At 39.0% G+C, this 124,373-nt stretch overlaps 4 protein-coding genes across 5 annotated transcripts; 2 read left to right on the top strand and 2 right to left on the bottom strand.

The window, feature by feature from the left end:
• The first annotated feature begins 5,249 nt into the window (after positions 1-5,249).
• On the top strand, positions 5,250-9,991 carry LOC149279430 (protein Dr1-like). Its single transcript, XM_089501198.1, has 3 exons — positions 5,250-5,469; positions 8,686-8,849; positions 9,848-9,991. The coding sequence occupies exons 1-3, from the start codon at positions 5,250-5,252 to the stop codon at positions 9,989-9,991; spliced, it is 528 nt and encodes a 175-aa protein (XP_089357324.1).
• A 40,318-nt stretch (positions 9,992-50,309) lies between these two features.
• LOC149279429 (formin-binding protein 1-like) lies at positions 50,310-75,254 on the top strand. Its single transcript, XM_089501206.1, has 16 exons — positions 50,310-50,321; positions 54,079-54,194; positions 60,579-60,632; positions 61,334-61,481; positions 62,769-62,831; positions 63,088-63,192; positions 63,723-63,851; positions 65,452-65,598; positions 66,550-66,765; positions 68,594-68,728; positions 70,694-70,708; positions 71,699-71,808; positions 73,124-73,256; positions 73,813-73,907; positions 74,686-74,831; positions 75,076-75,254. The coding sequence occupies exons 1-16, from the start codon at positions 50,310-50,312 to the stop codon at positions 75,252-75,254; spliced, it is 1,803 nt and encodes a 600-aa protein (XP_089357332.1).
• A 5,202-nt stretch (positions 75,255-80,456) lies between these two features.
• LOC149279428 (breast cancer anti-estrogen resistance protein 3 homolog) lies at positions 80,457-82,681 on the bottom strand. Its single transcript, XM_089501205.1, has 4 exons — positions 82,523-82,681; positions 82,329-82,440; positions 81,525-81,737; positions 80,457-80,617 (listed from the first exon to the last, which is right to left on the bottom strand). The coding sequence occupies exons 1-4, from the start codon at positions 82,679-82,681 to the stop codon at positions 80,457-80,459; spliced, it is 645 nt and encodes a 214-aa protein (XP_089357331.1).
• A 625-nt stretch (positions 82,682-83,306) lies between these two features.
• LOC149279427 (breast cancer anti-estrogen resistance protein 3 homolog) lies at positions 83,307-123,560 on the bottom strand. Of its 2 annotated transcripts, XM_089501179.1 has the most exons (7): positions 123,241-123,560; positions 109,025-109,064; positions 89,714-89,845; positions 86,698-87,140; positions 86,442-86,542; positions 85,148-85,776; positions 83,307-83,426 (listed from the first exon to the last, which is right to left on the bottom strand). In XM_089501179.1, the coding sequence occupies exons 1-7, from the start codon at positions 123,558-123,560 to the stop codon at positions 83,307-83,309; spliced, it is 1,785 nt and encodes a 594-aa protein (XP_089357305.1). The 2 variants fall into 2 exon arrangements, with proteins under 2 accessions (XP_089357305.1, XP_089357306.1); XM_089501180.1 differs by lacking the exon at positions 89,714-89,845 and having other exon boundaries at positions 123,241-123,557.
• Between the last annotated feature and the right edge of the window lie 813 nt (positions 123,561-124,373).

Raw genomic sequence — 124,373 nt, 5'->3', positions numbered from 1 at the left:
GTTTTGATTCCAGACACTCGATGATGTTAAGATCAGGGCCAGACCATCACTTCCAGGATTCTTTGTTCTTCTTTACGCTGAAGGCAGTTCTGAAGAGCGTGAACCTTTTTCACACGTTGCTGACCAGCACAAGCGCTGCCCTATTACAGATGGCATGTATAAATAAAAAAATTGCTTCCCTACACACTGCAAAATAACGCCATACATGTACTTGTCAGCAGCGTGGGAAATGCATGTGTGTTCTGAGGAATAGACAAATTGCACGAGCACGAGCCAGGAATCGCACACTACTACTGCAAGTTCACTTAGAGGTGGCAGCTGGGCACCAAGTATCGGTGCCTATTGACCCAGCTCTGCCCTTATTATATGCATTGTGACCTGCACTGGATGCATTATGACAGCACAATTTCTTAAGGAAGTTAAACCAGTGCTGTTCTGCTTCATTATTTTTTTTTGTAGTTAAAAGATGACATCCATTCAGCCCAGAAAGAGGTCTTTAGATTTACAAACATTTCCTACTAGAAAAAAAACAAATCTTCACATGGCTTCACAGCGACGTTTTCAGGGTAAAAACATAAAGTGAATCCAAAATCCAAACGTGCTCAAAACAAACATAAAATAGTGTCTATGAAGAGTGAGCTTAACCCCTTCATTCCCCTATAGACGTACCGGGATGTCCAGCCCTTCGTGCAGCGTCAGGGACACATCCCTGCCGCTGCACGGGAGACCAGGCTGTCGTTTGACAGCCTGGACTCCCCCCTGGCAGCAGAAGCCGGCATCGCCGGCTTTCTGCTGCCCGATCTCCCATATCAGCTTCCGGCATGAAAGCCGGTAAGCTGTTACAGTTGCAACTGCGCGATCGGGCATTCCCTTCCGGGGATATCCTGCGGGGATATCCTGCCCTCCGATGAGGCACAGAGACGCTGCGATCACAGGGGGATCGCGGGGAGGGGAGTGAGAAACCATCTCTCTCAGTCCCCCTCCTGTCCTGAAAGAGAAAAGCAGAGAAAAAATAAATAAATAATAAAATAAATCATTAATAATATATATTAAAATAATAATATATATAATACAAAAAAAAATTATAATGTGAGCTGTGATGTCATTGTGACATCACTGGCATGTTCAGGAGGTCCCTAGGAGGACCTCTAACCATTTGTGTAAAAATATATAAAAAATAAAAAAAAAATGGAAAAAAATTAAAATAAAAAAATATATATATAAAAAAAGATAATAAAAAAATTATTAAAAAACCTTACTTCCCATTGCCCTAGCATAACATCTAGCCAGTATAACCCTTCTGCCCCGTTCACAACCCCCAAACCCATTAAGCCATAGGCATAAAAATTATACAAAATTGTACACCTAATAGTATGCTCCCTGGTGCTGGAAAAGTCTGGAAAATCTATATAAATTAGGTATTTCTGAAATCAGGACCCCTGAATTGATAAACTTGGAGGGGATTTTCCATCACTTTACCTAATTTTGTGAGGATTCAGAGGGAAAATGTAAAAAAAAATTTGTTTATTTTTCTAATCTTCACTAGTTTTTACTAAATTTCTCATTCTAAATTTTCAGCTAATCATCCAACTATGGTATCAAACGAAAGCTCTATCTCTCCTTGAAAAAACATTATATAGTTTATATGGGTACACTATTCACAGGAAAAGAGAATCATCGCTAAACCCCTGGGATTGAAGGGGTTAAAGCCACTTCTGGCCCCAGTCCATGGCGGGTAAGTTAAATGACCCCTTCCACTACCAGCCATAGGCAGGGGCAATTTAAGTGAGGCGTTTACACAAAGAAAGTGCATAAAAGGAAGGATCCAGAGCGAACACGGTGTACTTATCAACCCGTGTGCAGTGAAAACAACATGTGCCCCCACTCATGTGCCAAATACCCCAGGGGCACTATGAAGCGATGTACCCCAGGGCTGATGGGCAAAAACAAAGCAGTTTGATGATTTAAAGCAGGAGTTGGTGAATGAGTGAGGGTTTGTCTCAACACCGGCTTCACGTAATGCACACTCCATTAGGTGACCTTTTATAAAGCTGTACAAAGCTTCTCTCACCGCTTCATAACACACAGCGAATTCAGGGTGTTTACCAGGCCATTCCTTTGGGGGGTCACTTAAGTAGCTAGATTGTAAGCTCTTTAGAGCAGGGCCCACCTCACCTGCTGTTACTGGAGTCAAGCTATCAGACACTTTCAAATCAGTGGTCATGCCATCAGACGCTTTTTCTTTAGATTAGCAAAAGGTGCATTAGACCTGGAAATGTGATAATAATCATATAATGTTAAAATTTTTAGTGGATTTTGCAGAGTTCTCACACAAATATATCTCCCTGCAAAATTAGATACGTTTATTAAACAAATTAAAGGTAAATATCCGCTCATATCTAGCAAATTACCTTTTATAACATTTCTGCATATATTACAAAATTCCACCATTGGACCAACACATTTACACTGCACATATCTCACACACACACCCCTATATAATATCTTACAATATGGTGCATTTTTACTGTGGAAATTTAAAGATATAGCACCCCAATTACCAGCGCAGTACTTGATCAATGTCATATTTCAACATTTTACATGGGTTTAAAAAAAATGTCCCCATTGGACCAATACAGTTACACTGCAGATATCTCAAACACATGCCCCTCTATTATTTCTGAGAATATGGTGCATTTTTACTGTGGAAATGTAAAGCTATAGGGCCCCAAATATCAGCCCAGTAGACAGCAACCGTCATTTTTCAACATTCTACAGGGGGTTAAAAAAAATTTCCCCATTGGACCAATACAGTTACACTGCAGATATCGCAAACACATAACCCTCTATTATTTCTGAGAATATGGTGCATTTTTACTGTGGAAATTTAAAGCTATAGGGCCCCAAATATCAGCCCAGTACACAGCAACCGTCATTTTTCTACATTCTACAGGGGGTTAAAAAAAATTCCCCCATTGGACCAATACAGTTACACTGCAGATATCTCAAACACATAACCCTCTATTATTTCTGAGAATATGGTGCATTTTTACTGTGGAAATTTAAAGCTATAGGGCCCCAAATATCAGCCCAGTACACAGCAACCATCATTTTTCAACATTCTACAGGGGGTTAAAAAAAATTCCCCATTGGACCAATACAGTTACACTGCAGATATCTCAAACACATGCCCCTCTATTATTTCTGAGAATATGGTGCATGGGAATTTTTTTTTAACCCCATGTAGAATGTTGAAAAATGACGGTTGCTGTCTACTGGGCTGATATTTGGGGCCCTATAGCTTTAAATTTCCACAGTAAAAATGCACCATATTCTCAGAAATAATAGAAGGTTATGTGTTTGAGATATATACAGTGTAACTGTATTGGTCCAATGGGGGAATTTTTTTTAACCCCCTGTAGAATGTTGAAAAATGACGGTTGCTGTCTACTGGGCTGATATTTGGGGCCCTATAGCTTTAAATTTCCACAGTAAAAATGCACCATATTCTCAGAAATAATAGAGGGGCATGTGTTTGAGATATCTGCAGTGTAACTGTATTGGTCCAATGGGGGAATTTTTTTTTAAACCCATGTAAAATGTTGAAATATGACATTGATCAAGTACTGCGCTGGTAATTGGGGTGCTATATCTTTAAATTTCCACAGTAAAAATGCACCATATTGTAAGATATTATATAGGGGTGTGTGTGTGAGATATGTGCAGTGTAAATGTGTTGGTCCAACGGTGGAATTTTGTAATATATGCAGAAATGTTATAAAAGGTAATTTGCTAGATATGAGCGGATATTTACCTTTAATTTGTTTAATAAACGTATCTAATTTTGCAGGGAGATATATTTGTGTGAGAACTCTGCAAAATCCACTAAAAATTGTAACATTATATGATTATTATCACATTTCCAGGTCTAATGCACCTTTTGCTAATGTAATGAAAAAGCGTCTGATGGCATGACCACTGATTTGAAAGTGTCTGATAGCTTGACTCCAGTCCTGCTGTTCTGTAAGTCAAATTGTTATGTTATATACTACGTTATGTCCTGTCTCCCAATGTACAGCGTTACGGAATTTGACGGCGCTATATAAAACAATAATAATAAGTAGCACAGCGGCGGAATCTGACAACGGCAACTCTGATCATCCCTTAGCTGAACCAGCACCCTAACCTGGTGTGACCCTGCTGAAGATCAGTACAGACATACCCAACGCAGGGAGAGTTGGATTTCCATTATAAATAACAGTAGCAGGTTTCTAAAGTAAGAAGGGCTGAGCTGGCCCTGCATAATGTGTAATTTAACGGGTGAGATCTCACTATGTAAACATTACACAGGGCCAGACAAACTCAGCAGCTCTGCAGCAAAAGCTCACTCAACCGTTTATGATAAAAACCTTTTTTATTACTTCCGGCGGAATTGTGTGCTACACACTTGAGTGTACGTCTAAATACGGTGTGTTATTGCATTAATGGCATTAGTAACGAATCCCCGAGTTAGTCTACTTCATTCCGGTCGGCAAAAAAAGATTTGCCGCGCATTTCACCTTCCAGAAGGATAGTTTGTCAGAAGCGTTTAAAGAAGTCTCCTCCGTGCGCCATCATTGTTCTTTACGGAAAGACACTCTATGTGCTCCACGTGTGCTCGCCATAAACACCTAGAGGTAGGCGCCGCAGCGTGTGACGTCACGCACGGGCCAGCGCCATGGTAACCTGAACGTCTGCGCCTCACCGGAAGTGGAAGGCAATACGCCGCGCATCCCCTCAGACGCCGCTTCCGGCGGGAGAAGGAGGCACCTCAGCCCTTACCGGTTGCTGTGCCGGGATGTTCCAGTGACAGGCTTTACGTTTTCATTACCGGGATTCGGTTTTGTGTATATTATTGTTGTTATTTTGGTTTTTTTTTTTAAATACACGCGCCGCCTATTCTGCGTGTGTTCCCGGCGGGAGTCCAGCGTGGTCGTGTTGGCTGTGGGAGGAGCAGTAACAGACCCCAGGATGGTGTGAGGGACACCGGGTGGCCTGTGTATTGTGTGCGTTGTTTTAATGCAGCCTGGATACTGACTTCCTTTGGTTTTATTGATTTTTCCGTGAGAGCCCATTGATAATTCTCCCCCCTTTCCACGAAAACAAAACCCCTCCCCTTATCCAGATTTCCCCCACGGGCGTCCGTTATCACCCTCTCGTACTGCTCCCACTCTCTTTCGAGGATTGTTTTTAAAGAGGGTCGCAGAGACATGGCTTCTTCGTCCGGCAATGATGACGACCTCACCATCCCTAGGGCTGCCATCAATAAAATGATTAAAGAAACTTTGCCTAACGTCAGGGTGGCCAACGATGCCAGGGAACTGGTGGTGAACTGTTGCACCGAGTTTATCCACCTGATCTCCTCGGAGGCCAACGAGATCTGCAACAAATCGGAGAAGAAGACCATCTCCCCCGAGCATGTCATACAGGGTGAGTGGCAGCAGCATTACCCTCGGCCAAGGCAGCCTGGCCACCTGTGCCCTGCACTAACAGTGTTACTGCATCCATTGATAATTCTGTCTCTGATGTTTCTGCAATCATAATCACATCCAGTATTTAAATGAATGTATAAAAAAACCAATAGTGAACTCATCACATGTAACATCTGCAAGAGGTGTTTATGGATCTCAGGACAAACTGCTTTATTCCAGGAAAGGTTAATTATTTTATTTATATAGCGCCAACAATAACACAGCGCTTCTTACAATACATATATTCAAGGGGTATGACAGAACTAGAAGTGACACTAAGATGATTCGATACATGAGAGGGTCCTGCTCACAAGCTTCCGATCTACAGGTACATATAGTGTGTCTGATGTGTCTCCGGCAGGTAATCCCAATCATTCCGCGGAGCTGTTAGACCATATAAGACCGCAGAGTTCCAGCGTGCCCACCGATCCCAGCCATCATACTGTGCCTACACTGTTTAATAAAGTGCCTTGTAGTGTATTTGGGTCATATGAGTGTTTTCTGATATTATTGAGATGAAGTAAATGTTATTTACATCTGTGCGGCGGTCAGATAAAAATCTAATTCTGTTCTACTCTGTCTGAATAATGTGTAACAACTATACTGTGCATGTTTTGAATATATGGAAAGTTGAAGCTGTTTTGTGTGAGTGAAAATTGCTTTCAGTCTGCGGTTCACCAGTGAGCTATTTGCATGTTCCAAGCCTTTTACTTTTCACGTAATGCCCGTTTTTTGTACAGAGAGCGTTGGCCGTGCCACGAACAGAGAATGGAGAAAAGGTAAGGATAAATAAATGTGGCAGTGTACTTAGGAGGGTATGTTTAGCCCCAGGAAACGGATGCCACAGACTTTGTTGTTCCATCTGCTGGTATAAGATAATGCTATATGCTGCTGTTGGCGTAAGGGAGGTGACAAGGAATAAGGTATTTGCGAGAACAAAATAAATATCCACCTGGAACCCAGATGCGGTGGATCAGCGTGGGGAGCTGGTGATGTGGTGCCCTGCGCTCCAAAGAGGACTGCAATATTTGTAACTGGTTAACAGCATGCCAAGACTTATCTGACATGTATGTTACATACGGTTTCATAAGTAAATATTCTTTGATGGTGCAGGTTAACTTATAAGTGTCAAATGTGTATGTCTATGTGTTTGGTGCAGCAACACAGCTTCCCAGATGTTCCCTGACCCCCTCATCAAAACGCATACTCAGGATCTCTTCATATGAGTTGCTGTTGGTCTTTCATACTGAGTGCAGTTATAGAATATCATATAGATTTAGCGGTGGTCATGGAAACCAGTGCTGCTGGAACGCTGTCTAAGATTCACTCGTATGCTGATGAGATCTGAAACATGACAACTGCTGTATGTAGGTTAGAATGTACAGGCCCGTATGTCTCCAACCCTGTGCTGCGATCTAAAACTGTCTAAACAGCGAGAATATGCAATAATAGAGGAGCCCAGGTGACCTTGTGTAAGGACCCACATACCTTGTGTTTGCGTTTTAGACATGTGAGTGTATTCGTTTACTTGTTGGGAACCAGTGACCTACAAGCCCATTCAGAATAAATTGGCCGCTGGTCTTGGAGTCATCTGTTTTATGAATCCCCCCCCCCCCTTATATTTTCTTTACCCCTTAAATCAAATTTTACAGATTTGATTTAAAGCAGATCTGCCGCTTTTCTCTGATCCTCCTTAGTTCTTGACACCAAATGTGTCTATTGTGGGGGAGGAATAATTATGGAAATTATATGAGCAAAAATAACATGGCACTCCCTAGTGGAGTTTTCTGATCTATACAAATGTTAGTCTGTGAACACTGTTACAAACGTGTTCAGTACATGGACTTTTAAAACGTAATATTTTGAAATGTATTCTGTATATTTTTACAAATGTTTCCAAAACCAGCCTCTATATTCAGAATATGAAGATGCCGTTTACGGGTTATATGTTGATCTAGGCAGCCGCTGTCGTTCTTTTATTATTTTATGACATCGTAGAGGCAGGTCATGAGTGGCTTCTGCCTTACTGAACCAGATGGCTAATTGTAATGTATGATGACATAGTTGATATACTATGTTTTGCTTAATATACTGAGACAACATCCCTATACCAAAGGGCAAAAGCTCCACAGAGGTAGAATTTGATCCCTCGTGGTGTTCCCTGTAGCGGCACCTTTCGCCCCTCTGATTATACTCTTTTTCTTCTAGGTGTAATATGTCCTATTTTCTGAAAGTATTGTTTTCAGGGTGATTTATTGAGACAAACAGCTTATTACATAAATCGCTTTTTCTGAAATGTATGCCATTTGTATCTATTGTTTGAGCCACTAATGTAAACTGTACCTGTCCTCCAAGATTATTATTATATAGCTCCATCATATTCCACAGCACCGTGCAATGAGTACACAGGGCGCAGCGTATAGCGTAGTGACTATATATAGTCCCTAGCCAGTATGCTAGCCATTGTATGCCAAATATAATATTCAGGGTGCAATTTTTCCCCCCCTGACAGGCAATGTTACACCTCGCACCCATGTCGGCTTTATTTTAAATGAGAAGTGTTTATAAAATACACAGTGGAGTGCATTTCTTTGTACCCTCCTCCCCACACAAATCAACACATCCATCAGGGTTAAAAATATTCCTCTTTTGTTTATTCCTTGCATGCCCGGAACAGGCGCTTTCCTCTGACCTCCATGCAACTCGGTGATAGCTCAAGGCCATTAACTCTAAAGAGATCTTTTCATTATTAAGCTCCTCTGGCACATAGAGCCGGGGGGCAACTTGCCTGTACCCTTCCCCATTCCGGCCGGTCTGAATGGGGCTTCCTAAACCTATTGCCGTTGATGGAAGAGCCGGCTTCACCTTTAGTCATAATGGCCTCCAGTGTGAAATTCGCTAAATCTGTAAAATGAAAATGAATTTCTGGTATCTGTTGCTCGCCGTGTCTCCGACGCGTCCTGCGTGTGGCTCTGTAGTAATTCCGTACAGACAGTGGAAAGGCCTTTTGCTTTTCGCGTGGTGTGTTGTAAACCAAGCCAGGCGTGTTCCTGTGTTTGATAAATCATGGCGTGTGTCAGTGATGGCATGTAATGTAATGTCATTGTTTCCTTTTGAAGCTGTAATATGTTGCAATAAATCTCTTATGAAATTCATTTTTGTCCTTTATTTCTAGCTCTAGAAAGTTTGGGCTTTGGCTCCTACATCAGCGAGGTGAAAGAAGTCTTGCAAGAATGCAAAACTGTAGCGTTAAAAAGGAGAAAGGCGAGTTCTCGGCTAGAAAACCTTGGCATTCCTGAAGAAGAGCTTCTAAGGCAGCAACAAGAACTATTTGCAAAAGTAAGCAATTTTTTTATCCCTTTTAATTACAACTTGGAAAATGTTAGTTTTTACCCATAAGAATTTCACTTTAGTTTTTAAATTAAAACTACCGAATACACCTCTGGGCCCTTTAATCGAATGTCACAAATTCATTTTAACGCCAGAGTCTGTATTGAATTTGACAAAGCTCCATTGAGGGCATGTTTGTTGGCGCTATATAAATAAAGGATAATAATAATAATAATGTTGAGCTGCTCTAATAAATGTTAACTGACTTTGTTCTCTACCTGAAAAGTTTTGGGTTTTTTTTTTATGTCCAGCACAGGAAGGTCTAAACTGAGCTGCAGTTTTCTCCCGAGTCTGTGTATGTGACATAAATTTGTTGTTTAGGGTAAGGGTCTGAAATATGCCCTCCCAGGGATAGGCAATGTGTCTGTACAAGGACGCCAGTGTCCTTGGCAAGTTTTTTGTGAAGGTCCATAGAACATCACTAGGATATTAAATTGTCCACCACAGACCCCAGTAAATGTCCCCCATGAGCAATGTTGCTATCTATCCCTGCAACCTCCAGCATTTCAGGGACCCTGTGTTGGGGATGTGCTTCCAGGTGGGAAGGCCCTGGAGGAGACCTGGCTGGGAACATGTCAAACCACCAACCATACCTCCCATTGCAAGGTTGCCCCATGGTGGCTGATATGGATATGGTGGTCTGTGCTAGATCAGGTCAGGGGACGTAGAAGGATCTCTCCTACTGCCTACAATAGCAGGGCAGCAGGAAATCAGATTGTCCTGCTTTGATATGATCGCAGATTGAAATGATGTTTCTTGATACTAGTAAAGGAAAAAGGGACATAGGCATAAAACAACATGTGCTGAGACTCCTTAGTAATAGCTAATAAGAACTCTGCTTCTTAGGTCAAGAATCCTTTTGTCTTGCCATCTTTTTATTGTGTTATATTTATTGTGTGAGCCATCATGTCCTTTCATAACATTTTGGAATCTGATTCCTATTCCAGGCCAGACAGCAGCAAGCAGAATTAGCACAGCAAGAGTGGCTACAGATGCAGCAAGCGGCTCAGCAAGCACAACTTGCAGCTGCATCTGCAAGCGCATCCAACCAGGCTGGGTCCTCTCAGGACGAAGAGGAAGATGACATCTGAGTTTTTCTGGCTGGCATCCTATTGACCTCTCTGAATATTTTTCGCCTGCACAACAACAACAAAAACAGTGAAAAAATGCTTACCTGTAAATTTTTTTTTTATGCATCTTGGTGGACCGGTCGTTAATATTCTAGGGACGTCTGTTAAGTCTCAGCTGTATGTGATCTACATGTAAAAACATCCTTTTTGAACTGTCAGCAATCTAAGGTTCACTATCCTATCATATAGAGAATTTTTAATGGTCTTTGTGAAAATTTTATATAAGCAATGAGTCACTTACTTGATCAATAAGCAGTGTTAAACCAGACTTCAACTTTATTAAATATAATGAGATTTATACAGAAGCTCTAAATAACATATTCACGTTTCTCCTTTTAACTAAGTAAAAAAAAAAAAATCTTAGGGATTTTTTTTAAATGTTTGGGTTAGGGCCGGGGCATAAGTAGGTCTATCAAGCACATTATTATGTTGAGAATGGACATCTTGAATGCTAAATTTTAGGGGAGGATGTAAAAATTTTGTAAAGGGCAATACAACAAGGTGTTCTTGCTAACAAGAGACATAGAAAGTTAGTGTTTGTAAAAATGTACATTAGCCTTCATATTTTGGTTGGGGAAGGGGTCATTTTTAGGAATTCCGATGGCCATCAAATATTTTTTTTTCTTATTAAGAAGGAATAAATGTGTATTCCATGCAGTGTTACGGATTGATTCACAGCGGGATCACATTTAAAATAGCAACTGGGCCAAATTGTCATAAGAGCCTCAAACGTGCAAAACAGCAAAAGTCATTTGTGGTTGTGTATTTTTTTTTTCTCTCGCTTTAATCCTAAATGTTAGGTTTGTTTCTGTTGTTATGACCCCATCCACACAGCTAACAGATGTTGCACACTTTGTTTTTGTTTTAATTGATGACTGTATGGGACTGGTTAGTATTTAACAAGTTAATCAACATTACCTGTTTCGATTTAAGTGATGGGAAGACTTGTGTTTCAATGTGTTTCGCATTGATTTGTGGGCGAATTGCTCATTGTTCCCGTGTTGGTGCAGTAATGATACAGTTTGTGTTACTTGAAGAAATGTACCTTTTCTAATATCTGACATAGTTGTTCTACATGCATTCTTAGTTTGTCACAGAACCTTCTTAAAGGAAGTAAAACACCAACCAGAGATGCCATAAAATTGTAAAGAGCCAGGAAACTTTTAAATAAATTGCGACTTTTATTAAATAAACTATATATATATATATATTTTTTTTTAGTATGCAAAAATGTTGTGAATTTTAAGGTTTTGTTGTCTTTTTTTCCCCCCCCATACATTAAGGTGATCAAGCATATTGACCGTTCCCCAGCATTCATTAAGCTATGTGTTACCTCCCAAAACTCACCGCTCCATCTCCTAGAAATCGGCTGTAATAAATGCAAGCTCCACGACCTGGTTCACAGTTCGTTTGGAGCATAAACTTGTCTGGTAGAGGGAGAGGTATTACTTTTTTATTTTATTTTACTTTTACAAAATACTTTTTAATTATTATAATTTTTTGGAGTTTATTTGGTTTTTAAGTTTACTGGCTCTTTAATGGAACGCGTGATTTTTTTTTTTTTTTCCTCCTGTGCCTTTTAAACGCTTGGGAAGCATGAGGTTGTGTGTAAAGTACGTGTGTATTTTTTTCTGGTTGTGCTAAGCTGTCATTACTTGTTCCGTGTTCTATCAAACGTGTCGAGGTAGACGCCGCTCCCGGTCACACACCTCATAATAGCATGTTGAACAGAAGAGTAATATGAACGCTCTGTAAAGACTTAGGCCCGTTAGAATTGAATTGGATAGCCATGCTTTATGTGAGAGATGAATTTGACTAGGTATTCCTAACAAACTTAAAAGCGAGTTTTAAATGAAAACCCAAAAAACATAAAGGAAGCTAGACTTACATAGACTGACACCTATACAGACCTCTGTCCCTTCGACCAACCATCGCAAGTTGTGCTTTCAAGTAGATAAGCGTATATATATATATAATGTATGTATAATATATATTCTCTTATCCAACACATTAGATGTTCTGTATTGACGTTGTTGGGGGAATGTGTGTAAAGAGAGTTAATGGCGAGAATAGTGAGTGTCACTGGAGTATTCCCGCACCCCTAAATTACGAGCCTCTGTCCCTATGCACAGTTCAGTTCTCCATTTGTTTCAGAGGTAGCGAGCGGAGAGATTTTTTTGTGTTAAATACAGCTGGCAAAAGATAGGTTAAGAATCAAACATGTGAACGAAGTCACCTCTAGCAAACCTGCCACGATCTCCGCAGGAATTAAAGCTTGTATTCCACTCTTTAATACCCCGGTTCCCTGAAAAGGCATTGAGAGGCTTGAGAAGTGCCATGCAGGCAAATAGAGCTTCTTTCCAGATGATATTTAGTTATTCAAGAACACAGAGTAAATGATCGTTGTCTTTGTTGACTCCTTTACGTTGCACAATTTATTTGTGCGGTAATAGAACATTATAATGGAATGGCCGTAACATATACTAGACGGAAATATGACACACATCCAATACTTTCATTTCTGTTTTGTGAACTTGGTAGGAAGAAAATCCGCCCGTCCCATGAGCGATGACCTGATAAATTGGGGTTGTAGTACACAATCCACTGATTGCCAATTTGTTCCTTATTGTGACTGTTAAACTCTGAGTCTAGGTAAGGGGTATCTGTCATTGTTTTGCCCATTCAGTGAATATAAAAGCAACCCCAAAAAGAAACTCCTTTCGCTGCAGAATGCAATAAAAGAATACTTACAATCCTTGCATTTTAAAAACCATTCAAATGACTTTTTTTATTATATAAATGTGTGGAGAGAGAACGATAATTGAGTATATGAGGGATATTGGTCACTTCATTGCCCCTTTCCCCTCGTATAGAATGAGCCTTTTATGTAAATATTGCATGTTTATCTGTTTTTAGTTCATATTTTATATCCCAAATTCCATTATGGCTCAGAATAGTAGCCAGTGATGTTCTGGCCGCATCTTTGCTTGTTGAGATTCTGCCTCCAAACTACCAAAAGAAGCCTCGGGATGTAGTGTCATATTTTCTACAGCTGTTTAGTGTTTAATGCCCTACAAATATGTATTTTCAGTTGTGTTTTGCTCTGGTTTACAGCAGATTAATAATGAGAGAATCCCACAGGGTACCATCTGTAATATAACGACATGGCTTTGAAGCAAATATTTGGTTACCACATATACGAGATTTGTCTGCTTTTAAACCCAAAAGAGTCAAAAATATGCAGGAAATTATAGCAACATTCTTGTGTTTTGTCAATTTATTTCACACCAAATTTTACACTAAAGGGAACATTAGGGGGGCTGTTGTGGAGACTACAAAAGTCCTGCAGGAAACTTGATGAGCAAGATCTGACTGAAGGTGCTTACTGTTGTTGTTTTTTTTTCTTTTTTATAACTTATTTTTTATGTTTTATTTACCAAAGAATATAGTCAAATCTAGTATAACCAGAATAATTTCTAAATGCAGCGTTGACTTTCTTTTTGATTTGTACTCGGTTTCCCAATTTTCAACTTAAATTCAGGCAGAACTCCAATATTTCAGTAACATGAATTTCTAATGCAGCGCTTGGAGCCGTGTAACTGCATTAAGTGTGAGTGTTATTGTGTCGGTTGGGTCCTTGTGAAAACTTTCTCTTTGAATGTTTCTGTGCATTTTTTTTATATATATATTTTCATCCCATATATGCTGTATTTCTCAAGCAATAAACTTTTTTGTGTTTTATAAAGTTGTTTTTGAAATTGGTCTGCCATTTCTTTTCTTTTGTAATTTCAAGCACATTTTTTTGGCTTTTGGTTCACTAAAAGTTTGTTAGACTAGAAACTGACATATTTTTGCTGATTTTTGTGATGGGTTTTTGCAGATACTTTTTTTTTTCTTTCTTTCTTTCTTTCTTTCTTTCTTTCTTTCTTTCTTTCTGAGACGGAACAGTGAAAATGGAGTTCCTTGGACTGGTGTATAATACTTGTGGTTTGTATTTTTCCCTAACACAATAGTTGGAGGGGTCAAGACCATAGTAGAATGGCATTCCCAGATCTAAATTCTACAGCTGCAAAGACAAAAACGGGGGATGAAAGAATTAACTGAAGCTGGTTTACGTCCCTCTAACTTTACAAATACAGCACGGGAATAGAAATTTATGGAGTCTATATTTTGTACAGTACTAGAATTAGATTTGATTGCTTCAAATGACAAGAATCTTTATTTTACTGCTCTAAAATCTGAAAAGATAACCCAGACCTAGTGATTCTCATGGCCTTTAATACTAGATTTTGCCACTAGGTGTCGCCCTTGTCAAGATTTTGGAGAAGACTAACATTAGGGGCTCCACACTATTTTTTTTTTAATTTTTCAAGTCTTGATGGTGTAAATGTAAACCTTGCTCGTAAATCTCTGTAGCAGTCTGTCATCCCTCACATCCAGTCCCTCGCCAAATCCTGCTGTTTTCACCTGAAAACATCTGAATTTGCCAATTCCTCACACAAGAAACAACCAAACTATTAATCTTCCTTTTGGTATCCCAAACTCCCTTTGAACTGATCTCTCCCGCCTTTCCCAGCTCCAATCCATCCTGAACGCTGCAGCTCGATTTTGGTCTGTCACCGTTCCTCATCTGCTGCGCCTCTGTGCCAATCACTTCATTAGCTCCCCATCCCCTCCAGAATCAAATTTAAACTTCTGGGACTGACCTTCAGAGCCCTTAACAACTTTGCACCCCCTACATCTCTACCCTCTTATCCAAATACATCTGTAGTCGTCCTTTTCATTCTCTCATGACTTGCCTCTTTCTTTTACCCTCATTCCCTCTTCTCACTCCCGCATTCAGGATTTAACCTGCGCTTCACCCCTTCTGTGGAATTCCCTTCCGGAATCGTCAGACTTTCTCGCTCGTACAGGACTTTCAAAAACTCTGAAAACCCATCTTTAAAAAAAAAAAAAAAGTGTACAACCTTTCTTCCCAACCGATAATCCTAATCAATACCAACAACTTCTACAGATCATCCAGACCCTATCAACTCCTCCCCATCCAAGCCGTCCTCTCTTACTGTATCACCCCCCCCACAACCACCGACTAGATTGTAAGCTCACAAGAGCAGGACCCTCTTCTTCTTTTGTACCTTTTGTTATGATTCCACAATGATCCCACTGATTGTAACAGCGCTACAGAATGAGCTGGCGCTATATAAATACATGTAATGTAGCACTGTTTTTACTGCTTGTGTGCCACTAAGGAAAGTGCAGATAGCCAACATGGAAAAGGTTATTTTCAAATGATAAAATTATTTTTCCTGACCCACGTAATAGCACCCCTTTAAGAATTGACTGACTTGCTGAAATGTTACGTGGCTCTATGTGGAAAGACAAATATTCTTCCTGGAGTGTAATGAATGCAGATAAAAATGTAATGATGGACAAGTAACATACTATGGCAGCTAGCAAACAGATCCTGTTTCAATGTCTAGCTGCATATAAGAACCTACCGTGGGGATAGTCTGTGACCAGTTTAAGTGACCTTATTTCAATTTTTGCAAATGACACCTCTACACGCTTCCCCTTCCATGCTTTCTCCGAGACAGAAGGCAAAGGGGCAGCTGTTGGAGCATGAACACTGTGGAGGCCCCTGGCCACCTGCTTCTCTTGCCCTACGGAAAAGACAGCCCTTCAACATTCTGTTAAATTATAAAACACCATTTACTGAGTAATATATTTAAACATACAATAGTAAAAACTAGGTCACTCAAGGCCATTGTGTCATCATGATCGAGGGAAGAAAAAGGCTCCCTCAGTTCAAAACCACTACAATCAACAATTATTTTAACAGTTTCTTCTTATTATTGGGCAGATGTTTGCGCTTCATGGAGATTTTTAACCCCTTTACAGCCTGTGAACCCTTTTTTGTCCTTCTTCCCCTTTCCACCTTGCTTGCAGCTTGTCCCACCTTTCACTTGCTCACCTTTTCCTTTTTGCTCCCCCCTTCTCCTCCTTGTCTCATCCCTGTAGTGTGTTAATACATATTTATCATTCCTCCAACTCACTTACCTGATGTCTACCTCTACACATAGGCTGATCCTGACTGGTTTGGCGTCTCTGTTGGCACAAACCTCCTGAAACAACCTTCCTTTGACATTGACCACTACCATCTAAGGTCTCACGCATAAAACAAAGAAGCTTTAAGGCACATTAACTATCCATAATGGACGAGAGCTGTCCTCAGCCTTAGAAATTGCCTGCCACATTAAAACACTGCAGAGCTTATGTTTGAATACATATTTATTATGGCTGGACCCCCCCCCATCAACACCAATGACAGATTATGTCTACATAAGTAAGTGTTTTTTTCTGGCTTCTAAAGCCAGTAAGTGTAAGCCAAATAGGAAAGCCAAATAACGTAAGCAGTATTTTGGAATGGAGTGATCAGTGCATAGCTGATCATTGGATGCTAGGGGCAAATGTTGCAACATTCAAAATCAGGGATCAGTGCTTGAATAGGAAGGATAGCTCAAGCAATGTGGGGTTATCATATGTTTCTTGCTTGGATGTTTGAATATTGTCTGTACAGATTTCTTTACCCCACATTAACGTTTCATAATACGGTACAACTGATGTCCTGGCATTGGAGTTACTACTTACCGCCCAGCTGTTATCTAACATTCTCAACAAACATAGTTTATGCCACAGATTGTATGAAATAGACCTTATAGCTGGTCTGTTATTATTCCCTAAATCTATAGTCTAAATAAACCTGTATAATAACTTAAAGTGTGCCTGAATACTCTCTGAAAAAATTGGGAACCAAAGGGGTTTTCAGCTGCCCAATGCTGGGCACCAACACTCCTACTCCCATCACACCTGCCTTATACATCACAACAAATATCTCTGATACAATTAGCCTGATTGAAAAAAAACACAAACTAAAAGCTGTGATTGTGACCGTACCCTATAATACTATAACATTTAAATTGTTTAATGACGCTCTGCATGTGACCTCATTACATTGCACATCATTGATCTTGGTACTTGATAAAACTGATAAATGCTATATCACTCGAGAATAACACTTGAAGTTGATTCATTGAAAATTATTTTATTAAACAAAACAGGTTACAATGTAGCCACTACCGTATATTACTGATATGACAATTATGTAACTTTGTTTCAACATTAGTAACTAGGCAATAATTTTGTTTCAATAAAAGCAAGGGATATGAGAATTGGCACTCCCCGAGCTATTGGGTGCTCGGCGGGGTCAATAAATGGGACATCAAATGAACCTGCACCACAAAAAATGAAAAGGATAATGAATTCTAAGGGTGGAATTCTCCTTGATGTTATGTCCATAATGGATGTGGAGCCTAACATGCATTGATGTCCTAATGTGAAACTTGGCAGATGTTGAGAAGTTCCCCTAAGAGTGTAGCTTAAGGTTATGTATAACTCATTTTTAAAGTTTGATTCCATATTTGTTCCAGTTTGGTATATATATTGTTTGCCCCCCACCCTTTTGGCATTTCCAAAGCAGTCTTAACCAGCAGAAATCAGACCTCAGCTATAATTAGGTAGAGTATGTCTCCCAGTCTCAGCATGTCTCCTTATCTGCTCACCTCTGGTGGGATCATGGGAAAGACAAATAAACAGGCTGCCAGTTGGCTCATCGATTGGGTGAGATAACCCATCTGTGAAAACTGCAGGGAGGACAAGGTCATAAATTATCATTATAGCTTAGGCTGCCTGACTTTAAAATAATAAGAAAAAAGTTAGATGATAGTTGGGGAAAAGTTCTAGAAGACCACAAAACATATAAGGTACAATTCGAGAATTACCAATGCCATCAACAACACAAAAAACATTATTTTTATTATTATTATTATTATTATTATTATTCTCTCTCTCTCTTCTCTCTCTCTCTCCATTTTTGTTTTAGACAGAGTGATTTGAGGTGTGGTCAGTAGACAGAATACTTTTTTATGTAACTTATTGATAGCTATTCATATAATTGAATAATCTGTTGTATTTGATTACTATATTAATATATAAAACAATCCCCTGCTGTTTCTATACACGTAACTGTAGCTTTTAGGGCTGTAGATCAGTGTGATGAGCTCACACACACAAAACCCGATGATCTCCTAGGACATATCAAGTGAAGAAAGAAGGATAGAGAGATTTGGGTACCACTCATCCACCTTACCTGAGACCAGGCAATGTGATTTTTCACTTATCTGGGTTGGCCAGATAAGATCAGAGGATCTTCTTAACAGGCCCAAGCTCTTTGAAGAATGGGACTGTCCTTCGAAAACCTGAACCATTGGGATGTATGCATCCCTTTAACCAGGACATGTACCCTGTGGACTTCAGTGGTGTCACAAAAATAGAGGGGAACCCCCTTGCAGGACACATATAAATCTTGGACTTGAAGGCCAGCAGCCACCAAATGAAATAAGTGTGTCTGGACCCGCACAGCCACCTGTTACGCTTTGATATGCTCGAAGCGAGCGGCCAGGAATATCCGGCCAGTGGTCATACACAGTAATACGTGATCTGCAGCTCCTAATTGACTATGGAGAGCTGGTTTGTCAGTGGCTTTCCCCAGTTTGCCAGATGGCCAGTCCGGGCCTGGTCAGTTCACACAACTGAAACCTGCTGAATCCACACCCGTACGTCCCCGAAAATGGGACGTATGAGGTACAATGAAATAAAAGAGGATTTTCATTCTGTTAAGCAAATAAACCTTAGCAGAATTATCATTTTATTCTTTCGTCTGAGGGCTTAGCCGCATAAAAACAAGACAAAAACTTTTAAGAAACTTTTTAAGTGTCTATAGCAATCATTGTCTGTTTGTTTCCAAGCTGTTTTTTTCCAAGTTGTTTGTAATTTCTAATAAAAGTGTTACGTTTAGCAGAGTAGGTGGAACAGCACCTTTAATAATTGTATTCTTTATCTGGGATAATAAAGGCAGTGAAGGGAAATGGTATTTCAGTCACTACCTTCATTTTACTAATTAGTTCTGTCTCCCGGACACAATGACTCAGTCTAGACCTGGGAAATCACATGGCATTTGTGTAGTTACGGGCAATAAAGTTATCATTCCATTTCTTTTATGTCATTTATTTTAAAGACAAAAGTCTCAGATTATGAAACACAAATCCAGTAAGAAACATCAAAAGAGACAAGAAGACTTTGTTTCATTATTGGTGCTTAGTATAAATGTAAAAAAAAATGGGGTGTAACTGTCCCTGGGTGCAAATCTTTTAATGTTTAATTCTCCAAGTAGAATTATTAGTGCCTGCTGGGGAGTAATGGGGTGGCATTATATCTATACCAGCCAACCTATCAAGAATGTTGGTTTACCATTTCCATACACAGTGACATATTTACCTTTGGGGCTGCCCTAGACCCCACCTGGAACATGTTAAAAGGCATACAATGCCACAAGACGTGGGGCACCAGGATAAAACATCCTAAGAAGACAATCTGCCCCCATTTTGTAGCAGGGGACTGCCACCCCACCCTGGGCCTGCCACCCCTCAGTACCTGCCGGACTTGGCCTTGGCCAGGATACATCACTGTCCACATATATATAAGAAGGAAGGGTATGAAGGGTCAGCGACATGGGTAGAAAAAGAATTTGGTTGAATAAAGGCTACTACCCAAATCTGATCAGATGACTTGGAGCCAGCCTTTAAGCTTTAAGAGCTATTATGTCTTAGCCGCATGACTGTATTTGTTGTGTAGATTTTAGGTCATTGGGAGTCCAGGATATCCTGTGTATATAATGTGTAATTATCTTTGAAACCTATTGTATGGGACTCTCATGTAGTTTCCTTTGCTTGACTATTATACATTATACTCAAAATTCATATTTTTCACTCTATATTTCCACATGTGAAAAACACCAGCAAGCCCTATATTTATAATATAATGTTAAAATATTAAAAAGTAATATATATACATATACATATATATATATATACTCAAAATTGTATACAGTCTCTATTTTCGTTATCTGACTTCAAAGTGTTGGATTTCTTTTAAAACTGAATAAATGTTGACATATTTGCGTGGGTTTTGTTGACTCTTATTGGCATCTCTCTATAATCAGTTATTCACGTTAGTGTTTGCATTGTCTGTGGGATGTAAATAAATCTGCATTAACAAGAAGAACCGTGTTGTGTATTACATGAGAGTGACATTGTCTATTCCTGGAACAATCTGGACTGGAATGGCGAGGCCAAAGGTGACCCTTTTGGTCTTTTTGAGGACATTGAATGGTGCTGTGTCTATAACATGTCAAGTGTTCCACATTCAAAGGAAAGATAATCTCAGCTCAATCCAATTATTTGCTTCTTTGCTAAAAGGGCATCCACAGAACAGGAGATATTTAGTTATATAACCCTTCAGTTGTTCTGGTGATTAGCCACAGCTTTTTCCAGACCTCTAAAAAGATTTTACTAATATTGGAACACATTTTGCTAATGCCCTCTGTGGATTAATGCATTTTAAAGATGAATACACCTTTGTGTTATATCATCATAAATATGGCTAGAACATCATTTTGACTATTTCGGGATTCACAAATGAAAAGAAACAGATTTGTATTAAATTGCTCCTGCAACGGCTGGCCGATTTATCATTAGGCTGAAGAACACACACACAATACATTGTTTTTAGGAAGAGACTAGATGTCCTTATTTTTGGCATTGAAGGACAGGGTGGCAGGTTCAGTATGGGGGTATTCAGCCAGGGAGAGTCAGACCCGGACTGGCCATCTGGCACACCAGGGAAGGACCCTGGCCAACAGCGCTACATAGTCATCTGATTGGGAGCTGCAGCGGATCTGGTGCTACAGTGTGTGGCTACTGGTTGGATATGGCTGGCCAGTATGTAAATGTCACATGTGACTGCACAGATCCAGATGGAGGCACTTAGGCCATTTGGTAGCCTCTGGTCTTAAAGTGTTATGAACGCCTGGCCATCCCCAGTCCGGTCTTGGCACTGAAGACCTGACTATTTGCCTCTTGGTGCACCCTTGCATATGAAAACAAATTATTAAGTGTTACAAATATTTAGGCTGCTTACTTGTTACAAAAAAACGTTTAAGTAACTTAAGAGAATGGTTTGAACAAGTTTCTTTGCTTCTTTATATGTTTGTAGCAATATCTAGGACATTGAAAAAAGCCAATATGATTGTGAGGGACATTGCCAGATAAAGTCACCAATTAAGACAGCTTAGACATGCCATATTTAATCAATGGTTGATGCTTACATGTGAACAAAAATGTTTACTTATACTGATATTAATTGGCCTAGTTAGCCACCATCAAGTCACTCAATAGCAGCACTTGGAAGGAACTCGTTACCAACTGGGCTGCAATGATATTTCTCTTAAATTCAACTCTAGAACCGAGTTCCAGACTCCCAGTAAAAGTCAGAGGGGATGCAGCCCTGATGACTACTCATGAGTGCTGAATTCATTGTCGCTCTCGGCTTGAGTGCAGTCATAGAGCTTCGTAACTCATTTTCAGTGACCTCAGCTAATACATTTAATTTATTGTATTTTAATTTCCTAAGTATGCCTACTGATGCTTTTCTCCTCACTTTTAGAGGATGGCGTGGCCTTACTATTCTTTGTAGTGCACACAAATCTAATACAGATTAATGACTACTGACATTGGTACTCAAACAAAATTAACAAAATGAAGGCGGAATAAGCAGTGCGCATTATTTACACCAAAAACCTGAAACATTTATTTACATAGTGTGGGACACAGCAATAATGACTAATTAAAGTTCTGATCCTCATTATTCTGAAATGAGGTAAATACCAAGCCTGTAACTTGCTGAAAATTAGCTTGATCCCCCCTAGAGTTCAGACTTGTTTCTGTACCAGTTTTAGGTTTCATTTCATGGTTTTTCCAAGTCTAATGTTAGCGTGTGTTTCAAACTAGTATGACTCCATTTTGCACCCTTGCCATCTCATGTACCCATTCTGTACATGTATCCATTTCTGTAGTGTGATCCATTTGAAGATGACTTCTAAAGAGCACTAAAACGATAGCAAGCCTGTGAGCAGGACCCTCTTTACCTAATATATCGGTTTGTTTTAGTCTTTCAGTTGGAGTTTAGTCCACGGTTTGTTCTTTTCAAAAACATAAACCTCTTGACCATCAGTGAAGTTTGGTCTCCAGCTCAGACAGAACAAGTCCATCTTCTACATGGTGGCCTCCAGTTCACTCAAAGGGGCTTTGCAATTGCCAGGTGGATCTAGGTGTAAGAAATATACTTTTCACCACATATTGATGTCACTTAAATTCACTTGGAATTTGTCTCTGACCTAAACAGGGTTGGGCAGCGGACATTTCAGGAAATATCCCGTAGTTGCCAATGAGAAACTTTCTCAATCTATGTAGTAGTAGTAATCTATGTGTAAGTATTAACTGATGTTATCTTAATATGCCCATGTTATCTCTGTATCTCGATGTCTGCCGGTTTCACTAATGAAACAATGGCATGGTAATTAATTACTTGTAATATTACATATGCCTTTGAAACAACCCTTTAACCTAATTAACATTCCAGGTACTACGGTACCCCTTTTTCATCATTATTACAATAAACTTTCCTTAAAAGCTTGAACCTCATTAGCTATGATACTGCCACTGTGCCAAGACGCAAACAATACAGGATTCAAACACAAGTGAGAAGCTAAACATTCTGATGTGTTTCCTACATTGTAAGCTGGTGCACGGCCAGCCCCCCATAGGTCCAAATAAGTCAGACCCAGGCGGCACTTAGTGGAGGGCGCCATTGGAGGCGGTTTGCTGCCTAATTCCATCAATCAATCCCACGTTCAACAGTAAATGCATGGAGGGACCGAGCGATAGAGCTAACACTGGCCCTAAGAGAGCCATTTTATTGTCGCTCCATTACCCTCAGCACACTGTGCACCGGGATATAACCCTCAAACATGGGAAATGTGTGAGGGGGCAGCACAGCTGTCACCGGCCGATGGACTGCCTCCTCCTGAGCCAACAAAGGTAGGCGTGTATGTGTGTAAGTATGTCAGTGTCTATATGTGTAAGTATGATAGTGTATGTATGTATGTGTGTAAGTATGTCAGTGTGTGTGTGTGTGTGTGTGTGTATGTTAGTATGTGTGTAAGTATGTCAGTGTGTATGTATGTTAGTATGTGTGTAAGTATTTCAGTGTGCATGTGTAAATATGTAAGTGTGTGTATGTATGTTAGTATGTGTGTAAGTATGTCAGTGTGTATGTATGTTAGTATGTGTGTAAGTATTTCAGTGTGTGTGTATGTTAGTATGTGTGTAAGTATGTCAGTGTGTGTAAGTATGTTAGTATGTGTAAGTATGTCAGTGTGTAAGTATGTATGTGTATGTATGTTAGTATGTGTATGTAAGTATGGTAACATGTATGTAAATCGCTGAACACCAGTCCAAGAAAAATAAATGTGCTGTAAAATAATAGGAGGAAGGGTTTGGAAAGGGGGACACAATTTATTTTGAGCTGATGCTATTCCTATTACCATGCAATGTTTATATGGATTCCAAATTCCATGCTAATTATAGGATAAAGAAGAAAAAATAAAGAAAAAACTCTCTCAAGTTTGGGAAGACGCAATTTCCGAAACAGTAGGGAGAGTAAAAGAAAAACAAAAAGTTAATGAATCTTCAGAAGAATGCATACAGGTGGGAGTGATAAACGCACCTCACGTGTTGGTTCTTCTAGGTATGTCTAGTGTCTATTTTCTTGTGTAATTTATTCATTACTGGAAACAGAGTTTTGCCTATTTGCTTTGCACCTGAAAATGCTGTGGTCCTGGTTTTTCTGGTTAGCGAGGAGATAGGTAGCTCTCAGGAGTGGCCCCGTCCCTCAATCAAAGATTTTAGTGGTCCTTCTCCTTGTGGGGAAGGACCAAGAAGATCAAGCCATCCCGCAGGACTTCTAGCCAGGGAAGGAAGGGGTCACATTTGAAGAAAACAAGAATAGTAGTTTTGGCACTTTTTTTTGGCACTTCTAGTTTTGTATTTGCTATAATAATGTTTTACAGAATTTTCTTTGGTTCCAAGCGAGTCACAGCATTCTTTTTATATCAGCGTCACTTTACTGCGCAGCAATGTAGAAAAGGAACGAGTGACCCCGAGAATCTCCCCCTTCACCCCGAAAGTCCCCAGGTTGGTGCATGACATACGAACATCAAATATATATGTGCAGATTAAAAGCTATTTAGTGCAACGTAAAAGGGTAACACTGAAATGTATTTGGGGTTTATTACCAGGAGCCGCTCCCTCCAATCCCTGCGGACTACTAGCCACATAAAGACTCCGACCTTACTCAGTCCTTGGTCTCATCTTAGACTCAGCATAGCTTCATGCCTATCCCAAGCACTCTACTAGCCTCTACCACCCCTGCTGGGATGCTGTTCTGCATACCTATCACTCTCTCAGTAAAGTAAAACTTCCTTGCACTACATCTAAGCCTCTGATCCTCTTTCCTTTGAAATAAACTAATTTATGAATTTAAATGTTTCTGTTCCATCTCCCCTCCAAGATACACATCCTGACATCCCTGATTCTCTTTTGATCAGTCCCGTCCTGCATACCAGTCACTATTTTGGTAGCCCTTCCCCATCACCTCCCCCCTTTCTCCCATGCCATCCTTCCTGCCAATCCTATCCCCTATTCCCACCCATCCAGCACTCCCTTCCCCAGTACCGCCCCCTTTTCCTCCTCCCTCCTGCTGGCTGCTCCCCCCTCCCTAGCTTCACGCAACACAAGGAAGGAGCCGCACGGTACACGGAGCCGCCCGTCCTCTTTTTCAGCGACACCCGGACACCGACACCCTCCTGTCCCCAACACCCAGCCGGAGCCATGAGCTGGGGCACGGAGCTTTGGGTGAGTACCGAGCCCGGTGGGGGAGGCTGGGGTTCCGGCGGCGCCCCCACTCCTCTCCCGGGGCGCTTTTGTTTCCTTGGAGTAAGGAGGGAGGGTGTGAAGGTGATTTGGAGGTCCGGCCCGGTGCTGTGTCGGCTGGCCGGGGCTGTGTGCTCTCGCCTGCTGTAATTAGCGCCAATGAAGCAGATAAAGGCGCTATTTTGCGAGGCGCACGCTGTGCCCTGGCGATTAGTGTGGCATTTCGGGAGGGAAGGGGTGGCGGGGCAGTTATTGAGCTGCTCTGTATTGTAGAGGCGCAGAGTCTGAGGGCTTTTTATTTCGTAAGAAGCCGTAATTATGCAGCTAATGCCTCCTCTGAGGGTAATTAATTTACCTGGCCCTGCTTTACATACCGGGGGCAGAGGGCTGCGCTTGCTGGCTATTTCTGGGCATTTAACCTGTCACTGGCATTGTGACGCAGCGTTTTAGGCTACCTTTCTGCCCCTGGCAGGTCTGCTGTGGGGCATTAGTGCTCTGTTACTGGGGTATGCATTGAGCCCGGTCTCAGGTAAAGGGTGGCTTTGTTTCTGTTCACACCCTTTCTTTCATGTCTCTATACAGGCTGAAGCTAGTCCTTCCTTTTTTTTTTTCTTCTCTCCTTGTCCCCCCCCCCCTGTCTTCTCTCCTTGCCCCCCCCCCCCTGTCTTCTCTCCTTGTTTCTCCCCCCCCCCGTCTTCTCTCCTTGTCCCCCCTATCCACTGATCCCTGTATTCTCAGTAGTGGGGACAGGGTCCATTTATAACACACATAAAGATCTGTCAGGGGAAGAACCAGGTTTGCTAGAAAGCGGTCTACAGCAGGGGAGAGAAAATCAGACCCTACCTTTCTACTTAACTGTTTAGTAACTAAGACTATCCAGACAATGCCCTGCAAGAGGATGAGAGGCTGCGAAGAGGCTTGTGATTTCTAATTACTTTGCATCGAATTAGGAGACTGAATCGGCATTAACAGCGAGCATACAAAGCCTTTTCGCAAAAGGGATGGCTGGCTGCGATTAACCCCTTCAGTGTTAGAATAGCCCTATCCTTTTAAGCATTGAAAGGATTATATATATATATATATATATATATATATATATATATATATATATATAATCCCAATTGACTGTAAGGTCCTAGGAGCAGGCTCCCTCATGTCCTTCTGTATGTTTAACACATGTTAGTTATATATATATATATATATATATATATATATATATATATATAACTAACAACACATTATGTGTTTACTATATTCCCAGTTGTAACAGCGCAACGGAATCTGATGCCGCTCTATAAATAAATGTGATTGAACGCTTCCAACCAAAATTCAATCAGTGTGCACATGTGGTTAGAATCTGGAATGCTTGGGAGCGAAGAGGAAATGAGTGGAAGACCACGTTTTGTTAACTGAATCATACTTGGTCTGTTTTCAGGGGGATCTAGTGACTTTGTTTTAATTAATGGCCGTTGACTGTAGCGATGACTTCACTGCATTGGTATGTTCTTTCTTTCTGCTTCATGGTTTCTGAGTTTGTTTCTCGTAAAGAATCCAAATTGAGCATTTTTTTTGACAATTCAGAAACCTACGCCGATTGTTCTTGGGAACGCCAGGCTGAGGTGGCTCGTGCTGATAAAACAGGTGCATGTGCTTCTCGGCTCTGAGCTAAGGATAAATAGAGCTTCAGATCAACAGCCAAGTTCCATGTCGTTTCTATTGTAGCCTGATATATTAAATATGTGATGTTTTTACAGATATTGTAATTTACAGCTTTCAACGTACGCTCCTTCTTTATCCATGTTTTCAAATTAATGCTCCAAGGTTATGAAAGAAACAGAGTCCGGTACAGCTGGGGCGATGTGTCTATGAACGACAGACATTGTGTTATTCCTCCTTTGATCTTTGTATGGTGCATGGCAAATGTAATACGGATGCAGTGCGAGATGCGTGTTGACAGCAGGGTCGTACAGGGGTAAATCACAGGAACTATACATGCGTCCATACCGAGCATGAATCCTAGTTCTGAGCTCAGCAAGATGTCACGGATATTGTTTTATCTTCATGTGAATCAAGATAAGGTCTTTTTTAATTTAGTCTAGGAGACCTAAACCTCTAATGTGTCTTCTGGTGACCAAAGAATGGAGACTTTGGCAATCGATGGCCATCTACTTAAGACAACTCATATCAATTGCAGCCACCAGTCATTTGAGTAGCACCTTCTGGCCATTATATAATCCATGCTATGCTTATAATGAAATTTAATGTCTAATAAAAATGAAACGGCATTTAAAACCTTAATTGATTTACCTGATGTAAACCTCTGATACTTCATACTTTATGTAGAATAGAAAAAAACATACATTTTGGATTGCTTTTTACTTGCATGCAGATCCTTCAAACATTTTTCGTTCCCCACTCCCCAAACTATTTTGATGATCCGCAGAATGACGAGACACCTTCATTCCTGGCAACGGCTTGACATTTATAAATAATATTTGGTGATTTTGGAAAAGCTCATGCAGGGCTCACGTCTCGGGAACAGAATCATTTTCTTGTGTGTCTGGTGACTTATGATCTCCATTGCAGAAAACATATGGTATCAGGATGTTGGCCCATGTCTTATTGGAACACATGCGGACTGCTGTAAAGTATGTATGATGCTTGAGATTAGTTGTGTCCGTTTCATTTAATGTGCATCTCAAATGAGTCGTTTTAACGTCTGAGCAACGATCTGCAACTAACATCATGCTCGGTCTAGTCACTGGTCATAGTGGGAGTTAAAGTCTTTAATAGCCGGAATAACATGAGTTGCTTATCCTTGATGTGGTAGGTTTGTGGATGTGAACTGCTGACCTTAAACCTTTTTAGGATGATTTTATCACAGTAGTTAATGAATTGCAGGACATACACATAGACTTGTGGGTCTTTTTTTTTTTTTTTCTTTTTTTTTTCTTCTTCAAAACCTCTCAGGTCTTTACAAACTACTTGAATGGAGCCATGATTTTGGTGGAACAAACCCGTTTGAACCCTGGACCAGTCACGCAAGAACCAGTCTTGCTTTCTGTGTCTATCCTGATTCAAATCCTTTGCTTAAGATATGGGGATATTATGTGGCCAAGTCTTGAGGATTCTTCCTGGCTTTCGTTGAGAATAGATACTGGGGCTGTAGCGTTTAAGTCCATCCTCTGCTGAATGCACCATGTTTTATGAATAAAACCCTACACGATCACACATGGCTTCTCGGCACGGTCTGTGGAGAAAGCCTCCGGGGTTAGGGTTAATGTCAGCCAAGATGCAGATGGCAGTAAATCCCCATGGATTCCATTTAAATTGCAAATTAAAGAGAATATACTCAAATGTACTTTGGTCATGTATATTCAAATCAATTATAATGTCATGTAGCTCTTTGATAATGCTAATGTGATTATTATGTGTTATTTTAAGTATTCACTTGGATTATGAACTTCGTTGTATTACATGAATCTGTGGTCATTTTCTTGTTAATGATTAGCAGAATGGTCTCATTATACAGAGCCAAAGCTTCTTCATACAAGATTAAGTGTAATATGGGATGTGTCGATATCGGTGAAGTTGGGCACTCTGGGTTAATTCATTAAGTTGGTCTGTCGGCCGCACTGTTCGGAAACATGTGTTGATACTATGGTTACTATCTATAAACCGTCACGAGTATCTCTGAAATAGACTGAAAGAAAAAACACAACCTGTCCTGCGTCTGGAATTCTGTGGAATGCCACGGCTGCCGTTGGAGATGTTCTCACCGCTGGCCTTCGTTTTGCTCTAGCGGGGACTTTACTTGCTATACCTTTTTGTGCTCCAATGAATTGCTTGGTAGTTTAATTCCCGGTGATGAAAATTACGTTCGGTGAGAGGGCGTTGCAGATGATCCGAGTTTCAGCTGTTAAATCGTGAAAGCTTGCTGTTTGTTTTGTGAGTTTTATTCCAAACCAAAACTGAAATAAACACCATGATAATAAAAATCACTGAGAACATGGAAAATTAGTATTTTGGACTTATCGGGTTGCGGGAGAATCCAAACAGAGCCTGTGTTTTGTTACATCCCTGCTTTACAACAGTTGGTCCAACAATAATTGGCATCCAGAACATACAGCGTTCAGTCTGTCATGAAGCAATACCACGTGACCCTTAAATGTATACATACATACATACATACATACGATGATTAAAACAAAATGGAATGTAATGCTACATGAAATTGTCTCTAGATGGTACATGTAATGAATGTGTAAATTTAATAATTAAAATTCAGGTATTTGGAGAATATTTTTATGTCAGTAAAATAGATATTTGAAGCAGATCTGTCACATATGGATCGAATAAACCCATGTATCTGACTGCTACAAGTCATGTGTGTGTAGAACCCACCTTGTGTGTGTTCAGTGGAAGCGGTCGGTGTCATCGCGGTTACATCTCCCCTATTGTCAAGTTGCTGATCTCTGTTGACTGCCCCAGGCAGCCATTGTCGGCGTGAGCAAGGAGCATAACTAGGACATGCAGAACGATCTAACGCTTTTTAGATGAACACAAAATCAACTAAAGGCTTTGTTTTATTTTAATGAAAACGTGTATGTGTGCGCGCGGGCTGTGTTTATTATTGTGGCCTTTTGTGTGAGTGAGATGGATGATCTGTGCCCATCAACGTGTCATGCTGTTTCATCTGTGTCTGTATGTGAAGGACACTGTCATTATTTTATCGTTTCCATGGCAACTCTGTGTTGTGTAGCACAGAAATGCTTTCTGCTCATGATGTAGCAAGTTATGTGGTGTCTGTTCTCTGCCATTAATTAAAAATACTGAGATGTATCCCTACTTACAATTATAATGTTGGGTAGGGATATATCTCTTGGTGCGGTGTTTAGATGTAAATGGATTTAGTATCCTATACTTATCCTTCCCATTCTGTAGGCTTCTGTAATGTTAATCTGCCTCTTAACTATTATGTGCACGAGATCAAGCCTCCGCTGGTGGAAATGTCCAGAAATACCTCAAAAAAAGACTTTTTTGGGTAGGGCATTCACAGGCTCTTTTTTCATATTGATATAGTCAATTAAAAATAGAAAATGAATCTACCCAATTACATTTAAATAGCTCTCAAGAATGTATTTTTTTTTTTTCTTTTGGCCAAGTAGCAATTTGTATCCAACACTTTATTATTTATTTTACATTTCCGTCATCGTTTGCCCCATCAGCACTCAGCAACAGCTTAACAGTCAAGAAACAACTTTAACTGCATAAAATGCAAAATACTGAACAGTAATAATAAGCACAAAGCCCCCCCCCCCCCCCCGAATATGCATTTCACCCTTCTGTGTAAATCTTAATTCTTTTGTTTCCTGCCACAAATCATTCTGATTTCCTGTTTCAAGACAGAACGTTCTAACACGTTGCCAGGTACACCGTCTGAAATAAACCCTTAGAAGCATTGTTACAAACTCTCGCCAGCTCCGTCGTGTGACTGTTTGTCCATAAACTCAAAAATCAGTGAAAGTGGAATCCATTTTATATCTTTTAAGAGTTCATACCGTTTACATCCGTAAGATGTATTGGCCTTTTGGAAATACCACAAGTGTATGTTATATTTACATATTATTTAATGGCCTGAAACATTAAGCATTTTCTTTCACAGAAGGACTCTGTATTTCCCAATTTTTAATGCATAGCTTGAAGACCCTGATAGATTAAATTACATATAACCCCCCCCCCCATAAACTGCGACATGAAGGAAAAAACACACAATTACTTTCCCTTTTAAGCTAGATTCATATCTGATGGTCTTATCCGAGGAGTAGAGGCGTCGGTGAAGATAATTAGGAGGATGAAGGAAAGCAGATTAGTCCAGAGCAAAGCCAACGTGATGGATGTCTGTTAAACCCTTGGCCTGCCAGAAGGGATTATGCCCGTTTGACTGTCCGATTCACTTTCTCACTACCTTTCTTTAGTAAATCCCATGTATCTGCTGTAAGCTTCATTTATAGGTACAATTAAAACAGCGCTGTGAAATATGGTGGTGCTATACTGTATAAATCATAATGTAGCAAAAAATTGCTCTGCACCCCCACCACACTGTGTCCTGAGCCTGGGAGATCAAATAAACCATCCAGGGAGACGATTCTGGTATAGCGTAGGGATTGTGTCTCGTAGCGGCATATGTTCAGACGCAGGCATGTTGATATGGCCGTGTGGAATTGGCTCTTGTGCGTCCTGCTCCAGCTGTGACGCTTCCCATACCTTAGAAAGGTGCTTATACATTCACGCTGGAGTTTCCAACAGTCATGATTTCCACTCATTGATTAGGTCTGAGCTAATCTTTGTGAAAAGCAACTCGGGCATGTATGGATCGGGGGTGGGGGCTGCCAGAGGTTGCCCCGGAAAATGCACCCAATGTGTTGGAGTTGGTCCGATACCAACCATCAGGGGGGCAGCAGAAGCGTCCATAATGTGTGTGGCTGTACTGGAGAGATCCATGCGTACGTTCTTCATGTACAAAAATACATGGCGTGTGGGGAGACAAAGGAGCTTCTTACCTGGGGTGTTACTTGGTTGAGGACCCGTCCTGTCCCTGCTTTATAACATGCCAGCTCTGATGATCTGTTGCAGGAAGAGCTTGGATGGCCCTGTATACTGCATAGTACAGTCGGTGAGATTTCATGACTAGGTAGGAGTTGCCCTTCACTGTCCCTTATATATGTACCGCCTGTCTTTAATATAGCGATGTCTTGGGTTTGTGCGATGAAAACCGTTCGGAATGTGTCGGGTTATCCAGACGTCGTGTAGTAAAACCGTATTATCACAGGATCTTGGACACTTTGTGCGCTTCCTCAAAACAACAAAAAACATTCTGTACATTTCATCATATATGGTTTTAAGGTGTAATTGTATGGTAGTCTGAGGTAATAACCGACATTATTTCTGGTGGCCTATTTTTAGAAATAAAGTAACTTTTGGTGAATTATGTATGGTTTTCCTGTGTGTATAATAATGTTATGTATAATAATAGTTATGTGCGTAATAATATAAATAAATATTGTTTCCCCTTTTTGCTAACTGGTGTCAGTCGGATCCCGATTGTATGGTGAAAGGTACACGTTGTCCAGTGCGACTCACGGAGGTAGTTCTCGCAGGCCTCACGGGGTTGAGCAAGCGGGGGGTGTCTTTCCTTTGTACAGGTGTTTTGCAAGAGTAGGAGTGGCGCTTCGCTGCTGAATCATGTTTCATCCGTGTGAGCGTGCAGGTACAGTTCCTATGGCATTAACTCTTTGCTCTCCGCGTGTACTGCAGACATGTATTGTTTGTAACTCCTCTGCTGTATATATTAAAGGTACGCGTTGTAAGCACCGCTGCTTCGTTTGTCACGACTGTTTGGGATCCTTTTGCAGCAGTACCGATGCTTAAAGTAATCCAGCTGGGGTTCTGCAGAGAAATAAACACATTTTCTTTAGTTTTGTAACTCGTAAGCCTCTGTAAGGCAGTCCATGAAGTCGCTGGCCCTTCTTGTGTATACCAAACTTGTTTTCTTGGATAGCTGACATGTTTAGTGTTAGTGAGTGACAGCAATGCTTATCACTTTCACCAGCATTGACAATCAGCCTCAAGCCGATTTCTTACCATGCCTTTGGTGACCTAATGGTGCTCTCCTTCATGGTCACGTAAAATGAATTGGGAATTATCACAGCTTTAAGTATTAATAAAATTAATCATTAAAACCGCCTTTTTTTTGCCTGGGAGGTGGACGTCTGTGGCCAATGGTGGCAGACCTAGCAGGAACAGGAGATGGCAATAGAAATAGAATGATACACTTAGATTGGTATTCTTTAGTTATTAAGAACAGTTACGTAGGTGTTTTTTTGTTTGGTATACTGGAATGTAATATTAGTTGAGGTATATATTTGTTTATGAAAGGCTGATTTGATACCCTCTGAGGCATCTGTATGCGGTCGAGTGATTCCAATGAGATTCCCTGTCATTTTCACGTGTCTTAACAGCCGTGTGAATTCCCATCTCTTTTGACGCTACAGGCGTTTAAATGCTTTAATGACTCTAACCATGCCCCTTCTGTAATAAACCAGCAAAAAAACACAAATCAAAACCGGACATAATAGATCTCGTCCACACGGCTCTAAGCAGAATATCATATGGATTTGCTTCATGTAAATATTCCATGATTTGGGATCGGGTTATCTAATTTTAAGTGTTCGTAACCATAATCTGGGGATGGATTCCATTTTAATGGGTAACCCCTAACACAAGGGAAAAAATGTTCTAATAGGCCAAAAATAATACTTTCCACAGTTAGTGTCCAAATAACAATCCGGGTAGCCATTGAAGCCAGACTGTAACCATATACAATAAATAACCTAAATAATAGGTAAATAACCCTCCTAACAGTCTCTATTCTTGTACATATAATCAAATGTGTCAAAAAGGAACATATGTAACTATTTTTATATATATATAATATAGTTTGAATGATACCTCTATTGGCTAACTGAGTAAATATAGATTGCAAGCTTTCCATTAAGGGTCTAATATGATATTAAGCTGGACCGTCCTCCCTCAATTTTTTTCCCCTTTAGTTTTCCAGCATTCCAAAAATGTCCTTTCTCAGATTTCCTTCTGTCTCTCTACCTCTGGTTCTATGCTTGATGTTTTATTCTGGCTGGATATATATGTGGTGTTTGGAAAAATTAAGTAAAAAAAAAAAAAACCGCATGACCCGGTTTATTTGGTCAGTGTGAGGTTTTGGCTGTTCTTTTGGTGCAATAAGCATCTGGTTGGTTAAACTGATATATTTTTTTTCCGTTTGTGACTTGAGGTTTTGTTGCCGTAAAACATTCCGGAGAGAATTTCTATTTATTTTTTTATTCTAGTTTCTGACTTTGCATTGGGTTTGTATGGGTTAATTTACCAGTCTGAATAAAATGGTGTAATCCGAGTTTTTTTGCCTGCGGCCTAAATTTTACATATATTTGCAGACTTCTATTTTAACGCTCGACTGTTATCTGATTAGCTTTTATTTTTACACACGTTCTCATGTGGTCCTGTATATGAAGAGCAATTCTAGGGCAAAGTTCCCATGTAGTGCAGTTACCATAGAAACACATGTAATATTTCACCTGGTTTCTTTATAGTTAGCTGTTTGCTGCATAGGTGAGATTTATAAATATGGACTAGTGAATATCAGTTATACACGGTGTATGACCCCCCATTAAAATCAGCCCTCTCTGCATTGATAGCTTTAATGGTAAATGTAATAATCTGTTTATATATCTTTAATATACTATTTGAGGAGTATAGTAATACAATAATGCTACTAACCCTGTCCTAAGGACCACCAACTTTAAAGATGACACACGACATAATGCATACCACTGAAGTTTTCATTCTGTCTTCACCTACAATTCTACCTTTTTATATTCTCCGTTAGGATATTCTAGATCAGTGGTGGGAAATACGTCAATTGGTTAAAAATAACGGCGCTTACTAAAATGAAATTTTTGGTTGTCTTGAGTTGGATTACTTAAACCACTTACTGGTATTTTCAATTCTGACGGCAAAATTACAATTTCAAACAGTTTGGGGGGGGGGGTCTGACCTCTGTGTCATTAAATATTAAGGGAGTTAAAAGCCAAATGAAATATTCTCTGTAAACCATATTGATGGTTACTGTTTCAACTCAAATGCTTTACCCCTTTTGGTTGCAATGAAGCAACATTCAAGGCATGAAGACGTAAGCTAGTTGATGAACTATTTCATGAGTTATGAATTTCTCCCATCTGGTTTTAATTGCTTTTGTGGGATGACTTGTTTGCTCGGTCCCGTCTGGAGAAAATGGAACTGTCTCGTGTACAAACCGGAGTTCTAAAAGTTTCAAAAGTCCCAAGGAAGAAACCTACTGATCTTGGAGTCTACGCCAGACCCATTAATTCAACTAATGCTGAAAGCCATCTCAACCGTCAGACCTTGAAATGCTTTTACTTAATGTAAATCAACTTAAAACATCTTAACATTTGTAAGTCAGGTATTCAGAGCATGCGGTTAGTGATTCATTAAAGTTCTAAAAGACGATGCAAGGACATTAATTGCTACTCGTGCATCTTGCTGAAGAACATCGCTTCTTATGCTTAAAGTGTGTTTTATGTAAAAATCTTAAACTGAAAGTCTTGAAAGTTAACATTCTTTACACCCCTTCCATGCCAGAAACCGACGAAACAAAAGCATGTTGAAAAATAAACGTTATTATTCCTCCAGTTTGATATTTTTAGCATTTAATGTGTATTTGAGCTTAGTCATTGTACATTTGTGTGGAGGAACTAAACAAGCGTGATGATTATATACCATGCCTACGATGCATATTGCATGAACACCTTAACCTGCGTATTCTCAGCGGGCGATGCATTTCTTTCTTGCTTAAACTATTCTTAAACTTTCTTTATAATATTGGTGGTTTCCTGTTAACTAGAAGTAGCACGGCTTGTTCGCTTTCCAAATAATTAGACAGCCTTGGGAAATTTTATATTAAGACTGAGAACAAAGTAACAACCAACTTCATGCAAGGTCCAGACCAGCAAGCGACGTGATTAAGAGCCGAATGAGGGACAGAGCTTTGTTACTCAGGAAATAAAATTTTTTTGTGTGTTTTATAAAGGAGAAACAAAACCGAATTGTGTATTACTCATGTTTTTAAGCCCGTGTGACGCATACATTCCTTTCTTTGGATTCCTGGAAAGTCTGATCGCTCTGCATAGGGGGTCTCAGACTATTAGAGAGGAAGCAGAATGATGTTACTTGCAAGCTATCTCGTTCACATCTGAAACTGTCGTTCAGTACATTTTATTTTGTATCTGCATTTGACGGTCTTGTGATTTTTATCACCTGATAGTTGTGAATGTCAGTGATTCTAATGTAAATGGTATGTGTGACATCACTTCCTTTCACATGCATCTTGTCACCAGGAGCAATTTGGCATAACATTGATGGAGTACGCATCTGTTTTACATGAGAAAAGTCAAATGAAAAAAAACATTGTGCTGCTTTTCCCAAGAAAAAGCAGTGAAATATTACTTTCCTGGTCAGTAACACATTGAATATAAAACTGTTGATCCTGTTTGTTGGGTGTTCGGCCTTTTCTTTATGAATCGTCGACCTATGCGTTTGTCCATACGCTTAAGTGGCCTCTTATGATTACGTGGTGGGGACGATCTCTGTGTGCGCGCATTCTCTGGTCTAGATGTGGATGAAGAACTGGAGCCAAGCCTTTCCATTTTAGGATTTAAACTAATTGGGATTTTGTTTTAATCCAATTTCAGGATCTACTGACCGTCTGTTTTTGAGAACCTAAATTAACTTGAATTAAATGTATTCTTTATAACACTATATATTTTAAACAGCAAGTCTGATAAAGGGCCTCAATGTTATTACTTTTTGTTTGTTTTTTGTTAGATCGTCTGCTGCGTGTACCAGACCTTTACTTGTATTGTATTTATTCCGGGGCTTGTATTTTTCTTATGCGTAGTAAGGAGAGGTTGTTCAGATGTAATCAAAATAATTTTAGCTAAATTATACAATGTAATAAATCAACGCAAACCCTTCAATAAAAGCATGTGTATTCCCGTGAGTGAAACTGGGAACATGTTTAGAACGTATTTTAAAATATCTACACTCAAAAAGTAACCATTTCCTAAATCAAGGTCTCTACTGATCTTTAGGGTATAAACAATGTGTTGCTTAATCTCAAACCCCTGCTAAAACAAATTGGCCATAATATGATTTACAAGTATGCTTTGGGGGGGACATAATATCGTTTGTCACAGATCGAAATGTTTTGATTTTGTTATTGAGAAATCATTCAGATGGGCAGATTATGATATGTTTACCACTGGATAATATCCGTGAATATGGAGCTACTGGTGTGGGCAACCATGTGATTTACCTCTTCTTACGTAACTTACTAATGAGGTATTGACTGAACCTTTATCCCATTCTACTGCATACTACAGGACAGTAATAGGGAGACGCGTGTCTTATGCCGAACCTAAATAACATTATTTTAGTCTCTAGTAAAAATTATGTAACAGTCAAAACAATAACGGCTTCTTTGTTTTCTAAGCTGACTTTTAATGCTATGATTTGGAAAGAATGGCGTTTCCCACCTACCTGACCAGAAACCAGCCTCGTGAAAGCACCACTAGTAATAAGAAAGGAACTTTCAGTGAGGGCCTGACACTTGATTTGGGATAAGACATAGCAGGGTGGGGGGTAGCTTTGCATGTGTAAGTACTTCTGGGAAACACAATAAAACAACAAAGGCAGATAGAGCACCGGTATCAGTTCACATTGTTTTAGCAAATCTCCAATAGACAATAAGTTTTTGTCTTGTGTATACCTGTTCTGAAACCTGGTGTTGTAGTAAGTGAAGTGGCCGTGTTTATTGATTAAAGAATGTGGGCTTCAATGGACTCATTGTCTCTCTGTGAGGTTTGTCTCCACGCCTCCTCTTGGGATATTACGAGACCGAGCTTTGTAGAACGGTACAATTTTGCTCAACTAATCCTAATCGTTGTTTCCCAGGCCCACTTGTAGCGTTAGGCTTAAACAGAACATATCCACCTTCTGTCTTTGTGGCCTTTTTGCATATTTCTTTAACTTTAGGACATAATTAAATATTAACATTATCCTAAGGGTAGTTTAGAGGCCTTAACCATATAATCTAGAACCCTGGTAACAACCCAGGACTATGACTGCGTTATAGGTGGTACCGCCCTGTAACTTTCATAAAAAATGTTACCTTTTGGATAGCTTTTCCTGGTCCCGAGAAGTGTTGTTTTTTGGGTTTGGAGTAGATTATATGTGGCTGCTCCATGATGTCCCAGAAACTGAGGTGACCTGGCATAATGCGTAGGAATTAAATTCTCCTGCCTATTCAACTATACATTATGTAGGACCACCTCAGAATTTATTAGGATGTTGGTCTTCTGTTCATGGTGGCCTTGTGCATCTCCTGTGCATGCTTCAAATCCCCTTACTATATTTAGTAATCACTTTTATGTTATGGCTGTTTATCCACCAAACCTTTAGCTACATACCGGGCTCTGACCCTTTAATTTTAGACTATGACCTACCACTTGAATTTTTACGGTTTTCTTATGAATACCATTAACATCTGAATTAAAGAATAGTTGAGAAGCACAGCCTGAACCCTTCTGATGTTCCACCAAATTCCAGCAACTTATTTTCTGCTAATGAGCTCTCAAGTGTTAGACGTTGGCTTCAATTAATTTCGTACTCTGGTCTTAAAGCTCCGTGCAAGCTGAAAGAACCTCTCTTTCTTGTTTGTTCCCTTAAAACATTGATTCCTTTGTCTATGTATCGTTTGTTTGTAGGAAATGTAATAATTTTTGTGCCAAATGTGTTCAGCTCGTGTGTTGAGAAAAGAAAAGACTCTCCGTGGCCTGAAATTCCAATCACCTTACCTCAGTTGTCCCTTGTGAGGTTACACATCCAGCTTGTATCAATGCCTTGGCAGAAACGTGATAGTTTCATCCTCTAGAACATGTCAGAATTTTAGTACTTCCAGCTGTACAGGGGGGAGGCAGATATACGGCTTACAGCTAATAGGAACCGTATGTCTGCGTGTATTTTTTCTTGTGGATTCCCCCCTGACAATGCCTTTACTGTGGGAAGCAGCAAATCTTCGTATATTTTGTTGCCATCAGCAATAGAGCTGTGCAATTATTATTATTTGGTTTTCCCCTAGTGTGTTGAACCAATTGTACCCTTTTAAGGCCTACTTTTTATAGGGCAAACTTGTCCTAGAAGACAAAATTGTGTTCTATATGTTTGCTGGACAAATACCCCCCCCATAACATTAACCAGCATGTACATGTAAAATAGCGGATCATGTTAAAGAGGAAGTGCCACTGTGTTGTCTGCAGCATAGTTACGTTGTCGGTAGGGTACTTGGCAATGTGTGTTAAGTAGTTTTTTTGTTATTTGAAGAGCAGGGAAACGTACCTATAGGTTTACATGGGCGTTCCTTGCTTCTCGTTTTCCCCTGTGTGACTTGCATGTAGTTAATCCATTGTTTGCTATAGTTCAGCGTTCGCCCTTATTGTCAGACTTATGGTACTAAGAGGAGCTGACACTTCTGACGTGAAGCCGTGGTATTGTCGCAAGCTTTTTAGTATTTTTGTGGCAATCTGTTGCTTGGCGTAAGGCACCATCTGTGTTATAAATATTTAGGGGATTTTATTGCACGCTGCGTCTAGTGCTGTTTCAATGTCCAAGGTGCCTCCAGGTGAGCACTAGCTTCCCAAGTAGCTGAGGGTCATAAGCAGGTTAGAAATGGAATGAAACGTAAAAATGATGGTTACGGTTTATGTGAACGTTATATTTACTTGAAGTTCCTTACCATTATAGCACAATAACTAAAGGATACAGAAGTATATATAAAAGCTACACACTGATATGGATTCTGGAAGTGTTCTTCGGTTACAGACTTGCTTGGCCTTAACTTCAAAGTACGGCTATTTCGGGGATCGGGGAATACGTCCCGATTCCAAGTACCTTGTTGGAAACTGCGATCGAAATGATAAAGTGCCTGGAAATTTCACATGAGATGTCTGGGAGCTCCTTCCCTACCTCCCTATGTGAAATAACCTCTGCTTGAGGACATGATTGTAAGCGATATGTTGAAGTAGGATTAGGAATCCCTGGAATATGGTTATCCGTGTTCCTAACATTTTACTTCTAGCTCCTAATCTTCTTTTACAAGACCAAGAATTGGTTATGGGCTGAGTCTTACATCACGAAAAACAGGCAGTCTAGATGGGCCAATTTCCATAGAATATATAAGAATTTTCATACTTAACAGGAAAATCTCTGTCAGGGGGCAGTGCAACCCCACCGGTGAAGAATGCATATTAAAATACAACTTTAATGTATTTAATTACCGGAAATCACTTTAATGAAGAAGAAGCTGCCGCTCCCTCTGTGGTCTGGGTATTTGCACTGCTTTTGGTAGCCGTTTCTGTGCATGCGGGCCGGGGTCCTCTTTAGAACTCATGGAACTCCCACATATTGAGTCGGTATATTCTTCCAAGCCAGGAAATTCGGGTAGGGGGAGGGGCCAACAATGTCTTCCATATAATTGTAGATTCTCTTTGGTAATGTTTGGGTCTCTGAAAGAAATATTTCGGAGAGAGAATTGCTGGCTGCGGCATATTTCTGGAGTCCGCTACCCCGGAGGTTATGCAGAGTTTAGCTGTCAGAGCGTTGCCTACTCACACCGTAGCTTTCTGTGCCAACTTTTTGACTCCATTAAGCACAAAGTCAAGCCTTCCCTTTTGTTTTGCTGTCGGCTCAGATATCGCAGCAATTCAGACATTTTTATTAATAGACCAGCGGATCGCACCTGAAAGCCAGCAGCACCAATAGATATTTCTCTTGTAAAGGTTTTGACGTCCAGGCCTGTTAACGCGTACGGATGAGCTATGTGCGACGTACGTTTTAAACAGATCCGTGGATGATGCGTTTGTTTTGACACATCCTATTCCTGTCTGCTTTAATGAGTCTGCCGCATTTAAAATTAAAATTAAGCTCAATGTGCGCACGTTTTCCTCTCATCACTACCTACCTTGTGAATTTAATTGAGTGCTGTACGCTCGGGGTGGATGCGAACCCAGAGCCGTGTAGTAGCTGTGACTCCTGGTTTGTGTGTTATCTCTCATTGATCTCTAGGGACACATCCCTTCCCGGCTCCTAATTTATGGACAGTCCCTCTAAGCCCCCCACACTGTCTTATTTATAGCTTCTGACCCTACACGCTATCTTTTTTGTTTGACTTCCAATCTCTAACATTGATAATGTACTGGAATACAAATACACTTAAGGGACGCTCCAGCCATCTTATATACTTTAATTGTGCATTCACCCCTTTCCCAAACCTCAGCTATCTTCCATGCAGGAGATTTATTCAACCAAAATAATCACTTTCATGAAATACTTGCTGCTAATCAGCTCCAGCACTGGCTCCAAAAATGCTGCAGCTAGGGGTCCCATTTCAATGTTGCTTTAAACAGCCAATCAGCAGCAAGATTTGTCAAGGAGGATGGAAGCTGCAGCTGCAGAGCTATATTTTGAAAGCATGCTTATTACCGTACTCACGGTCCTTTTAACAGCACATTACAGAGGAAAGAACAAGGACTTTTTCTTAAGCATAGTCTCTTGCTTTTCATTCTACTTCTCATGTTTATGGCTTTACTGCAGATCACTTGTGGCCTTACTTTAATCTCTCTAAATCATGCAGACCAAGGCATTACAATTTTTATGACCGTGCAGTGAGATAAAGCCTTAATATGTAATAGCCAACAATTAGTTGATCGAGCTAGACATATAAGTGGCAGATGGTTGATTGAAGCTGTTTGAACCTGTAAACTGACAGTAATGTCCTCCTAAAAACGTCCGTGTACTTGTGACCGATTTCAGTCATCGGTTTTGTGTTTTTTTTTCAAGCAAAAATACAATTTACATACCTGGTATGGCATACCATGCATATTTTGTCTGTTTAAATAGCAGATCAAATTTCTTGTTTCAATTTTGAATTTCCGTGTTCAGTTCGAGTTTCTTTCCAACTTTGCCTGTCCCGAATGTATGTTTGTATAGACTGAGGAATTTCTGAGAGCCTTAATTCTGGAAGGACCCTTTATTAAAACCACGGTGACCCTTGTGCAAACCTGGAGTACAATATATAACTTGGGGGAACCATATGTGGGACAATGAGATTATATATAGAAAGTTAATGATTTCCAAATATATAGTAATGCTTTACTGACGGCTATTGCGAATGTTGATGCTGCTTTAGCAAACTTTTATACAACTTTAACATTTTCTAAAATACAAAGCTGCAAATACATTCTAAATAAAAATAAATAATAATAAAAAAAATGTTTTGTCAACGATAAATATATTTGCGTCTTTGCATGCAAAAGCTATTTTCATGTTCTGTTATGTAGCCAATTTTTGGTGTAAAGTGTGTGTGTGTGTGTATATATATATATATATATGTGTATATATATGTGTGATATATATATATACTTGCGCGCGCACACGATTGTGCTAAGTGACAGCTCTCTGAATAAAGATCAGAGCATTTCTACAAGGTATACATGGAATGTATTTGAGTTGCTACAATTAATTCCTGTTTGTTGTAGGGCTAAAAAAGAACTAACCTTTGGTCTGAATGCAAGGTAACCGTCTCGTACCCAGCGCCCATCCTTTGGAAGGAGCGTACAATGGAGCGTACATTGTGTTAAACCCGAACAAGTGACACTATTGCCCTTACCACGCCAGGAATTTCCCCCGACACTATATCAATATCTGATCAGCTGACAGCGAAGTCTGATCTCCAAGTATCTTTTTCACTAATTGTTTGTTTTTTTTTTTGCTAGAATACAACATACATGCATATATTTTTTTAAAGATCAAACTTATAGAACCATTTCTACAACCATAGGCTTGTTTAGTAATCTGCTACCGAAGTCACTGAAATGAAGGGCCATATCAATGAAGTGGAATTCTTGTCCAAAGTGCCAAGTTTTGAACATCTAGGGAAGTTCTGTCCCACTTTGGTGTTGTGAAGGACCATATTTTGTTGGACCAACAAGCTGGGGGGGGTGCTGGACCCACAAATACACATGTGTGCACACACGGCAATCCCCGAATCCGCGCACACTAATACACACTCGCATTAAAACATGCTATCATCACAGCTCCGCTCCTTTATCTTGTCTGGAGCCTTTGGTCATGGATATTACCCCAGGGTTACGTAACATACTGTTACATGACCCCACTGTGCTCCCACCTCCACAAGTGGGACAAACCAACTTGGACGGACCTGTTTCAACCATTTGGACTGGCTAGGGAATGAATTGCACCCGGCTCCAGCCCGCTCCTGCTGGTTATCCTTCTGATTTTTGAGGTTCACCAGCTGGACAGCCCTGATCTATGAAGAAAAAAAAAACCACATTACATTATGGTCCATGGTGATTGCTGCACACTTGATACTTTGCACCAAAATGATGTCCCCCCCCCCCCCCTCTTTTTCCATGTCTGCATAGTTAAATGGGCCAATCCCACTTACCCTGTTTGCTTTTGGTTGTTATCAGTACCCTTATCCCAGTGCCAAAAGGTTATTGGTATATGTAATTGTCTGCTAATACATGGTTACTTAAAGGGACGTACTTTACAACCGCAAACCCTGGAAACACATGGGAAAACCAGAAGGGCCGGTTTCTTATTTCTAGCACCCATATGGGCCACTGAATCAGTGGCAAATGACTTGCAGGACAGTGGTTAACCAGACAATGATGTATCAAGAAACATTGCAATCGTGTGCCCTGAAACCCATGGGGGTTAAATGTTGCCTTTGCAGCCGTTTTTAGCTGTCGTGAGTTTTCCCTCCCTTACGTCACACGTGAGACGGTCGCATGGTGACATCATGCTACAACGTGCCACGTGCATTTTCAAAGGACTTGCCCTAAGTGCCATACCTGGGATATATTTTGTGGATCTAGTTAAAAAAAATACTTTTTGGCACCAGTATTGAATATCAAACATCTAAAGCCTTTATCCCTGCCCACGTGCGTGAAATGATTATGTAGTGGAAAATGTTAGCAATGTCTGCGTAGAGCTTGTTTAAATCATTTACCTGGACCCGTCTGACGAGATTAGAATAATAAATCATAGCTTATGAGATAACATTGCTGCTCCCTTTTTAAAGGTTTATCGACACAGCGCCAAGGAGGAGCTATGAGAAAATGACAAACCCGAATGCTTGTTCCTTCTACGTTCTTAAAGGCAAATTGTATCTTCAGGTTTCTTTCATAGTTCTCAAATGGGTAACGATATAGGTGCATTTCAAGCAATGGCCGGGAGGAGGAATAACCATTAAGCTCGCCATTTTCTAGCAATGGGTTTAAGAGTTTGCTATCCCTTTAATCCCGTCCTCTCCCTCCTACTAAATCGGGATAATTTTGAAATTGGTACTTTTGTGATGAATCCATGGTAGTTTGCTTGGTTTGAGGAAAATTTGTGCAACCATTGAAAATGGAAAGTACCACAAAACCAACGAGTTTTACTTAAAGTTAGATAAAACAGGTTTGTGAAGATCTCGCCTTTTTAGTTTTAAATGGAATGCTAAAAATATGCTTCATTTTTCTTTCTATTTGCATATAACAGATGTTAAAATGCAGTGATGTCTGCGGCTATATTATTTTTGTTTTATATAACGCCATCAAATTGTGTAGCGCTGTACAATGGGTAGACGGCATAACAAGTAGTATGTAACATAACAATTTGACTTACGCAACAGGTGAGGAGGGCCCTGCTCCAAGAGCTTACAATCTATGGAGTATTGCATAAAGAATATTTGTGGGCCGTGTAAAGTGGCTGTAGTGTGAGTGATAAAGGTATCCTTACAGACCGTTCCGGTGATAATGGGAGAAAGGTGCATGTGCTTTTTGCGTATTATAAATGAAAGCCAGTCTTTCTTGTTACACAGCGCTTGCTTGATGATGTAATGTCGGAATATATATAAAACATTGAATCATCTAGTACTATGTGAGATATTTGACATGTCATCTCCCTGGATTGATGACTGCTGTGGAAACATTGAATATCTTATGATTACAAAATCAGTAATGTGATAAGGCATTAGTAGTAATAATAAAACCATTCCAATCAATTTTAATGCTTAAGAGCATGTGACCGCAGCACAAACAACATCTTTGTCGATGGCACCGAGAAAATCATTTTAGGTTAACACAATGGATTTTTTTTTTTTGCCTTGTTATATTTCTGCAGGGCGTTCAGACTTTGGGATCATATTTAATTTTCCTCTACTTTGTGTGTGTTTTTTTCTATTTTTAGAGATGGGATCTATCTCATAATGGCTTTAAAAGTAAAGGCCTTTGTAGTGCAGAGAAGTATTAAATCACCTCGTGTTGGGTGGATTGGGGCACTAAATAGATCCTCAGCACATTAGGGGTTTGTCGAGTCGCCTACATCATGGGACCGCTTCCAGAGGAGTCCGTGCCTATGGAAGTGTTGGGCTCTGGCGTCTCTCCCTTCTAATGAAGCGAACGTCCTCGTCGGGTCTTGCGGCATGTCTGGCGATGCGCTGACCATCCCAGAGACTTTGGGCTAAAACCTTCAGAGTTCCCACATATGTACAGTTTGGTGATAGTTTATTCATTTACAGTTATTAATGGTTATATCATCAATTGAACACATTCAGTGTATACGTTTCTGCTAGGCTGGGATACAAATGTTATAAAATCTGTTTGATATATTATTAGCTACAATAAGGTCAGTGAAAACAAAAATTCCTTGAAATGTATCTTTAGTGGTCTTTAGTAATTTGCATACTAAGCCCAGTTAAAACCCAAGTAAAACCAAAGAGTGAGATCCCATGGAAAATACATACAATATCACAGGGATTCACCACCACGGACACGGACAAGTAGTGTGCAAGCTTCTACAATGCTATAAAAATTGCCTCTGTCTGCCCGTTTTCCCAGACATTCAGTACTTCAAACACGTTTTGGGTAAATTCCTGCATTCCAAGCCACCCCCGCGGAATCTACATCCTCGCTTCCCGCTGACCCCTGAGTGCAAGCTGTAGGGGGCGTATTGTCTTTATTTATAGGACTCCAGCGGATTCCGTAGCAGGACAGTGAAAGTTGGCAATAAGATTAACACTCGTTAATCACGCAGAGCAAATTGCTCCTGCAGACATTGTAAACGAGCAGGTGGTATAACCCGTAGGTGCGGTGTTCCTGTATTAAAGTGACAGCGACTGATGGAAGCCCTGATAAATATTATGAGACTTGGTGATCGTTTAACTCTATTGAGCGTCCATCTGGTTTATAAATGTTTTATGATGCCTGTAAACCTGACAAGTCCATTGCATTAACGTTTATTTTAGAAATCCGTCAGATGCGTGTTTTCTTGCTCACGGTGAACGTTTTTGCCCTCAACAACTATGGTTTGTAATCTTCTGTGTAAACCAGGGCTATGTGTTAGCTTGTCAGAGCTGCAACAACATACTTCCCATACCAGTCTGTAACCTATTGTCTGGCGTTTCACATTTTCGGGCCATTATGAGAGGTGTGGGGAATAATTGGCTGATTAATAACACATTTCATGAGTGACTTTTCTGTAAAGAATGTAGGCTGGTACTTTTCTACTCTCGGGTATCAGGCATCACACAAGGGTGGCACTGCTGCGTAAGCAGCCCGTATAGCAGTGTCATATAAGTCTTATAAGGGGTCCCTTAAGATTAAGGGAGTGACTGACCTATACAAGAACGACACCAATTGCTAATTTAATAATTCCCCCGTGACCTTATTCAGCAACGAACCCGGCCGTACCCTGCCCATGCCTTTGGCTCTGAAGCCTGCTAGACGAGCTGCGGTACTGCGTTGGCACAGGGAGCGGCACGGCATCGCTGCACAATATTTTACAGAATCGCTATCCGGAACATTGACTGGGTTGGGGCATTTAATTTTTTTTTTTTTTTTTTTTAAAGTGAAATTATAAGGCCTCCCTTTCAGACAGTTGATGTTGGTTGAATGAGATCTGTTGCAGAGATAGGAACTCATCAACATCTCTGTATATATCGAAAACATGGTTATATATATTTAAGTCACATTTGCATTTCAACTATGGGTCTCGTGCTTTAGTTAGCAGGACATCTTTTATCTCTGGCTGCTAAAATATGATGTTATTTATCATATTATACACTTCTGCTGGCACTAGATAGATGTGCTCCAGCAGCTTGCCTTCGGATACTTGGCTGGGAGATTTCACTTTTTGCTTTAACTTGCTTGCAATTTTGCGTTTTGGTTCTTTACCTCCTACCACCTGTCAAATTTTTTTTCTGTAGTTTTCAGAATCCTATTGGATGAGATTTTAAAAATATCTAAGGTGTTGACTAGAAGAACTGCTGGAGGATAAGACGGCTTGTGTGAAGTCCGTGTGGGAGGACGGCATATGTCATTTTTTTTCCCCCCGGTGTACTTGTTATGGCTGCTTCTACTGGTTTTACTGAGTAAATTGTCACCCAAACAAATATTCGGGAGGTATGTGTATATATATTTAATATATACAACAGAATTACCTTATTTAATGTGTTACTCTTTTAAAAAACGTTCTCGTTAAAAAATTGGGCATGATCTGGTATACATTTTTAGATAAACAGTTTGGCCGGCTGGTGTTAAATCTCTGCAGATTTTTGCTTTTTCCTTTTTTTTTTTTTTAATTTGTCTCTGGCTTTTATGTAATTTGATCCGTTGTAGGAACCAAATAAGCATTTATTTCCAGCTTACGTATTGCTGTGTTTCAAGTGATTTTATTGTGGCATCCGGAGTGCCTCCAAATGACAGTAATTTTGGTCAGTGTAGGTGTGTTCAAGCTTAGAAAAGGCAAGGAAAGTTACTCATACGTTTCTTCATTACATAATTGTCCCAAGTGGTTTTTATATGATTGCGCTCCCCTCCCTTCAGTGCCTGCGGACATAAACTCTTATCCAAGTGTGGACTTGTGGTATCGCAGCTGGACAAATGCAATGTCTTAGATGGTCATTCCTAACTGGATAATCCCTGAAAACATTCCCTTCATAGGATACATGGGAGAAGGGTTATATTAGTTAAGGTATACTTCCACTGCTTTATTCCTGTATGTACATGGTCCATTGGCAAACAGGCAATCTCATGGAAACATTTGTATAATTGGTGTTTTTTAACAAACCAAGAGCAGACATTGGTGACAGATGGTCTTTGTCAGAGGACTTTGTAAGGATGCTACAAGATTTAGTCCATTAACGGCTGGGATCTTTAGGAAATTCACGGATGGTACATTATGTTAATTCCTCAGGCCCCCGGCAGAATGAGAAGAACATGTTTTTTTCGATAGTAAGGCTTTTAATAAGTTATACTCAACTAAAATATTTCATGCCCAAGGTAAATAAGGTAAATAGATTTTCTTCTGAGACGATCCAGTCTCTGTTTTGAAGAGACATAGCCGAAACTGTTTTAAGCCAGCCTAAAGTCAAAATTCAAATGCCTTATTTTATAAAAGAACAAGTTATTCCTGTGTGTGTGTGTGTGTGTTTCCACATCATTCTAATTCCATAGATTTATATATTTACAACAGGATGCAGAACCCATCAGTTACAGGTATTTTTAAGCAGTAATGGGCTGCCCCTTGTGCATATATTTGGGATATTATATTTAAAAATTCTCATTGAGTATTCTTGGGGAACAAAGTTGAGAATTACCAGTTAAGCAATATTATGAGAAAACAAATAAAATAATGATGTAGGAACTTTGGCTCCAGTCAAGGTGACGCTTGGATTGCCTGGTTTTATTGCCCGTCCATCTCCTTCCACTCCTTTACTCTTCTGGAGTTGGATGTGATCAGCGGGTGGCAGGCTCTTCTGCCCTGATTGCCAAGAGCCCTAGTTACGGCTCTAGCTCCGATATTGTCAGCTTTTAAATTTTGCAAAGTGTTTTACACGATAGTTGGACTATCTGGGCGTGTAACGGGTTAAATTCCCAGGTCCAATTTGCAGATTTGGAAAGGAATGTTCCCTGCATCCTTCCAATGATTCTGAATCGTGTACGTTTTTCTCTGTTGAGCCAGTTATATTCTTGTCTTTAGGATTGCTTCATTAAATAAAAAAAAAATTCTGGATTAACTAAATGTTACGTAAATTATATAAAATAAACTTCTCAAGTTGACTTGGATATAGTATGTTCCATTTTAAAATCCTGTGCCCAAAGGGAAATGAAAATAGTTCTAATTATTTCCAGAAGAAAGGAGAAATGCCATCTGTTTTGAATTTATTACATGTCAACTTGCTATAAAAATAATTCAGAATGTGCTGTTAACCTGATATGTTAATAGGATTGCTTAATGCTAAACTTGTCAGTCTCCCATGCCCCGGTAATGTTCTCGTTAAGCCTTCTTCTTTATCATTGATCAGTACTACCCGTTGGAACGTAGAGTGCTTATACCATCTAAAAGCCGGGGTTCGGCAGATGCGCAGTTAAGCATGTCATAATATACAATGCGTGTTTGTCCAATCACTTCTGCATGTGGTTTGGGCAGAGTTTTTACACAGAGCTCAGTTAATCGATAAGGATCACACATACATGTGTTTTCCATGTCTATTTACCTATGTTTAGTAAGGGGTTCGTCAATAGCCCCGGACCCACCAATGTTACTTTAATGGACCACAATGTGTGCTATTTGGGTCCTTTTTAATACCAGCAAGAATGATCGTTCCAATACGTTTTCGAGGTCCGTAGCTTATTTAGTATTAGAGCTTCACAAATTGAGGAGATAAAGTCTATCCGATGCACAACAAAATATGTTGTGTATGTAAATGGAATGAGACCTGTTGAAAGTGCAGGTCTGTAGAATGGAAAGACTCCACGCTCTGTGTTACTGGCAATTTGTATCTCTTAATTTGTTTTTATGTTCTTGTTGTACATTGTATACAATGTTTATGTTGGCATATTGCCAGGATGATGCAAAATACTTCTGAAGTAATTGTTTTTGGTCCTGCAGCTTTATTTCTTTCTTCTCTCGTGTATTGTACTCACAGGGTACTCGCTAAGCAAGCCCCCCCGGCTGAAACCTGTGAATGGCGAGCCGTCATGATTTCAGTGGGTGAAACCTCGAGCTGCTCCCATATGAAATTTGCTAGAAATCTATAAATAAAATGTAGAAATCATGTCTTCTCATGTATGTCACTCTTAAATATAAACTTAAGTATTTACTAGGCAAGTTATTATGGAAACTACTACTTTTCTATTACAGAAATACCCAAAACATGCTCTTTCTGAAAGCCTGAGTTGTAGTTCAGTAAACCTAAAGCCTCACTTTTTCCCCCTAATCCATCCCAGTTATTGTTACTCTTACCTCCTATGAAGAAGGAAGCTCCATATAGCAAGTGAAACAGAAGCGGTGTTATAGAAATAACCAACTATTAGCCCCCTGTGGCTTTAATGTGCTTTATAATGTATATGTTTCTTTCCCATTGCGGAGAATGATCATGTATTGGACGCATACTCCAGTCTGCTTTACTAATACACGCCATGGGGGCTTCCTGGCTGCTTTGTGTTATTCGAGGCTATTTATAAAACCTTCGTGGTGCCAAATGCATTCACAGTAACCTTTCACTTTGCCGTAATTCGTGTGCGATGATAGAATCCTAACCACTGCCCTGCCAAAAAATGATTTTCACGGTAAGTCATCTTGGGATGGACTCTTCCAGTCTATTGCCATCCACCTGAAAAGGACTGAAAAAACGCCAAACAGAAACACACGCCAAGTGGATCTGGCATTATGCGATTTCCTATTGAAGAACAGCTAACATCCGGCCGCAGCGTTTTTTCACCAAAAAAAACGCCGTGTGGCTGAATTGGCGTTTTTAGCAAAAAAAACCCCAAGTGGAAACCTAGCCTTACAGAACGTCACACTCAGTTAATGAGCACTAAAAACCTACCCAAAGATAACCTGTTACCATTGCCTTTGTTGGCTGATGTGTCCTGCGCTGGCAGTGAAAGGGTTCCCACTGGCGTGTATTGTGCTATTTTACTATAGCACTGCAAACAATGAGCCCTGTGGGTGAGATAATGCTGGTGAAGGAGCCGTTGGTGCTGCAGGAGGAATGGATGTAAGCAGGCATTGTTAATAGGCATTGGAGCCTCTGCTTAAGCGAAGCGGTGTGTTGTTCACAGGAGTCTGGGATTTCCTGTTCGTTAACCCCTTGAATGCCGGAAGGATTCTAGCAGCTGATGCTTAATGTTAGAAGTCACTGAATTCTTCTATTTTATGCATCACAATATAGCACCCTTTAAATCAAACTTTCTTCTGTATTTGCATCTGATTTAAGGCTTTATATATTAAATAAAATACCGTTGTTTTTTACCAATAGGGAACATTAACTGGACTTTTCATGCTTTTGCATACATGGTGAACAGATGGTGAAAATGGCCTGGGGGCCCCTAATAGCCCCCTGTTTCAGTCACAACAATTTGTTATGCGGACAGGTTTGTATTAAGAGGCAGAACAAATCATTATGTGAAGGATGGCAATATTTTAAGGGGTCCTTCTAATTTCAGGCATCGGTTTTATATGCTAAATCTATTTTCGGACCCTCTTATCGGAGGAAGCACGCGTTGAAATAGGGTTTCCTTTCCCCAGCCGCTCCCTGTCTCCATGATCCTACCCACCGGCAGTCATTTATTCTAGAAAGACAATTAAGTCTTCTTTGTCCTTGCAAATCGGATGGTTTAGGCTGCCTGCATCTTGGCCGTCTTTGTGTAAAGAACAAAGGTGAAATAAATTGCCTATGGGGGTCCTTAATTGCCATTCATACCCCTGTACAGTCTTATTTGCAGTTTCTGTAACGAACTCTTAAGGTAGTAGAATATATATTTCCAATAATTTCTCAGGATAATTTCTGCAACATTTCCAATACAAAGTCACTTTTTTTGCCAGATAAAGGAGGAAATCGTACGCTAGAGACGGGCTCTGTCAGTTTATACACTCGCACGCGCACGCACACTCTTTCTCTGCTAATATATGAGGCTTTGCAGTTCAGCGGTGTTGCTCTGCTAAGCACCTCTCACAGCGGAAGGTGCAGATCCGAGAAGAGCCGTTTCTGCAGGAGCTCGACTGGAAAATTGTTGGAGTTTTCAGAAACTGGGCTCCGGGTGAGAAATGACTGCGGCGTATCATGTGTCTGTCTGCGTAACCTGCCAGATGTTTTCTGCTATACGTACCATGCTATGGAAGAGGAAGTGCCGTGTATCCACCGGGACCATTAGGACAACATCTTGCACTCTCGCCAAGTTTATCTTATGAATAATGCACTGCATTGAAGCTTGTATTAAAATTGCATAAGTTCCTTAATCACAGCTGACTCTACAAGGGTAATAAAGTCTATGCGTTATTTTACAAGCCATTAAGTATCATGCATTTCATCTGATAAAACGCTTCCTTGTCTGGGAGCATCCGTCTCGCAGGGCAAAGTGCTATTTCTCTCCTTTCTTTGAATGGTGTGTTCATAAGACAGAGGTCCGCATGTTTGTCAGATCTGTAGTTAGCCTATTTCCCAAATTAAATTAATGTCTCATTGTGGCCGGACTTCCTGTGGGTTGAGGAAAAAAAATGTAAAGCTTTTTTTTTTCTCTTTTCCTTTCACTTCACTTGCTAGGTTTGTATTCCGAGCGTCGCTTCGGAAAGTCTCTTTACAGGGCTTTTCACAATTAGTAGAATGCTTGTGCCGTGCAACCTTTGGCTTTAAAAAGTGGGGTGTTTATGAAGTTTGGAAATGCAAACCTAATATAAAGTTTTTGAAGACGCAAATATCTCTATGTATTCACTGGTAAAAAAATTATTGTCCGGCAGTTAAGGAGTTAAGCTCACTTTGTGTGTATAATACAATGTTTGCAGTGTCTATAATCTCTGCCCAGGTTTCAGCTAATGCTCTCGGACTTCTTGTTCACGGGTCTGACCTTGAATGCCCTTACAGGGCCCTGTAGTGCTTGGTGGGTTATGTTGCTTGTACCTGGATCATCATTAACACTTAGTCCGCATGCATATGGAGAATTGAGTTAGGACCCCCGTTATCCATCCAGGAGCGATAAATGATTTACCTCCAAAATGGCATTGTGCTTATCATGAGGTGATGAGTTTTTGTTAACCGGACACCGATAATGTAAACCTGATATCCCCCCCTACACCCCCTATTGTCTTGTTTCTTATTATTTAAAGATCATCTGCATTGCTTTAAATCAGGAATAAATATTAACCCACGCGTGGGAGAAGAGATTTCACATTAACACAACAAACGGACCTTTATTTTTAATTCTGAATATAGACCAAAACAACAATCCAAATTCCACGTGTAAAGTGCAAAAAAATAATAATATAATTGAATACTCCCCAAGATAGCAGCCTCCAATAACTCTTCCTCAAGATGCTCAGAAATACAATACGACAACCATGGAGCGCATATACATAGGGAGAAACAAAAACACCAATAGTGTAATATGTACACAAAATAAAAAATAAAAAAGGGGTGTAAGATCCACTCACAAAGTCCCACATCCAGAGTATCCTTAGCAGTGGATTTGGGACTTTGGTTCACCTGCGCATTTGCACAATATTCACATAGTTGTGCCCGTCACAACTGTAAGTGTATCCAGACTTCCCTTTCCTCAGATCTGAAAAGATACTGCACCATTTGTGGTCTCTGTTTTTATAGATTTTAGAAGATATTAAAATTCTGCAACTACCCTACTGAATCTTGATGAGCTTGATTTACTCAACTAGTTTGTGAGTGGATCTTACACCCCTTTTTTTTTATTTTTCATTTTGTGTACATATTACACTATTGGTGTTTTTGTTTCTCCCTATGTATATGCGCTCCATGGTTGTATTGTATTTTTAATTCTGAAATGTGCTGCTTCGATGCATGTTTGTAACATCAGGATAACAGTATTGGCTTTAACAGTTAAAGACCGGCGCCAAAAGCAAAGAATAATCATTAGGAAAGTTAATTATTCACCTTGAAATGCAGTGGAATTTCAACATCTTGAAAGTAAGATGCAATACAGTTTAAAGAAGCATTTCCCCCATGTTATTTACGTTGCTTAGGTTGTAATGGAGACGTGCCCCTCGTAGTACTATTTCATAGGTCACAATAGCTTATAAACTAAAGATAAAAACTCAACTAATGTGTTATAAAGTGCAAAGTCCTATTGCACTCGTTGTAGACTCCGTTTTGTGTGTTAGTAAACCCTGCCTTATGATGTCATCTGTCTTTTTTGTTTACTTTTGGTATTAGATTTCCAGTAGGTCTCTAGGGTTTGATATTTGGTTTAGAGAGGTGTATTTATATAAAACCAACGTTCATGCTTTAGCTGCCTTTTTTTGAAATTTGCTGCTTGTAAACTAGCAATGTTAACATCTGTTTTTCCTCTCTCTTTTTAGGATCAGTTCGATAACCTAGAGAAGCACACGCAATGGGGCATAGACTTCTTGGACAGATACGCAAAGTTTGTGAAGGAAAGATCAGAGATTGAACAGGCTTACGCAAAGCAGCTCAGGTGAGCGACACAATGCTTTCCAGCTATAAGGGGGCTTTAGTTTGTCTGTACATGTGATATACCGAGAGTACGTCTAATATGCATTCTTCCTTGGTCGGGCTGTCAGACATTATACTGTCTCTTTAAACAGACCGGTGAGGGCATGGTTCATAAATGTACCGTTCTACTTATTGCATCTAATCATTAGGGGACACTTGTGATTGTTTACTGAGATGGCGACAGACGGATGACTTATGGACTCTATGTAATATGATTTAACTAGTACGTGAACTAAATGATATCTACTTTTCAAATCTTACATTTGTCTGCACATGTGGTTATCGATTATAATGCAGTGGTTTTGCTGAAACACGTAGCTGCTATTATCAATTAGTTAAAATATATATGTATAATGGATTGAACTGGAGACTGATGGTCTATTGGATTATGAAAAATAATAATGGGAAACATAGTGAATAGAGTACCAAGAAACCGAGAGAATGTGGCATGGAACAAAAAAAACCTATTTCTGAAAGAACGATCTCTGTTCATGTAGTTCAAAATGTATAATGTAAAAGCTGGTAGTTTATGTGGACAGAAAATAGATTTTAAGAGCTCAAAAAAAATATTTAAATACATTTGTTTTTTCATAAAAAATCCACACTTTTGTAGGTAAATTCCTTTAATTGTAATGTATTTGTGACAAATTTAAAAAATCTTAATAAAGCCTCAGTCCTAAGTGCAAATGCAGATATTAAAAGTTGGATGTGTATACTGCATTGTAACACAATATTGGCTATATACACACCGATACAGCCATAACATTATGACCACTGACCGGTAATGGGAATAACTCTGATAATCTTGTTATCATGGCACCTGTCAGTGGGTGGGATATATTGGGCTGCGAGTCAACATTTCATCCTTACAGTTGATGTGTTGGAAATAGGAAAAATGGGCAAGCGTGAGGATGTGAGAGACTTTGGCAAGGGCCAAAGTGTGAAGGCTCGACGACAGGGTCAGAGCATCTCCAAAACTGCAGCTCTTGTTGGGTGTTCCCAGTCTGCAGTAATCGGTACCTATCAAAAGTTGTCCAAGGAAGGTAAAGAGGTGAACTAGCAACAGGGTCATGGGCGGCCAAGGCTTATTGATGCACGTTGTGGGAGAAGGCTGGCCCGTGTGGTCAAATCCAACAGACGAGCTGCCGTAGCTCAAATTGCTGAAAAACTTAATGCTGGTTCTGATAGAAAGGTCTCAGAACGCAAAGTGCATCGCAATTTGTTGCGTATGAGAGCATAAGAACTGGACAGCGGAGCAATGTAATCATCCCAGACACGAGCCAACATCACACATAGGAAGGGGAAATCACCTCCATATTCAAGCTGGGTCTTGACTTGGCCTCCAAATTCCCCAGATTTAAAATCCAATCACGCATCTGTGGGATGTGCTGGATAAACAAGTCCGGTCCATGGGGGCCCCACCTCGTAATTTACGGGACTTAAAAGATCTGCTAACGTTTTAGCCAGATCCCATAGCGCACCTTCAGAGATCTAGTGGAGTCCATGCCTCGATGGGTCAGGGCTGTTTTTGCCACAAAAGGGTGACCTACACAATATTAGGCAGATGCTCATAATGTTATGGTTGGCCTGTGTGTGTATATAATATCTATTTGGCAAGAACACACCTTAAATATGATGTAGAACTTTGGGCACAAGAAATACTTAATAGAACTGAAAGTTGTTTAGAAGATCAACGAAGTTCAAGTAATAGGTGATCTCAGCACACAATGTTTCTCAATTGGATTTTTATTTTAAACTTTGGAGCAAAGATGCTTACTTTGGGATAGATGTGGTAGATGATTATACAGTGAGGTGTGTGTTTTTGTGTGTGTGGTCTTACATACTGGTTTAAAAATTCTCTGCTTTTTGCTAGGAAATGAGAATATTCCCTTTTTTTTCTTTTTTTTTTTTTGTGTTTTTAAAATGCTTATTGCTACTTGTAGCAAATCCGCCATTAAGTTGTGGGCAGACTGTGCTGGAGATGGTAATTAACCAAGACAAATGATTTAAGCAACAATTTGTGTTATTCACAGGCTTTGTTTGTGGAGGATACTCATGAGAAATTAGTGAAAACAATATTTGATGAAGCTCTGTGTAGGAGGTAAATGGTTAGCTGCCAGGATGGTGTGTGATGTCATACCAAGCCTTACATTCTACTCGCTTGTCATTTGTTATTTTTTATAATTTCTATGCTTTTTGACTTGTTGAAGTGAAAGAATAATTTAATAAAACTTCAAAGCTAAATTATCCATGCTTATTGTACAATTGTATTCTCTGTAGAAATGTCTGCATGGAAGCACGGTGTTTATCCTGACTAATTCTTAAACACCGAATTGTAAGTTAGAAAACGAAGGAAATCCTCTAGGAAATCTCATTAGAGTATGAAGTTAATGCCAGTACTTATAAATGCAAGGTATTAAAAGCAAGTAAAGGCTCTGGAACAAACCCCCCGATGTCACAACGGCAAATGGAATCGAAGAAGTGATCGGTGCTCAACAATTAATTGTAACTATACTTTGCTAAAGCAGGCCGTCTGCATGTTATCCTATTGGGGTATAAAACATGTAATGTGGTGTAATTTCCATATAGGACATGTGGATTGGTTTTTTTATTGGGCATTTTTATGGAATTCAGTTCTCTGTATGGCGCTCCAGTCCCAACATTTGAAGAACAAAAATCCAGGGACACTTTGTGGCATAGTTATACATTTACCGCACCCACCGACCCAAAGCGCCGTACTCCCCAACCCGCATAATTCGCAAGTTCCCACCAACACTACCACTACTGTAGATACAGTTGCAATGCATTATATATATATATATATATATATATATATATATATATATATATATATATAAAGAGCTGTGTCTACATAATAGAACAGTGATTTGCTCACAAAAATAATTATATTGGGGGGTGAAAATAGCACAAAAAAAGCTGGAAATAAAAACAGGAGGAGAATTTGTTGCGTAGAATATCTTATCTCGGATTAAGGCTTCGGTCACCGCGCCACTGCTTCTGATTCTTTTAGTTCTCCGTGATGTGGATCAGTACCTGTGAGAGCTGTGATGAGCGGCAAATCACACAAAAAGGCACGTGGTTTAAGGAGATCTGTGTGCCTGTGATAGACTGGTTGCAAATGGACCAAAAGTGATTCTGACAAATTTCATGTTTGGTCCATTTGTTTCCGGGCAGCAGATTAAATTTCCTGCCCTTTCCGTTTGGATTGAATAATAGGGCTCTTCTTCTCCATCCTGGCACGCTGACTCCTAAGGGTACAGCACGCTGTGCTGGCTATAGGCGTAGTCCTAGCAGATGCACACCGTAAGCAATTGTCACTCGGTGGTGTTGGCTGATTTGGACAGCTTGAAAGGGAGAGGATAGGAGAGAATTGAAAGAGGAAATTGATCAGGTGATATTGGCCGTGCCGCAGGCTGTCACCAATTTCCGCGACATTACCGTTGAAACTAAATTCCAAAACAATTGCTCACACAGCGTGTAACGAATAGATGAACTTACAAGCTGGTTACTGCCAAGTTATGCCCTGCTTACAGCGTGGTATAAATCATCTGGTTGAAGAGAAGTTAAAGTGAAAGGCCTCGCTATTCAAACTCGAATGACCCGCCTGCGTTTTTCACTGCGGTGCTTGGACAGATTATGAGAAAAATGCTAAGGAGCCGGAGAAGAAGTACTCTCTTAGGAGGCACGGCGCTGTAGTGTCAACTTTTCACATGAAACATATCTATCTATCATTCTTTTATATTTTGTTGCACCGAATCTGGTTGTCGCTCTTTCATCCAGCTTGATGGACATTAATCTGGTACCAAAGTACAGATTCCTATTCCTCTCTTGGCAGGACAGATAGTGACTGCACTGGAAACATAGACGGGTTTGTCAGCGCTCGAGCGCTCGTCTGTCAGATCAGCTGGGCAAAGAAAATGCTTTCATTTTAAAACTATAGATTATCATATGGAATACGTGAAACGCGGATAAATGCCACATGGAAGGAACCGTAATATATTCTCATTTAAAATGTTATATTTTAGTGAAATAACAAGAAAAATACATTGTGTAGAAACGAAGGAAAAGCCGAGGGTGGGAGGTGTAATTAGTAACGGGTATCTGAATTGTTGAAGTAGCAGTGTTTTAATGCGTATATATGGCACTCAGCCGAGTTCCATGGGTGCCATTTGTCCTTTGCCGAAAGAGCTTACTCTCTGATTGCCGTGTATATGAACGAGCCGCATGAAGTCTAATGGATGGCAGATCAAATAAAGTCTGACTGGCATTTAGCTACCCTTTGTGTGTGAGTCTTTTAACACGTTCTCTATAATGCACATGCTTAGCAAGGTCAATGCACTATTTTTCCAAATAACACACATGCAGATGTTCTCGGTAGAGTGCGGACGTTTATCTCTTGGCGTGTGCCCCCCCTAGTATTTAGCTTTAATTAATTTTGGCATTGTAGCTTACTTTCTAAATCTCCAGCGTGCAGGCTTGTTGTTTTTCCTGTTCTTTTTCGGTATCTGTGATAAACAAGGTTTTCGCTTCCTGGAGGCGACACGACCAGAAGGCTTTGTACTCTCTCCTATGGGAAACGTCTTGTACAGGAAAGTGCGGCGGCCAAGATTCTAAATCTTTAACTCATCGGCACACAGATCAGCCTTCAGCGCAAGGTATCCCTTACCTGTTTCTTATTAGTTGGCTTGTACCATCGCTTAATTTGCATATAATCAGGCATTGGCATATCTAAGGTATATGTGTCTGTGTACATCTACATATATTTATACATATAAATATATTTATATTATGTGTTTGTATATGTTTATCTGTTTTGGACAGAAAATATAAAGGCAGTGTGAGTGGTGAGTGTAGGTCATCTGGAGTGATATAGATTCAAAGATACTAATATATGTGTGTGTGTGTGTATAAATATTCTCCTTAATGTACTTTTGTTTGGCATTAATAAGTTAAGTTTCTACTTTCATTAATTACCTGATAGATGTGCTTTTCCCCCCCGTTATTAACCTTATCTAGTATATGTAAAATATATATAAGTACCTAGTTCTAAATTTCTGCACACACTTATTGGACCACAATTCCCCTCATTGAGTTCCAGGATTTATGCAATAATAGAGCTCAACGAGCCCCTTAACACATTTGCTGTTGCCTGCCCATGCGTTATTTTCAGGTCTTAGGATGATTGGAGTGATAAGCAAATTGCTTAATGGCTCCAGGCCAATAATATAAATAAAATAAGGAACATTATTTCTTTGTAACCACGCAGCAGCTTCTGGTGAAACGCCTGTGCGATTTGCTGCAGGGATTTCTAGCTAAAGCGGCGGCTTCCAAGCGATGCCAGCCTTGGAGACGACTCGCCAGTCCCCGCTTCTCTCGTGTAGCAGCTTCCTTCATGCAATCGGTTAATGCCAGAAAGACCTTAGTTGAAAGCCTCGTTGCCGGGATACGGCATCGTTATGCATTTCACCTAATGAATAATAATGAGGTGTGTTTAGCACTGCAAAAAATACAAACTGCTCCACCAGGCAAATGCCTGTTATATAGAGCATCAGCTTCGATTTTGTTTGATATTTTAAGAGCGATATAGTGTCTCCCCCCCCCCCCCCCCGCATTACGTGGTAACCTACACACTAAAGTGCTAATTTAAAACATGTCGCTTCTATTCGAAACCTGATTTGTTGTCAGTGAGGAAGCCACTTTGGTACATGGCTTGCATTAGCAGCCTGCGCGACTACCATCATAGAACAAAGCTAATTGTGTTTTGGGCTTTTGGGTTTACGTTACTAGACGAATGTAAGCATTGATGAATCGACGTGTTGTGTTGCTTCATATTGATTTAGATCTGTGGTGGAGACGAGGTTATGGCTCAATAAAGGGGATCGAAAGTCTCCCTTTAAATTTTAATTTGGCAACTTGATGAGCGTGAGACGTTTGATAAGGAAGGATTTCTTTGTTATAGATATTCAGGTTCTTACCCTGAACATAGGTGGATCTGCAGTTATGGGTAAAACAAATGCTTAGTGTCTAGTTTAAGCACTTGGCCAAATGTGTGGAGTCCCGGGGGTTGAGTTTGAGTACAGCATGGTCGGTGTACAGCAGGGTAAGTGTATGAATGAGGCAGGGTGAATGTATAATCCTCTGGGATCATGTATGCAAAATATGATTCAACTATAAACATATATATATATATATATCTTATAAACATAGCATGAATGGAATAGTTCAGTCTGTTCCTCTGGATCCTCTCAATAGACAGATTTTCATTTTGTAAAATGTATTTGGAGAGATCTTATATTTGTAATATTTTGTTGCTCTTCCTTTCCAGAAATCTGGTGAAGAAATATTGTCCAAAGCGCACCACTAAAGATGAAGAACCCAGGTATGTCTATCCTTACTGGTAAAAAAAACCAAAACACAAATCCAGTTGAGGCTTTTCAAAAAGAAGGTAGGATAAAACTCATGTAAGTATACTCAGACAAGGTATCTCGGTTAAGGTCATTGGCGTCACTGAGTTTCTACCACTTTTGCCTTTGATGCCCCAAAATGGAGCTGGAATCTCGTGTGTAGGTTACCTATGCCCAGCACTATAGGATATAGTGAATGTGGAGGATTTTCAGAACATCATGCATTTGTTTTGTTAGGAATGAAGGAACTTTAAAACTAAACTTTGTATTATGTAAATGATGCCTCTATTTTCTACTGCATGCTTTGCCCAATAAAACCGGATAACTCTCCTCCCGCAACAACGCACCGTCCCTCTAGGCCCAGCCACATGAGTTAGCTGAACATTGTACCAGCACTATGGATACTGCTGGCGCTATATACATAAATATAAAGTAAAGTTGCCATGTTATCACGTAATACAGATTCCCAAAAAGTAGGTGAATGAGCTTTTTGCTAGTTAGCTATTTGGTAAAATAATCAGTTTTTGGTTGACAAAATATTCTTAAGACCCATCTTAAACACCATGCATAAGATTCCGTTATCTGAAGGAGTTCTCTCTCTCCACACGCAATAAGGAAACATAATAAATATATGCTTGTTAAGTATTGCTTTAACCAAATGTAATCTCCTTTTTAGATTCACCTCTTGGCTAGCTTTCTATAACATCCTTAATGAATTGAACGACTATGCTGGACAACGTGAAGTCGTAGCGGAGGATATAGGACACAAAATATACACGGAGATAATGAGATATACTTATGAGCTGAAAGCAGAAAGAAAATCGGTAAATTGGCACTTTCTGTCTAGCATGTGACTTTTTTTTCCCAAACTAAAAATAACGTTCTCTGTTTTTGCTGTCTTGTCAGATGATTAGTGTCTCTCGAAAGGGGAAACGTTTATATTTATACAAAATTGCCTTTGTTTGAAACATTTATTTTTACTCTGCTTTTAATACCTAGCAGAGCTGTTCTTTGGGTTTAGCTGCCCTTTATTGTCTGCCTTAACCTTTCTTAATTATGAAAGGGTAACTTGGCTTCAGAATGATTACGTTCCTTTCCATCTTTGTAAGTCAAGTATTGCTTTTAAAAAAAATTATATATATATAATATATATTATTTTCACAGCAGCAGTTGCAGTTTCTTGTAGGATAAATGCCATTCACCAAATACTATATTTTCTTCAAACATCTACTCCCTAGCCATACGGTTTTAGTGGTCTTTTCTCTTCTTCAATTTGGGAGATCTTTAGGTGATCTCCTATATGTTTTTGTTTTCATAGTGAAAGACGGTGGTGTGGCAGCGCGAGTGTAACTCCTTTACGCTGCGTTCAGAAAGTTCCAAGGGCAGCTTAGATAGAATGTTTAAAAGACTGTCATTAAAATGCTTGCAGATGTGCTGCCTGTGTCTGTATGACATAAGTAATGGCACCGTTGGGGTTATTGGGCCAAATGTCTTATGTCTTATGTAAGAGTTCAGGTCTCTTTAAAGCCAGTTTACTTTCTTTTGTAATGCACGAAGTCTGGATGGGGTGGGTTAACAGACAGACATAAATGTTTTAATTGAAAGCAGATCTTTTGTAAGCAAAGCCTTATCTCTGTAGTCAGGCATACTGGTGTAGGAAAATGTATTCGGGACAGAGATGACTTTTATTGACTAGATGATGATCCGCTTATATGTTGATGCATGCTCAACCTTCTTCTAATGTAATGTTAGAAAGCAAAGTATATGGGCCGCCAGACAAAAGGAGCATTTATTATTAGATTGACAGTAAGTAAAAGATGTTTTAATGGAAAACTTGCTGTGAATGGCTGTAAGCAAATGGGTAGCCATCCGGTATCCTTGTTAATAGGCTCACATGACGCTTAAGTAGCCTGTGGCCATCTGAATGGGTCTTGTTTATAAAAGTAGTTTAGAAACAACCATGTGGCTACCCTATATTGGTGTAGGTGGAATATACTGATTTCAGGAATCATTTATGTTTAGTGAGAGGTCATCACTGTGTATATTTATTTTAAAGGGGTCGAATCACGTTTCTGTTTGCTGTCTAATTACACACTGTTTCCCTATTCCAGCATCTTCAGGAAGGCCGGAAAGCCCAGCAGTACCTTGATATGTGTTTAAAACAAATGGATAATGTGAGTCTCCAATACTATAACCTTGGCTGTAAATATCAATAAAACCTAAAGCGATGTTGTGTTTGATCCTAATTGTCTTAAAAATATGTGTAGACAAGACAAGAAATCGAGTAGAGTCTTCTAATTGACATTCACCGGTGCTCTGCTCTGTAGACTCGCGGTGGGGCAGGCATGTTGGAATTCAGCAATAGCTGGAGAGATACCGGTTGCTCTTTCTATTCTATAATTTGAATGCTAAGTACGTTAATCTTTACAGAGCAAGAGGAAATTTGAAAGGGAATGCAGAGAGGCAGAGAAAGCTCAGCAAACCTTTGAGAGACTGGACAATGACAGCAATGCTACAAAATCTGACGTGGAAAAGGTAACGCTTGCTTACATTGTTCATAATTAAGCCTTTTGTTTCCTCGTGCCAACATGTCGGTTTCTTTTATACTTTAACCATGATCCTGGTTTTATAGCTAAATTGTAAGTGCTTGATAAAATGGGAACCTCTTCTGCAAACTGTTGGACACCTTTGGCCTAGACATGCTCTACGAAAGTATTCATAGTATAATATACTCTAAACATTCTAATTGTTGTATAAATGTATATTCAGGGCATTTATCACCGCAATCTACACAACCCAATATAAATGGTTGCCTGGTTTATATGAGGGAATATCTGTCCCTAGACCTAAAATTCTATTTTTTCCATTCTACTATAAATGTTGCCCTGTGTTTGTGTTTTTGTTTTTTTTTCTGGTGCAGTACTGGTTAATGGGATGCGTCTCATTACAATGGAACAGAATTAATGTCTGAAAGCGTTGGCCCAAGTGTTCACCATCTTTAGATCATATCGGTTTACACTGGAATACTAAACCTTGACTGTTTTTATTTCCTACCCCTTTCATAGGCAAAACAGCAGCTAAACTTGCGCACGCACATGGCGGACGAAAGTAAAAATGAATATGCTGCACAATTGCAGAACTTCAATGCAGAACAACACAAACATTTTTACATTGTTATTCCACAGGTTTTTAAGGTAAATATGCACCTTTTGTTGAAGTTTTTCTTTGTATTGTCTGTCTGCTGCTCTAAGCCAGACTATAAATATATTGTTGTCTATGTATACAGACACAGAGGAGAATTTAATCCCCCTGAGAAGGCACGAGCAAGCTAAAAAAAATAAAAAAAATTTCAAGAATAATCGATTAAATACCCCAAAAACTGTGGTTTATTCACTTAATTGTGAGAAGCTGAAATATTTTATCGTTCCGATTTAACCGGGCGTTACTTAGGCCAATTCTTCCGCAAGATGTTTGCTGGGTCGCCCATCATCATGCAGTGTAAAGTTAGGAAGTTGAAATGTCGCTGCAGCTTACCTGCAAACTTATGGTTTATCAAAAAACGTAAAATTATTATGTTGTTGAGTAGTATTGGCACCGGAATAACTCGCTTTAACATGTTATCGGGCAGAAGATCATTGTGTGCATGTGACGCTGATGAGAGAGCATCTTGGGGCTTCTGTATTTATACCAGGTGTCTGCTCACAGCTGATGAAAGGAACAGGTTAATTATAGATCTTTTTAAGCATCTTATAAATACAGAAGTTAATGTTCCCGCAGACAATAACAATAGCTTTCTGTATAGTGTATAGTAACGCTTCTAAACCGGCAATAGTGTAACAAAAGCACTTTTAAAGTACACTGTCACACCCTAGTAACGACAGGCATCGTTCCCAGCGGGTGCTGTCATGTCCTTAGAGGTGTTTATTTGGGGGTCCTTTCTGAGTTCCAGTGACATCGGCAAAGGAAACAGTAAGTCATGGAAAGTCTGCTAGCGGCCTGTCCGTATTAGTAGGGAATTGATGTTCGTGGTTAGTAATATCACCCGGCACGGTTCTATGTTGAAAGGGCTTACACGTTATTGCCTGTCACTGCTACAGTGTTTCTGCAAATGTGTGCCATGCAAAGTTACCATAAGGGTAAAACTGTAATACCCGTTCATAGCGTGTGCACAAAAGATCTCATTCACGAGTAGCTACGTCGTTAAGTAGCCGTGTGTCGTTAATAAGGGAAGCAGGAATTGATCTGAACATGTTGGCTTTTGGACAGAGTGGAGACTCGCAGAATAGGAAGAAAATCTTTGACCCCCAAAACAGATGCTCTCAGTACAGCGCTCTATAACTCTGTACAGCGAACTACGTACATTACACAATATGAATTTAGCTTTGCCTTGTTGGGGAAAAAAAAAAAACGTTCAGTCTAACCCCAAATCAGACACAAATCACTGTTTAGTGAGTCAAGCCCAACCTCGTTGGGTGACGTCTATCGCAAGGCACACTTTCTTAGTAAGTGAGCTGTATGAGAACTGATCTTGTGGCCAATGTTGGGTTTTTTGATAGTATATTAACAATCACTTATTTTTTGGTGTCCTGGTTTCCATAGCATCTCAGCGTAAGGGGGTGTTTGTTTTTTTTTCTTTCCTTTATTCTACAAACACAGTTACTGTTTGTTATTTGCTAAATAATGGCTCCTGATATCTGCTTAAGTCAGCTGTAACTAGATCGCGCCTCCTGCGGAGTTTGCTGCGGCGGTGGTAGAACAGCCACTTTGTGTATTGACTTCTTTTAACGTTTGCAGCACCTTCAAGAAATGGACGAGAGAAGAACTACGAAGCTGAGCGAGTGTTATAAAGGATTTGCAGATGCCGAGCGCAAAGTCATCCCTATTATCTCAAAGTGCTTAGAAGGAATGGTGCTTGCGGGAAAATCCGTGGATGAACGCAGGGTGAGTTAAATGCAGGACACTTTAAATGTAGCCGTTCTGCCGACTCAACGTGAAAAACATGACCACGACGGTGGGCCCTGTCTAGCGGCTCTTGTTTCCTTCATAGTAAAATCAGAAACAGTTTGATGTTGGATTTTATGGCCCCAATAACACCAACAGAAAGATGCTTTCAATTTCTTTCCTGTTTTACCCACTGCCACTTCTGCTGGGGAGTCGCTCCGCAAATCCTCTATTCCTTTCAGAAAGTTCCTTTAATGAAGCTGTCATCTCACAGTTATAACGTATGCCTTGCCGGTCAACTTTATCTGAAACAGTCTTTGTTTTCTGTTCTTTTGAGAAGCGCCAGATATTCCTGAACGTTTTCAGATATACAGAATTACTGTTCTGACGCGCTGTGGATAGTTTGCTTGTACAGTTTTAGTAACCAGATTTTTCTTTTTAATTTTCTATTGTCTTTTTAAGCAATCCCTTTTTTTTTTATAACAAGTTGGCATTTTAAAGAATGAAATAATAATGGAAAAACAACATTTACAGATGTACAAACTCCATAAACTAATCCATCTGTTATGAGTCAGATTGGCAGACAAATCATGAGATAATTTAGGTAATACTCATTGGCGCCGCATCCCCTGTGCTTTTAACTCTTTTGATTTTAAACCTTATATATATTTACACATTTCATCATAAATATCTAACGTGACATTAGGAAATGGATAATGTAACCCTAGCACTGTTAATAGAATTTTACTCTTTGATAAAAGATCCAGCTCCCCGGAGTACATTGGTGTAATGTTTTTAATTAAACCCACATGCACAGTCAGTCCATAATTTAGAAGGAGGAGAATTGCATTTGCTGTGGATGTTTTCCCAAAACACATAATGTATAAAATGAATGTTACGCTACGTTTCCTTGTTTTTTTTAACACTTTCACTTTCCTCTTTTCTATGCAGGATTCACAGATTGTGGTGGATTGCTTCAAATCTGGCTTTGAGCCTCCAGGGGACCATCCTTTTGAGGACTACAGTCAGCATATTTACCGGACGGTTTCTGATGGAACCATCAGTACTCCAAAGCAAGAAGTAACGCGAAATGACCCCAAAATGACCGTGGGCAAGGCTAAAGGAAAGCTTTGGCTTTTTGGAAAGAAACCCAAGGTAAGGAAACCAGTAGTGCCTTAATATTAACAGTGCCGGTGGTTTAGATATAGCTTTTCAATACAAGACACAGATTACATAGCTCATTAATTGCTAAATAATAATAGCTCTCGCAGTTGTCTACCACAAAATGACAGTGACCCGGTGGCGTATTCTGCTCTAGGCAGCTTTACTAGGGTTAGACCACCCCAATGGTGCAATTTACCTCCCCCAGTACTTATTGGGCTGGGGGAGCATAGGGGTCTTACCTTTTATATCATGTCTCAGCCTGGTGCACAGTGGAGGTGGACCATAATGGCAAGGTAGTGGGTTTGGCTCGGCTCATAAGTGCTGCAGCGCTTACATTCATAACTCGGATTGGCATGGACAATCCACAGCACTTAAGATCAACTTGGCAGACCACAGTCGTTAGATGAAATTGTTAAAGGAGAAACGTATTGTTGAGCAGCTATGCTTGTGTAAGATGATATGTATGTCAGGAATTGTAAACAGTATAAACTATCCGGCTGAAGGCTGACAGTGAAATGAAACGCTGTGTGGGGTAGCCGATCCCGCACATGTTGGGAATGAAGTGCAGGCTCTTAATCAGCGACATGCTGAGCGCACAGTCTAGCAGACATGTTACTGCCTGCCGAAATACAGATTTACTGTGCTTCTGCAATAAAACGGGTAACATATGAGTAAAAGGAAAGCTTGGGGGAAAGAAGATATACAACTATTTTGCATGACACATTGTATACATCAGATAGCAACAATAAGAAATCACTACTTTGGGAGGTTGTTTTTCCCCACCGATCATTTTGCTTGCAGATAGTGGATTCATCCTAGAATTTTCTTATTGCTAAAAATCTTCAGGTAACTGGGAATTATAAGTTGTAATTGACTACTCTGCATAGGTTATAATGGCTCCATTAATTTGGAAATGTGATGCGTAAATGCCTCATTCTGTAAAAAAAACTAATAATAAAAAAAATTGCAATTAAGACCATTCTAAAGAGCTGAATTGCCTTAAAAGCAAGTATGTTTTCATCTAAGCAGCACTGCAGAACATGCGTAAGTCAGTTATAGTTTACTTCCACATTATTAGATCTTAGAAAAGGTTTTTGGTCACGGGTTAGTTCCTGATTTTTAGAAAAATCGTTAGTTTTTTTTCTTTATACCATACAAATCTTACGGCGCGAAGCATGTCTAGACCTAGGGCTTTCCTAATCCAGTGCAAATCTATGTCAACTAAACTTTCTCACACCATCAAAGAACAGCAAATGTAATCTAACAATGGAATTCATATCAGTGCTTGGAAGTCGGTTCTGCTAAGACTGTTGGCTCAGTTGGCCTTTGCTCTCTGGGTCCATGTCGATTGACAACTTTATCTGAAGAATAAGTTAAATGGTAGCTACGTGTTATCTTCCCTGATTAGTCCATAACATTTTAGTGCCCTGTATTTTTACCCACATGGTCTAGTGAAGACCTCCTATCAAGATCTGCAAACATTTTCCTTTGTGAATATCGGGCGTGTTGCTCACGTTTTTCACATAAAGCCAAAAAGGCTTATTTAACTCATGCCCCATCTATTCCTATTGGAATACTACTCCTATTATCACCAACCATCCCAGTGATGAATTGATTTATGGTCAGGCCACTGCTGTCGCTCCACGCATCATGCTGGGATTAGAGCAAAGTACAGCTGTTGTCTGCTTTAGCACAATTTCCTTTATTATTTTTGTGTGTGCCCTTTAATGAATTGGACGTGGAATGATCTGTTTATGTGAATGACATTGTCGCTGTTTCTGTTTTCTGACACATTTCTTTTTTCATTTTGACACATTCCCACCCCCCCCAGTGTCCCCCACCTGGAGCCTTTGTATCCGGTGGGTCACACTACACGGCCTTAGAGAGTGACCCACTCCACTATTGTGTGAGTGAGGTTGTCGCGTACAGGCCGCGAGCCGCCTCGTTCAGAGGCCTAAAGAGACTGGTAAGTTTAGAAAGGATTCTGAGTGATGCATGTACATTGTGAGTGTGCCGTGGTCTTCAACTTTGGCGCATGGTCTAAACTTTTGGCATTTCTGTGAGTATAAAACTTTTTTCTTCTATTGTTAAAGTGCCAGCACTTGGCATTTAGAAAACCTTTTTTTATATATATACTTTAGATGGGTTTTTACCAATTCCTTTTCGATGTACGGACTTGATGTCTGCATGGTCGGCTCGAGAAGTTTGAATTGGTTAAACTTTTGGTTTGACTGCACGTCTCATGTTGAACCAAACTAGCTGATAAATCCAGCACACAAAGTGTTAACACTGCACTCACATGATCCCTTTCAGGGGTCCCCGTTATATTTTTTGGGTAGTTGAAAGGTTCTCCGAAGGCTGATCCAAAAACAAAATGCTTAAATTTGGGCAGCTCTTCACGACTATCGTCTTAATCTAGCTGGGACATGAACACTACCGTCAAGGAATGTAATTAACCCTCTCACTGCCGGATGGCTCGAATGACTCACCGGCTTGTAATGCGGTGCTGTGGCAGCCATGTGCAGGAATGCTTTGGGAAGTTAACCTCTCATAAAAACCATTACGCCTGGAAAGACATTGTGTAGATGTTAGGGTGCCGTCTGCATGCAGCGTGTGGTTTGCTTTTATTCTTGTTGTAACTGTTTAATAGAGGTGCGTGAAACCCATCTCCTCTCGCACACACAAGTTACTGTGTTATGAATTAGCGGTCTTGCGCAATACTTGGTGACCTTACCTCCCCTTTATCTAAATGCTTCTAAAATGTTCTGTAGAGAATACAGTACGGTTCTGCGGTATACAGACGCAATGTGTCTCTTCCACAGAGGTACAGCCGCCCGACCTCCCCAAAACACACAGGTCCACCAATTTCTTCTCTGGTGTCACAGATAATCGTAATACTGTATGCTCACCCCATGATGAACTTAGTTTTATTGTGATGGTTAATAACCATACGTTTTTATTTGGAATTGCTAGCATAAAAAGTTGAGTGAAGTTTAAGATTAGTAAACTGTTACCTTTTCAATCGCACCACTAATTCATACTTATTACTAGTATCAGATAAAAGTAAGTATTGGACTGTTTTTTATTGTTCTACTTTTTGCATAGTATAATATTTCAAGGCAGCTGCATGTAAACCATTTGTATGCGTTCTAGATCTATTATATTAACCCAGGGTACTAGACAAACACCCTGACTCCTTATCATACTGCCTGAGTTAAATGGTAGACTATCTCAGTCTTAATCACCCAGCTGTTCACTCTGACTAATGGAGGTCTGAGGGACAGACTTCATTAGCATCGCCATAAACTCAGTGTGGTGTTTGAGAAGAAAGTCGTCCAAAATATGACTGACTGACAACAATGGCGGCCTCAAGGTCTGCCAATAAAGTAAGTTTATTGAAACAAAGTTAAAACCAAATGTTTTTTGCTTCTCTTCTACATTAATGTATAGGGCACTCAAAGATTTTTTATTTTTGCACCTGGGGCTTTCTTGTGTAACATGATTTCCAGGAAAGTCCCAAATCTTATTCTAAACCCTTCCGCAATTTAGTAATACAGTTCAGCAAATCTGAGGTCAAAGGTACGTGCCAAGACATATTTCACATGATCTTCTTAGGCCTGTTTATTGGTTCATGTAAAAAAAAATAAAAAAAAAAAATAAATAAATTATGACATTTGTAGACATACCATCCCTGCTTTGGACGTGATGACCTATGAATTCTCTATAAAATGATAAATATTTTTATTTGTTGCCACTACTTAATGCTGGCTGGGGAAGGCATGGCTTTACAGCACCTCAGCAGTAAACTATTTAGTATACTCTTATAAGTAATGGTTTATTCAGGTTTTAATGATGCTTCTTCATTTTTAAAGCAGTTTGAGGAATCTGCCAGTAATTTGCCATTTCTTTTTGTTTCTTGTTAACGGTACAGTGGTCACTAAGGATGGTAAGCAAAGTGTGCTGGTGTGTGTCCCATCATGCAAACGCAGTGGCTTGAAAATCATTGTTTGAACTGTATTTTTGTCTGTGCTTTTAAATTGTGAGTTTCCAAGGACCACTACTTGGGTTTGTGGGGGGAAAAAAGGAGTAGTAACTGTGCTTGGTTTGTATACTTTTGGATTTGTAGTGATTTTTAAAGAGTAATTGTAGTAGCAAGTCAACAATATTCAGGCATACAACCCTAGAGAGCCACCTGTGGTGGGGAGATAGGTCCACATTCATCTGATGGACAGCTCTAACATAGTTCTTTGTTCTTTACAACGGTGTGAAAAATATGGATCTTGTGTTTTTATCCTGCATCTCAAGCCAAGTGACACTTAATGACCGTGGCCCAGACGCTTGGGCAGCAGCGCCAACACCAACTTCTCCAGGCAAGACTAACGGACTCGACATTACATGCATTGTAGTCACAAGTTTGTGTCCGCCCTGACTTGTTCCTTTTAAGCTCAGCATTTTAAATCGTGGGGCAGTTCAAGGTTAGATGTCAAAAGCCTATAATTCTGTCAAGCTGGCTTAGATATTGTGTATATTTGATGAATAAACAGAAGTCAAGATTCTTGTGTTTGTTCTTTAAGTAAACTTGTCTGTTCTGGGGTTTGATGGCACTAGTAATTGCCGTCACATTTAAGTCATGTCTTCCACTTTCTTGCACTTCACTGAGGATCTTCAGTTTACGGTCACTGTCCTCTATCCTATTATCCTTTTCTTTTATGGTTTTTTGATGTGTGTTCATATGTGGTCATCGTACAATGGCATCATTCTTTCTGTCTTATCTTTTTGTTTATAATAAACCCGTTACTGTTGGCCCTGATGGTGATCCTGTCGGTTTTTAAGTCTGTACTGCCGGTCAGATCATACATCTTCTTTTTATTTGTGAGTTTCACTCAATGTTCAGCTCTATTTTTGCACTTCATTTACTTGCTCTTTTTGCACACAGGGTCCAGCCTTAGAAGATTTCAGCCACCTTCCTCCAGAGCAAAGACGTAAACGACTCCAACAAAGAATTGATGAGCTGAGTCGAGAGCTTCAGAAGGAAAATGATCAGAAGTAAGAATATTTGTGAAAATATAGCTACAACTCCCTCCTTACCTCTTAAATGTTTTTTTTTTTTTTTTTTTTTGTGTAAATCTCTTGCGCAACGGTCTTAAATTAAACTCCAAAGATTATCGTACAAAATCTTATCTGAATCTCTGCCATACTCCAAATGTCTTCTTCGGGGCTGTAAGTTTCTGCAAGCATTTATCCTTTGAGGAATCAAAATGTTCTTGGTAGTCGCATAGACAGAGAAATGATTACTGATATTTGGTATCAAACATGTACAGTCCCTTAAGAGCTGCTGAGCTTGGTGAGGACTCGCCAATGGTTCACACAAGGTATTTGCAGAGCCGAGTCCCCATTCAAGTAAAGAGCAAGCTTTGAGTATAACTTTCTTATTTAATACTAAACCATAACCTGAGAAAGGGCACAATATTATTGATTTACATCACCCTGTGATACTCCGCAGTGCTATACAATGGGTGCATCTTCGCACTCCAGACAACTTGGTAAAACATTTGACACTAATTCACTAAGGATTCAACTAGGGAGAGTTGAAAGAAGAGTTGTTTTGATTCCTCTATAGATTATTGATGTTTATCCTGTAGGAAGAGCTTGGCTGGTCCTGTAAAATGTATAGTTAAATCAGTGCGGCGTCTCATAACCGTGGAATGATGCATTATACAGGGCCAGCTCGGCCCTTCTTGGTGGAGAAATATTCAAATTGTTGGCCTTTCAACAATGTATGCTGAAGTGATAGAGTTAAACTCCTCCTCTCCCTTTAGTGAATAAACCCCTATAAAGCAGAATTCCACAAAACGGGGACATACCTGCCACGAGTACTCGCCATTCTTTTACAGACGGCTGAATGTCCTTCAAATTCCGAATTATAGGGAGTTGTTCATGCACTGCCACCTGATGGCTGAGGGTGATTTGAAGTCCTCAGTTGCTCAGTCATTCGCTGTGGACTGTGATTCAAATGCTGACCTCTAGTGGATGGATTTATTCACCAAAGATCGCCTGAGACCAGGAATATATTCACGCTGAAAATGTTCAGAAATAATATTCCTCTTACTATGTCACTTGAGACGAGGACTCGTCTCAAAAGGACTTGAAGTGCGGTAATGCTATATATATATATAATAAATATATATATATATATATATATATATATATATATATATATATATAATATCATGGAGTACTCCAGGCCATGAGTAGCCACAGATTGCCCCCTTCTTTCTCGACTGTAAATAGATTTCCTTGTGCAATTTCCACTCTTTTTACTCACTGAGGGTAAGCAATGTTTTCCCATTTATTTCCCCAGGGAGGCTCTGAATAAAATGAAAGATGTTTATGAAAAAACTCCACAAATGGGTGACCCAAGCAGCTTACAGCCAAAAATTGCAGAAACTATGATTAATATAGAGAAGCTCCGGTTAGAAATTCATAAGAATGAGGTAAGTCTAATGAACGCCGTATAACACTGTTTTATCATGGAGGGTCAAAGCTGCACTTTATGGTTTGTGTGGTTGTTGTATTTTTTTTCAATGTTTGTGTATGACTACCCCCCCCATTTGCTAATTTTAAATTTTATCACCTATTTTTTTTCCGATTTGTTCTTTGAAATGTTTGCATTTTAAAACAAATTTTGCTTTTAAAACTATAGGGCAAAGCTTAACCAATATTGATACAATTGTATGGCATAATACTTGGTGAGGATTTGCAGTGGCTGAAATAGAACTGTTTATTGAAAGGGGACAAAGCTTGCATCTTTCTGTTTGATATAACAGTACTTTTTTGAGACTTTATGGTTTAACTTTTCAAACTATTATGAGAGATCACATTGTAAGGGGGACTATCTACTTTGTGGGTTCTCCTCCCATGACTCTTTCAACTAGCGTCACTTTCATGAAATGACCTTTGCTTGTATGTCACACGCTGAATTTATATGAATTCACTCAAAGGGTTTGCCTGGCATTGTGTAGTAATAGTTTTTTTTTCTTTTGTTTACAGACATGGTTATCAGAAGTTGAGAACAAAGTGTTGCAGAGATCAGAGAGACGACACAGCGCTGAAACCAACCATCTAGTGACACAAGGAAGAGAGAGGTTACTATACCATACGCTTAACCCGTAGAATTACCGGTAGATGTGGCCAGACACGCTAGCCTGTGCAAACGACAAGCAAACATTGTCATTCTCACTGCAAAAAAACCTAGATGTTGTTGTCTGAGCTCAAAGAATTCCAAGAGTTCCTCACTTGGGTTTGGGAAGCTTTAGCTTTGTCTGCCTACAAGAAATGTAAAACTGTCCCTTTGTCGTGGCCGTTGTCTGCCCGTTCTAGAATCATGGTATGTGGTTTATCTCATTACACTAGGTGCTGTCTGCTGAAGAAGTACTTTTTAAATTTCTTTTATTGATATCGCACAATGTTCTCTTCATTGTGGCATAATTTTAACTCGCCGTTAACCTTGTGTGGGAGCATTTAAAGGTGAGAAAAATGTTGCATTGAAGCAAACATTCTATCTTGTACATGTTATGCCACATGCTTGTAGGAAGCAAAGTTGTCATTTTTTTGTGCCAGATTTACAAACTTGAAAGCTCTGGACTTCAATGCCACTTCTGCCAAATGTAGTTGTGAGAAATCTTATAGTTTATCTGGTGCACGGCAGATAACTGGCTATTCCATTATCTGTCGCTGTGAGCAGCACCTTGAAAGGACGCAGGGACCCTGATGGCCCGCAGACCAGTTTGAGAAAATTATTCAAAACCAGGACTTCTGAAGGAATGTTCACATAAAATATTACATTTTTAAGTTCTCAGCTTTAAGAAGGATTACAGACTCTTCTGATAAATGTTGTGTTTTTAAATCTGTTTCACAATATAGCCCTGAAGGAAGCTACACAGAAGATGCCACCCAAGAAGTTCGAGTCCAGCCCCAACCCCACGTGCACTCGGAGTTTGATGATGAGTTTGATGACGACGACCCCCTTCCAGCTATAGGACACTGCAAAGCAATCTATCCGTTTGATGGTAATGTGTTAATTGAGAAGTCTTGGTTATATAGAGAAGTCTCTAAGCAGAGGTCACGGAAACTGTAAGAGCCACGGTATAGATAAAGCAAGTACTAGCCACAAGAGACTTAACAACTGGGAAGGAGGTACTTGTGTACACCAGGACACTGTATTAATATTTTTTAGAACTTTTTGTTTAACAATGCGTGACAATGTATCAGATACATGTATATCGGCAAATGACCTGGGTTTTTCTTCTTTAGGCAATAATGAAGGAACACTGACGATGAGAGAAGGGGACGTTATGTACATTATTGAGGAAGATAAAGGAGATGGTTGGACAAGAGCAAGAAAGCAAAATGGAGACGAAGGCTACGTACCGACATCGTACATAGATATTACTCTAGAGAAAAACAGTAAAGGTGCAGTAACTTACATCTAAACTAGACAAACGTAATGAGACGGTCAGGGCGAGTATAGAGATGCATCGTGCTTTCAGATGTAATGTTTATTGTTCACTGTGTGAGCGCAGTGAGACACGTGAGATTTCACTGGTGTACATGCTTACATTTTAAATCTACTGAAGTAACCGTTCACTATTTTTTTCCCTTACTGGGTTTGGTTTGTTAGTTTTGGTTTTTTTTTACCATCTATTTTAGACAGGAGATTTTATATTGAGGGATTTGGTTTCCCTTGATTTATTTTTGAAATAATGTTAATATAGCAAACTTCTGTTATTACAATGTTGTATTTCTTTGGATAAAGAAAAACATTCTCTTTTAATAGAAATTCATTTTAAATGTATACATTTTTTTAAATAGTCGTGTAGAATTCAGCATTCCTACAAAACACGAAAGCCTCCTGATTGCCTATTTGATCTTTTTCTGGTTTAATTAGTTTAACCTTTTGTGGATTATTTTTTCTTTTGACATTTTTGTTAATATAGATAGAGGGACAACTTTTTTTATTCTTGGTAGATGCAAAATGCTTATTACGCAAAGCATCACCGGCCGCTGCCATCTGGGCATTATGAGAAACGTAGTTCACAGCAGCTGTACGTTGCGATAAAACATTTTGTACCATGCCTTATCTGTGCAATTAAGTTTGCTTTCAGGTGGCAATTTAAAATCATTGAAGGTAATTTATTCTGTAGCAAAAACATGTACAAATATGTATATATATTACAAAAAAAACAGAACCGAAACACTAATTGGTAGGAGTGGTTTTGTTTTTTCCCCCCCATCTCCCTAAACTATGATCATTCCAAATAAACCAAACATACTCAAGTTAAACTTAAATGCTTTCTTCTATGATTTTTTCTAAAAGCAGTATTTAATAGTTTGGTTTTTTTAGCTAATAGCAGATGTTTGCATTAGTGGTGACTGTTCTTATCATTAAAAGGGATACTATCATGAAAATACATTTTTAGCTGAGTAGTTTTATTACAAAAATAATGTAATATCCGCCCTGATTAGCTTTATCCTGTGTTATAGCTTTACTTATGAAGAGTCTTTGCGCGTTGGCAGGAGACTCATTCACAAAATATTTGTAGAGAGATGTTGCTGATTTAGCAGAGGCTTTCGGTTTATAGCAGTATGATATAGCAAAGATAAAACACAGCAAATTGGTAAAATTACTTTCCTAAATGTATCAAATTACATATATATTGATGTTAAAACTCATCTGCGCCATTTAAGCTGTTCTTTAGCTACATATCATCATTTTCACGATGGTGTCCCTTTAAACAGAAGTAGTGTTTTGGTAAAGCATACTCTCGACTGAAGATGAACATGCGTCTCTTGGTATTCATTAAAGTGACATTTGATAAAAATATTATATACCGCTAGGCCCACATTTGGGATTTTATGTTATACCATACCAAGTTAGTAGTCACCTATATTATAATATTAACTTTTATACATATATTATACAGGCATCTAGAATAGCATTTTCACCACGCCATGTTCATGTTCAGTAAACAGAATTGTATGCTGTGAAAACCGCTGCATTGCGCATGGAGATGTTTTGTTATTTCATTGTATTGCTTGGTATTTTGGGGACTAATATTTCTGAAGGATCAAGCACAAATGATCCAACTTCTTTGAGTACCCTGATAACTGTCCCTTTTCTTTCTTTCCTCTCGGACTACAGGTTCCTGAAGAGGGTTTCTGTGAATCTGGGCGAGATGTTGAAGGCGGTTACATGCAGCTTCTTTAAAGGGGAGGGAATTAGGCCGGGGAACATGTGAGAAAAGTAACATGCATGAGGGCATGGTACCAACATACATTGTTGACTAACACAGACCTTCCATTTACCCCTATGATGCATGTTCTGTGCAGTGGAAAATGCAACAAGGTTCAACCATTCCATCTTTTCATCATTTTAGCAAAAATCCCATCAAAGGTGGAAAACATACTAGTGAATGTTAAATATCGCTGCGTTTACTGCCTTCAATTATACTCTAAGATAATCTAGGTAAAATTCTTCTGTCTCCTGAGCAATGATACCCAACAATGTAATAATCTGAGATTGTAGTATCCATTGTGCAGGAATCACGCACCTTTCCCTGATAACACAAGAACACAGAATATCAAAGGGTCATCATCATGCCCTAGGATTTGTGTTTTTAAACCCAAAATATGTCCCCAGACTCGACATGCAGTAATCCGCCTGCTTTGCAGCTTTTCAGGATATTCACTAGAGTGTTTCTCTCTCATTGGAGGCTAATACGTGAATGTCTGCCTGTGCCATCTCCATATTCTACCCTAACACCGCATGTACCCGACTTTCCTCACTATCATTTGTATTTTTTCCGTGGGCTATTCTTTTCCATCCCATGGTCTGTATGCCTTCTTTCCCTCTTAAGCAAAACCACGATTGACCAATTGTATTCATATCATCCTTTTTCTATCGTTTTGCTGCTACGGCTGTCCATCTCTTCCAATAATTTATTACATTCCAGTTTTTACATCGGTGATGGATACATTTATAGGCCTACGATTCTGTCTTGCATGTGGACCGCTCTTGGTAAAAAGAACTAGAAATATGGGTCAAGTTATACATATCGATCAAGAAGGTCATTCTATGCAGGGCACTGAGCATTTGGCCAAAGAAGATCTTCACCGTTCTCTAGACCAAGTTGACTACTTTCTGTTCTGATGCTGCCTTAAACTGGAGTGCCTAGGATATTGATTGCCAATGCTACCAGAACAGTATCAAGTTTTACTTCTTTTCTCAATAATTGGCTTATTGCGGTGGTTTTTAACCCTATCCTCGGACTCCTTTTTGGATCATACGTTTGAGGTAGCCCGCCAGTAATCCTGTGATCTACAAAATGTAGTTAATACATCCCTACGGGGGTTTAACTTTACGGCTGGCGATTTCTGAGAATAGGTCAGAGAATGGCCGTCTTGGCGTTCTCTCATGATCCCGTTAAGTGTTTAAAGGTCCTGCAACCACCTGATTCCGCGATATAATGTGCCACATCTGCAGTCGTAGGCATGTTCTATGAGTAAATACATTTTACGCTGTAAACCATGTAACACAGTCCTTATAATCTGTCCATAGTTTTTTGAAATGTACAGTGTTTCCTTTTGTGGCTGGGAAATGACATTTCCATTTACTACAATTAGAAGTCTAGAGTGTGTAATCTGGCAATCTTTTCTTGTTATGCTGAATATAGATGATTCTTATAAAATGTTGTGCACTTTTTAAGTGTATTTCTGATCTGTTTATATTGTGTATAGAGGTGTTCACTGCACCAACTTTAAATCTCCGGACAGTTTCCAAACCTGTGATATACATTCCCTGGTTAACTGTTTAATAGAACTCATTATAGAGCATTGTTTCTGTGTTGTTGTTTTTTTTTGTTTTTTCCTGTGTAACAAAACACAGGAACACCCCCCATTGCTTTCGAACGGTAACCACGCACATGCATAGTTTGCCCCATGCTTTTGCCATGTGTTTTTTCCAAATTTTGTCACATGGCGGTTTCACATAATGTTGGTAATGACCCCCATACAGGGGGCAGTTGTGTGATACCGTACAATAAATTAAGTATAACAGAGCCTATAGTTTTCTAGGGTATTCAAGAATCCCACAGGGTAACATTCTGCTTGCAGCTGGACAACAATAGTTACTGCCCATGGACAGCTGTGTACATCCAAATCTTATCAAATGGGTTGACATGGCATTCTGAATCTACATTCTATCATCGCCTGAAGATCACAAGAGTCATAATCTAATCCCAGCTGGAGACTGGCAAATATGTCCTGCTAGTTTGCCGGATCAGGCAAATCATGCCTTCGTTCCATCGCTCCGGTACCATTTTTTTGTGTTGCGCAGTTGTTTGCAATCCATTCCTGCTCGCTAAACATTCTGATTTTATGAAAATTCCGAAGTCGTTGGTGTGCCAAGGGAAAGGATTACGAACCATTCATCTGGCTTTAACATTCTGTTAGACGTTAGGGGTTGTTTTTTTTTTAGGGGTTTTTTTTTTTTTTACAGACATTTTTCTGGCAATCTTCAGCGTTCTCTTTAATTGTTTTACTATGATGTCTGGACATTTATCTTTATAGTAAAAAAACAAAAAAATGCCACTATTAGCTTATAGTATACACATTTGGAGCTATTTAAACATTGGATTAATTTTTTGAATATTATACAAGGGTTATTTATATAATGTGTATTTTTAATCATAACTGACAAAACTACAAAAGCGTAGTTTTTCATTTTTCTTTTGTGATATTTAACCATTTTTGCTTAAAGGAGAGTTTGTACAGCAATACGAAGCAGGCTTCTCCAGCAGTAAAATGGGCTGTGACTGATAAGAATAAATATACAATACAAGACTTACGAAACGACTCTTCTTTATCTGTGACTAACTGTTCAAAATGGTATTGTTCCAAGCTTCAACTTCATATGGAACATTGCAGTGTAAATGAATCTATTGCCTAAATGTAGGAAAAAAAATTGTACTTGCACACTTATTTTTCAAATCATTTTTTTTGGAAAAATTGAACGTTGTCTTAAATTTTTACGTTTTTTTTTCCTTTTTTCTCGAGCATATTTTTCTCGTGCACACGTTGATTTTTCTTATTGTTAAATGCGTTGAAACTTTAAGAATAGTGTTCTCTGTTGAGAATATTTTAATTAAATAATTAAAAAAAAAAAAATCTTCAGCGTAATGTCCTTATTTAATGTGCTTCTTAACTTGTAATGTAATCAACCTCATCCAAAATTGCCGGCAGTACATGTTCAAACTATATTCTTGCTTTTCATAAGAATGTCTTTATTCAGTTTCTGAAAAACTACCAGAAGTGTCAAGGTGCGTCTTTTTATCCATTTTTAATTTCTTTTGTTTGTCCAAAAACTAAATAATTCTAAACACATTTAACTGGTCAATATTTTGAGATTGATGAGAAAAAAAAAATTGGAACAATAAATAAATATGCAATGTGCATAATCTTAAAAAGAGAAACTATACATCGTACATTTACAGAAACATACAGCTCATGGAAAATTAAATCCACTAAATTTTTAGTTTTGACAATTTACAGTCAAAGTATTTATATTAAAAATACTACAAATCAAATATATATTTCACATTAACATATTAGAATGGATTGAGGAGAGGTCGTGTCTGTCAGCAGGGCGGCTCGAGCTTCCTTGAGAGCGCTGTGAGAATCTGGCTGAATTTTTGGTACCGTTCGCTCTGATTGACTTGTGCTCCTTTGCTGCCCCACAAGAGTCTCATCTGAAATTCTGTTTTGAAGACTTCACTCATCTCGATGTCTGGTTTAAATCCTAGTGTGACAGTTGGACAAAACGTGAAAATATTTCACTTTTAATCAGCTTTTTGTGTCATTTTACAAATTGTCTCAGGCGAAAATAGATTTATGTGCAGGAATCGCATGCATGAAAAAGATAACCACTTCTTGTATTGAAATTATTTTGAAATGCAATATATTTTAGAGCATTTATAAGTCTATTCATAAATGTGTCTCTACAATTTGAGATCCTAAATATAAATAATTGAAATGGCACTTTAATTTGTTAATCCATATTTTATATTTTTACTGTTAATAGTTTTGATTTTGAAACTTTTACATATATATGTGTAAATGTTACAATATGTTTTCATATAACATATGCTATACAAATAAGGCCTTTATTAATTATGTGCTTATTTAATAATGGCACCAGTATCCTCTAGGGCTTCCTCAAAACAAATATGTAGTTCAATACATTTCCAAGAGTAGGAACATTAAGTAGGAACTGTCGCGGATTTCCCATAACCACCTAAACTTCTTGAGTATTAATAGCTTTATGTTTGCAGTAAGTATGATTGTTATAAATTTACTTTATAGGATGTAGCAATCGGCAACAAATAGGAATTTTATAGTGCAGCCATAACTTAGCAGGGTGGAATAATCATCCAAATCTTGAGGTAAGAAAAGGTAAGGTGGCTGCTCCCAATGTTTGCACGTGATGTAGGTTTTCGCTATGTATATATTGCTTATTTTGCTCATTTAAATTATGAAACTGTGAAGTGTTGACTTTATTTTTTATTTTTTTATGGAAGAAAAGTGATTCTGGCACCAGGAGCACTCAATGGAAGTTCCATGCCATTGGCCCAGTTGTGATAATACCACGGTTCAACCTTTGCAGCACAACCGCTTTTTCAGAATAACCTCTAATTCTCTTTTCTTACCTTCCAATAGCCTCTCTGCATTACTTTGATACAAAGCTGCATTTTCAGCCACAAAACGAGCCGTTTCCAGATGGCTAAACGTTATTTCACAGCCTCGATCGTTGTTTTCCCAGTAGTCCATTCCTTCAAAAATAACGGACTGGCGCTCCAGCAATATGATCAAGGGCATAACCAGTGGGACAGTAAGGTTTTCTTGCATCGAAAACATAGCATCTACAATAAGATACAAGTTATGTTGCATTAGATCTCCATCCAAAGTTTTGTTTTAGAATTGGTTAAAGGTGTGGAAAGTGACTGATATTCAAATAATAAATCTGAAAATGTATACTTCCGAAAACCTATCTCTAGCAATATTGAGGGTATCGGACCTTTGCACTCTTAGAACACAAACCTGCTTGTCTCGTGAAGGAAATATAATGTTACGGTAAAGCTCGGCTAAAGTAATAAGGAACCCACTGCAGTAGCAATCTGAAAGAACCCTTTCTGAAAATATTGATCTAGTTGGGCTGTAACAGATCACTAAATAAAACAATACACTCATAAAATAAATCTGTAAATGTCATATGCAAACATTACAAATTATTATAAAGTCCTATGTAAAAATGGTGTGGTTTTAAGATGTCTCTTAAATCAAGAATTGAACCTTGGGTGGGGGGCAAATTGAAGTGGATTCCAGCAAACTCCCTCAAAACGTCTTAACCCTATGAGTTCTATTCCGATTGTAAAAACTAGGTTGACTTACACACGTGGGTACCCGTATCTCGATCGTCCTGTTAATAAATGTTACTGGACAAAGCAACTTACTTCCTCCTTCGTGTAAAGTTTTGCTAAAGGGTTTCAGCTGCTTCTCATAAATGATAGCGGTCTGCGTGTACTGGTGCCGTAGGATTGTCCACGTGTGTTCCAGTCTTGTAATCTAGAGAGGGGACAAAAGTGTTTTCATAAGTAGCCGTTTCAAAAGATTTTAATACCTTGGTTCGTTTAATGTATTTTTGTACCTGAGGCATATCCAGTGCTTTCATTATAGCAGTAAAGGCATAGAAGTCCCCCAAGTACTTCAGTTCCACGGCGAGTTGAATGATCTTGTTTAGCGTTGCAACTCTCTCCTCCAAACTTCCCGTGCACCCCAAAACATCCACGGCAATGCCAATCGCCATTGTGGTGTGCCTGCGATATATTAACAAGAATCCACAGCTCGTTCAATGGAAATTGTGACTGATTGTGTTTATACACGCACCATACATGCTAATGGCATGAAGTAAATGGCTGTTTAAATATAGATTCATTGGCTGCCTTCTCTCAAAGCTACCTTGATTGGGTTTGACGTGTCATCGGACATTAGTCTTCCGGGTAACTTATTGGTATTCATACACCCGCCATGCGATGGTCTAATATGAAATATTATTAAGACGCTGCAGAGAGCCCGGTATCTGCTATCGGATGATGGCGCGGGGATAGTAGTTCATTTTTATGCTAAAATTACTTTTCAAGAACACATGAGCTAACTAGTCGGCTAGCGGTATGTGCCAGATATCGTCCATCGTTTTTTTGGGAGGTTTTTTTTTCCCCGTCTAATGTTACCTAGAACTTTGTTTGACTCTATGTATTCCGTTCCTGTTTTAACGACAATGAATCATGACGCTATATAGCCAAACAACTGATAAAGGTCGTATAAACCTGTTGTGTTATCAGAATGAAATGGTTTTTCATCTACGTTTCTAAGCTACTTAATCTTTGCGGAGACTGACGTGAAAAATAACTCGTTACATATTGAATAGATGTTTACCTTTCAATTAAGTCGAGGCGCAGTTGATGTCCATATGGCAGAGTTATGAGTTCCAGGCCTGAGTTCACTCCCATGATCCTCCTCATCTCTGGCGTGACGTCCAGTATCCTAGCAACCTGTAAGGAGCACACGTTCATACATATGTGTCCAGGAAGCGCTTTGCTGACATATGATAGGATATTTTTTTTACAATTCTATACAACTGAATTTAGAATACATGATAATCAAAAATCACAGAATGAGAGTGATTTCACACAATATATTGTAATTTTGTTTTTGGAAAGGGTATGAAACCTACCAACTTCTATGTCAATGTAACCTACCTCGCTTTAGGTTGGCTCCTGCTATACCCTAAAGAAACATTATAATGCTTCACGCAACCTATACTGACAAGTGCTCTACAATTCTAATTAAATGGGGTGTGATGTCATTCATCTGATAAAGTTAAAAGGTAAACCCGTGAGACGCGCTAACATATGCTTAAGAACACACTGCGGGACATTGGGATATTTCTGTTATGGCGATGTGTTGGGGGGCTTAGAACTCACTGAAGTGAAAATACTCCTCTAAATTAAGAACTGAGGACTTTTACACAGAAAATATCCCAATTTATACCAAACATGATAAGAATTCCACAATTGCAACAAGTGCAGTAATTTATATATATATATATACTACCTGAACATCAAAGGTATTTAAAAAGATAAAACAATCTTATTTATCTCCACATGCAAATCAAGGCCACATTGAGACTAATACACACAACTTATCTGCTGTCATGACTACTAGTGACATCATATGTTTAGCACCACCTGGTCTGACACAGGTGCACATTCTAAGTCCCGGTGGCTGTTTTAGTCATTGGGGGGATTATCAAACATTAGAGATTCCCTTAATCTATCCAATGGGAATCTGTTATTTTATTGCATAATGCATGGTTATTCCTCCCCTTGGTGGAATCTCATTGGTTCTCGCAGCCACATAAAGGAGGGGAAGTTAGCGCAACAGGTAGTGATTTATTTTTTTTGAAAGGTCAATAAGACCAATACAATAGTCATTAATATTTTTAAATCAGAAACCTATATTTCTGTCTGCAAACAGGTGAAAGTCCATATAGGCAGTTAAGATAAAACCATTAATGCTAAACTTTTGGTCAAATTAAATGCATTTGTTTTTAGTGCTCTTGCCCAGAGTGGCCACTAGAGGGCACAATCCTTACACGCAGTGAATTCACCTTTTAGGAAGCTGCTTCAACTAATTAACTCTATCCTTATACTATCCCACCCATTTATTTTATTTAAGCACTGTGTCCAATTATGACATCATCAATCCCTGTTCTCATGTAGGCTACATAATTATTGATGTCACATATTGCACTGGTCAAACTTGTCTCTCAAGTCAGTCTCTGGTTTTGTGATTTATTTAAAACAGAATATACACTGATATATTAAGTCACTGAGATGCTTGCTAAAGACAAAGCCACACACTGCTCGAATATCTTCTTCACAAATCACTCCTAGGCATTTTCAATAACACTAAAAATAGGGTGACACCAGCAACCATCAATTTAGAAGAAGTTAGAATCAAAGGAAGAAATTAACATCCATGTTACAAGACATATATATAGAGAGTATGCAGGGAATGGGTTCAGACTTGTAATCTTATTGGTGAAGATCCGTTATGAAATCTTACCTCGAATTCAACCAAGAGAACTGATAAACATACTACTGCATGTAGCATTTGCAAACCCAGTTGAATATAACTTCTACTTATTACAATTTCTTTATCTTATTTCTTTTGCTTCAATTGAAAATAATGTAAAAATGCTGCAGGTTACCTTGCAGTCCATTCTGAGGATATGCTTTGCAATAGTCCGTGGGTCATTGTTGGTAAAGAGTTCCTTAGCCCGTCTCAGCAGGCCAGTTTCAAGGGGTTTATTCTCCGGAGTAAGAAGAATCGATTCAAAGTCAACTGGGTTAAATGATGAAGTTGTTTCGTATGCTGGCCTAACAAATTCCGCTTCCTCTATTTTCTCTCCGAGGTCTGATGCGGAGTATTGGGATATACTGTCCTCCAGTATGGGGAAACTGTTCTCTGAGTTACTAAATGACAATGTTTCTTCATCTGTTCTCTGACCTTGAACTAAACTGTTCCTTGAGGAGGACACATTTACCCACCCACAATCCTCAATAGGGTTAGGATGCAATTCACAATAGTTTGCTTCGGAGCTTTGCCATACAGTTGGAGACTGTGGATGCTTCATGTAAGGTGCCTTGCTGGGTTTCGGAGGAGGTCTTGGGCACAGTTGGCTATCTGACCCTCGTAACGCTTCAGCCAAGTGGGCTTCATTGCTAAATCTCCTGACTTCTGTTGGGCTTAAAGCAGGTTCACTCCCTGTCCTAAAGACGTGTGGCTTAGGAGATAACCTTCCATCCACTCCTGGTGTTACGTAGTGAGTCCGAGTCCCTGTAAAAATGATACTTATGAAGTGAATAATAATGGACGTGTTTTCTGTTGTTGATGAGATATTAAAAATGCTGGCAAATAAACTCATTTTAAATTGCATGTAAAACAGGTCAATATATCAATTACCCCAAATTCCAGGAGCTAGGTGAGATTTTCCCAACCTTGATTTTCACAAACTCTTCTTTACCAATTAAATCCCAGAGTGCATTCATTTAGATACCCTTCAAAAACAGCCGAATAAACTGATATATAAGACAAAGAAAAACTATCGTAGCCTCATTGACCACAACCTACACCTACTGCACAGCTCATCACAGTCATCATCATCATCATCTCAGATTGTAGACCTTAGGACAAATTTCAATTGACCCAGGAGATCCCCGCAAAAATCTTGCAACAAGAGCAGAAGCTGGTAATTAGCTATTAATACAGTAGTTCTTCCATTATAACAAACCTCCCTCGAAGGGCAGTTAGAAACCCATCACACCATGTACATCAGCTGATTGTAACCAAGTCATAAACTGGAGCTGAGAAACTCTACCTGAAGACCATAGATGGCCAACGTTGACCTTTTGGCTTGTCCTCTCATTGCGTTCTCTAAAGCAAATATTTTTATCCAACAAACCTAGTGAGTAACAGCAGTTCCCCCCAGCCTGGAAACATACCTATCGGGAGGTAACTCTCTGACTGGTGAGCCTTCAGCGGCCGCCTCTTCTCATGCATATCATCCAGACAAGCTGGTTGACTGCCACTTTTCTCTTTGTTTCTGTGGAGAACACAAACATGTACTTTATGTAGTTTATATATTGCAGGACTGAAGTGGACCGAAACAGAACAATCTGACAAAACTCCAAAATAAAAAAGTAAAATATTTTACATTATAGAGGTTTGAAAACTACTGTATAAAATGCTCTCACGCACCTGAGCAGATTTCCTCGGACCGGGTTGAGCTCTTGTGATAGTCCATGTCCTATATTTAAACTCAGTCTTTTTGGGGTTTCCGACTTTCCTTCCAAAGCACCCATTTCCAGCCGCCTGATGGGAGAGGTCCCATACTTCTCCTCTATGCACCTCAGAGGAACCGTCCTGTTAATTGGCTGAAAGATGATGGCTCCGCTTTGCTGTGACACCGGTTTGCGGTTCCCCACGTAATATCTAACCAAAGCAGGAACGTTGTCAAAACTTTCATGTTCAAACTGGTACTGAATCCGGCTGTAAGCCTCGTTGAGTCTGATGACTACTTTATTTATTTTGAAATGCTGGGAGAGATTTTTCCACTGACAAGTAAGCACAAAATTTCCAGGACTTGACAAAGAATCCCTTATCAGGAAATCTCCATCTCTCTTCACCAGGCTTTCCGACACCTGAACACGAGGAAACAAGGATTTCTTAGTTTCAGTAATCATAATTATATATATTACAAAATATATTTTTTAGCTTGATTTCATAAAGATTATTGCAGAAAGCCACTTGGATGACGCGTCCTCACTTTGTGTACAATCAGTGGGATTTCACTTTGTGTATATTTTCACCCAGGTTTATAAAGCATGTAAGCTTCTCTTCCATAGAGGGGAAAAGTAAAAGATGTTTGATTTCACGGAACTCTGCGATGTTCATTAACTTTACAGTCCTGTCTTAAAACGAACTGTCATGAATGTCTTATCTGAGAAAGGTCTGTTGTATATTATTATAGGGGATTGTGACTTTGCAGGCAATATTTACCACCGAAACATCCTGCATAGTTTCACGCTACATAAAACTACAATATCGCTTGTATCACTAACTTCTCACCAGCGAAAGGTTAATGGGCACGGCAGAGGACTGTATAACCTGTAACCTGAGCTGTTGCGCCCTTTAGCCTCTCCCCGTTAAAGCGACCCGTCGAACACAGCGGGATGGGGGTGACAGGCTGCGAGGGTAGCAATAATTATCAAATCGATTGAGCAGATTGTAAATATAGTGTAACCCAAAAAAGAACAGAGGAGGATCCGAATACCCTCTCCTTCCATGTCATCGCACATTACAGCCCTCTGGCACTCAAACAATCCAATCCATTCACTGCGACATTCATTTCAATCTTTTAATATTCCCCAAGTTTTATTTTCAGCGTGAATGCGATTTATTAATAAGGAGGCAGCTGCCCTCATCATACAAGCTGAGGGTTTGGAGCCGTGAACTTGCAGGCTCTCAGTATAAATACAGTAAATGACGTCAGGGCTATTTAAATCATGTAAACGGACACTCGATATTTTCTCCAAGGCAAGGTCCTTGGCAACTGCGCCAATACATAAAAGTCTTTATTTTTTTTAAGGCAGATCAGTGTTTTCCTCCCCAAATACAAAATTTTAAGGGCAATTAAGGATTTTGTTTTCCTTTAACCTCCAACAAACAGTAACCTGTGACTTTAGGTAAAATATAAGACAGCACTGCATTTAGAGAGAGAGAGAGAGAGTGAGTGAGTGAGTGAGTGAGTGTGTGTGACTTTCTTTTTTGTCCTTCAGAATGCCTAAACTGCTCTTTTATTTATGTAAATGTCAATTCTTTGAAAGGATTGCTCTTGAGGCTCATTGATGTTTATTATAAAAGCGATAAAACTGAACTCAAACACAACATGTAAATGAAACATTAAAGCACGTGTGATATTTCATTAACCTGTGCAAGGATACCTAAAACTGAAACATGAGAGAACCAATTGGCCCATCTAGTCTGTGTGTTTTCCCTGATGTAAAGACCTTAATCAGTCCTTGGTCTCGTCTCAGGATAGCTTTATGCCTATCCCATGCAGGTTTTAATTACCCTAATGTGTTAACCTCTACCACATCTGCTGGGAGAATGTTCCACTTATCTACAACCTTCTCATTAAAGTGAAAGTTGCCAGCTGAAGATTTTTAGTACCCGTGGCGCGCTGGCTGTGTGAACTGATGTAGAAATGGGTGTAATAGAACTTAAAGGGACATGAGCTGGTCTGATGATAACATTTAGGTATGAGCTACATGCATATAATAATCCAAAACCCCCGGGTACTCGAAGGATTAGTGAAAGGCGGTTTACACTACAGAGTGTAATCATATCTCATTTGATATATGTACGTATTATCTCATGTGAGAACACTCTGTCTTCTATTATCTTAAAGGGTGTTGCTTTCACTGTGGCTAAATATATCCACTCCTAGAAACCTCAGCCATATTGAATTACACAGAAGTGAGAGAGAGTTCCTGAAAAGAATTGAAACGGCCCTGTCTGTTAACTTGTTGTGTGCTGATCCACAAAAAGAAACTTGATGGTCCCTTTAATTCCCAGCGGAGTTTGATACCAGCACAGTGGGTTTGATGTATGGGTTATCACATAAACCAAGTAGTAAAGGCATGTTAATTGTATTTCCACCTGTCGGCGACAGAGCACTTATCCCATTTGGTAAACAGACAAATAAATGCGGTTCCGAGCCATAAAGCCCTTTCTTACGCACCCCCTGGTATTCTGCTCTCTGTGCTCCATTCACTTTTTCCAGCTTCTTATTGCGTTCTCGTTGGTAAAGGTGTGTTGGGCAAACATTGTATAAGCCAGGTGACTTCACTGACGAGTAACCTAATACACCTGCTTCCCACGACCTGCTCCACAATGTGCAGAGCACTGAGTGACATTTTAGGAAGTGAAACTCCCTTCTGTAGCTATTCACTATCAGTCCCATCACTCCTAGCAGGGGATCATGAGAATTGCAGTTTGCCAACCCATTCTAAAAATATAACCCTTAACATGGTCTAGAGGTCAAACTATACGGTTGTGTACACTCTGTGTCAACATAATATTTCACTGGCCGCTAATTAAGGGAATTATTAACCTTTTGCCCATTACATGTGATTAGCATATTAACCCAGTGTCTGCCTCTCATCACAGCCAGATTTTTCTCTGTAGGCTCATACGATATAAAGAGTCATACCTGGCGTGGAATCCGGCCGTGGTACCAAGCATGGCTGCGTAGGTCATCGCTGCTCAACTTTAGCTCTTCTTCTAACTCTTTCTTAAGTTTGTCCGGCGTTCCTCCATCCATAATATAACGATCTTTGGAGAACTGCGGGATTAAGAGAGAGAGCGAGAGCGCTCGGTGAGACGGTGACTGCTGGGATAACACCTGTCGCCCTCCGCAGTAGGTAACCTGCTAACAGGAACTTTCATTTTGTCCTTTGTCACCGGTAACTCTGCTATGGGAGTTGCCTTCCATAATCCCGCCTGCCTCTTTGATCAAAAGCCGACATGCAGAATCGAATGCAGCACCTGGAGTCACACGCAGCTCTACAATCACCCAACTGCCCTTTGTACTGAGTTTATGAGTCAATACCTTCAGCCCGAGGTTAACAGTTTCCTTACTGCGGAGCCACGATCCAGGCACATAACCAGTGCCCACATAATAACTATAATCACGCGCTCTTACTGATAACCATTTTTATTGATTTCCAAGCAGATATGGTTTGTAAGAATAAATAATTAGACCTTCTTCCCCATTAAACCTGTTTACAATGTGTTCCACAGGAGGAAGGGAGTGTGAACATATAATCTTTACAAAGGTTTTTATTACCATACTGTGTATAGGTGTGTCAACGGCTGGGTGACTTTTAATGAAATAAGTAGTTTTCATCAGATAAATCATACTCAACGTCTTGGCCGCATCTGGACAAGCTGTGGAAACCCCTATTAATGTTTGATATGACCTGAATAAGGCAGCTTCTCTGCTAGCGGGACCCTGGCAGTGGGACATATTCTTCTGAATATGCCTTGTATATAAGAGGGGTCCAGACGGGGGCTTAGTTGGATTATGTAGCCCCCACAGTAGTAATGTAGCAGCCGGCACTGTGCACTGAATACAGGCATCCGTGCATGGTGAGCAAGAAACCGGGAGTGTTGGGAGGTATGGTGTTAGCATATGTGTATGAGTTAGTATTTGTTGCGGGGTTTTTGGGGCCACTTTGCTTGGGCCAGGGGGTGCACAGTGATAAGAAATAAGTGTGTCTGTGGGTGAGCGGACCTTCTGGAGGAGGCCTTTTACTCAATGATAAAAGGTATTGGTCTTGACTTCTTTAGAAGAAAGGTGCTTATCTCAAAACAGGTGGATTAATAGCTAGTATGCGGTTATAAAACGGTGCCAAAGCAAACTAATACATTTCAGTAACTATTATACTGCCTCAAATAAAGCACCAAGCACATCAAATATCTCGTAAATTGTTAATATACACAATATCTCTGATTGTTCCTTATTAAAGTCTATGTTCCCTTTAATAAAGACGTTATTTCAGCTCGGTAAAGCACTCGGTCATGTTCTCTCAGCAGGCTTATTGGACAGCTGGAGCCTATAGGCTTCCCAAAATGCTGAGTACGCTATACAGATGTGAGAGCATTCCACGCCGGCCTTTTGTCAAACCACGCACAAAGTGGCAAACTGTGAGCTCAGCTGCCACTGACATGCGGGCCAAAGAATGACTAGCTGGGTGGGCCCATAAAAGAAATATGTGCTGGCCACTTACACAAATAATTGGAAACGCTCTCTAAGGTTTGTTATGCTCAATCATATATTTTAAAACAAAATACCAATTAAGCCTTCAAGATAGATGCAGGTTAATTATACATATTGCTTCACTTTTACACACTGACCCACAGTTCTGTGACTACCAGAAAGTCAAAAGAGGATTCTTTATTAAAATTTCATTCTGTAAATTAGCTATTTGAATTTTTCTCCTTTTGCTCGTTTAGATTTATCATCATCACCTATACATCAAAAACAAAGAGGTGCCAAAAGGAGGACAAGGCAAGACTAATAGTGGTTTACATATACCAGTAATATGTTTTAGGGTTGTTTTAGTGTCTAAGAAACAAATCCTATTTATGCTGATATAATATTTACACGTAGAAGGCATCCATTGTGATTTTATTGTTCCCATTGCCATGAGGTTGTGTGTCCACGAGGCCCCCATACCAGCTGCCTAATAAATCTGCCCCATCGGCTACCCAGTGTTCTCCTTTAGAGAGTTGGAATCCAAAATTCTTGCATTCTCATAAAATACTATGGATACGACACACATAGCAAGACGTGACTGCCTGGAGGCTGACAACATCATTCATTATTTACCTGAGACCCACAACTGGAGCATTTTATCTGCAGGCAATATAGGGGTTTCTTTAAAATCCAATTATTAAGGTTTATCATCCAATTAAGCAGTATTGTGTTAAAACACTATTTTGGAACATTATCGTTGACATGTATAGCAGTTCAAACAAAAAAAGATATTTACTTCTTAACAGTAGTTAGCCTTTTAGGGGCCAAAGGAGTAAACATTTAGACGGAGTCTTAGGGTAGGCCACATTACCTCCTTGAGACATTCATACTTATTTAAATAAAACACCACGCAGTGATTAACATCAATAAAAACCGATAATTATTGTTCATTAATTTATAGAGCACCATCATAGTGCATCAAAGGACTTGGACTTAACACAAACAAAAGGTGAGGAGGGAATTGAAAAACGGATTCAAATGCCTATTTTTTTTTCCAACATATTTTTCCATCTAAAGCAAAGCGTTTTCTAAGTTTTTATTTATTTCTGTTTATTTTTGACAAGAGGCAAGGCAACCAAGATGTTCCTAAGGTCTAAACTGGTTCCCACACCCAACCAAAACAGTTACTGTACTATGGAGATGATGTTTGAAATATGTCATTGAATAAAAGAAACATATTTGTATATGGGGATCATATTCTAGAACGTGCTATGTGTGGGATGAGGGGTAGAATTAATGCATGAGAAGCCACCTGTGCACTAAAAGACTAAGAAACTTTACATTCTTGAGGATATGGGTGCCATAGAATATTTATTGCATACTGGTACAACTCCCTTCTTGGTATTATATATCAACTGATGCAATACTGCATGGATTTGGAAGATCCTGATCATTGTTCTGTAGAATTACCTTGTATCATGTTACCAAAGCTTCAGATACACTCTTGGCCATCGTTCTGCTGGAGTATTTTAGCAAGCTTTACAATTTCATATTGCCCTTTAATATTTTACTTTGAAGGCTGCTATATTTTATCGAATTCAGATTAACTTGCCAAGAACTTTAAAAGACATGCAACTGAAATAAAGAATTTCATGTTTGGCAGAGCAATAAAAACAGTAAGTAAATGGGAATGTCTTTTATAGTTTGCACAGTTGGAAAAGCCTACAAAATCCTGAGGTTTATCCAAGATCAATAGTGCTAAATCCTACCGAGTGATTTATTGCAACTTTACATTTCCTCGAAATACTTACTTTTTATGTTTCAACTATATTGAAGCTGCATTATCTGAAAAATGACAACAAATAGACAGTAACATCCTTTGTCACTCGAACCTGTATGTTACACCGCGACAAAATGGAAGCTTTAATCTATTGCACTTATAGAATCTAAAGATTTAACTATGGCTCAGCATTCATTGTATGTCAGGACTGGGAGGCAAGGTGTGTTATAGACTAGGATATCAACTTCAATTGGTTGGGTTAGGGAAAAAAAGAGTAACATTATCGACCGTAGGATGATATAATGAGTTATATATGTTACTAATTAAGACAGGTAATTGTTATGTGAGCTTTGAAAGTCAATTTAAGATGCAGGTTACCTATTGATTCATTGATATATATTTACACCCAAGCAGGGGTACTTAAATATTCAATGAGTGTATTAAGGGTATGGAATACGTTTGTTATCTAAAAGAATTCCCAGACATACCCAGCCGCTACTGCTGCAATAGAAAATGAGATTTTGGTTCTCCTACCGTTTGCACTAAAAAGGGATCAGATGCTCTCAGAAAACGTGTGCCATCCCTAATGTAATCTCTTTCTCCCCAAAGCTCATCTGATCACTGTTTTGCCTTCGAGAGGTCTCATGCTTCCTGTCGGAATGTAAACCGATGCCCTGCGGAGACTATAGCGGGACTACACATTAGTCTACAGCAGCCATCCCTTGAGGCCACATGTCATTACCAGAACATGGATGGATTGCATCAAGCAGCATATAATGTCATTACTAAGATTCTTTCTATAATATAGGTTGAGTCACCGGGCGCTCGTCACCAGGAGATAATATTGCTATCACTCTAAATCCCATAAGAAAGAAAATTGGATATCTTCTTAATCCCATAACAAGAGGCTTATCTTTTGGATTTGGTAACCAAAGCTAACGCCATTATTTCTTTGCAAAGTTACCAAAATATTACTGTCTCAAAACGTCATTAATGAATATCCGTTTAATGTTATTTTACACTCACACACAGATTTAATCTCCCTGCAGTAAAAGGTTTGGAAGAGTGTCCTTCAAAAGCCGGAATAGACCCTTTTGTAATTTGTTTTTAATCCTGGTTATCCAGTCTAGGTAACAAGGAGCTGGATATGACATCATATCAATTCCAGGGCCGTGATGCAAGAAGAGAGAGGGATTCTCATGTAATGAACCCTTTTGTGCCACCACAAAGCCCTTACTTATAAGCCTACGTTACCAGGACCCCAACAGTCACCGCAGTACTGAGTGCTCCCAACGCTTCTCAGTGCCCGATATCTGCTTCAACAGACTAATGAATATATTGTTTTCTACCAGGAATGTGCAATTTGTTTTTTGGGGTTTTTTTTGTGCCATGACATGTTTAAAGATCTATCCCCAAATAACAAGGTAATCCCCTGCAAAGTACCCATATTATGTAGCTTCTGTAGCACCAGAATGATACAACTTTATATATTGTTTATTAGTGAATATTTTTAATGTATCTAAGATAATGCGCACAAAACCTTCTAGTTGTACAGAGACTGAATACATGCTACACTGTAGTTTGTAATAGACAGGAAACAAGAGACATTACAGATCCAATTAATCTCAATACGAATCGATGACACTTCTTTAAGTGGAACTGCCTCACGAATAATGGAAGGACCCATGGGATGTGTTTAAAAAAACCACATAAAACCATTGTCATTTATCAGGGTATCATTACATACACTGTTACTTAATAAGCAAAAAAAAAAATCCTCGGCACATGGAATCAACACGCCAAAAGTTATAAGACATTTATTATTATTTGGAGGGATTTAGCCAACACACTTCATACATACCATTCTCCTCTACGCTTTCTGTATATTTCCACATGGATCATATCCAGCTTTCCTACTGTTTCCAGTTTAAAAGACATTTTAAACACTTACCATTTTCCATACCTACTGTTCATGTATCAATTTTATTAATTTCCTTAACTCAGATGTATGAAAAAGTAACTTGTATGTGTCTCCATGATAATCACTTAACTATCTGTATATGTTAACTTATTCCTCCCTTATATATAAGTAGATGTATATTAAGTCCTAGAGCTCACTGTAAGGGCCATGTGCGTGTTTTCTCCTGCATCAGATCTCTGGCATAAGTCTCAGTGACTTCTCCCTAGTGTTAAAGAGTAGTCCAGACAGGCACCCTTAATCATCAAGAAAAATATCACCTTCAACTATGAAGCTAAGAAGAGGCCAAAACATAGCAGATGGCATTAGTCTTGTGATTTAGATACAGGCTTCTCTTAAGGCATACAAACATCTGAGATGTTCAGATATGGTGATGTGACAGGTTGAGTACGGCCAACAAATTCCAAGCTCTTTACTTTGTTGATGTAATCATATGCTGGTAATCAGGCTACAATAATGTGTAGATAACTATTTATGATCTGCATTCACTGTAACATATTGTGTATGCCACTGACCTTTGAGAAGTTAGGCATGGCAACTGACTACACAATGGGCTACACTAAAAAACTCAATGCAAACCTGCATCACATGAATCAGGATCAGCCATCACCTGAGCAGCCAGTAAGCACGTGGAAAGGGAAACTTTCCCATTACCGATGGGAAATCGGATGCTGAGAAAGTTGTCGGAATGTTAAGACTAGTCTGGAAGGTCAAGGAATCTCAGCTGTGTCTCTCCAACTAAAACAACATAATGTCTGATCAACACACACATCAACCACCACGTTGCATATCATGAACATTTATACAGTAGCTACTGTGAGACGTCTATTCTTAGAAAAACTATGATTGTGTATTTTGCAAAATTATAATACACAACATTGTAAGTTCTCTTACTTTTTCCATGTTATTTTTATAATCATCGGAGACGTTGGTAATGCATGACAAATGCTTCTGTTATTGCTGGAATTATTGTCGGTAAATATGCCTTCACACTGTACATTTAATTAAAGAATGTAACTTTCTGCTTACCCATGTTGCAGTAAGCAAAAGGTTTATTTGCCTGAAAGGGTTAAGTATCTATAACCAAACAAGAAATGCTTATTTGGGGTTAACTGTCTCAAACCGTTTGGAATTTTAACCCTGTTGGGGCTCAACATCTTTAACTCAAACAGATCTCATAGTGTTAAAGACATGATAAATTTAAGTATTATGGCCTCAATCCAACAGTGCATTCTTTCTAAGGCCAACAATACTGGGTGGCTTTTAATCTTCATTTTTTTCAGACATTGACCTCCAGAGTTTAGGAGCAAATGACATGGGAAACTACATCAATGCAAAATACAGACAGATAAAGAGAACAAATTAAATCCTGTTGGATTCATATGAAAGAATTCTCTAAAACTACTGTTAAATTATTGTGGTTTGTGAAATGAGGAGGGGATAGTTGAAAGCCACAGACAATATGTAAAGCAAACTTTAAAGAACAATCTACTCAATTTTCCATGGGAACGCTAAGCAATGCATTCATTGCGTGCAAGATAAACGTAGTACCTTCCCAGTGGCCCCCTATGGACAGGAAATCTTAAAAAATGTCCCTTGTCAGGAGAACCAAGTCAATGGGCATGCATCTTTGCTCATACAAGCACAGCAAGAACACATACAAACACTCTAATGAAACCCTCCGGTAAATGTCCACTCTAGATGTGCCACGAAAACATCAATTTATCAACGTCGAAGGGCACTGTTTTATTTACAATGAGTGTGTGACCGAAAATAAGTGAGTTAAAAACAAGTGAGTGATTGGGCTGCCTCAAGCTCTGTGTTTCTTCATAAAGTCAGCCTGGCCCTATTAGACACATAAATTATGAGATGTCCCTTGGCACTGAAAACCCTGATTCAAGGCCCAAAACAGGTAACTTAATGAATGTCAACCCCCTTATTAAGATGCCTGGGCCAAAGCTAATACCAATCAAAGCCTGGAGCTCAAAATCACTCAGGACCACCCTTAGGCAGGGAAAAGTCAGGCTTCCACCCCAGGAACCTTAGGAGAACCTCACGGTGCTGCTGCTTACTGCACACAAACTCGGTGTTACTCCAGTAAATACGAGTGCTGAGATATGATGTCACATCCCAGCTCTCCGCTTCTTAGACCAGCATCATGAGTGTGAAGGAGAACGGAAGCCGCGCTTGCCCTTTCTTAAGGCCAAGGGGACTTTGAAAATTCTTCTTGCCCTGGGTCCCACATATCCTGAGAGTAGGCGTGAAAGCAAAGCATTATAATCTACCAGGAGGAGGACCAAGCACTCCATGTGTCCTTCAAGACAAAATCCCACACTCACAATGACATCATCTGAAACTCACCTTGGCTGAACTCATCCATGGTTTAAGCAACAGCACAAAGGGTGAAGTTGCCATGTGATCTCTGCTGAATTTAGCCAATTTGACATACTTAAGAGACCGAAGGAGGACATGAACATCACTTGGGCAGCTGTTCTTACGACCTGATGAGAATCTTTTGTTGTACACTGCCATTTACCAACCTTATGAAAAATTTAAGTTTCCAAAACCATGTTCCAGGTGTCACACTGGGGCTAATATTCCTTTTACATGCATACATCCAAATATATAACAGCAGACAGGGATTAGTCATATATAATATAAATACATATGTGGCTGCCAATCAATTACATGCTATTACATATAGCTGTGGACGGTGATCAATCATATGCTATTATTACAAATCAGGAAATGTGGATATTTTATCTTGGAATGCGGTAGTGTATTTATAGTCCGTATCACAGATGATAATATTAGTTAGTTACCAGGACTTGGGCAGAACATGTAACTATATTGGTGAGACCTCTCAAGTTATTTTAAAAATAGCCCAATATCTGTCAAATAGTTAAACGTTGATACATGAGTCTCACGCAGGAAACATATTTGTCCCAGGAGTGCAGAACACAGTAATTTATTTATATATAACCCCAAGTAGCAGTTTTTAGTTAATGGACATCGGAATCTATGGCAAAATATGGCAGACCCGATCACTTTGCCGTCCTGAATGTATCTCCCTTCTTCTCTCCCCACCTTTACAAAGGCTTTCGAAACCAGCGGCGCTGCAGTTTTACTGTAACTAAGATAAATGACAAGTGCACCTACTTCACATAGAACAATCTTTAAATAGACCCACGGATATATTTACACACATAAAAAAGCAAGTCTCCAGCTTTGTTGGCCAGAAACACGTTTTGGATTTTCTTCCCAGGCATACATAAATACTGTGTCACTTTCTCTAGAGAGGAGATGGATTAGGTCAAATGGAAAGTTGCCATGGGAATCTCAGAGCTATCTGAGGCATTAGAAAGGAAAAAAACAAAAATCAGCATAAAAACTTTTTATACTTACATACTATAGAATTTTTGGCGTGCTCAATATATATAGATAGATAGATAGATAGATATACATACAAAAAGTATAGTGCCTGTAAATAGCTACCATACCAGGTATTGTATGTAAAACCTGACGCTGCCCAGGTAAATGTAATAATACAAATTATTTTCCCAAAAATTTTGTTTATACACAAATATTAAGACACCTAGAATGCAATAGCTAAAAATGTTTTTTTTCTGTGGTTGTTCCAACACTACATTTTGTGTTGGAATACTATTTGTTTCCCTTTATTCTCATACCTTACCTAGCCCCGTTTAGACATGCTATTCACACTTTGATATAATGTTCAGATTTTATACTTTGCCTGAAACAGCCAGGTATTGTGCACACATCTTGGGATTGTTTTAGTCCATGTTGCCAGATAACAAAACATAATGAAGCAGCTTTCTCAAGACATTTATATTCTTTTCCCTGACGCATCTGAATAATCCTTACTTATCTTAAAATCATTGGGATTTTAAACTAAGGAAGGATTATTCAGCATTCTGTGCATCTGGTTATCGCTGGAATACAACTCCAATTTATATGTCACTGTTTGAGGATAATTACAACATTGGGAAAGGACAGAACACAAAAGTAGTACCATTATTGTGAATTTTTGTGAACCGGTATGCCAGTTACTTGGAATATCTACAAATAATGAATAATAATTTGAATTTATTTTCCATACTTCTCACCTTGATCTTTAGCAAACATATACCATTCAACGTGTATCCATACATGTAAGATTTGTATGAAGAGATAAGTACATACGTTACATTCTATATATACATCATAATTAAAAATCTTGAACTTATGATATGATTGTCAATGAAAGCTCTACACAGTGTGGAAATACCCCCCTCTCCACAAAAGTGATTTCTATGAGGAAGGATATATGGCACCAAACCACACTATTACACAATGAAGTTATGATTATTTTGATAATTACACATTATTAGTATTCTAAAAGATAATGCATTTCTAAGTCTATTAATGAGCTGGTATTTGTACAGGTCCATCAACCACCATGGCTATACCTTTTTGTTCTTGGAATACGAGTTAATTAAGCACTGACTGAACCCTAACCAAATTGTTGCCTTCCCATAAACGGGAACTCAATGGGTTAAACACAAGATCTGCACAAAAATATTCCAAAATATAATTTATGTTGTACAAGATCTACCCTTCTCAATGTATACCCCAGCGTAAGACCTACCTTAACCCCGATAACAGCTTTTCGTTGATAGAAGCAGCACAACACTGCTGCGAGATTCCCAAAAACATTGCAAAAGCAATCCTTGGACATTTTCAAATCCTTGGTCTGAAGGTTATTAAGAACTGAAGGTGATCACAGTATGACAGCAATATTGTTTCGTCCCTTAATTTTATACTGTCAGTGCAAAGCTCCAGCTTCTCGTGGGATCCTACATTCTGTCTTCCACCCTGACATTTGTCTTGGCTTATTTGCTCAGATGGAGCTGTGACTATGAACTCGGTGAAGTCTGGCAGGCATCTGCACCGCCTGCCATGTATAGAGTGCAGAATTCTCATGTGATTCCTCTTACTCACCAATGAAATTCTAACCATCTGAATAGCCCTCACCAGCTGAGCTCCCTAAGGTTTTCCTTTCGGTATACAAACCATTTGCATTCCCTCGCTCCTTGCTTTCATACCTTAAGAACCATGCTCAGATCACATCACAGTCATCGTCAGTAGCAGATCCTAGAGACAGGAAACCAATTGTAGGTGGAAGGGTTCAATCGACCCACTGTAAACTCTGACCTCCGGTAGCCAATTCGACAAACGTAAAGAGACGAGTAAAGAAAATGCTAACCACCTGTGATGACACAGATAAGACATCATCTCATCTGTAATGTAGGGATGTCCTGCTTTGTTTGTTTTTAATTTGAAAGCTTCTGCTAGAAGGTCACAGGGACTCAAGAAAGTGCAGCGTATATGAAAGTGTTAAATACTGACTTGTAATAGCATGTAAAGTTAGTTCCAATCTGCTTTGTTTAACTAGGAGACAAATTCACAAACAACGACCGGAGGTCTCAAGAATGTGGTAGCTGTATTTGATGGTTGTTAGCAGCCTTCTATATTCACAGACAAATGCAACAGGGAATGGGATCAGAAATCAATGATTCTGGGGATAAGTCATTTGTTTAAGTAGAAAAATATCTATAAATCATTTAATGACTTCTGTGATTACATGATACAGAGAACCATCTGTACAAAAGGAGAAAACTGGATGCATTCTGTCCCAAAGTGCAAAATCTAGAGCAATCACAACATATACCAATATAAATATTCCTGCTGCTTGATCCAGAAATAATGAGGATTTTCTTACTGTATTGTTATGTTATATTGTATTTTCATATATTAAATTTTAACACTATTGTGTGTTCAATGTATGTATGTAGAATTTCATACAATAATTAGTGACAAACCATAGTTACTTTTCTCTAAGCTAATTAAACCTTTATTTGGCTACCACCACTAACACTGCTGTCTAGGCTTTGAAACTGAAACTGTATTCAATTTAGTGAAACAGATCCAAAGAAACAAAAAATAACACATTGAATTCTGCACAATATTGTTACAACACAGCAACAGGCCCCTAGGGGATAAGCTGATGGGATTTATTCGATCAAACGGCCTCAACTGTACATAAAATATGCACATATATTATCATGTTGCTTGCACTGCATTGGAGGTGCCCAATTTCCATTAGAATTTAGCATGGTGTGAAAACAGGGTCACAAGCATCTTGTTCCATTTAGGTGACAGCTTTGGCAACAACGTGAAAATGAATTCTGCAAGACAATATTTGCTAAGGGCTCTGCAATTAACCTACTCCATGATCAGATCTGGTTATTTCCCATCAACGTCCCATCCCATCAGCCTATTGTGTGTGACTCTTACCCAAGCCTTACCCTCTCTATAGTGTGTCAGAGATCTGACTGCCATTAGATGGAGGGCTCTGGATCCCAGACACAAAGGTACAGGTGTCAATTGGTAAAGAACCCTAAACCTCTAGATTGTAAGCTCATTTGAGCAGGGAGCTCCTGACCTTAAATGGTTATGCACTACTATGCATTGTACAGCACTACAGAATATGATGGCGTTATATAAATCAATAAATAATAATAAACAGCAATGTTTTCTTATTTGGATAATGAAGAACTGTGTGTTTCACCCTTTTGACCTGCCAATCAATTCAATCACATTAACCGAATAGAATTTGTTTGGTGGAAATGTGTTCTAACTTATATATACAAATATTTTCACGAATTGTTTATTTAGTGCAGCGTATCTGTTTCCGATCTCCCATCACTTTCACCATTCTAGTCCCATGTACCTTGCACGGCCGGGCTCCAGCAGTGCCTTCTATAAGTGCCTACTAAAGATCACGTCTCTGATTGTTTAACCCGGTGTAGTTATGTCATAATGGTAACACCTATGTATTGTTTGTTACATACAAACAATTGCAAAAGAAAGCTTGTAGAACATGGAAAGGGAACAAATAGTTTAATTCCATCGATTTTTTAAATTGTGTCATTTATCTGGAGAGTAACATTCACTCCAATAGGTTTCTCACTCGTTGACTTGTCTCTCTTGTGGCCTGAGGCATTATTTTGAGGGAATGTTTACTCATTAAAATGGAGGAAAGCTATAATCATCACGACTGACTGGATTTATGGGGTTGAAAATAAAGTGTCATGGGATTTTGTTTTCATGAATGTCATTTGTAAGGACATCATTAGCCTGGGAAATGTTGAACAACAGTACTTGAACAAGCTACTAGCTGCCAAAATGATACATGGAAAATGGTTCCATCCAGAGGAATTCCATGCGAACAGCTTGGAAACAATCATAAACACATGTAGAATGAACCACGATCAATGCCCTTACAATACTGATGTATACAGCTTGCCAAACAAGCGTACATTACAGATAATTTACATTATTCATGCATATACACTGCTAGAGGACGGAATGTTTCCTCAAATTAAGCTTGTTTTTTTTTTTTTAAATAAAGTTGCAAATGTTCTGTAAATGTTTATGTTAAGTATGCCATAGGTAGTGTCCTCATTTTACACTGGAAAATCTCCTGATACTAGCATTTTACCATCCAATATCATATAAACAATACTTTTGGGTGTATTATTATGCGGTTATGTCAAATACTTGGTACCGCTATTATTATTATTAAATAATGTTCTAAAATATACAAATCTCACTAAAAGACCTAAGAACAGATACGATGAGAACATGGGATTGTTGGAACAATGTTTCTGATTATTTAGTCCATGATCACATCTGATATAGTTGGGTGCTACACTAGGGCAACAGCAGAGGGGCTTCGGAACTTGGCCCCCTCCCCAGGCCCTGTTAAACTAGGCCTAGGGCTATGTACTTCCTCACTGCCAAAAATGTTTCATGCATTTATTAAATTTGAATCATTAAAACGATAATATGACGAACATTACAATTATATGATAACATAATCACATTACATTCCTAATAATAAAAACACTAATTGATTTATTATATTGTAAATGCAAACAAATGAAGTCATTTTAAAGCTGTAACAATGAGGGATCTGTACACAGATATGGAACAGTATGATCCGCCAGGACAAATCGTGCATCTGATTCATTTTCTGTTTTTACAACCAAATGTACCGTATTTGCTCGATTATAAGACGACCCTGATTATAAGACGACCCCCCAAAATCTGAATATTAACTTAGGAAAAAAAGAAAAAGCCTGAATATAAGACGACCCTAAAGGAAAAAAGTTTTACCAGTAAATGTTAATTCATGTAAACAATTTTTTTAAATAAAAGCTATGATTGAGAAAAATATTTTTTTTGTTTTTATTTCCTTGTATTTTCCAACCTGTCCCCCAGTTACGCACATCTGCCCCCAGGCTTGCCACACCAATATGGCACTGTGGCCCATGATATGCCTTTTAACCCTCTATATGCCACTGTGCCCCATGGTATGCCTTTTGACCCCCTATGTGCCACTCTGCCTCCAGAAATGCCTTATACCCCTATATCCCATTCTGGCATTTAGGGGGTTAAAATGCATATTATGGGGCAGAGTGGCATATAGGGAGGTATAAGGCATTCCAGGAGGCAGTGGCATTAAGGGAGTTAAAAGGCATTGTATAGAGCACTCTATAAGGCATTTCAGGAGGCAGAGTGCTCTATTAAATGCCCCCTTAACGCCACTCTGCTTCCTGAAATGCCTTATAACTCCCTATATGCCACTCTGCCCCATAATATGCCTTTTAACCCCCTAAGTGCCAGAGTGGCATATAGGGGTATAAGGCATTCCAGAAATGCCCTATGTCCCCCATTTAACACACACACGCACACACACTTACCGGTGCTTCCAAATTCCTGCTGTATTGCCGGGGCAGCGGGTTGACGTCTCCTTCCGCTGCAGCCGGAAGGAGGTGGAGTTGGCAGCGGGGGGTTGTCTGCGTCCGTCGCGGATACCTTTCCCGGCTGTCAGAGATCAGAGTTCCGGCACCTGTGCGGGGAACTCTGATTTCTGACAGTCGGGGAAGGTATCCGCGACGGACGCAGACAACCCCCGCTGCTAGCCACACCTCCTTCCGGCTGCAGCGGACGTTGTCTACGCGGATCGCGTAGACGTCAACCCGCTGCCCCGGCAATACAGCAGGAAGCACCGGTAAGTAAGTGTGGGGGGGGGAGACAGGAGGATCCAGGTCCCCTGCAGCGGTGCGGGGGATCTGGATCTTAGTCTCATAATCAGACCTCTATTTGAGGTCTGATTAGAAGACGACCCCGATTAGAAGACGAGGGGTATTTTTCAGAGCATTTGCTCTGAAAAAAACCTCGTCTTATAATCGAGCAAATACGGTAAATAGGGATCAGTATTTAAAGTATGGGGCTTATAGGGTGAGATATACGAGTCATAAAATTAAAAGACATACAGATAACGTGTGGCCAGGGTGTGGTGTCAGATAGCTGCAGTTCCTGTGGCTTATCAAAGACTCATAGCTACATAAACAGTAAAAACGACAGGTGCAGATCCCCCCTCTAAATCAAATTGCATGTAATGTTCTGACATGGGAACAGAAGGATGTATGAAACGTATTTTATGCAAATTACAGCATACAAGACTTGTATGTATTTTCATTGGTTACTAGTTCATGAAGAAATCTGGTCACCCTAGTTATAATGGTGTAACTGTTATACTACTACTACTGCTTCTACTGCTGCTACTACTGCTGCTACTACTGCTGCTACTACTGCTGCTACTGCTACTAATACTGCTACTACTACTACTACTGCTGCTGCTACTGCTACTAATACTGCTGCTACTACTGCTACTACTGCTGCTGCTGCTACTGCTACTAATACTGCTACTACTACTAATACTGCTACTGCTGATACTACTACTACTGTTACTGCTGCTGCTGCTACTACTACTACTGCTGCTACTGCTACTACTACTACTGCTATTGCTACTACTACTGCTACTACTACTGCTACTACTACTACTACTGCAACTTCTAAATCTCTTCTTTTCCGTATATATTTCCACATACTGGTGGAAAGTAAGATTTAAGCATGGGGAACCAAACAGCATTTTTTATGTGTCTGTTTCTTGTGTAAAAATAAACCTGTGTGCTACAAAATCCTACTTCTGGTTAAGGTGAGCTAAAATTAGATGCGTTCAGTTATATAAAAGTTAGCTTTTTATACTTCACATCTTACTTATACTATTTATAAAGGCCATTTCTGGTACAAAGTCCATAGCAGCCAGTGGAATGGTCAAAGAACAGGAGCATTTCATTGGTCATTTATAAAAAGTTGCACCAAAATAAACATTTGGGGATGATTTTATGTCAATGCACCAGGTCTATTCCTACTCAAATTAACGCCTTACTTAGGTGTCAAAAAATGCACCAATTTTTTAAGAAAGTAGCTAATTAAAAATGTAAATGTAAAAGCACAAGTTTATACCAGGCCCAATGCTTTGACCTAACAACTCTTTGACAGGTAACAATTAGATATAGAATAGTTATTGTACACAGCTCTTCAGCATGCTTAATAGTTAAATTATTAATAGCTATTTGTTGAAATGTCTCTACAACCATTGGAAATCTACTTAGTAGAAATAAAACAATAATGCTCACATTATATATTAATGTTGTTTAAGTATGTGAATTATGCTGACATATTTAATCTATTAATCATTCAAAATATAGATGGCCAGGTCCCCTCTTTGAGTCCTTTGAGACCACCGAGACTACACCATGTCTCATGCAGCACTGCTAAGCAGGGCACTTACTGTTATAATGTGTCAGCTGCCCTCTGTGACTTCAACTATTAGTAGCACAATGATTCATGAGCTGGGTATCATTAAACTCCGATGTGTTTTTCTTGGAGTTGTAACTCACTGTAACATTCCAAACACTGCTGATCTCCAAAATACAGCTCCAATGGGTCATACTTTGGAATCCAGATCCTTCTATTCAATCTCACATACCAGCAGTACTGAGGATAACAGATATTGTCTAAAGGGCCACATCATAACACTTACCACTTTTGTCGGCACTGGTGCAAAGTGGTAAAAGTGGTAGAATTACATTTTCATTTACAACTCTGCTTTTAAGTGGGGGTTTTGGCTAATCTTGAAATATGTCTGAGACCAGGGATACGCAAAATGTAACAGAGTTTGGCCTATGGTAAATCCCCAGTTGTAAGCTCTGCAACATATGATCCACTTATAAAGGCAATCTAGATCCAAAATGCAAGGAAAGACAAGGGGACAACACAATTATGGCTAGAGTTAATACAGTGAGTTCATACAGTTTATCAGAAGGGTTAATGAAGTGAAACACTTTCATGCAAGTGCCTGACTCTCGCACCACATCAGAGTGAGGTTTTCATACACACTAAATACTGGAAACAAACAAATCTAAAGCAAATGTCAGTACACAAGAATTTGGAGAGTGGGAATTCCATACATTATGTGCTAGGCAACAATACAAAGAAACATGCTGGCTAAAGAACTCCATGGCTGTGCACGGGATGCTCTGAAACCTCTGGAATCAGTAAGCCATACATGTGCTCAAACACTAGGTGGCAGCATTGGCAAAGTCACTTAGAATTACATTATCAGCTTGATGCATAGAAAGCCGTACACAGGCTGCCTTTATATTTATTACAGCGCTTACTTTAAAAGTTTATTTTAAAAATAAATATTCTTGACTTTATTTAGAACACAGCATTTATAGCATATTTCTTTTCGGCTACCACTTGAATATTTTCTTTCATCACGTGTTAAAAAGGTATGCGCAATCATGAAGGGAATATGAATTTTCATACCATGATTGGCTCCTTCAGTTTTTTTTACATATTTACTGATTTCTGTGGCAGGAAGGATTCACATATCCCTATATTTTTTGTTTTTTTGTTACTCTCTAACACTTCCCATCATTACCTTATTGCCTGTTCATTAGATGGTGGTTTCTCACAGGTTACTGAATACACATGATGGAATCACTGACTCTTTCTATCTGATATTAATCACCTTTAATTATCAGCCATCTCTACAATAACTTTCTAATATATTTGCTTGCTCACACCCTTTCTTTACCCAAGATATTTATATGCTCCTTGATACTGGCAAGGGTTAATCCACCAGCACGCGCTTCAAGCTTCACTAACTCCAGTTTAGTGAATTTAACACTTTCTTCATATCTTTGCTCTTTGTTTTTTTGGCATGTCATTTCACCCTGAAGCATTGCTTCACTTGCCCCACTTTCACTATATTTAGCCGTTACTTGCTGAAGCAATGATCTCAGCTTCAGTACAGAGCCGTCTCTCATTCATTCAGGCCTATCTGATCCTATGTCCCAAAGGGTAGACAGCGTTTATTCAGAGAGATGTGCACACTCAGGCAAAAAAGGCCCACAACGCCAGCTAATACATCTATTATCCGCTTCACGCCACTCACGCTAATCTCACGCAGAATACAACATACTATTGTTTTTGCAAATCCTTTCCATGGCTTGTTAGCCGACTTATTCAAAACAAATTGTGAAAGGTCCATTTCAGTGGAAGCACCTCACGTCTGGAGACAAAGACAATGTCTAACAACTGCCTTATTAGCTGAAATCAGAATATGCCAAGTGCCAAGACCATTTTTCACAAACTAAAGTGGTGCCTCTGCCATTCTTAGGTTTGGCATTTTTACCGTATGACTTCTCACAAGCTTTGAGTGATTTTGGCATTAGTTCAAAATGTGCCCAAGCATCTACTTTTAAGACATGGGAATATCTTGTTATGGTGAACCTCTCCTCAACATGTCATTTGTAGTAACTGGAGGAGAATGAATATGATGTCATAAGTGGAACGTGCAATGTGCTAGAAACTGGTGGGCCTATGGTGGATTGTAACATGCTATAACACAGAGGCATACAAACACAGCATTGGGCCCATCTAGTCTGACCGTTTTTCCTCAAAGTATAATGAACCTTGCCTTGGATTGAGACAGCTTTATGGCAATCTCATGCCGGTTAACATTCCCTCACTGTTGATATATGGAACCTATTTTACTTGCGCACCTTGAAAATGTCACCTATATTACCTATTCACTTGCATGTCTAAAAATGTTGCCTCCTAGTATTAGTTCCTACAAAGGTTCAGAATAAAGATAATGTAAAAGGAGGCATTCTGGGTTTTTAACTCAACAATACAAGATATGGCTTGATTACTGTCTTATGATTACTGACATTTCAATTTATATTTTTGTAAAACATGTTTGCTTCACATAACAGCGATCAGCCTATGTTCCTGTGATTCCTATCTACACTAAACAGTCCTCCTGCTACCACTGACCTCGTGACAAACGCTTTATGTTGTTGGCGCTGTTTGTTTATAATTGCTCAGGCATTGCTTAGCTTTTCCCGTCTGCCTACATAACAAAAGTTGTTTGAAATATTTTTTTTTTTTGTCTTTGTTTCTTTTGGATAGGTATTTATAAACGTGGTGCAGATCTTCTGAAAGTTGTTATTTGTGTGAATTTTCCACAATTTGACAGCCAAAATATTTTGGCAGATTATGTAATATAAATAAAATGAATAAATTAAATACATATGGACACCGCTTATTTTATTACAGAGGTTAATTTGATTAAAGGACTGCTACTTTTTCAGAAACAAAATGAATGCAGAAACATGGCCTACCGAGTCTACGCATTGTTAAAGGTGCTGTTCCACTTACTCTGCTGAATTTAACACTTTTACAAAGCAATATTAGAAACATCATTCCTAGTAATGCTGAATGCCCCAAAATATCCCAGGAAAAAATATCGAATCATAATTTGTCAGAATTTAATCTCATGGGAGCAAAGGCCTCTTCTCCTTCAGTACCTGTATGTCTAAACATGAGTGAATCTTAATGTCAAATGGTATATTGTCAATATTAATATTATTTTTACTGTTTCTCTATGGTAATAGCGCTACAGTATATGCTGATCTTCATAAATAAATATAATGGAATGTAATAAATGGCATCTTACCTTCACGTATTCCATGGCCGGTTCCAGAATATTGTAGTCTCTGCAGGGTTAAAGAAAAAAAATTAAACTTTCTGTGTACTTACATTACATTTATTTATAAAGCGCTGGCCGATTCCGCAGCGCTGTTACATTCATTAGAACAACGTATAAACACATACAATAACACATACAATAACAAACTGGTTTTGTGCGAATGCCTGAATATTTGTAACTTTGTATACAGTTACCCTGTTTCTCATTATTTAAATCATCCACACTAACATTTAGAAATGACATACTTATCAGAACACCGGTTTAGGGATATTCACATTAATATATTAATAACTGGAATGTGCTTATATAGTCATTTTAAGTATGTTTAGCCAGAGGCTAACCCAGAGTCTAAGTGCCAGTCTTTGGCTGGTTTACTTAGTTCTATATTATACTAATTCAGAAATGAGTGCCATTATATCAGTAATTCAGAAGTTCACAAAAGTTTAGTTTGACACGGTTACTAAGTAAATGAAACAAACTGTAACCAATGTTCTATACACTTGTGTTGTCAATGTTCATGTTATTCTTATTTTTCATTGTTCTCTGTTGTAATTGTGTTATGCAATCTGCTGTTGCTCTATGAGTAAAAAAATAACGTAATTAAAATAAGATAAAGCTGTCCAATAAAAAGAAATTCTCTACAACCTGTGTGTTTTCTGTTAAGCTTTAGTAGTCATAGTCCATTAAATAACATGGTAAGTCACTCATACAGGACCTGATTTCTTCTTTTGGTTTAGGTCTAGGACAGAGAACACAGACTTCTACAAACGCATGCTAATTCTTTTTATTGTTTTATGAAGCGCCATCATATTCCGCAGCGCTGTACAAACTAGTATAACTCGTAGTGTAAAACATAACAATTTGGACTTACAGAAACCAGATGTAAGGAAGGCAGCCTGCTCAAATGATCTTACAATCTAATGAATACTAAGTTTGGTGGAATTTTCCTTTGCTTAGTTAAGGTGGTTAGCTTGGAATTTTGTTATCAGCGCCCACGTTTTTTCACAGTTTCATGCATAAAACTAATTACTATTGGACATACGTCTGTTACCATGGAATACTTGAGTTTTCCCTACTGATCTTGATCACAGTTCAGTTTAAATTCACAAACCAGAGAACAAGAAGATTTCTAATAACTGTTCCATTAGGAGGCCCCTTCAGTAAAGCGGCTTTGTTCACCACATACATAAAGTAAGATTACGAGCGGACCAAAGATTACGACAGGACAAAGAATTTCAATGCAAGACAATTACTTGCCCTGGAAAAGTAAATCAGTGACTGATGTCTATTCAGCACCCCACACATATATCCCCATGAGGCCACTTCACAAGCTTTATGAAATAATTGTTAAAGTGGTAAATAGTTATGCCATATAGAAGCATTAGGATAAGAGGTCTGTGTCCTGCAGAGCTCACACTCTGAATATGGAACAGGTCATGTGCATATAGAAAGAACATCGCCTCATATAGAATTTGATTTCTATATTACTGCATCTATATATTTCAAAACTGGTATATATATATATATATATATATATATATTGTTCTGAGGCATATGAAAAATATTTCCAAGGTTGCGTTAATTATAGATTTAAAATATGGGTTCTGGGTTTATTACACAATGAAACAAAATATTATAGTAGTATAGTAAAGTGAATACAAAATTTAGTTTTAACAGTTTATACAAAGCATTACATGGAATATTTCAAATTGTCAAAACAACTACAATATTATGGTGAAAGTATGATTTGATGTCATGGGACCTTTTAAACCCTTCCACTCCTTGAGCATTAGTAAAGCTATTCTGAAAGCTGTAAAGCCTTTTCAGATAATCTTGTTATATTTGTGACCCATTCGTAGTGTAATCAGAATTTTAGAGCCTCTGTACTTCTTTCAAAAGTTTTGCTGAGGACAATTCTTGTTTCCAGTTAACTCTCGCTTTCATAAGGCGGTACACACATTGGCGAGTCAGTCTGGCAGAATTCAGAGATTGATAACCATTCTCTATATGTTTGTCTCCCCAGACCCGGCTTTTCATTAACAGTTAGGGCGTATGACCACTAGAGGTCTCTGCAGTCTGATCACACAATAGTTCTGACCCCAATTTATTTTTTTTATTCAATAAGGTAATTTTCTGTAACATTTTAGAGGTTGTATTCAGAGTAATAGAAAAAGAAAAATAAATGAGTAAAATCTAATCCATAAATGAAACCGAAGGCCAACCCGCCATGATGAAAGTGAGGTTGGACATATTAGTACAGGCTTCCAGCATGAGTTTGTTCATCTGTGGGCTGTTTAAATAGCTCTTCAAGCTCCTTAGGTCCCTTGAATTTGAAGGTGCCCACACCTATAACATATTTTATGGTCCTCCTTGCGTTATGGTGCCGGATAATAAAGAATCTTAGCATTAGAGACTTAGGGGTGTATGTTAACTCTGTTAAGGCAGCAGTCTAGTCCTAAAAATTGTACGTTCATTTGAATGCATTTTTGGAGTCCATTTTGCATACTGCATATTGCCGCATGCACGGTTTAGATATTGGAGACTCCTGTCTTTTCCTCCTCTCCTGGCTGCATTTACTGAAATTAGAAGGCATCATGTGTAAACCTCTTGCACATAGTCAATAGCACTAAAAGTGTTAAATTCAGCAAAGCAGATGGAAAAGCACCTTTAAAACAGCAGTAAACAGAAAGATATGTTCTATTCTGTTACAAAAATGTATTTGTTGGTAGTTATTGGCCTTGGGGTGCAAATTAATGATCCGTGGCTCAAAAGAAAGAATTTTTACTGGAGTCTCAAGGAGCGAAGCATTTTAGTCATTTCTTACCTCCTTCACATTCTCAGTCAGCAGTTTCCTTTCAAATAGGGTTGGAGAATGTTTTGAAACAGAATCCTGGTCCCCCCACATTATATTCTTGTGCAAAAAATTATATTCTACATCAATCTAAGCAAACGTGTATCTTTATTGTAACATTTACTTAATATAGAAAATGAATGTACTGTAGACACAGAGTAGGAGTTTACGGAATTAATACTATCAGTAATGTGTACAAGCTCTATTTAAAATTGGAAAAAATCCCAGTTTCTTATCGAGCTGCAAAAAGATGTTTCCAACAAACCAAGTTGAAACACTAAATATCTCACTATGAAGACATAACAATAAAAACCAAGGACATTCGTATTGTTTCCAGACCCAAAAATTTTTTTTGGGAGCGGAATCATTTAATAGATATTGAAGATTTTGTATCTTCAATTTTAACATTTTAGATGCCAGAACAGTCAGCTGAAGATTTCACTGCCACAATCAACTCACAATGGTAGAGGCAGGAGTGGGTCCTGGGACCCCAATATCACCCTGGATTCCTTATACAATGGTTTATGGTACATGCCACAGTCTCCTAGAAATGGAGCCTATGGATACTCAACTTTAAAATCTGACACCGAACAGATTTATTACATTTCTTATTAATTCAAATAAATATCAAAAGGTTACAAGTAACTGAAAAATATTGGTCTGTTTCATCCATAACAAAAGCACTGAAATATTGTTCCAACTTTTGAAAAATATGCTTCGCCAAACACCAGGCCAGCTGGTCAACAGCCTGGAATCTGATCATCTGAAACTAATTGTTAAAGTTTACTTACAATATAATTCATCTTCATCAAATATCTTTCTCCTGGCACCACCTCAGAAGACCTCTTGGTTGAAAGCTGGGAGTGGGACCTTATCACCGTAATAATAACATATGCTCACTTAACCCGACATGTTTTCAAAATGATATTAAGGAGTATGAAAAGGGTAAACTAGCTACTAAAGATTTTTTTGTATTAATATCTAGGGTATTTTTTTAAAGGTCATTTTTTTCTCTCTTTAATGGCAACATGTTTGGGTCATGTCAAGTGAGGGATTTCCACTTGCATTATGAACATAAATTATATGTACACATTCAGGCTGTAACATTGAATTTACAAATTGTTAAAACATATTAATACATCAGTAGTGTGTCATTGAAAAATGCACAGTTTACAAGAAGTATCAGGTCCAGAGCTGCAGTCTACTGCCCATTAGTGTTCAACTATTTGCACCACTTTGAAGCGAGTGGGAGCCTGGAGCTTCTCTCACCAACTCAATGGGTAATCTGCCTTTCCCCTGTGCCACTGCTCAACGGGATTCAACTGGGCCACCTCTCATCTCTCCAACTGGCCCATTTCCACTATCGAGGTTGTGCTGTGCCCCCACAGTTGGGTTCAGTTATGTCCGTGGAATAAGCACAACTGGCAACTTGATCCTTTCTGTATATACCCCACACAATAAGAAGGTGATATACGAGGTCTCCACACAGAAAATACATATAATCCATTTAGTCCAGTGTGGTAACATCGCATTCATTCACATCCAGGGTAACTAAGGCATTATATTGTTCCTATACCGGTAATATTTTTTAATAACTGACATGCTTGAAGAATAAACATGTTAGACAAATGTATCCCCAAATAGTTAGACAGGAGACAACCACACAGTAGCTAAGAAGGCTGTGTTTAGATAGTTGTTGTGACTTTAATACACATCTCACACTTTGTAAAGTGAATGTTATGGTGCATTTCTCATGCCCAGACATGGTTTGAAGTCATGATAAGCTTTCCTCTTCATGAAATATAACCCATAAGAGATAAAGGAACAGTGGGAGGGGAGAAGCACCAGGTTACAATGTCTGTATCAATGTAAAGTTCTATGGAAGGACTTAACACTTTGTCAGTCTAGAACAATGGCAGCTCTAGGAAGATGCATTAGTTCTCTTTGTTCCCAAGGGGACTCCCAAGGAAGTCACACGGGATCTTTTTTCACATCCACTGGTCCGGACACAATTTTATTCTGTTCCTGACTAGACTACAAAAGCATTAGGTTTATTGACACCCATGACTATAATCCAGCTCTGCTTCACAAAGAACTGAAAGGATGAAGTTGCTAGCTTTAACACTCCAGAAACTACAGAGCAAAGGCTACGTAATCCCCAGTGTTTGTGTGTTCCAGTATAAAATGACCACATTTTTAAAATGAAATCTGGGGACATTTATTAGGATTGAATTTAAAAAAGTGATTTTTATAATGTAATTTAATATAGTAAATAAATGCAGTGTTGTTTAAAGCAAAAATAAACAGGTTTTGAAATATAATTTGTCTATTGGGGCATCAGTCTCTATCAGGCGGGTCTCTATTGCAAATAGGGACAGTTGGTCACCCTATTCCAATATGCTCCAAATAAAATGCGATTATTCTATAAAATATTAATTTGCCAGCAAATTTTTACAATATTTGTAGTAGTCTTTTATCAAATATATATTTTAACAAAATATTTGTTTATATATATATATAGTAGATGTATATACACATGTTAGTTTTTTTTCTTTCTAATGTTTCCCTGTACTATGCTATGTTCATTACTAACACTCCCATAAATCTACATGTTCTAACAGTTCTAGTCCCTTCCAGCTGTTAAAGAGAATCTGCATTTGTTGCTTTACGTCTATAATTCCACAACTGCCAGGCATCAAAATGTGGCTGCACAACTCTGCATTCTCAGTTACAGAATTCTGCTGGGCCAGTTGCCTCTTTTGATGAAACGTGATGTATTCTTTGCATGGGTGGAAACATATTTCAGATACTCGTATCACTATTCCAGTGTTAGGCAAAGAGCTTGACTATGTCGGGTACTTGAGGTGGTATAAAGTACAACCCAGTCCCCTTTCAGCTGACAAACCTGTTTAAGTTGTCCAGAAACCAGCTGGAAGCCTTATGATGGAAATCAACCTGAAAGTGGTTGCCTGGGTTAACAGTAGACACAAGGCAGAGGTGCCAACCCACAGATGAGGCAACCTTCTGTTCACAGACGCCAGACCTATCGCAAAACCTTGTACTCTCTGATCTTAAATGGTGGGTAAAACAGTTTTAGACATGATACACATAAAACAAACACGGTTCAAAGGTCAATGGTGCTCTTAGTATGACCCCTGGGTCACTTCAGGCTTGCTTCAACCACTTTCCTGGTATATTTTGCCTGAGGAACTAATCCTCCTGTCTGATTTCTGATGGATGACTGTAGCTCCTGAATTTTCACTTGAAGCACAGGGGCATAAATAAATAAGTCAATACACAGGACTTTTGACACTTTCTTAAAATGAATTTGAAGACCCTTGAAAGTGTAGGAATATAGGCAGGAATATTACAAATATATTGGGATAGAAACCTACTGTAGTGGTAAGTGACAGTGGTACTGGTAGTAAACAAAAGTGAAACAAATGATGGTTTAACTCAATTTCCAAGTTGTCCAAAATTCTATATAGAATTTTCATAATCCATTCTAACATCACATGCTTAAAAAAAAAACCTAGCCCCGGGTTCTTGTACATGTGCCATCATTATAAGGTTTTTACAGCAGGTAGAAAGAAGATTGCTATATTGACCAATAATTCTTCGCTGCTGTCGCATTCTGTTTTCTTTACATGATCGCAGTCCTCATTAGTCAATATGTTTTTTAAATTATTTATCCAATAATATATCATCCCTACATCAAGCTGTGTCTAAGACAAATGATCCTAGCACCGCTGGCTGCAAGTACATTTCTTCTGATGCTGATCAAAGCCAGCTAATCGTATTACTCAAAGCAGAGGTCCAAAAATATAATAAACCAAAACGTGCAGTAACATGCAAACAGATGCCCATGCAAAATGCAATTTCTCTATATAAGCTTTCACAAAAATAACTGGGGGTCCCATAAGATTTCTGTAACCCAAATAGGTCCTTCTGTATGGGAAATAAACCATTTGCTGTAACATGTTGGAAAACTGGCCTGACTATAAAAGATCTATCTGTATCTTAGTAAGGGTGTGAAGAACAGTCACAGTACCATGGTGTCCTGATGAAGGTGTGTGGTGAAGAAACATTTATTGGATCTGGCTAATATTGGTCTGCGACACCACATTTCTCTGATTGGCTGCAAAATATTTTACGAGATTACTTTAGTGAGCAGCCATAAACCAGCAGGGGTACCATAAAATAATTTAAGGGTTATTTGGTAGAACGAGCCCCTAATGACTTCAAGTGAGATAAATGAATTTGTGTAGCCATGTTAGCTCGCCAGATTCTGTCTGCTAAGTGCCTCCAAGATGCAGACAAATAATTAAAAAGCATTAAATATAATTTGTAGTACACTGGGACACAAAATAAAAAAAGGCTGGGGGTTTTACATAGAAATAAAACGCCACAAAATGTTAAAAAAGCAAAAGCACTTGGGTATATAAGAAATGGGTGACAAGACTATAAAGAAGGCAGAATGGTAGAACAGGTTAAGTAATCTAGTTCTTGGACCCCTTGAGAATGACTAGGGAGGCAAGATTGTTGATATTGTCTCCAAGGTTGCCTGCCTTTTTGACAATCTCCTGGCCTTAGTGCCTGGAAGGGATCAAATGATTTTTTTATATTGTACTGTAGCACAACCAGTGCTGGCCAACATTGTGGGGGCTACAGTTGATCAACAGCTGGGTAACCACTACTTGCCCTAGGAAGAGATCAGAGATTGGAACTCAAATTATAAAAAGAAAATGTTTAATTGGGATAACTCATGCTATGTTTGTATGAACACTGTGGTTTGCCGGCAGTAAGATGTCAAGTTGATCTGTACAATCTCCTCTTGTGAGTACGAACCATGGAATGATGACAGAAATCAAACTAATCAAACATCTGGAATTCCAAAGGCTCTAGTCTACTATATGACAGGTCTGACCTGCTATGTAACAGCTCAGACTCCCCTGTACAAACATACTCCCTCTCCGAAGGTGAATGCCTACATTGCTGAAATGATATGCAACATGCTCATGTGAATTTCGACATCTCGACGGATAAGCCCTTATGAACATATTTCTTGGGAAATGCTGCATTCCACTTGCCTATAAGCTCATGACTCACGTACATTTCATATTTCTCGGAAGGTATTAGTATTTATCATCCTCTGCTTCACCTATGATTGATAAAACAATGGTGAGTGGGATAGGTAAAATAATGTTGGTTCAGGGCGGTCTTCTTTATCTTTCTCTTAGTTTGATGGCAAAGAGGACTAATGTAGCTGATATTACATTACTCTACAACATGGTTTAATCAGTAGAAAGCTTTCGTTTAGATTAAATTAAGCCTGTCATGTATGGTAACTTCTTTATAAGAGATAATAGGTGAACGAGATCTTGGCACACTATCAATAGTTGCTTAATAACCAAGTAGAAGAATGTTCTGCCCTAATGATATTTTGCTGGGTCTTTCATTGCAATCTAAGATAATGAAGATATAATTATATTACATAATTAATAATAAATAAGACATAATTATGTCAAACGAAACCTGAGCATCATAAAACACAATCTAATAAAATCATCTAACAAAACAAGATGACATAATCAGACCTTGTTCTACTCCATAATGTGGATGATTAAGTGATGTTTTGATCTTGGAAGGAAAAAGAACCAATGTAACCGATTAATGGTCTCTGGACAAAAAAAGACTTAAATGTTCTTTCTGTGGATTAAAAGGCAACTTCAGATTTTTGACTGCAGCCAAATTAATTTATCAAAAACTTGTGCTTTTTGTGTTGCTGTTAATTTGGAATTATTTTACTTTATTTAACATAGTATACATATATAAATACATATACAGACTGTTACACACACACACATATATATATATACATACATATATACATGTATATACATACTGTTCCTCCCTATATATATATATATATATATATATATATATATATATATATATATATATATATATATACACTGTATTATACAGTGTGTATATATATATGTATATATATATATATATATATATATATATATATATATATATAGGGACAGTTATGCAGATCATGAATACAGGACATTGTAATGCTGCCCCCATATCATATACATAAGTACATAAGTGTACATATAGCGTTTTCTATCGAATATATAATGCTTCCTTATTTTAATTTGTAACCACTGCATAAGAAAATGCAATGTAACTTCTCTTTTAAATGAAAGATTAATGTGAATCAAAAATACCCTTTTGAGACTGTTCTATTTTAATGAATAAATGTGATTCTTAGTAAGCCTGAAGATCCTCTTTTCTCTGACACATGAATTAGTTCTATTTAAATCATTAACAGTGCCATGTCCAGACATAGTGTGGTTGAACACAGATGTCCTTGTTATGTGCTCATCAATGAAAAGTCTTAGATCACTGCACTGAGGAGACATTGCGACCCAGAGTTAAGTCAAGGATGTTTGGGGATAAGCAAGAAAGCTCTACTAAAAAGTCATCACTTTTATGAACAGATGAGTGGCAGCCAATCTGTATAAGCAATAGCTCATGGCAGCAACCCCTGCCACCCCTTCCAAGATGTGTATGTGTGTGTGTGACCATGATTGTGTATGTGTGTTAGCGTGAGTATATAGGTTTGTGTAAATGTCAGAGTGTGTGTAAAAATGTGTGGCAGTGTGTACGTGTTAACAGAAGGGCTTCAAGCGGCTGATGGGGCCACTTGGCTTTACCTGCCCCATGGGACAGACGGTGCCAGTTATCCCTTGTGCATAGGGTTTCACTTAAACAGAGCTTATTTGTGTGCGCAGCAGTTCTTATATCCAGCAGCTGGCTCTATTTGCTGGCTGGATGTAGGAGCTCAGAAGAAATATTGCTGCAGTTACTGGCTTTTTCATTTTCTGGTTGGTTCCTGCAGCCCATCAAACCCTGGGTTAAGGGGGACCCTTTAGATGAATCAGTCACTGCCTCAATGGCCGGCGCCACCCCTGATCAAGGGTCATATAACAAGGAAGGGAATATGTAAACAGGATCCCAAAATATAAAATAGCCAGGTTGGTCCGATATGATTTTTTTTTTCATGATTCTTATTAAGATGTCTGTACTAATGTTTCCTTTCTCAGTAGACTCTGGGAACCGCAGGAGTCAAGGACACATTGTAAGAAATTAATCTAGGATGTCTCTTTAATGAGAAAGCAAGGGGCCGCCTTGTCAATGAAAGACTTGTTAGGTAACCCTGTAGGGCTTGAGAATGTCTCTACAGGACACACACATTTATCCCAGGGGTAATTACAGTTTCCAATAAACACATTGTTTTCATTATATACATTGACCTAAAGAAAGTCAATGTACAACAGTCAAAAGAAACTGTACAACGAGGGCAGTACTCGAAATGAAACAGAAGAGAAGGGGACACAAACTTAATTAAGGGAACTTTTCAAACTGAACCATCTGTGTGCCAGAGATAAGCAAACCATTAAATTGGATATAATAAATCTACAATCTTTCACTTGGAATTAGTTAATAAAATACAAGATATTATTATATCAATTAGCCAGTTCTGTTCTTTGCAGTACAAGTTCTATGCACTGAATAATCCACACTCAGCTGTGCCATCTGCAATCATACCAGCCTTTGTTTATCCTCCGCTGATGTCAGCTGGGAAAACACATTGTAACCAGATTATTTCATAAGTACCCATTGTCTGTGTTCAGCTTCCATTGTGCTGATGTAATGCACATTTTGGAGCCCCCAAAAAAGTCATTTAATGTGCCAAAACAAATTGAAAACCTCTTCAGTGTAGAGGACATTTACTTAAAAAAGTATGCTAATGCCATCCCTTTTTGCTACTACAAAAAGGGACTTTGATCAGCCATTTAAGAGTCAGAATATGCATTGCAAACAGTTTAGCATTTAGAACAGCTTCTTGTTGTTAATAAATGTAAGTAATGTATGTGCCCATCTTGAAAATGACATGCTCGTTCGTTTTCTTTCTTTTAACTCTCTCTATTTGTTTCTTCTCATTTTTCACTCTTTCTCCTCTCCTTTTCTCTCTCCCTCTCTCTCATTCTCGGCTCCTTTTTCTTTCTTCTCTCTCTCTACTCCCTATGTCGTTCTTGTCCCTCTCTGTTTTTTGGGTTTTTTTTTTAATTATCCTTCCCTCTCCACTGTCCAACTCCACCCCCAAGGCTCACAACACTATCCAACAGGCCATCTCTTTAACACACACACACACACACACACACTACCCAGTAACATTTTACCAGCATGCTAATTGCAGCAATGCTATTCAATTCAATGCTTATCCTATTATCGTGTATGGAATTTATAGGTCTGCCTCTGCAGTGCTGTACAAAGGATTGCAACACATACAGCACACACCATAAACACTTAAAAGATGCCAGTTTTTTACCACTACTATATCTTTTGGTAGCTAAGGCTGTAGGTAACAGACTGTCCTCTAGCATATGATGTGGAAAGCATCACAGGGCTATCCTAAAGAAAAACATTATTTTTCATTTAATACCATAACTGGGGTTTTGAGAGAACAGGTACAAGTTTAAAGATGCTGTTCCACTTAGATAAAACATTAGCTGCACTTTCTGGTATGCATACCTGGGAACACTCAGGCTCCGTACCTTCCCTTTTCAGCTAGAGGGTGGTCGGGTCTACTGATGTTGGTGGGTGGTCCGCTGCGTTCGGGACTACCCCAAAGAGATAGGAGGGGAAGTGGGCGGGGTCTGGCATGCCTCCATGCCACTCCCACAACCCGGAGATATTCTGCAGGGACTCGGAGAGCCCCGAGAAGTGACACTTCATCTGGAGTCTCTGTGCAAAGACCAGAAAGTTCCCAGGTATGCTAGTATGGTAAGCAAAGTTAGCAGTGATTTAATTTTTTCATTTGGAGGTTTAGTCACATAAAACAGCGCACAAACTTTTCAGTTTCAGTTTCTATGGCAACAACCTATCAGTTCCTGCTTTGCTTGTCACATGAAAATGACATGTTCCCAGCAAAATTAGGAATGAAGTAAAAGTGTAACTGATTAAATAATTCCTTCTAGGAAGGGTTTAGGAATTAAGTAATACTCTGATTTATGTCTCTAATGCTGTATTTAGTTAGAAAGGTGAGCTACAAATTCCAGCACCTTTAATATTAAACATGGTTATCTCAAATCCCTTTAACCAAATTGTAATATTGAATTGCTAAATAAATTTACACTCCGGTTGTTGTTTTCTGATAACATCTGGTATTTTAAGCTTCTGGTCACATATTATGCTGCGTAATAAATCCTTAAACCAGACCGAACAGGTAAAAACCACACTACCTCACTGTCTGCTTCACACCGCCAAGAATTCACTGCAAATAAGGTACATGTTTTCTGTTGTGAAAATAGAAACGAATAATAATTTATTTTAGTATCAGATTTGACCTGTTGCATTTATATCATATCAGCGGATGATCTATGTTTCTTGATTATTGACTGCGGTAAATCTGATTTTCTGAATTCACCCCAATTTTAATGTATCGGTGAAATTTGTATGTGGTATTTATTGAGATTCATAATAATAATATTGTAATTAATATAATAAAATGATATAATATATATATAAAAAAAAATATATATATATATAGGCATATAATATAAAATACAATAAGTTAAATTCGGTAACTAGGGTTAATATGAGGCTATGATGACATTAAAGTTTTTTTGTTTAGTAATGCGTTTCGCCGGTACTGGCTTCTTCAGGGGTACATAAATGTTGTTGGAGCATACAATAATTGTTGTTTTAGTGATTTTGACCAAAGAAATTCTGTTCCACTATATCCAGATGTTAAAATGTTTTTGAAAGTGTATAATATGTGGACCCACTAGATGTAAGTGGTGTTGGTGCAACATCCGTTTATGGGTTCATGTGGAGGCTGGTCCACCAAGAAAATTGTGGTTATTGGAGCACTAATTGAGTAAAGGCCAATCCTAGCTACTTTTGCATGGCTATATTGCTTACCAAGGAACTGTGGGACTGTATTTTCAAGGAGGACACCATGAAAAGTTAAAGGCAACGCTCATGCCTTAAGTGCATTTGGTGGCTGGAGTGACGCTTTCATTACATCTCTTTTATAGAACTTTCTCCTCCTCACCATATAGATGAAATGTTGGCTGGTATATCTTTAGAGTAAATAAACTAATTCAACACTGCAGCTTCAAATATACCCTCTTATGTGCGCGTTTCTTAAGGGTAAATTAAGCTCTTTGCTTCCTTAGCCACCTAGATGGTATAGCGGGCAGAATGCTAGTTTCCCCGCTGGTGAATCAATATATACATTTTCAATTAGAATGAAGTTCAGAAAACACATAAACAAAGGTTAATTTCCCTTCAGATCAAATTACTAAAACATTGTCAAACAGCCAAAGGAGTTAGTGAAACATATTTCCATGAAAACATGTCTCCCAGGCATGAATAGATGTGTTATCAGAACAACAAACTAACACGAGCCCCTGTAGGAGGATTGTCTTCTCTATATACGGGTATTTTCACAGCATGTTGCAAAGTTCTTAAACGTTTCTGGTTTTCATTTGTCAGTTCAAACAGGCAAAGCAAGATCAAGATTTCTAAAGTATTTTAAAGTTGTGTTACACGCCTTTGGCTAAAATAATAATATCATCTCTATCTGCTTGCATGTTTTAGAGAGAAGACTGAAGTTTCCATACAGTTAGAGAAAGAACGTCTATCTCCTTCCATTTCTCAGGGGTTTTTAAAACATGAAGATCAAACCCTAATAGAACGGTTGACAATGATCATCCTAAGTAATTACACAAAAGTGCATACTTCCATATCAGTCACAGAGAAGAGTTTTTTTGGACAGGGTTGGTCGACAGGCATCTCCCCAGCTGATGTAGGACTATAATGCACAAGATGCTCAGAAAACATCCTAAAACGAAAGGTGTATGCTTATATTTAAGCAGAGCATCTCAGCATCTTGAGTTTAATAAACCACTGGAAAGCTTGCCTGCTTGCTTTAACAAAATCTAATTTTTCCCTTAAAACTCACTGGTAAAAAATCGTTTCAAGAAGAAACTATTATGTAACACAGATGTATTTCTTATGCTCTGAAATAATGAACAGGACTGCGTACAAACATTACATACAAAGGGAAATGGCGGTTAACTTTAATGTATTGGCCAAAAGTACATTACCAACCCAGTGGAAGTTGGCATAGATACTTGGATACTCATTTGTATAAGCCTCAGGCCATAGTTTGATTGACAGCTGTAAAGATTGAATTTATTAAGTCAATTTCTCTGTAATATTAACTAATATCGTATTGTCATGTTACCTTGGGCTGAACATTCCTATCTTTCTTTCTTGAAGCGGGTACTCTTCTATAATATCCTGTAATAAATGGTTAGGCAACCTGTGTGACTTGGAGTGTGGCAAGGTTCCCATATGGCTGAACATGTCACAGGATCTGATGGGGACCCTGTCCTTCTTCTTTCGTGGTAGAGTGCCGTGGATACATACATCTTGGAAAGAGTCGGAGCGCCGCTCAGCAAGGGGGGATTTACTGCTCAAAAGATCCATTGAAGTCGCCAGTGGGAACTGATGGCTCGTTGGTACATTTCTATGGAAACTGGCAAATTTCCCAGCAGCCATCATTCTTCAGTTCTGTACAAGAAAAGGGAAAAAGAACAACAGAGAAGTTTTGATAACTGATGGTGCGAAAAGACACAAAGTACTTGGTTTTCAAGAGGCACTGCAAACTCTGAGCCAGGTGAAAGAAAGAAATTACATTTATCCTTACAGTCTTTTGGCTTTTTGTGTTTGAGTCTGCATTCAAGAGTTTCCTATTCAGAAGAGCTGAGTTCTCTTTGGTGACTTTGGCTAGTTTCCATTTTGAGTCACTATTAAGACATATTTTCATGCTTTTAGAGATCTATTTTGAATGACTGACTAGCTTTTCTTGAATGACTGCCATATTTAACTATTAACATGACATACATTGTTTATCCTCTGAGCCTTTAAAATAAAGAAAAAAATGAAATGTGTAGGTGTCTATTTGGATGATAATGAACCAATTACCCCCCGAATTACATATAGTAGAAGGGTAACCTGCTAAGTCAGCAGGATGTATATTCCTCTTATTGAATAACTTATCAAGTCGGTGCTGTTCTTGTGCTGAAGAGGCCAAAGAATGCAACTTGCAGAAGCTCCCACTAGACCCCTGTGGCACGTTCCTCCTGGTCTGAAACTAAACAGTTAATATGTCAAAGTATTTTCTTCACGTCACAACAACTCAGTTCTTGGTAAATCTTCAGATGCTTACTTACAGGGAACACTAACAAAAACTGTACACTCAGCGAATGAGAATTTCCAGGATGTAGAGCGTCATTATTTTGGAAGTCTTACCAGACCATTGTTGGGGCAGTGAATCGGCTGCACAATGAACAACTATTGCTTACTTTGCCTGCC

The sequence above is a fragment of the Sceloporus occidentalis genome, unplaced genomic scaffold, assembly GCF_023333645.1.
Source record: "Sceloporus occidentalis isolate IW3139 unplaced genomic scaffold, rSceOcc1.0.p SCAF_166, whole genome shotgun sequence".
Classification (NCBI taxonomy): domain Eukaryota; kingdom Metazoa; phylum Chordata; class Lepidosauria; order Squamata; family Phrynosomatidae; genus Sceloporus; species Sceloporus occidentalis.
This window is presented reverse-complemented; position numbering and strand designations above follow the sequence as displayed.

What these genes read in the sequence shown, in the direction of transcription:
- LOC149279428 (XM_089501205.1), bottom strand. Translation starts at nt 82,681, where the DNA reads ATGGCGATTGGCATTGCCGTGGATGTTTTGGGGTGCACGGGAAGTTTG. An exon ending in AAGCACTGGATATGCCTCAG is followed by an intron (nt 82,441 to 82,522) that starts GTACAAAAATAC and finishes TCCCCTCTCTAG; the next exon opens with ATTACAAGACTGGAACACAC. An exon ending in AACTTTACACGAAGGAGGAA is followed by an intron (nt 81,738 to 82,328) that starts GTAAGTTGCTTT and finishes ATCTTATTGTAG; the next exon opens with ATGCTATGTTTTCGATGCAA.
- LOC149279427 (XM_089501179.1), bottom strand. Translation starts at nt 123,560, where the DNA reads ATGATGGCTGCTGGGAAATTTGCCAGTTTCCATAGAAATGTACCAACG. An exon ending in CGGCCATGGAATACGTGAAG is followed by an intron (nt 89,846 to 109,024) that starts GTAAGATGCCAT and finishes TTAATCCCGCAG; the next exon opens with TTCTCCAAAGATCGTTATAT. An exon ending in AGAGAGTTACCTCCCGATAG is followed by an intron (nt 85,777 to 86,441) that starts GTATGTTTCCAG and finishes TCATTTTTACAG; the next exon opens with GGACTCGGACTCACTACGTA.
- LOC149279430 (XM_089501198.1), top strand. Translation starts at nt 5,250, where the DNA reads ATGGCTTCTTCGTCCGGCAATGATGACGACCTCACCATCCCTAGGGCT. An exon ending in CCCCGAGCATGTCATACAGG is followed by an intron (nt 5,470 to 8,685) that starts GTGAGTGGCAGC and finishes CTTTATTTCTAG; the next exon opens with CTCTAGAAAGTTTGGGCTTT. An exon ending in AACAAGAACTATTTGCAAAA is followed by an intron (nt 8,850 to 9,847) that starts GTAAGCAATTTT and finishes TTCCTATTCCAG; the next exon opens with GCCAGACAGCAGCAAGCAGA.
- LOC149279429 (XM_089501206.1), top strand. An exon ending in TTATTCCACAGGTTTTTAAG is followed by an intron (nt 63,852 to 65,451) that starts GTAAATATGCAC and finishes TAACGTTTGCAG; the next exon opens with CACCTTCAAGAAATGGACGA. An exon ending in TAGAAATTCATAAGAATGAG is followed by an intron (nt 73,257 to 73,812) that starts GTAAGTCTAATG and finishes TTTTGTTTACAG; the next exon opens with ACATGGTTATCAGAAGTTGA.